This window comes from Mesoplodon densirostris, chromosome 8 (genome assembly GCF_025265405.1).
Source record: "Mesoplodon densirostris isolate mMesDen1 chromosome 8, mMesDen1 primary haplotype, whole genome shotgun sequence".
Lineage (NCBI taxonomy): Eukaryota > Metazoa > Chordata > Mammalia > Artiodactyla > Ziphiidae > Mesoplodon > Mesoplodon densirostris.
Window position 1 is genome coordinate 20,077,357 of NC_082668.1, and position 141,108 is coordinate 20,218,464.

The 141,108-nt window shown below is 47.1% G+C and overlaps 7 protein-coding genes and 1 non-coding gene across 11 annotated transcripts; 4 read left to right on the forward strand and 4 right to left on the reverse strand.

The window, feature by feature from the left end:
* Positions 1-15,964: 15,964 nt before the first annotated feature.
* TMBIM1 (transmembrane BAX inhibitor motif containing 1) lies at positions 15,965-32,284 on the forward strand. Of its 2 annotated transcripts, none has more exons than XM_060106498.1 (12): positions 15,965-16,072; positions 24,683-24,915; positions 26,124-26,224; positions 26,978-27,042; positions 27,257-27,310; positions 27,765-27,815; positions 28,344-28,383; positions 28,632-28,669; positions 28,848-28,935; positions 29,246-29,341; positions 30,392-30,445; positions 30,834-32,284. In XM_060106498.1, the coding sequence occupies exons 2-12, from the start codon at positions 24,723-24,725 to the stop codon at positions 30,978-30,980; spliced, it is 927 nt and encodes a 308-aa protein (XP_059962481.1). In that variant the 5' UTR covers positions 15,965-16,072; positions 24,683-24,722; the 3' UTR covers positions 30,981-32,284. The 2 variants fall into 2 exon arrangements, with proteins under 2 accessions (XP_059962481.1, XP_059962482.1); XM_060106499.1 differs by lacking the exon at positions 15,965-16,072 and adding an exon at positions 18,762-19,017.
* Positions 32,285-33,003: 719 nt separating this feature from the next.
* LOC132494859 (probable hydrolase PNKD) lies at positions 33,004-35,447 on the reverse strand. The gene is made up of 3 exons (XM_060106226.1): positions 35,370-35,447; positions 34,450-34,618; positions 33,004-33,378 (listed from the first exon to the last, which is right to left on the reverse strand). The coding sequence occupies exons 1-3, from the start codon at positions 35,434-35,436 to the stop codon at positions 33,186-33,188; spliced, it is 429 nt and encodes a 142-aa protein (XP_059962209.1). The 5' UTR covers positions 35,437-35,447; the 3' UTR covers positions 33,004-33,185.
* A 349-nt stretch (positions 35,448-35,796) lies between these two features.
* On the forward strand, positions 35,797-40,890 carry AAMP (angio associated migratory cell protein). 2 transcript variants are annotated; one of them, XM_060106223.1, is made up of 11 exons: positions 35,797-36,007; positions 36,470-36,625; positions 37,355-37,474; positions 37,995-38,134; positions 38,388-38,532; positions 38,813-38,896; positions 38,996-39,111; positions 39,273-39,376; positions 39,519-39,609; positions 39,804-39,958; positions 40,393-40,890. In XM_060106223.1, exons 1-11 carry the CDS (start codon positions 35,887-35,889, stop codon positions 40,466-40,468), a joined length of 1,308 nt encoding a protein of 435 aa, XP_059962206.1. In that variant the 5' UTR covers positions 35,797-35,886; the 3' UTR covers positions 40,469-40,890. The 2 variants fall into 2 exon arrangements, with proteins under 2 accessions (XP_059962206.1, XP_059962205.1); XM_060106222.1 differs by having other exon boundaries at positions 35,799-36,007; positions 36,473-36,625.
* Positions 40,891-41,173: 283 nt separating this feature from the next.
* GPBAR1 (G protein-coupled bile acid receptor 1) lies at positions 41,174-49,316 on the reverse strand. The gene is made up of 3 exons (XM_060107417.1): positions 49,244-49,316; positions 43,976-44,171; positions 41,174-42,314 (listed from the first exon to the last, which is right to left on the reverse strand). Exons 1-3 carry the CDS (start codon positions 49,252-49,254, stop codon positions 41,280-41,282), a joined length of 1,242 nt encoding a protein of 413 aa, XP_059963400.1. The 5' UTR covers positions 49,255-49,316; the 3' UTR covers positions 41,174-41,279.
* A 98-nt stretch (positions 49,317-49,414) lies between these two features.
* ARPC2 (actin related protein 2/3 complex subunit 2) lies at positions 49,415-79,277 on the reverse strand. 2 transcript variants are annotated; one of them, XM_060107418.1, is made up of 11 exons: positions 79,169-79,277; positions 78,868-78,949; positions 70,681-70,715; positions 68,932-69,044; positions 65,263-65,308; positions 61,662-61,848; positions 60,919-61,012; positions 54,861-54,987; positions 53,231-53,331; positions 52,799-52,899; positions 49,415-49,875 (listed from the first exon to the last, which is right to left on the reverse strand). In XM_060107418.1, exons 2-11 carry the CDS (start codon positions 78,939-78,941, stop codon positions 49,851-49,853), a joined length of 903 nt encoding a protein of 300 aa, XP_059963401.1. In that variant the 5' UTR covers positions 78,942-78,949; positions 79,169-79,277; the 3' UTR covers positions 49,415-49,850. The 2 variants fall into 2 exon arrangements, with proteins under 2 accessions (XP_059963401.1, XP_059963402.1); XM_060107419.1 differs by having other exon boundaries at positions 79,152-79,259.
* LOC132495528 (small nucleolar RNA SNORA42/SNORA80 family) lies at positions 75,936-76,072 on the reverse strand. Its single transcript, XR_009533261.1, has one exon. It is a non-coding gene; the product is annotated as a small nucleolar RNA SNORA42/SNORA80 family (small nucleolar RNA).
* A 29,655-nt stretch (positions 79,278-108,932) lies between the features above and the next one.
* Positions 108,933-111,998, forward strand: LOC132495099 (C-X-C chemokine receptor type 2-like). The gene is made up of 2 exons (XM_060106701.1): positions 108,933-108,948; positions 110,908-111,998. Exons 1-2 carry the CDS (start codon positions 108,933-108,935, stop codon positions 111,996-111,998), a joined length of 1,107 nt encoding a protein of 368 aa, XP_059962684.1.
* Positions 111,999-120,942: 8,944 nt separating this feature from the next.
* LOC132495089 (C-X-C chemokine receptor type 2) lies at positions 120,943-124,008 on the forward strand. Its single transcript, XM_060106684.1, has 2 exons — positions 120,943-120,958; positions 122,918-124,008. Exons 1-2 carry the CDS (start codon positions 120,943-120,945, stop codon positions 124,006-124,008), a joined length of 1,107 nt encoding a protein of 368 aa, XP_059962667.1.
* Positions 124,009-141,108: the final 17,100 nt, after the last annotated feature.

A 141,108-nucleotide genomic window follows, 5' to 3' on the forward strand; every position in this document is an offset into this window, starting at 1 on the left:
CTGGAGGCCTCATTTCTCCCCCGGCCCCCAAAAAGCCAAGAGATGGGTTAAATTATCCCCAAACTGAATTGTAATCCCAACACCTAATCCTGGGTTTCATTCAGTAATGCCAGACATGAAGTTTCTCTTATGTGGATACATCTTGAAGGCCGGAGCTATAGCCTGCTCCCTCCCTGTCTCCTTACCCACAATTCAGCTCCTCAGTGTCTGGCACATAAAGGGCTCTCAATAAACAAAAATCAGATAGAATTGAATTAAACCCCTGTGTATGCCGCAAAAGAGGCGGGAGTGAGAAGACTGACAAGCTAGTTTGTAGGAGGTCCTTCCGAGCCAAGGGAGCTTGCATGTCTCTAAGTCCGTGTCTATACGTGCAAAGTGAAGAATTACAGAGCCTCATCAAAAGACACTGTGAACACACTTTTCTGCAGGTAAGACTGTGCCAGGCATTATATTGAGAAATTAAAACACAGTCCCTGTCATCTGAAACAGGAAATGCAGGCTCAAGCATGAGCCTGCAGAGATACAGAGATGACTGAATCCTAAATCTAACCTCATGCTACACACACATTTACAAGATTATAGCTAATCATCCAAGACACATTTCAGGAAATGCAGGGAGCTGGACAAGGCTGGGGATAAGGAGTGAGAGTGGGTGTTTTGGGGGACTCATGCAGAGCTAGGAAGCCACGCCACCCTCCCCTCCCCCGGCCTGTTCTGGAAGACTTCCAGAACAAATCTGCTCCAAATCTGCTTTGTTTTCACCTCCTCTCCCATGAGAATCTTCCGCCTGAGCCAGACTGATGCTTCATTATTCACCGCCCCCTACACTTTATACCTGATAATACCTCATTGCTTGCAGACATTTGGCTTGCGGGGCACTGTCAAGGTTAAGGTCTGCCTCTGTTTGGCAGATCTTTTACTTTGCTGAGATCTCCTCTCATTATCCACAGTTGTTATTGGAAACATCAGGCCCAGCTCCAATTCCTTTGCTTTCAGCCAATATGCTTTTTAGAGTAAATAATTTCTGTGCCCACCCACCCCTCTACCCCTTTTTCTCACTCTGTATAAGCAAACTCGAGTATCTCCTTGCCTAAAAAACTTCTCTTGGGGCTTCCCTTGTGGCGCAGTGATTAAGAATCCACCTGCCAATGCAGGGGACAAGGGTTCGAGCCCTGTTCCGGGAAAATCCCACATGCCGCGGAGTAGCTAGGCCCCTGTGCCACAACTACTGAGCCTGCGCTCTAGAGTCCGCGAGCCACAACTACTATGCCCACTTGCCACAGCTACTGAAGCCTGCGCACCTAGAGCCTGTGCCCCACAAGAGAAGCCACCGCAATGAGAAGCCCATGCATCACAACGAAGAGTAGCCCCCACTTGCCACAACTAGAAAAAGCCCACAGGCAACAACAAAGACCCAACGCAGCCAAAAATAAAATAAATAAATTAAAACAAAACAAACTCCTCTTGACCTTGGGTCCCTATCTAGATTCTGTTCTGCCTTTATCTTAACACAACCTAGTTTCCTGAAAGGCTGTCTCCATGGGTGTGGTAGATTGCATTTCGGTTCTCAATTCTTCATCTCTCCCTGAAAACACACCCTTCACCATGTGACTATGCACCAACTCCATGGAGGTGCAATATATTTCTCCCGCACCACTGATGTTGGGCTTGACCTTGTGACTTGCTTTGGCCAATGGAATGATACAAGCAGAGGTCTTAAATGTGCTATTATGGTTGAACTTGGTCTCTGTAGCCATGCCTTTCACCATGAGAACATCCCTCGGGTAGTTAGTTGCTGGTTTAAGGAGAGTGAAAGACACATGGAAGTGACCTGACCCCACTCACAGCTTGGAAGCCAGCCCAGCCCAGCAAAGTCCAGCCTAGACGAGCTGAAACTTAGCCTGCCCACAGAGGCACGAATGAGAAGTACATGCTTGTTGTTGTATGCCTCTCAGTTTTGGATTTGCTTGTTATGCGGCATTATTGCAACAATAGCTAACTCTGACAGTGGGAAGCAGAAAGATTAGTTATTAATGTGCTGAAAGCAAGGTGCTTAAATAACTGATTAGCTATTTGGAAAAGAGCAATTTAGACCCATGCTTCACAGAATACACCAAAATAAATTCCAGGTGAATTAAAGTGCTAAGGACATAAAATTAAAACATACCAAATTAGAAGAAAATTAAATACATGTACAATCTCTGGACAGTGGAAGACTTTCTAGGGCTAAAAGCAATAGAAGTGTTTTTCTAATTTTCTTTAATAGGCATATGTTGCTCTTAAACTCAGACAAAAGGCAACTGAAGACTTAACAAGGGAAAGAATTACTCTTCTGGCTCCTTAAAAAAAATTTAACCTTTATGTTATGAGATAATATGAACAAAAGAAAAAGCCAAAAAAAAATTTTTGTGGAAAATACTTGTCTCAAATTTGTCAAAAAGTTAATCTACTTAATATATAAAGACATTAAATAAATGAGAAAACACAGACCCCCAATTAATAAAGGGATAAATGGCTAATATACACATGAAAAATGTTAAACCTCAAAAGAATCAAGAAAATGCAAGATAAACAATGAGACAAGATTTTCATCTATCAAAATAGCAGAGATTAAAGACAGTAGTACAATTCTGAAGGCTTCTAAGAATATGGGAAGATGAGTATTTATACATTACTTCTGGAGGTATCAATTGGTACAGTTTTCTAGAAAGCAATTCCCAATATGCATCAAGGCTTTAAAAATATTCATAACCTTTGACTCAGTAATTCCTTTTTAGCCACCTGCCCAAAAGATCTGCCCCAAATATATCATTTGAAATGTACACAATGGTGAGACTGTAAACAGCCAACAGGTCCGGCAATAAGGGAAGAGTTAAGGTTCTGCGAACCTCTGTGCAGCTTTAAAATGGTGTTTATAGTTAAAACCCAATGTATTGCATGATCCTGGACCAGAAAAAGGACGCTGGGGGACAGCTGGCAAAATTTGAGTAAAGACTGTAAAGGGATTTTTAGAATTGTATCAATGTTAATTTCCTGGTTTTGATACTAACACTGTAGTTAAAAGTAAGAAGTGAACATTTCGGGAAGCTAGGTGTCAGGTGTATGGGACCTCCTTGTACTTTTTTGCAAGTATTTTGTAAGCCTGAAATAACTTCAGAATAAAAAGTTAAAAAAAAAACAGAATACACACAAATAGAACAGTGTTCATATGTCAATAAACATTGTTTTTAAAAAACAACACAGGGGACTTCCCTGGTGGTCCAGTGGTTAAGTCTCCGTGCTTCCACTGCAGGGCGCATGGGTTCAATCCCAGGTGTGTGTGGGGGGAGGAGATCCCACAAGCCAGCGAGGCCAATAAATAAATGAATAATAAATAAATAAATGCTTGACATAGTGCCTGGTACAACTAAGCATTCAATAAATTAAAAAAAAATACAGGTGTGGCAGATCCTGTTGGATGATTAATACCCATTCTCCAACTCTACCTTTTTTCCTTGCTAAGCCCTGTTTTGCCTATGAACAGCCATAGCTTCCAAGTGAGCCCCTCCCCAGCCCTAGTGGGGGGATCCTGATTGGTCCAAGCCAACTGGCGCTCTCATTGCCCTGCCAAGTGACTGGTTAGACGGAGGAATATGACTCAATTCTTGACATTAGATAATAAAAGCAAATATTTATATAGCACAAATCATGCACGAGGCATTCATTGTTCTAAGTGCTTTACACAGATTGTCAGTTCTCATGACAACCTTATGAATCAAACACGGTTATAATTCCCATTGGCAAAGAACACCAAGGCGCCAAGAGATCAAGTCAGTTGCTCCAGGTCACACGGTGATTTGCTCCAGGTTGAGATGGGGAGGGAAATAGGCTGGAGGCCTTCTAAATAGGCCTTTCCTAGTTGTCAAAATGGGATATAGGGACTCCTCTGGTGGCGCAGTGGTTAAGAATCCGCCTGCCAATGCAGGGGACACGGGTTCGAGCCCTGGTCTGGGAAGATCCCACATGCCGTGGAGCAACTAAGCCTGTGCACTACAACTGCTGAGCCCGTGCGCCACAACTACTGAAGCCCCTGTGCTCTAGGGCCTGCATGTTGCAACTACTGAGCCTGCGTGCTGCAACTACTGAAGCCCACGGACCTAGAGCCCGTGCTCTGCAACAAGAGAAGCCACCGCATTGAGAAGCCCACGCGCCGCAATGCAGAGCAGCCTCCACTCGCCGCAACTAGAGAAAGCCCGCACACAGCAACGAAGACCCCAACGCAGCCAAAAATAAATAAAACTTTAAAAAAAATTACATTTGTATAAAAAGATATTTTCTGACCATCTATGATGAGGTCATACTATTTTAATTTTTAAAGTATTATTTTATTAAAACAAAGAAAGTGTCCTCCTTGCTGCCTCCACTTTCACTTCCCATCTATCCTCAGGCCACCCCACTGAGCCTCTGCCCTCACCGTTCCATCCTAATTTGGCTCTGACCCCTTGAACCTCAAACGCGTTTGTCAATGTTCAGTCCTTGTCACTTAACCTCCAGGCAGAGGCTTCTTTCTTCTTCGCCTTCCCTGTGACAGTGTCTTCTGGGTCTCTTCTCGCATCCCTAGATGCTTCCCCCTCTGCTGCTGTCCCTCACATTCACTGCTTCCCCTGACTTCAGCAATCACTTGATATCACTCATTACTCCCAAAGAGAAATGTCCACCCCAGCTTCCCCCTGGAGTTCCAAACGTAAATGCCCATCCTCTTTCTGGTCATCTCCAGCTGTGGTGGGGCAGGTGTAGGGGGTGAGGGGCTTAGTCTCTTCTCTGCAAAAAGGACTGATAGTTTGCATCGAGCTATTTATTAAGGATTAACCACAATTACCCAAGTAAAGGACATAGTGCCAAGTTCATCACGGGTACTTCCTAAATGTTCATTGATGTTATTGCACCATGTATCATTCTTGCAACATCAAGGTCTGGTCCTCGTGAGTGCTCGGCCATCACCCAAATTTGGGCACTTGAGTCCCAACAGGTGGTCCATTGTGGGTACCTCCAGCCCCTGTCCACCTTACTTAGGTTATCAGACAAAGGCTTTGGAAGCCCAGCTCTGAATTGGGTCTGCCCCCTGCTCAAAGCCAGTATCTGCAGCATTAAATTCACATGGCTTGGTTTAGCATTATGGTCTCAACCCAGTTTTCTAGTGTTTTGTGCTCCCACCTCTCCCTTGCATGTCCCCAGCTTTCAGTCAGCCTGCAGTGGTCAGTGTCCTGTGCTTTTGCCCCCTTACACCTGCCCTACCACACCTGGAGAAATCTTTCAAGGCTCACTTCTCAAGATACCTTCCACCCCAGCACACCCGAGATAATCTAAGACACTCCAGGAGTAACTGTAACTAATTAAGGCCCAGGTTCTCAGTTTGGGGAATTTTGCAGGCTCTCCCAGGGGGAGGAAGGAAGGAGGGTAAAGTTCAGGACCAGGGAGACAGATATGCCCCTACTTTTGAGTAACAGCTCCTTTAAAGCTAAAAGTAAATGCAACGTCCTCTTTGAAGCCCCTCTGATCACCACAACTCTTTGCAATGCCTGGTCACTACTCTACCTCCAGACTCTGGAAAAATGCCTGCCACCTAGTAGTCAAAAAGAAATGAATGGCTTGAAATGTAACCCTCACTACTTTCCACTTTGAATTATGAGGAGTCAAGCTGGGGGAGCCACTGTGGCCTCCGTGCAGGCAGAAATGGTGCCCCGGGCTTCCTGGTGTGCCCGTCACCCCAGCACCTAGCGCCGACCCATAACAGAGGCACAAGTGTTTGCTCGGTGCGGGGCAAGGGAGAAGAACGGAACTAGCGTGTATGATTGTCTGTGACGCCCTAGGCATGCACCAAGCCCTCGCATGTGTTATCTCATCGTCCTAAGATAACAGTGTCCTTACATTAACATGAACACACTGGCTCAGAGAGGCTGCGACTACCCCACACAGAGCTAATCAATGACAGAGCCAGGTTCAGTCCTGGTTTTATCTGACCTGAGTCCAGGCTCTTTCCACTGATACTGTTTTGCCAGCTGGGGTAGGGAGTGCGGTAGGAAGTGGTTCGGTGAGAGGAGAACTTTATGGAAGGACTGCTCTACAGGTGATTGGCAGGGGATAGGAAACACAAGGGACAGTGCAGTTCTCCAGGGCTAGGGACAGTGGGACTGTGTCACCACCTCTAGGCCTGACAGGTGTGGGGAGGGAGCAGTTACGGAACTTGGAGGGACAGAGTTTCGAGGACAGGGCCACCTGACTGCAGTTGTGACCTCTGGTTGTGGGATGACCCTTTGGGAGGGAGAAGAACAAATACCCCAGCCCCACTGGCTCCTGGCCACCCCTCTCCTGTGGGGCTCTCCATTGGCCAAACCCAGCTGAAGCTGGAGGACAAAGGGCCCCCTGCTGTGTCCACCCAGGCCAGCCCTGAGCACAGTGGAGAAGGGTGGAGATGGGTTTGGGGACAAATGGAAGGTAGGCAGCCAAATGAGGCCAGAGAAGATATGTGGGTTTGGGGGCGTATTGACCCTTCAGAGGTGAAGGCCGGATCCCACTTCTCACCCACTCACTGAGACAGCTCCTCACCGGCCTCCCTGCTCCCATGCTCCACCCCCAACCCATTCTCCACTCAGAGCCAGAGGGTTTTCTTAAAATACAGCCCAAATCATGTCCCTCCCTTATTCAAAACCATTCAATGGCTTCCCTATAAGGTAAAACTCCAAATCCTTACCAAGACCCAGGAGGTCCTGCAGATCTGGCCCTGCCCACCTCCCCAGTCTCCTCTTAGGCCGTGCCCAGTGCTCACCACTCTCCAGGCACACGAGTCTCCTGGAAGTTTCTGGAACACCCCAAGCTCTTTCAGCTTCCGAGTAGCCTCCACCGCCTTCACATAGCTTGTTCACTCAGAGAATAATAACAGCATGCCTGCCACTGCACACTCACAAACACACACACACACTCACACACACCATGAACCTATACCCACACACTACATACACATATACCCCTACACACACACCATTCATACATATACCCACATATCACATACACACGTATACCATAAACACACCCATACGATACATGTACATACATACACATATACACACATACACAGACACATACATACCACCCATGTACACTCCCAAACACACACATACATACCATACACACACCTATATCATACACACATACACACACACTATGCACACTTACACACAGTATATGCACACATACCACACACACACCATATATACACCCATACCACACACACACACACACGCACACACACACACACAGCCTGTGTGACTCAGGCTGCTCTTCGATGCCAGCTTCTCAGAGCAGCTGCCTTGGCCTCTCCAGTCTAAACGAGGTCCCCGTGTGCTGTTCCCTTGGGTGCTGAGTCCATTGTCCTTCAGTGCAGGTATTATTGTTTGTAACAATACATTTACTTGTGAGGTTGGTGACTAATGTCTATCTTCCCGACTGGTCTGCAAGCTCCAGGAGGGCAGGGGCTGCGCTTATTTCATCCACTCCTGTCTCCCCATTGTTTAGCACGGCGCCTGACACATAGTCTGCCCCACAGAAATACCTGCTAAATTAGTATTAAAGGGTTGGGTTGAGTTCTGGCTCTGCCACTCCTAACTGTGAGCCCATCAGATGACATTTCACTGTTCTGAGCTCGGTTTCTTCTTAAATTAACTTTTTATTATGGAGAATGTAAAACATGTGAAGAAAGAGGAGAAAAGAGAAGGAGCTCTCATGTCCCCATTTTCTAGCTTCAACACTGCTCAACTTGTGGGTTTGGTTTCATTATCTGTAGACAAGGGAGATTAAAGTGATTTAAAGTGACCGGGACTCACAGTTAAGAAAGACATTTTTTTTTTTACATGGAGACCCATACACAATACATTTATAAATAAAACTGAAACAAAGTTACACAGAACAATAGCAATGCTTATGTTCTCATATTTTTCTAGCCTTTTTTTGAACGTAGGTATCACCCACTTAATTGATGTTACTAATGGGTCATGACCAGCAGCATGAAAAACGCTGCGCTGAATGATCTTCCGCCAGAAAACTGTTAAGGGTCCCCCTTTCCTTGCCAAGGGATGATAGCCAGATCCTGCCCCCTAGTGGTCATGTTTGGAAACCGGTCGTGTCTTCCTAGAGGTCAATTTTTGACTGGGGAATAAATTCTTTCCAGGAAAAAGTACTGAGTGCAGGCCCTAGGCCATGCATCTGAGGTGGTGGGCTCTGAGATGAATTACAGCATAGACCCTGACCCCAAGAGTCTTCTCCCAATTGATGACCACAGCGTAATTGCTCTAGGTCTGTGCTGTCCAATATGGTAGCCACTAGCCACTGAATACTTAAAATACGGCTAGTGCAACTGAGAAATCTAATATTAATTTTAATTCATTTACATTAAAATATAAAAATTGATACTTGTTTCAGTTACTGGAAAACACTCAAATATGTGTGGAACAAACTTTGTATGTCAATTCACTTTTTCAACTGTACATTTTATAAAATCTAGATAAAGATTCAATATTTCTGATGAAAATTGAACATCCAAATTGAGATGTGCTGTAAGTGTACACTACATACTGGATTTCAAAGACTTGGCATGAAAAAAATCTCATTAATAATTTTTTATACTGATTAAATGTTGAAATAACATTTTTAGATATGTTGGGTTAAATAAATATATTACTAAAATTAAATTCACCTGTTTCTTTTTACTTTTTAAGTGTGGCTACTGGAAATTTTTAAATTACTCATGTGGCTCACACTATATTTCTGTTGGACAGCACTCACAAAACTGGAGCTCCTTTTGATGTCCCTCCCTCCATCCCCTCCTGTGCATCTTGCATCCTTGATGGAGAAGGAGGAAGCTGTGAGAATCCTCATTCAGACTGGGCTATGGATGGGGGTAGGGATTAGGAGTTAAATGTTGGACCTATTAAGTCTGAGATGCCCATGACTTCATCACTCAGAGTGTGGTCCCCACACCAGCAGCCCAGCATCACCTGGAACACATTAGAAATGCAGACTCTCAGGCCCCACCCACACTACTGCAGCAGAATCTGCATTTAACAAGATCTCCAAGTGATTTGTTTGCACGTAAATTTTGAGAAGCAGTCAGCTATTAGATAGCCAAGTGGAGATACATGTGGCAGTTCTTTTCTTTGCTCAGTGACATAGGAAGCAAGGTCAAGGCTGAGACTGAGGCTGTGGAGCAGGTACTGGAGTTTGAAGAGACTGCAGAAAGAGTGGCTGGGAATGTTAATATGAATGGATGAGAAAAACCTAAGTCTTCTGAACTCAGAGTGAGATCAGTTGGTACCTTGCATGTTTTTCTCCTCCTTTTCAGCATGTGGGTGCAGCGCTGCAGTTTTGCCTGCTGAGTACCACAGGGCAGAGAGGGGTAAAGGAATGGACTGATTCTAATGATGGGTCTGAGCTGGTTAAGGAGGGAATTGAGGCTGGGAGACACAGGGAAGACAATTCATAGATGGTCAATCCCAATGCGGTCACGGAGTTGTTGGCGGCAGGGTCCTTGAGCTGGAAAGAGAGATGGTGGTCAGAGCGTGGGGTGCTTGAAATTGAGATCATGGCGGATGCAGTTAATGGTAATGAGAGGTTCCAGGGCAGCTATTATCTTGGGCTGGAAATAAGAGGAAACGGCTGTTGGGTTTTTTTTTGAGAGGGGAGTTGTTTAGACAAATGCAAGTGAAATATGAGGAAGGGTTTCCCAATCTGACCAGGAGGGGGGCTGCAAAAGCTGGGAATCCCCCCACAGGTGGGGATGACCCAGAAGGCTGAGGTCCACGGTGGGCGGCCATGGGCAGGGTGTGAGAGCACACAGCTGGAAGGAACCTGGGCCTCTTGAGCTACTGCAAATTCCTCCATCTAGGTCCTGTTTAGTCTTCCAAATGAAATCATATAGCTGGCCAAACTGAGGTTGTGTTAATCACCGAGTCACTGGGTTTCTATCTCACAAACAGCAATAGCACTTGAGTTTCTGCTAGGTCCCAAGCACTTTAAAACTGCTATTTTAAATCCTCACTGTCCTATATTATCACCTCCTTTTATATGGATAAGGATACCAAGGCTCAGAGAAGTAATATGCCCAATGTCACAAACCACTATTAAGTAATTTAAACAGAACCCAGGTCTGTCTAGCACCAAAGCTGGCTGATAATTATTCTCCTTCAGGGATTCATTTCCACATTCCCTGAAGATTCTGATTCAGAGGTCTAGAAAGAGGTATCCCCAAGAAAATCTATATATTTTCACAAGCCCCTTGGGTGATTCTCATGGTCAGGGAAGATTGGAAAGCATTGTACCCTGCACGCTGCCTGGCCATCGCGGTGTGGTGAAGTCAGGCTGGTTCTGTAGCCCAGCCTTCCTCCTCGGAAGGAGAAGCTCTTATTTAACCTGATTCCAGCTCTGTCTAGTCTGGTAGAGTCACTAACAACATCACCGTGTGCCATTTTCAATGCCTTTCACATAGATGATTTCATTTGAGGCATTGAAAGTCATAGGAGGGCTTCCCCGGTGGTGCAGTGGTTGAGGGTCCGCCTGCCAATGCAGGGGACGTGGGTTCGTGCCCTGGTGCGGGAGGATCCCACATGCTGCAGAGCGGCTGGGCCAGTGAGCCGTGGCTGCTGAGCCTGCGCTCCGCAACGGGAGAGGCCACAACAGTGAGAGGCCCGCATACCACACACACAAAAAAGAAAGTCATAGGAGATAGGAAAGAGCAGTACAATTAGACCCATTAAACCCATTATAGATAAAGAGATGGGCCCAGGCCTCACAGCCACTCCTGGGACACTGGGACAAGCCCTTCCTCCTGGGACATTGAATCCACCTTTCTTTCCACTCCCTATTTCTTTATGAAAGTGCTAACTAATGTTTATGGATATTAAGGCTAATTTTTAGCGGAAAGAACTCTAATGTCCTTCCTACTCTAATATCTGTCATTCCTGCCTGAGACCCTTGCCCTGACGTCAATTTAGAGCATTAGAATCCCTTAAATTCAATGGATGATGGGGATGGGCTGTGCTGAGGCCTAGAGATAAATGAGACTTTGTCCTTGCCTTCCAAAAGGAGAAAGAGGCATATTTACCCCAGGCCAGGTTAAATGCCTCAATTCAGTAATACAAAGTCTTCTGAAAAAAGGCAACTTCTTTGAGAAAGTTAGTGATAAATGAAAAGACCTCCCTTGGGTGGAGTGACACATAAGCTCTAAGTAACAAGGCATATGGCAGGAGGAATGTGTGGGACCAGTTAGTGGAGCCCTGGGGTTGGGCAGCAGAGAAGGTTCTCTGGATCCTCTGAAAACCAAGTCCCCCTAAAACTGAGTTCCCTTACTGAGTTTATGATTAATCTCTCTATCAAAAACTTCTTTCCCTTTCTTGTCCCCTCTGACTTCAATTCTATGCTAACTGAACACTAATGACTAAAATTGCTGTTGTTGGTAACATTGTTAATATACTAAAATTGTTATTATGGATATCACCATTAACATACAAACTCAGATTGTTTCTTCTGGGCACGATGAGCTAATGGACCCTGGAGTCATGGATCACCTGGCCGGAGAATTGTAGACAAGAGACATCGTGACTCCCGAAACTACGATTAAGAAATGTCACAGAGGGGCTTCCCTGGTGGCGCAGCGGTTGAGAGTCTGCCTGCCGATGCAGGGGATGCGGGTTCAGGCCCCGGTCCGGGAAGATCCCACATGCCGCGGAGCGGCTGGGCCCGTGAGCCATGGCCACTGAGCCTGCGTGTCCGGAGCCTGTGCTCCGCAATGGGAGAGGCCACAACAGTGAGAGGCCAGCGTACCGCAAAAAAAAAAAAAAAAAAAAAAAAGAAATGTCACAGAGTCAGAAAGAGAAAGACAAATACCGTATGCTAACACATATATATGGAATTTAAGAAGAAAAAAAATGTCAGGAAGAACCTAGGGGTAAGACAGGAATAAAGACACAGACCTACTAGAGAATGGACTTGAGGATATGCGGAGGGGGAAGGGTTAGCTGTGACAAAGCAAAAAAGAGGCATGGACATATATACACTACCAAACGTAAGGTAGATAGCTAGTGGGAAGCAGCCGCATAGCACAGGGAGATCAGCTCGGTGCTTTGTGACCGCCTGGAAGGGTGGGATAGGGAGGGTGGGAGGGAGACACAAGAGGGAGGGGATATGGGAACATAGGTATATGTATAACTGATTCATTTTGTTATAAAGCAGAAACTAACACACCACTGTTACGCAATTATACTCCAATAAAGATGTAAAAAAAAAAAAAAAAGAAATGTCACAGAAATGTCATAAAATGATGATTAATCCCAGTTTCTTTGTGCTTCCCCTTTAAAAAGCCCCCTAACTCAAAGACCAACTTGGAGTGGATTTGAGGCTTGCCTCCCACTCCACTCCCTTGCTTGGTGCCCTGTAATAAACCCTTACTTTGCTGCAAACTCCCACTGTCAGTGTTTGGCTTTCTGTGCCGTGGGCAGGCAAGCCCTTTGCTCGCTTTTATCCCCACTCCAGTCAAGTTTTCCCACCCACTCCCTGGGGTCCCTCTGGGCTCCAGGGAACCACTCCACCCCCTGTCATCAATCACTAAACTTAGGCTACTCCATCCCTAAAATAAACATTAGCCTGATGCCTTTCATCCTCCACCCTTCCTGCAGCCACTGACTTGACTTTCCTCCCAGAGCAGGGTCACCAGAAAAATACATGACACCCACTTAAATCTGAACTTCAGATAAGAAACAAATAAATAGTGTAAGTATTTCCCAACATTGTATGGGGCAATGGGACATACTTATGCTAAAAGTGATTTGTTGTTTGTCTGAAGTTCAATTTAACTGATCGTCCTGCATCTTTCTTTGCTGAAGCTGGCAACTTTACCCCCAGGGTTACCACCAAGCTTCCCCCATCCTCCCAACCTCCCTCTAGATGGCTGTTGACAGTCTCTTGGCTCCCCGTTGCCCTAGGGTAAAATTTCAATTCCTGGACCCCTGTCTCCTTGCCCAGCCCTATTTCTTACCACTCTCGCCCCACTCCACCCGCCCCATCCATGATTGCTGGGACAAGGGGCAAGCTCCTTGCTTCAGATGCTGTTCTGTCTACCTGGAGAACCTGCTTCCCTGCCCCTGCACCAGCTGGGCTGATTCTTAAACATCCACCAACATGGAATCAGGTGTTACTGCCTCTCAAGAGTCTTTCTTTCTTTCTTTTTCTTTTTCTTTTTTTTTCCCAGCCATGTGGTGCGGCTTGTGGGATCCTAGCTGCCCGATCAGGGATCGATCTGGGCCCCCTGCAGTGGAAGCCTGGCGTCCTAACCACTGGACTGCCAGGGAATTCCCCCTCAAAAGTCTTTCTTGAAACATCCCTCACTCCCACACCATGCTCCTTTTTCTGGGATCCCATGGAACCAAGTGAACACTCCTCTATGCCAGCACTGGTAAAATTGACAAAATTGTAATTATCTGGTCTTTTACTATCTCCCTTAGACTGTGAGTTTCTTGAGGTCAAGGGCTGTGTCCTTCAGTTTTGTCATCTCTAGAACCGGAAATTCCTGTCTGCTTGGCAGACAGTAGGGGCTTAATTAATAATCTGCTAAGGGTCCTGCAGATAAGGCCCTATCCCTTTTATCCAGGCATACAATGGGGTCCAGAGAAGGAGACATCACTATTGACTACCTATTGTGAATGGTCACCCTGGGCCTGGGAGCTTCCGATGTTCTTTTAGGATTATAATTGTCAAGAAAAAAACATTGCCTGCCATTCTAGTTCTACAGGATCAAGCCATTGGCCACTGCAGTCACCCACCAACATTGCACCCTGAGGGGAATTCCGGGTGGAGGAAAAAAAGAACAAAAACAGGAGGCATTCTGTGCTTTGGATATAAGGGTCCTTATATAGTTAAGATGCATATCTAAGAACAAATTTTAATGACCCCAGATTCTTGCATCTTCCCATACATAGAACACTAAAATCATCAACTTGAGATAGCTGTTCTTTGTGATCAGCAGTAACCTTTTTATGCTTGAATACGTGTTTTTCCCAGCAAAAAAGATCCTGTATATTCCGGCTTCTCCCTAATCTCTTTGGAGCAGTTTCTCAGAGCTATCTAAGAGGCTATGGTCCTTAGTAAGGTCCCCGAATAAAACTTAACTCACAAGTTTTACGTTGTGCGTTTTTCTTTCGGTCAACACAATCTTGATTCCATGATCAGAAAACGGGCTCAGGAGAAAGAACATGGAGCAAGGCTTGTGTGGGGCTTGTCTGTGTGCATCCCCACGGCCCACTTTCCCCGGGGGTGGATGTGACTGCTGGCTGGAAAATGAATCCCCTTGAAATCATTGTAGCAGTTCTAAAAGGGGAGCGTACTTTCTGGAGAAGGGGCCCAAGTGCAGACAGCATGAAGGGATGTCAGGAGACGTGGCCAGATGCGGCAGGGCTTTGCAGTTCATGAGGGCTCTGTTCTGTGATCCAGGGTAAACTTATATTGAGCAGAACTGTACTTGCCCCGGTGCGTTCTTGCTCCCTTTGGGAGGGGACTTCCTAAAGTGAGGTCTTTGACCCCAAACCGAACTTACACTGAAGGGTTGGGGTGGTCGGGGGAGTTAGCCCACCAAAATGTTCGCCAGTGCCCCTGAGTAACTCCTACTTAAGTTATATACAAATAAACATACACAGTGTGTGTGGAGGGGGCAATTTAAACAACACCTTTATTTTAATTGGTCTCACTACAATCCAAGTGGTAACCTTGCTTACTATGCATTCTAGTAGTAAACACACTGCTTTCACCTATGTTTAGTATGCAAATGAGCTTCCAGATAAGTCCACAGGTTCCTCCTTCCTAAGCCTTGCTCTGTGAAAGAGCGGGACTGGCCGCTGGAGATAATAATGTAAAGAAAAGTGCTTAGTGATGGGTTTGGAATCCCGAGGTTGTCCTGGTTGTCCAACCGCATTCATTTCTAGCTGTGTTTTGTCAAGTCACACCCCTCCCCATTCAAAAAGGAAAAGTGTCAACAGGCTGTGAACAACATTCAGCGCAGTGCCGATCTGCAGCTACTAGCACGAGATAAGCACCTTAAACAAAGCCGTTCATCTACCGGCAGCCTTGGCGTAATGGAAAAAAACCATGGGCTTTGGAACTAGGTAAACTCCGCAACGTTTCAAAACTTCCCAGAACCTATTTCCTTGCCTGTAAAATGGAATGACTAGTACATTCTACCGTTAGGGGCTGTGAGGGTTGAGACTACAGGTGCAAAGCCCCCAACACAATGTTGTGCACTGATTGTAGTGATCTACATCCCAGGATTTCTGACTCTAAAACGCCTGCTTTCCTGGTTGAAGTAACTTCAGGCAGGCAATGTCTTAGTTCCCAGGGGCAGAGGTTCTAAGTTCCATCTATCTCTGCATTTGGACGTTTGAAGTTTAAAACTTGAAAAGTACATTTGGCTTAAGAGCATAGTATTGTCAAGGATGTTCATCACTGCTTTATGTCTCATAATGAGAAAAATGGGAAAGAATTTAAATGTCCTTAAAAGTAGGAAACCGATTTAATAAATCAGCAATAGCTGCGTGATAGAATACTTTGTGGCTTTAAAATTATGCTTTTGAAGAATATTTAGTGACAAGAAAAATGTTCATGCAAAACTGTGAAGTAAAAAAAAAGCGACAAGCAAAACATCGTACAAAACAAGTAAAATACGTAGATATATATAGGCAAAGAAGCATCAAAAGCAAGCACTTGCCGCTGGGAGTCGGGAGGAGTGGGAAGAGGTGACCTTTTCCTGTAGTTTTGAGTTTCCAACTATGATTACGTACTGCCTTAAAATCCGAAGATACTAGTAAGTCCTCAGGGACTTGGGAGGGGCGCGAACAGGGCGGGACCGGGGCGGACGCGGGCGGGACAGGGGCGGACCCCAGCGCCAGGCTGTGGCCGGCGCGACGGGGCGGGGCGTTGAACGCCAGTCCAGTCCAGGCCGGCGAGGGGCTTCCCAACTTGCGACACCGGGAGGCCGCGGACGCACCGTCGGGAGCGGCAGGCAAGCCAGGGGCCCGGGGCCGGCGGGAGTGGGGGGCCGCGGGCCGGCGGGGACCCGGCCAGGGCCGGGGCGGCGCTGGGATGTGGTCCCGAACTTTCTTGGAGGGCGCAGCGGGCCAGAATGGGGCTCTGTCTCCCTCACCTTTGGAGTTTCTCTTTCCCTGTGCGCCCCGGGCGGGCGTGTAGCGCCTGTTTAGCCTTGGGAGACGAGCCGCGGGTTGTGGGCACGATCGGGCCCGGGTCTGAGGGTGTCCTGTCCCCCGCTGCCTGGCGCGTATCTGTCGCTGGGCGTGTCCACAGTGCCAGCCCCAGGGTGGCCAGCTGTGCGTAGGATAAAGGCTGTCACGGCCTTAAGCTGGTGGGAGGGGGAGGGGAGGCGGCCCAGGGCCTGGCCTGGCCTCGGCTTGGCTCTGCACGCCCTGGTGGCAGCTTTGGTGTAGACAGGTGACCGAGTATTTGAGTGAGTTGGGGACCGGGTGGAAGCCATGAGCAGCCCCCATTCTTGGCGTGGGGAACCTGCCACCTCTGTCAGCACGACTTCGCCTCAGTGCACCCCCTTCTAGCCACTGCCCTCAGACTGGGTTCAGAAAGCTTCCCCGGAAGTACCAATACTATCCTCCTCGTGGCCTCTTTGGGCCGGAGTAAAAACCAAACAGGAAAATGGGAAAGGGGAAGACCGTGGAGACGGGACAGCGGGAGGGGCAGTAGAGGAAGGCTGCTGGGAGGCTGGGCCCTGATCTTGCGGGGTCTGCACCAGCTCTTGTCCACTGGGGGTCACCATCCCTTCTGACCCCACGGTGGCCTCTGTGTGGTATCCAGGGGTTGGGGTTCCCCCCGAGGAACCTGGACATGGGATGAGGGTGGTAGGCCTGGGAACCAGGGACAGAGGCAGATGTCATGGAAGGTCCCTCGGGTGTCCAGTTCTCTGGGGCTCTGAAATATTCATCCCCCTGGTGAGCTTTGGTTTCAAAGCTGGCGCCTTTGGCTTGGCCGGTGGTGGCAGGAGGAGCCAAGCGCTCCCTTGGGGCTGCTTTGTCAGGGGCAAGGGGGCAGCCATACTTCCACCTCACCTGCCTGCTCTTCCCACCTCTCCAGCCATGAGGACCCAGAGAGCCAGTTTAAAACTTAAAAGTAGTGGTGGGACCACACAGGGTCAAGTGCCCTGACTTCCTGTCATCTTGTGCCGTGACCTCAGGGCCTCACCTGTAAAAACAGGCACCTCAGAGAGGTAATGACAGGGTACACGTCAGGTGTGGGGAGAAGCTCACTTCATGAGCTTGGGTAATAGCCACCTCAGCTCAGCCTCCTCCCATGGGAATGGCTCAGCTGGAAGAGCACCTCCATCCCCCAAACTTGTCACCCTGGACCCTTCAGAAAGAGCAGAAGCCCCAGGCAAGGGACACACGCTGGAAGGGCCAGAGTGGAAGCTCACACAGCAACTTGGGGAGAAGGTCTCTGCTAACAGTATGGTTAACCCTGATGTGGGCTTTCTGGAGTATTCTGTTGGGAATGCCGTGGAGGGGATGGCCTTGACAGAATCTTCCAACCTTGATTCTGGGGATCTAGGCCAAAACCTGGGCCTTGTTTTAAAGTAGAAATGATGCCCGGAAGTCCACAGTGCCACAGTGCCAGGTACCTAGAGGGTCAGGGAGGAGGATGAGAATGAGTCCTTATTCTCGTATGTAATGATTGGTATTTTTTCCTATTACATGAAGGCGATGTTAGGGAATCGCAGCCTCCTGGCTCTGTGCTGGTTGGAGATGTCCCCCAGCCCTTGGCAGTGAGTCCCGTTTTGGAGATTATAGCAGCTGTGGGGACAGGGCAGAGGAGGGCCCCTCGCAGAGGATCCGGCTCTGAGAGTGAGGGGGTCTGCCTGGTACTGAATGCGACTATTCTGAGGGCCTGGGGGTGAGGACAGGGGTTTCAAGGTATGAGGAGTTAGGACATGAATCATTCTGAGGTCAATCTGTAAAACAAAGGTGGCCTGGCCAGCACACCACAGGATGGTAACTAGGTGTGCCCTGATAAAAATGTTCCAGCCTTAAGGAAGTTTGAAGGAACAAAGCCCAACACGTTTGCTCAGTGCAGAAGTTCTCAGAGGCTTCCTATGCCATTGTGCCTTGTGAGTTTCCAAAAGGGGATATGGGTTGTTTTTCAGACTTATCTGTTTCTGAGCTCATCCATTAACATCTCTTGGGGCGGTGCTCTTTAGAGCAGTCTGGGAAATGCCTGGCTGGATGAGTCTAGCTTTCCACTCTCTGGTTCGGGTAACTCATCCCTCTTCCTTTCCCCGATGTGGGCTGATTTGGGGGAAAAGGAGGCCAAAGGAGGTCATTTGCCTGGATCCCCACAACTAGTTAGTGACAGAGTTAGAACTTGAACCCAGATCTCTTGACTTCCTGCCTCGTACTCTTTCTCTTCTGCAGCGTGTCACTGTTTCTCTGCAGGCTCTGTGGTGAGTGAGACCCAGGAGATGCTGGCCGTGGGGTCCAGAGGGCAGTCTGGGAGGAGAGGGAGTTATGGCCACCCCCAGGCCCAGGTCATGCCCTGTGCCTCTGCCTCTGTAGCCATCCTCCAGACCAGTTTCACATCCGGCGGAGATTCTTTAGGAAGCAAGTCATTCCGCCCTGAAGCCTTCTGCTCTGGTCTGTTAGGCTTGTTCATTCAAAAGCAGAGACTCTTAGAGTCCGAATGGACTTTGATCTTTTGGTTCACTGCACTTGCTTTATGCATGAGAAAACTTGAGTCCAGAGATGTGCGGTGGCTAGCCCTGACTCACACAGTGGAGTCAGGACCAGAGCCAGGACGAGAACTCAGCTCCCTGCCTCCTAACCCAGGGCTCTGGCAAAGATCAACTTTCCACGAGGGAAAAGGAATTGGTGTCAACGAGAAAGGTCTTCACTACCTCAGCTGGCCCCGCGTGTTGGTGTTGGCCTATTCACACAGGTGACTGGTGGGGGCTTCAGGGGCTTTTGCTCCAGGCAGGTGTAAAAGCAAAGGGTGCTCTAAGTCAGACGTCAGATCTGGGTTCAGACCTATCTCTACTGTTTGACTGCTCTGGGACCTTGGATCGGGTTTTCTCCGAATTTCAGTTTTCTCATCTGTAGGGTAGGGATAAGGAGATGCCCCTCATAGGGCCCTTGTGAGGAGCAGACATCCTTGGTACCCGGTAGTAAATACACAGTACTTGCTACTCTAAGTGGTTCTCTTCCTTCCCTGCCCACCGCAGGGAGGGGTTTGTCTCCCTTCTCCACTGTGGGTTGTTAATTATCTGTCTGACTTTCCCCCTCCTCATCTTGAAGTTCAACTGAAAAAGGTAGGAGAAGATGAAACACAAAGGAGATGGATGGGGCTGTGTTTCTGAAGCTGCATCCAGCCCTGGTTATTGCTGTCTGCTTTCCTTATCTGCACTCCACAGCTGTTGTGACCACTGGCTTGGCTGGGGTCTCCGAGATCACCTGCACTGGTGACACTGCTTTGCTCCCCTGGAGAAGGGTGATGGGGGGACCCTAGTGCTTGGGTCTTCCCATGCCCTCCAGGGTGGCTTCCCCTTCCTGGGAGGCTGGAGCCGCCTTCTCAGTTTCCGATTGGAGAGAGGCTACCCTGGTTAGAGACCAGGGTGGGAGGGAGGTCATGGGTTGGCAGCCTTATCTGTTTCTGAGCAGGAGGGCATGGAGAGCGGGGGGATGGGGACTTGTTCTGGCTCTGACTCAGCAATGCGTGTGCTGGCGTCTGTCACTCTGAGTTCTCAGACAGCGGGCAGGGCTGGGAATGAAAGTTCCAAACCCATGACCAAGAGGCCTGTCACGGGCTGGGCAGGAACTTTCTTGGCTCTGGGGTTTCCTGGACTGTCAAATGACCAGATGATTTCTAAAGTTCATTCCAGCTGTGACGTTTCAGTTTTTAGATCCTCTCGGCATCACCCTGTTGACCACAGAGGCCAGGCGGACAGAAGGATACGTTGATTCTGGGCCCCTTGGTCTGTGTGCGTCAGGCCTGGTGGCGTGCCCAGCCACTCCTGGGTGGATCTTTTTACTCCTCTGCCCTCCTGGCTACGTGCTGGGTTAGGAGGGTGAAGTGTTTTCTTGGAGGGGAGTGAAGAGCTGGGGGAGTTGGGGTAGGTAAAGGAAAAGGGAGGGAAGGAGGCTGTCACAAGAAGCCTGGTCACAGCAGGCCAGGGGCTGCGCTGCTGTGCCGGCTGGGTGGGGTCTCCTGAGATGCGCACTCTGAGCTATTCTTTCCATTCTGGCTCGGGCACCCGTTCCTGGCAGGGAGGAGGGCAGGCTGCCTGGACCAGTCAGCTGCTCCTTTCCGCTCCTCCCTCTGACACACACACATACACATGCACCCTCTTGCTGTAACCCCAGTAGCTTCAGCTTCCTCTCAGCAGATTCCAGAGCCTTAACCCTTCAGATGCCCCCCAGGGAGCCTGAACCTGGGCCCCAGCTGGCTGGGAGCATGCTGGCCACGCTGAGATGGCGCCAGGGGAAGGAGATGGCTTCCCCGCGGTTGCCTCTGATAACCCTGACAGCCAACATCCTGTGTTTGAGCCCACCCACTTCCGATGGCTGGGCCTGCGGGTCATGTAGGAGAAAGGACAGGTTCTGGCTCCTTCCTGATGGGACATGAGAATGGGGTCATGAGGATGGGGAGCAAGCTTAGATCTAACTTGGCAAGGATGGGGTGGAGTCTGAATGTCCTGATAAACTGCATTGTGAGGAAGAATGCTGTAATGATTCAAGCTGCCAGCAGTGGAACAGCCTTGCTTCCTGTTGTTGGAGTGTGTATGCCAACAACAAGCCGAATGCCTACTGTATTTTAGGAAAATTCAGGCTTCCGATGGGGAAACTTAAAGGTCCTTTTTGGCCCCTGGAGACTGTGAGCCCCTCCAGTAGCTACCAGCGGAACTCAGATGACCAGATTCCTGGTTTCTAGTCTCTGCGTATCAATCATACTCACTTTGTATCTGCTCCCGCCTCTTTCCCCTCCTTCCCTTTGGATTCCACGTTCTCCTGCGGTTCCCAACTTTAGTCATAGTCATGAAAGTAAATACCGACCACTTCCTCCTTTCCCTACTACCTAGTCACATGCCAGGCCCAAACCTCATCCCTAGCTGAGGCCTTAATGACGTGGAAGTGGCCAGTGCTCCATGTAGGTCGGGCCGTGGCCAGGGAGAAGGCTCAGAAGCTGCCCATGCTGGCAGCCCTGGGCCTTAGGTTCCTGCCCCTCTGCTCGGAGGGGAGCTTAGTTACTCCCCTGACTGGCCTGAACACTCTCTCCATCTCCGGCGCACAGGTCTCTACACCAGAGAGCTGGGATGTGGTCCTGGCCCCGGGCCCCACTTTGTGGCCAGGGACAGGTCACTCTACCTCCTGCACTGTCGCTGGCTGGCTGGTAAAGGGAGGGGTCAGCTTGCCTTAGATGAGTGAGTTTCCTTTCAGTGCTGACCTTTAAGAATCTCCATCTCTGACCACTCTCTCTCCTCCTGGTGGTTGCACAGGGTTTGGGGACCATGGGGATGATGGAAGGGGCTGAATGGTTCAGTGTCCACTTGGTGTGTGAGCGTTCTTTTGTCAGTAGAGGGTCTGAGATGGGAAGCTTTGAGAAGTGATGTGAAGTTCGGATAGGCAGGGTGTCCAAATGAGGATGAGAGCAGAGACATTAAGAGCCCTGGAGTCGGTCTGGAGCTGACCGACTTCATCACACCCTAGCTAAGTAACCTTGGGCAAGTGACTTAATTCTTCCAAGCCTCTATTTCTTTATTGTAAAAAGGGATAACAACATATCCACCCTGTTGGGCTATCATAAGGATTTAATGAAATAACAACTAAAGATAGGCACTATTTTAAGTACTCTACATGTATTTTCTCATTTAATTTTTATAACAACTCTGGTAGAGTGTTAAACCCACTTTCCAGATGGAGAAACTGACACATAGTGAGGTAAAGTGGTCAGTGCCGGTCTCTGGTGAGCATGGGCTGGTGGCTAAGCCCTCAGGGAACTGGACTGTGAGCTTCTGTGTTCCCTGCGGAGAGGTCTACCGGTGAGTTCCTCTGAAACGAGAAGCGTCACGGGGAGGGGCGAGGGAGGGCAGAGGGCAACTTCATGAGTCAGAGGCCCACTGTGCTGGACCGGAACCCCAGAGTCCTGGTGGCCTACCCAGGGCCGGCCTCAAGCTTCCTGATTCACCCTCTGGTTTGGGGAGGGACCTGTTTGCCCAGCTTGGCTTGGCAGGTGGTGCATCTGGCTGGCCGGGCAAAGGGCAGGCCCCGCGCGCGTAACTGCGTTCGTCAGATAAGTCCCAGTCCGTTAGAGCTGGAAATGAGCTCAGAGATCATCTGGGTCACTCACGTCATTTCACAGAGGTGCACCCTGAGGAGCCCACAGGACCAGGTCACGGTGACATCACTGTCAAGTGGCCCGGCTGGGGCCTCCGACCACAGGGTCTTTCCTGCCAGTATCTCGCGGGCCGTGTTTAGCCTGTTGTCAGCTGGGCCCACCGCAGTAACGACAGATAACCCTACTCCACAGGTGGCACCCCCCCCCCCCACCGGGCTGCTTCCCGCAGACAGGATGCTGTCCTCTGGGTGGAGTTAAGGGGGGTGTTTGGAGGGGGAGGGGGGGAGGGCGCTGTCAGAAGAAGGAGCCTCTTGCCCCGGGGCAGGAGAGTCCAGTTTCTCTCCCTTCCTTTTTTAAAAAAGTCTATTAAGGGGATGCAGGTATTATAACTGCTTATGAATGTTGCCCTACCCTGACAAACCCAAAATATTTTCAAAAACACTTACTACCCCTGTTTCTTAAACTCACACCACTCAGGGTTGGGTCTCCCCGTTCTCCGCTCCCTGTTTCCTCAGGGTGCTGTACCCCACCATGCGGGGCCTTCCGCCATGGCCTGCTTTCGAAGGTTTGCTATGTCACACCCTCACTGTCAGGAAGGTCTTCTTATTTCTGACCTGACACATTCTTGCTGTTCTGGTCCATTCACTCTGGGAAGATGGAGAACAGCTTTCCTCAGAATAACTCATTGACTCGGCCTGTTATTCGAGCCCTCCTCCCCGCCCCTCCCTGCTACCTTCCCCTCTCTGTGTTATCCCAGTCGAGAGAGAAGAGTTCAGACAATCCTTTATCTGCTCCCTGCACTCTGCAGCGTGCCCTCAAAAGAGGAGCCAGTTCTCCCGCCCTTCTGGCAGAGCCTCTGCGATGTCTGCTGACCTCGATCTGGGCGTGCTTCCTCCCTGTGGGGTCCTGAAGTTCTTCCCTTGGGAGATGCGCTAGGGGCCGGTGGTGGCCCTGTGAAGGGGCCCAGATTCTGTCAGGGCTTAGGGCCCTTCCAGGAACCTCCTCCTTAGCTTTTCCCAAGTCTTCATCTCTGCCGCCTCAGAGGGGAACACCAGGCCCCAGGGCCATTTATTTGGCCTAAGAGGGCCTAAAGAACACAGCATAATATAGAGGACACCTACCTACCCAGGACCTTCAGCCTGCCTCGGTTCTGGTTGTGCCATTCACTTGCTAGTTCTGTGATCTTGGGAGTCACTTCACTGTTCTGGGCCTGGATTCCCTTAGTGGAGCTGAGCACCTGGGGCTGTACAACTTTGGGGTCCCTTTGGGCTCTGTTTCTGGGGTTCCCTTCTCCTCATTCCTCAGCCCTCCCCTGGCTGTGGGGCTCTCCTGCCTCAGAGAAGGCACTGGCTGGATGTGGCGTGACTCCTCAGCGCTCTCTCCTATCCTGGCCGCCAACCCGGGGGGCAAACAGGCAGGAATCACAGGAACACCAGGGACTTGGCTTTCGAAACGTGTGTCTCCCCCTCCCAGGGGGCTTCGGGGCCCTGCACTCCCTGGCACTCCACTCCCTGGCAAGGCCACGAAGAGAGTGGTGGCAGCCACAGGCTGTCGCATGCCTGACGCTCCTTGGCTGTTATTTGAAGGAACAAGAAAGTCCTGTCTCTGGCCTGCTCTTCTGTGCAGCCTGCCAACCCCCAGGGGCCATCCCCGTGCACCCACTTGCTCAGGCCTCTCGGGTGACCCCTGACTCAGCCTGCCACCGTTGGCCCTCCTCCTCCAGGCCTGGCAGTTCCAGCCCTGGGGCTAGCTTGTTGTCTTCCACTTTGGGCCTTGGCTCTTCCCCAGCGCTGCCTTTCAGGCCGGGAGCTCCTGCCAGCTGCTGTGGGTTCTGGGCTGACCCCTTCAGTGGGTCCCAGCTGGCCCTGTGACTCACCCGTGGCTTTGCTGGGGCCATCGGGCTGCTTCTCTGGTCACTGGAAGGCCTTCTTAAGTGAGCATAGGGGTTGGGGCGGCGTGGTTCCCAGGCCCGCTGCTCTCATACCACTGATGCCTAGTGACTGCTTCGGGCTCCCGCACTAAATCCCCGTCTCCTGCTTTCCTACGGCAGGAGGCTACACAGAAAGGGCTGGCGTGAAGGCAGAGGGGCAGGGGCTGAGCTGGTGGGGTGGGTGGTACTGGGGGGATGGGGACGGTGGCCTGTGGGCAGGGAATGACGCGCCGTGGTGGGGAGAGAAAGTCTGGGGCTTTCCTCTCCACAGAGGCAGGCTGGATTGGGGCTGAGTGAGCAGGGCCTGGGCACTCATGACTGCTTCTCTCGTCTTTCCTTCAGGTCCCAGCAGCTGGGGTCTCCCCTCAGCCCGTGAACCACCATGTCCCACCCCAGTGCCCCCCCTCCGTATGAGGACCGCAACCCCCTGTACCATGACCCTCCGCCCCCGGGGGCCTACGGGCAGCCATCTGTCCTGCCTGGCGGGTACCCTCCCTACCCACAGCCTGGCTACGGTCACCCTGCTGGCTACCCACAGCCTATGCCCCCCATCCACCCGACGCCCATGAACTATGGTGAGTCCCTGAAGGGCAGTGGGGGTGGGTGGGAGGAGGCCATACTCATAGCACGTGAGGCTACTTCCTTTCCTTCCTTCTCAACTTCCTTTATCCCTTTTTTCGTCTTCTCTTTAGCTCTCTCCTTCTGTTTCCCCATCTTTGTTACCTCCCTGCTGTTTCCTTCAGCTCCTAGCCCCCTGGACCACCTACCAGCCCCTTTATTCAGAAAGGAGACTGGGTCCATAAGACACACACCAGAACTTACACATCAGATGAGAAAGTGGCTGGTGGAGTAATTAATTCCTTCAGAGCCGTGACCCGAGGAGGCCGTTTCCGTTGCCCAGCGTGGCAGCTGCCACCCCACCTACACTCCCCACTTCCTTAGGAACCGCCTTTGGAACCCGAAGGACTTTTTTTTTTTTTTTTAATATTCTCGGTGCTGACAAATCCTCATCTCTTAAGGTAACATCTGATTTTCGCAAACATCCAGAAGTCGTTTGGATGTTTGATAAACATCATGGCTGGTAAATTTGGTCAGAAATGAGATGAGATTAAAATGCGGTGAGATTTTCCTGTGTGGCTCACATGCCGATTTTGAAAGCAGCTCCCAAGGAGGCATTCAGAGAATGTGTTGAGCCCCTGCAGCATCTCTGGAATCCTGGAGCGCAGCCAACTGTCATCTGGCCGTACGTGTTCTGGTGTGAATATTGGTACATCAGTCACGTTTATGGTCATGCCTCGTCCTGTGCACGCATACCCGAGATCTCTGTTTTCCCCGAGTCCTAATGTTTGCCTGATGTAGATCAGTCTGCACACTCGGTTCTCCATCCTCCACACACGTGCGCTGTTTCTATCTTCCTTTTCCTCCTTCCACCCCTGAGTCCCTGCTCTGACTCCGCCAGCCCCTCTGCCCCGCGCTTGCCTGGATTCCTCACGAGATCGTGTCCCCTTGATGGCCGTGACCACAGGTGTTCACACCCCTCAGTAAATGCATGCTGACGGAGTGGTCACACCTGAGCCCCCTTTGGCCAGGGGTACGCTGCTCCCTGTGGTACCAGCTCTGGTCTCGTGGAAGGTATCTAGAGGACCTGGCTGAGGAGTTCCTGAGTTGTAACACATGTCTCTTGGCTGGAGATACGTGAGACTGTGAGATAGTGCCGTGGAGGCTTGGGGATTGAGGCCACACGTCCCAGGTCCCCAGTTGGTCATATGTGATCTGTCCCCAGGCCCAGGCCAGGGCTATGGTGGGGAGGAGAGAGCTGTGAGTGACAACTTCGGATCTGGAGAGTGGGGTGACAGGAAAGTCCGACACGCCTTCATCCGAAAGGTGAGATACGGGTTGGGAGGCCCCTGGGGCTGGGGGAACGGAGCCGGGGGACACTCGTTTCCACGCACATGCGCTGCTGCCTTCCGGGTCCTCTCTAGCCCTGCACTGTCCTCACAGGGGACCCCAGTTCCTCTAACCTGTGTTCGCCCGCCTCTTGTTCCTCTGTTCCTTGACCTTGTTTTGGGGGCAGATTCAATCTGGGAAAATCTGGGCAGCCTCTGCTGAAGCGTTCTGCCCCCTGCAAGCTTCCTTCTCCTGTTAGATGGGAGCAACTTGAAGCCAGGACTGACTGCACTCGCTCGCAGCCCCTGCCCCCCGTCTCACGTCTGCCCGGCACCTGCTCAGGGTGGACAGATACCTGACCAATGTCAGGCTGAACCGCTGCAGGCGCGGATGCTGTACCTGGGAGTGCGGTGAGGCAGGGGGCAGAGGCAGGGTGGTGAGTGCCAGTGGAGGCCAGATGCTGGGCAGGGAGGGGGTCAGCCCTGGGGGGGGGGCGTGTACAGTATCTGAGCCCTTACTGGGGGCGGCCTCTCTGCCAAGCTGCAGCTGGGGCAAGCTCCCAAGTGGAAGGGGAGTAAGAGTAGGTCCTTTAGAATGAGGCAGGAGCCTCCTCCCTAGCTCTGAAAGAGGGGCCAGGGCTAGGCTGGTAAGGTCTTTTGGGCTCCTTGGTCTCAGGGGCCGGCTGCTTGCTGGGGAGAGGCCGGGAGTGCAGGGTGGTGACCGTGCTCCCCACCACTGCCTGTGTTCCAGGTTTACACCATCATCTCCATCCAGCTGCTCATCACGGTGGCCATCATCGCTATCTTCACCTTTGTGTGAGTCTCTAGGCCTCTCGGCACCGTTGGGAAGTAGCTCTGGGGTCCTGGGCTCTGGGTCACCTGCTGGGAGCGTGGCTTGGGGTGGGCCCTCAACTCAGAGGGACTGGAAGAGGAGCTGGGCTGTGGGCGATCAGAGAAGAGGGGGCAGGGCCTCGGCAGGGAGGCAGACAAGCCGTGGTGTGACTCCTCTCTTGTCCCCCCTGCTCCACAGGAAGCCAGTCAGCGAGTTCGTGAGGGCAAACCTGGCCGTCTACTACGCATCCTAGTGAGTCTATGCTCCTTTCTGCACGGGGGCAAGGAGAGGAGGGGTGACAGCTGACCAGCTTTTCGGGGCAGGGATCAGATCCTTTGGGAGAGGGGCCCTCGCAGCTGTGCTGGGAAGTGTGGGTGTGTGTCACCGAGTGCAAGTGTCACGGAAGTCCTGAGAGCCAGGGGTGGGGGACTGGTGGCAGCGTGCATCCTGCAGAACAGTCCCCGTGTTCTGGCAGCCTCTCTGCGGTGGCTCCTGCAGCCTCCTCCCTGGCCACACCCCCTGTTACAGATGTGCTCAGTGCCCCTGGCTGGGGTGATCTTGTCCTGCTGGGTAGCTTCCCCTCACACTTCTAGATAGCTCTCTGGACCTCCAGCCTGCTGGTGTGGTGAGTGCCGCCAGGCTGGGCCGGGAGGGGGCCAAGGGGCAGAGTGGGTCTGGAGACGACTTCCCTGTCTCTTCTCCCCAGTGCTGTGTTCCTGGTCACGTACCTGATCCTTGCCTGCTGCCAGGGACCCAGGTGAGTCCCAGAGACTTAGACAGTGGGAAGGGATGGGGGTGTGGGGCTGTTTTGCACAGAAAGGGGATTTCTCAGAGCAGCTAAGTGGAGACGCACCGGCAGTGATGATGATGGTGATGGTGGCTGTCGTTCGGCTGTGTGCAGAGTGCCTGGCGTGTGCGGGATCTATTTAGCTATCTAGCTGTTATTCTTACAGCTACCCTGCAAGGTGTGTAGCACTTAAACTATTTAACAAATAGGAAGAACCCAAGGCTCAGAGAGGCCGAGGAGCTTTCTCACAGTCACACAGGTAGTCAGAGAGCTGCAAACGAATCCAGGTCTTTGTGGCTCCACAGCCCAGGTCTGTCCTATTGTCCCTCTTGTCCCTGCATAGACACCTGAGCAGGTATCAAGGGCCATGCCAGCCTCGCCTCCCCCAAGTCCAGGCCTAATTCTCCAGGCACATAAGCCAAGAGTTTCCTTCTGCTAACGGAGCCTCTGAGACCTGGCCGGCCCCACACCACTTAACTATGGTTTCTTTCCCTTCAGACGCCGTTTCCCATGGAACATTATCCTGCTGACCCTCTTTGTGAGTCTAGAAAGGTCCAGGGTGTGGAGATGGTGAGGGAGGGCTGGTCCCAGGGAAGGGATGGCACACCGTGGTGGAAGATGTCCCTAGCTCTCTCCCTGACCTTACCCTGACCCCTGCCCTTGGTCTCCCCGGGCTTTCCTGCTCAGTCACACGTATCGCCAGCTCTGGCAAACCCTCCTGGCCGTGCCTCCAGGGCTCCGGCTCTCTTCTTAAGTGTCTCACTCTGGTCTCTGTCCTTCCCTCAGACTCTTGCCATGGGCTACATGACCGGCACCATTTCCAGGTATGTTCAAGGACAGTTACTACACGGTGGTGTGTTTTATTAGGGGAGCGTGGGGCATCTCTGGGCTGGCAGCCACCTGTATGGGTGGATTCTGGGCACGATGCTTCCAGCAGTAGTAGTTCTGGAGTCATTCGTGTGTGGCATATGCCTCTGGCCTCTCTCAACTCCTTCCCTGCAGCGTGTATGAAACCAAAGCCGTCATCATTGCAATGATCATCACTGCTGTGGTGTCCATTTCAGTCACCATCTTCTGCTTCCAGACCAAGGTGAGGGCACCGGAGGGCCCTTCCCTGGCCACCCCATCCCCCTGTTTTATACAGACCTGGCCTTCCGGGCTTGGCATGTGAGCAGGCTTGGAAGGGCTCACACCCCTATGCCAGGCATTTCCCTTAGAGATCTTAACCCCCTTCACAACTACGTCCACAAAACTGCTTCCTACATCTGTCCTTAGAATGTCACGGTCACTCCCATGGCCCCCAGGAGGCAGTACTGGGACTCCCTGGAGGAAGAGGGAGGGCCCGGCAGGCTGGGCCAGGTGGCCTGTCTGACACGTGCCTCCCCCTCTCTTCCTGGCAGGTGGACTTCACCTCGTGCACAGGCCTCTTCTGTGTCCTGGGGATTGTGATGATGGTGACTGGCATTGTCACTGCCATCGTGCTGTCCTTCAAATATGTGAGTGTCCCGGGAGGGCCGGAGTCACTGAGCCCAGTGCCCAGGGCAGACTTTCTGCATATCGTGGTGTAGCAGGCCCCACAGGCCTCTGGCTTCTAGAACCTCTCGACTGGCTAGCAAAGGCACCCACGCTGAAGCGCCATCCTCTGGATTGGGGTATCTTTGGAAATGGCAGGTCCTGGGAGCCATAGCACCTGAGGCCCTGGATAGCATCATGGGATTCCTATGGGAAGCAGTGGTTAGATCTGTCTGACAGCTGAGACCAGGTTCTCGGAGGCAGGTTGCCAGAGGAACCCAGAGGACCGAGAAGATGGGCTTGGGTGGAAGGGACCTTAGGGGTCACTGTACCTAACGCTTCTTTTATTCCAGTCAGCGGGAGGGGCAGCGTGTGAGGCCCCTAGGCTGAGGGGAGCCTCATTGGCGGGGAGGGGAGAACAGTGCTGGAAGGGGAAGCACGTGAATGGGAGGGCCGCCTGTCCACTTGACCATGGCTGGCCCTGCCCTTCTGTGGACAGGCCCCTGGAGGGCTGTTGAGCAGGGCTGCCCTGGGGGTGCTCCCTGACTCTGCTGGTTATCAGGGTGGCTGGGGGGCTTCCCTCCCAGCCCTCTCCTTTAGTCTGTCCCTCCCAGGCTGGGCTGCAGGAACACGGTCTATTGAAGGCTGACCATGACTAGGGTAAAGGCGATGGGGCTCTTCAAGCAGTGCCTGCCTGGGTCTGCCCCTCCCAGAGCTAGAACTCAACCACTTTCTTTCTTCCAGAAGCGTAGTGGACACCTCTGTACCTTGACTAACTTCGGAGACCGGTTAGGCTAAAGGATGCTGTGATTGGTTTTATATGGCCATTGGACGATGGCCTCTGTTTTCTCTACCATATACGTTACTATTCTTAATTTCTCCCAGGATCTGGAAGGTAGAAGTAGTCCTTTCACGTGGCTAGCTTCCTGGATCTTCGCACTTGGCCAGACGTCCGGGGGAAAGATGGTCCTGAGGGCTGCCTCGGTCCAAGCTATGCTAAGATTTCTAATGCCATTCCTGTCCCTTCTCCCCAGGTTTACTGGCTGCACATGGTCTATGCTGCTTTGGGGGCCATTTGCTTCACTTTGGTGAGTGAGGCCCCGCCCCCTCTAGGAAGGGGAGCTGGGGGGACAGAGGGGAGGAACTGGGAGGATGGTGGATGTAGGCTGCTTGGGAGGCAGGGAGGGGGGCCTACTTCCTTCCCTTTCCCTACTGTCCAGAGGTTCCACTGATTTTCTGCGCATTCCCGTCATCTCTTGTTCACACCGCCTGCTATGAGAACAGTCAGTGGGCCGTATTATGGAGACGGTGTGTCTGTCTCCCTTTCTGGACTGTGAACTGCTTAACGGCAGAGACCACGTGTTCTGCTGTTCATTAATGTGTTCCCTAAGCACATCTAATGGCCCAGAGGCTCCCAGGACACATCTGCTGACCACTGAGCCCCTGGGTCCTCATGTGTGGCTTCCTGTCCTGCAGTTCCTGGCTTACGACACACAGCTGGTCCTGGGGAACCGGAGGTACACCATCAGCCCGGAGGACTACATCACCGGTGCCCTGCAGATCTACACAGACATTGTCTACATCTTCACCTTTGTGCTGCAGCTCCTGGGGAATCGCGATTAAGGAGCACCTCCCGTTCCGCCCTACCTTGGACTTTCCTTTCCCTAGAGGGCTGGGCCCTGTGACCTGGGTCTGCGCCTAGACCGCTTTCCTTCCCCTCAAGTAATATGCCCATTTTCCTTTCTGTCCGGGGATGGGTAGCCTCTCTGGCTGTGGATGTGTAGGTACTTGGTGGGGTTGGAGGAACTAGGGACTCACTCCCTCTTGCCCTTAGTGGACTTGGCAGGAACTGGGCCAAAGATGTGCATTCTCCCTCCGCCCACTATGGGGCACCAAATCCTTAACAGTTGGGGTTGCAGTGGGGAGGGATGAAAAGAGCCTATCTGATAGCTAAAATGGAATAAGAGAGGTACGAGGGACTTTCTGGTGGTGGGGTTTCCTCTCCCACTTCTGCCACGGGCTTCTGGACTTGATAGCTGGAGCTGTTTCCTCTCTCAGCCCCCAACAAAGCCAGAGAGCTTTGCCCCCCGCCTCCTGGACTCATAGGCATTATCCTGTACTTCTTCGGCAACCCTTGGCGCCTTCCGACTCAGGAAGGTAGAGGGGGCTTGTGCCCGTGGGTCTCCCCTGCTTCAGCCTCTTCTTTCGACAGCACATATATACTGATCTTCTGGGTTTCGGGTGGGGAGGGAGAGGAGAGCGAGCAAAGCCAAGCGCAGAGGCCAATACAGAGCAGCATCTATCCGGGGCTTCCTCATGGCTTGTGGTGGTAGTGCAGGCCCCTCTGCGGCCACCTGGTCCCCATTCTCCAAAGCTGCCTGGGGCCTCCCTGGTGCTTCTGAGATCTCTAGTCAGAGGGACCTCTTGCTTCCTGTGCTCAGGCTGCTCAGAGCAGAATGTGAGGGACAAAGGTCAGGAGATGGGGTGGTGTGTAGGATCACCACTTCCTGGCTGTGTGGCCAGGAAGTAACCAGGGTGAAGAGAGACTGGGGTGTGGGCGGGGGAAGTGCCTTGGCGTCCCCCACCCTGAGAGATACGGAAGCTTATTGTACCCATGGCTCTTCCCTTCTGCTAACTCGGCGAGGGCCCCAAGAGGGAGGAGACACCCTTCTTAGTTTGTTAACTCACGCTTGGGGGATTTAAGACTTGGGCCCCGTCTCTCCAGCCAACTACTGCTTTCTTCATGACACCAAGTGCCTCAAGCTGGAATGGGGAAGGAGGACAAGGGTCACTCTATGGGCTGGGGTGGAGACCCAGTCAGCCCAAGGGTATAATTAGGGCTTCTCTATTAAGTATTTGGTCCTAAATATATCCCACAAAAGGACATAACCAGAAATGTAATAAAGTTTAATGTTTAGAAGGTAAAACCCTGTTTGGCTCTGGTTTTCTTCACTTTAAGGTGTCGTCAGCTCTGGGAGAATTTGTCTGGCTCTGCCCAATGCATCCACATCCTAGCTTTGCATTCTGGCTTGGTATCGTCTACCCTTTCTACGATAACCAAGTATACTTGGTCCCAGCGCTTCCTGGTGATGGATGGCTCAACCCTCAACCCCAGGTCTGGCAGGGGCCGCTCAGAGCCATTGCACATGACCTTTTCTGCATCACGGACCCTTTACAAAAGTGCATGAGAGCTATGAATTCTCTTCCCCTCAAAACTGGATGTGTACACACGATTTCACATATGGGGCGTGGGGGTGGGGATGGACCACAATGTTCAGGTTTAGAACTCCTGCCTTAGAAATCACTAGTTCAATCCCTCTTAAGGAACAAGGAAACTGAGGCCCAGAGAGGCTGAGTCATTTGGACTCAGCCAAGAGGATTAAGTGCTTTTTTAAACTCCACACCCTGAACGCCTTCTTTGATTCTCTTTATTATTTGTTTAGGCTGAGTGGAACCCCACCCTCCTGGCCAGCAGCTCTGAGGGCTTGGTCCCCAGGGCCTGAGCCTAGGCTTGTACTTAAGTCTCTGTGGTTTCCCCAACCATTCAGCCTGGAACACTGAGGCTTCTGTGAGAGGGAGCACACATGAGTAACCAACCCCACACTCTGCCCCTCCCATCCCAAGGGACTCACAAACCCAGTCCTGGTTCCTTTCCACTCAAACACTCAGTAACTTTATTTGCCTTTGGCTCGTTTCTCGGGAGGGATGGGGCTGGCAGCAGCCTGGGCTTCATGCGCCCTCTGGTGGGCCTCAGAGGCAAAGACCAGAAAGGACTTGACAGTCTGGAGGCCACAATCAATACAGTCTAGGGGAGGGTTGCAGTGTTCCTCACCACTGCACCCCGGACCCAGCTTCAGGAGTCGGGGCATGATGGGAGGAGGCCCTGAACCTCTGGCTCTCATACTCGCCCGTGTTGGATGCCCGCATGTTCTGCCGAGCCTTCATCTGCTTCAAACGGTCCTTGTCCACTTCCCGCTTGGTGAGGATGAAGAGGAGGATACCACAGGGGAAGCCGATGGCCCTAGGGGTGGGGAGATGTGCACGGGGTTTGGGGAGGGGCCAAGCCTGAGCCAGAGGAGCTGGGGAGAATCTCATTCCAGCCTCACCAATTGCACGAACACTGCAATACCACTCGCATCTATTCAGCCTCTGTGCTGGCTGCTGGAGGGTCCCACTCGAATCAGATCCTGTCGCTGCCCTGCTCAAAACCCCGTAATAGCTCTCTATCACTTCCTGGCCAAGTTCAAACTCCTAGGCACGGCACAAAAGGGCCAGTGTGGTTGGGTCTCTGCCCGCCTTGTCATTCCTTTCCCCTTTAGCCTGACACTCCTCAGCATGAGCCCTGCCATCTCCTGCTGTAGCAACTGTGCAAGATTTTCCAGACAGCCCATCCTCTTTCCCTCTCCAAGTCTTGGCAAAGATTCCCTCTGCCTAAACCACCCCATACCCCCTCCCAGACTCCCCTTCTTAATCTGAGTCACTGCTACGTGGGAGGCACTTCAGTGTGGGGAAAGGTCATGGAATCACAAGACCTGGTGAGAATCCAGCTCTGAGCCTCAGTTCCCTCCTCTGTAAAATGGGGATGTCCTATTTATCTCAGAAAGACTAAAACATCACACGGTAAAGTACTGGCACACCTTAGGTGCTGGAAAAAATGTTAATTTTCCCCCTCTTTTTCTTTTAATATTGATCAATAATGCGTATTAAGACCAGAGTTAGATTCAAATAACAATGCACTGAACACCTTGTAGGTGCTACTACTATACAACTAATATAATCTCACGTGATCTCAATTAAAATCTCAATTGGGTCTTGCCCCAAGCTCCCAAAAGAGAGGATGAGGCCAGGGACCCAAATATGAATCAGATTAGCTCAGCTCACTCCACAGAAAGCCCACTCTCTCTCCAATTTCACATACTTTCCCAACTCCCTCCTCTGCCCCAGTCCTCTGAGATTCCAGTCCTCACACCCAGCAATCCGGTCTCCGCAACCTTGGATTCAGCTCACCACCTGAAACTTGGAGAAGTTTCTGGGTCCCACCCTCCCCTGGTGCCACTCCCCACTGGTGGGCAAAGGGTTAGTTAAAACTCACCAGGCTAGTCCCACAGCTTTCATTGGGTTCTTGCCCCTCTTTCTGGGAATGTATTCCAGTTCAGGGGATAGGGGCTCAGGCTCCTCCTTGCACTCTGGGGAGCTGTGGCTTTGCAGTGCCCGGGTCCTGTTCTGGGAAGCCTTGTTAGCTGTGGCTCCTGAGAGAATCCCTGTGGATGGAGGCAAGGAAGGTAGGTAAGAGAAGGTGAGAAGAAAGCCCGGGGAAGGAATGGCTGAGATCTGAGGAAGCGGAGTGACTGCAGTTTGGAGTAACAAGTATCAGGGAAAGTCCAGAGGGAAATGGGAAAGTCGCCATCGAGGTGGCACCTTTGAAAGCCACTTCCACGTCACTGCGGGCTCATCACCCTGGTGCGAGGAGAGCGAGCTTCGCTGTTCTTCATCTCATCAGAACGACAGGATGTGAAGGACTGCAGTGGGGCTCACATTGAGACGTATGAAGGAAATCCGAGAAATGGTTTTCAAACTGCAGAATGTTAGCACTGGAAGGGAGCTTAAAGGTAGTCTACTCCATCCCCTCATTTTATAGAAGAGGAAACTGAAGCCCCAAGAGACGAACTGCTTCGCCCAAGGTCAAACTGCTAATTATCCGGGGCTAGAACCCAAGCCTCCAGAAGCCCAGGGCTCTTTCCTCTGCACTGCGGTGAGTGTGAAACACCTGGAGCACGGGAGTCTAAAAGGCTTCCTTGGGGCTCCATTTCGCTGCAAGACCCCAGAGGTGTCGTGTAACGGGAAGGCTGAGGGATGGACTGGGTGACCTCTAGAGAGCATCTTTTAGCTCCCAGATCCTGCAAAGGAGTGTGGGCAGCAATCGACAGCCCTGACCTCCTGCCATCGCCGAGCGGGATGTGAGTAAAAGGGTGCCCCCTGCAGTCCGGCCCTCCCCGGGGTCCCTCTCCTTACCCCGGAGGACGCGGGCATTTCTCGCCCCCCGGCCCTTCAGCGCCGTAGCAGCTACCACCGCCGCCATGTTCAGGTCCCACCCCCGCTTCACCGCGCTCCCCGCCGGGAATTGTAGTTTGCGTAAGGGGCCTCCCCCGTTCTTCCCGTCCAGCCTACAGAACAGAAACTACATCTCCCAGAAGCCCGCGGAACAGACCCGGGAGAACTACTATTCCCAGGAGATACCCCGGAGGCGCGCACGCTCGCTTGTTGCCCTCCTGTTGGGGGCGGAGTCAGGTCGGGCGGAGTTGGGTTCTCCTCTCCACGCCCCGGCCCCGTCTCCCAACTCTGCCCTGTGATTGGTGGTTCAGCCAGCCCACCCCCTTCTCTATTGGTCGAGAGGCCGTCGCTCTCCCTGCCGGGGAGTCGCCTACGCCTACTTCCTCCCGGGAGGAGGGGCTCGAGTTCCGCGTCGTCGCGCAGAGCTGACTCTGGGAGGCGTTTGGGCCCAGAGAAGTGGGTTCGCCGCTTGCGCCGCATGGAGTCCGAATCGGAAAGCGGGGCCACCGCTGACACCCCTCCACTGGAGACCCTAAGCTTCCATGGTGATGAAGAGATTATCGAGGTGGTAGAACTGGATCCCGGTCCGCCGGACCCGGGTGAGAGCTGCCGATCCTCGGGCCACGGGACAGGAGGCGCTCACCCCTGGCCTTTGACCCCTGCTTCTCCCTCTCCCCACCCCACCCCACCCCCACCCCACCACCCGCCACCCCACCGGTCATTCCAGCCGACCTCCTTCGCCCTTCCCCTCTCCCCCAACCCCACACTTAGTTCTCAGGCCTGGCCCGGGTGGGGGTTCCTCTGACGCCTCCCCTGGCCCTTCCCCTCACACACACTCCTTCCCATCATTCCCTCGCTCCTCCCTTCCCACACGGTCCCTGGCCAACCCCAGGTCCTCAGACCTCTCCTGTCCTCCGTCCCATACGCCCCCTCCCCCTGCCGCTTCACCCCTTCTGTCTGACCTCACCTTGCCCTCTTGCCACACGACCACCCCAGCCTCCCCGCACTTCCCATCCCTCTTACCGCCTGCCGAACCCCATCTTTTAACCCTCTCCCCAAAGCAGACGATCTGGCCCAGGAGATGGAAGATGTGGACTTTGAGGAAGAGGAAGAAGAAGAGGGCAATGAGGAGGGCTGGGTTCTGGAAGCCCAGGAAGGGGTGGTCGGCAGCATGGAGGGCCCAGACGATAGCGAAGTCACCTTTGCATTGCACTCGGGTAGGTCTCTGAGGAGGTCCATTGTAAACTCAATCCAGGTGGGCATTTGAGCAGCAGCCATCCGCTGTGTCGGGAGCGTTATGAGGGACACAGCGGTGGGAAAATGCTGGCCTTGTCCTGGAGGAGCTCACAGGTAGGGGGGCAGTATGATGGAATGGGGGAGAGCTTGGCTCCTGGAGTCAGTTGAGACACTTGGGTTCAAATCCTATCCCAGCTCCTCGTCTGTTTATGATCTTTATTAATGTCTCTGGGTTTTAGTTTCCTTTTAAAAAGTTGTCGTTGGTAAAAGTTCCTTTATTGTGAATTACAGGTAATAGTACCTTTTGGAGCATGTTTTAGATAATCCTCTTAAATATTAGCTCTTAATAAGGAGCCAGTAACATGACGCTTTCCTCACTCAGACCCCAGACTGGTGGCATCCCATGCTGAGAATTGTAAGCGCTGCACACGTACCTTTCTCTTGTCCGTGGCATCAGTGTGGGGTGGTGAAGGGAACAGCACCGAAGGGGGATCTGTCCTGGAGAAGGACTTAGAGTTCGGCAAGCTTGGGAAGGGATTTCTCCAACAACCTGATGCTTGAAACTTAGAAGAACTTGGATGCACCCTTCTTCTCCAGGAGGAAAGACGTGTTACTTTGGGTGGAAGGGGGTGGGCTTCCCGAGGGTCCCGAAGGACAGAATCCTAGGTGGGAGCCCTGTCTCCTTACTCATGGAGTATCTCTTGGGACAGCATCTGTGTTTTGTGTGAGCCTGGACCCCAAGACCAACACCTTGGCAGTGACAGGGGGCGAAGATGACAAAGCCTTTGTGTGGAGGCTCAGCGATGGGGAACTGCTCTTTGAGTGTGCAGGTGAGCGGGCCTGGGTGAGGTCCTGCCCCTTTGGAGGTCTTGGGGGGCTGGCCTGCAGCGGTTGTGCATCCAATAGCCATTTATGGACTCCCGTTTTGCCAGCTCTGTACTTGGCCTGAGGGCCCCAAAGAATATCATGGTCTGTTGTGGGCATAGGGGAGGGAGGCACTGATTGGCTGAGGGAGTCAGGGAAAGGCCTGGGACGAGGTGACACGAGTGAAGGAGAATCGGGGCGGGAAGGAGGCTGTGAGTAGTTCAGGCAGAGGTGTGGCGCGTACCGAATGGGGAAGACGGAGGCCTGGGCTGTACGTGGTTGAGTGGGGGGCCAGCACGGTCTCCCCTGGGGAGACATGGGGCTGTTGGCTCCTGGAGCAGCTCTGAGTTTGGTTACCTGTTCTGCTGGGACCCATCCTTTTTTTTCCCCAGCTGGTCCTTTCTGGGGGCCAGATACCTGGGTCCTGGGTCCCCAGCACCAGGTACCCTGATGTTCTCTTCTCTTTCTGCCCGCTCTTCTTTGCAGGCCATAAAGACTCTGTGACTTGTGCTGGTTTCAGCCACGACTCTACCCTAGTGGCCACAGGGGACATGAGTGGCCTCTTAAAAGTGTGGCAGGTGGATACCAAGGAGGAGGTCTGGTCTTTTGAAGCAGGAGATCTGGAGGTGAGATCATCGGAGTGGGATTCAACCCTGAGGGCCGGGGGAGGGGTGAGACCCTGGGGGTCCGTGCCACCTTGAGCAGACCAAGCCAGCTCTGAGCCAGTACACTCCCAGAGTACAGCAAGAATGTCTAGGCCCATTCCCTGGGGTGTCCCTGCTGACTCAGACGCGGGGAAAACTTGGCAGAGCTCACGGGGCAGACTCCTAGGTGAGATGGGGTGAGGGGCCTCCCTCTTGAGCCTTTGTCTCTGCCCAGTGGATGGAGTGGCACTCTCGGGCACCTGTCCTACTGGCGGGCACGGCTGACGGCAACACCTGGATGTGGAAGGTCCCGAATGGTGACTGCAAGACCTTCCAGGGCCCCAACTGCCCAGCCACCTGTGGCCGAGTCCTCCCTGATGGTGAGAGCAGCTTTCCTGAGTGCAGAGAGGTGGGGACCAGGGTTACGCGTCTCCCTGGCTCCCTCCTGGGCCACCGCCAGCAAACTCTGAGGCCTGCTCTCGGGAGCACTGACCTCCCAGGCCCCAGAGCAGACAGCTCCCCCTTTCCACCCGGAACTGGGTCTTCCCTGAGGCACTGTGCGTTCCCTCGCTTCCTTGCCCCCATCCCCTCCCTCCCTTGCTGATATGTCTGAGTGTGCTCTCTGTTCTTCTCTCTTCACCTCCATCTCTGGCCCTTTAGGGAAGCGAGCTGTGGTCGGCTATGAAGATGGCACCATCCGCGTTTGGGACCTGAAGCAGGGAAACTCTATCCATGTACTAAAAGGTATCTGGGGTGGGGAAAGTGTTAACCTAGGCCTTTGTGGGGCAGGGGCTGAGACCTGGGACAGGATGAAATCCGACTTATTCCTCCACTTCATCCTAGGGACCGAGGGTCACCAAGGCCCTCTGACCTGTGTTGCCACCAACCAGGATGGCAGCCTGATCCTAACTGGCTCTGTGGACTGCCAGGCCAAGCTGGTCAGTGCCACCACCGGCAAGGTGAGTGGGACCTGGAGTCTGGCTCTGGGGCCCTCCGCTTTCCGCGTCTCCTCCCCTTCCTCTCTTATTCTTCACCCAGCCTCCTTGCCCCACTGCCTTTCTTCTCTTAATAGAGAGCCATGTTTCCAGGCTCTTCTCTGATCCTCTCCCCTGGCTCATAGGTGGTGGGCGTTTTCAGACCCGAGACTGTGGCCTCCCAGCCCAGTCTGGGAGAAGGGGAGGAGAGCGAGTCCAACTCCGTGGAGTCCTTGGGCTTTTGCAGCGTGTGAGTGTGAGCAGGGCCTCAGCCTGACACAAGAGCAGGGGGCTTGGGGGAGGGGGCGTGGGCTGGGGAACCAGGGAGGACCAGAGGGCCCCGAGTCCAGGTCCCTCCTCCACGAGCTGTCGTGAAACTCTCCTCTGCCCAGGATGCCTCTGGCAGCTGTTGGCTACCTGGATGGGACCTTGGCCATCTATGACCTGTCTACGCAGACCCTCAGGCACCAGTGTCAGCATCAGGTACAGGCAGCCTGGAGCCATGGCCATGGCCATGGGAATCCCAGGTCTCCGGGAGCGTCTGCCCCAGACCCGGCTCCTGTCTGGTCCTTCCCTATGGCCCACAGTCCCTCCCTCCTTCCTTGAGAGTTGGGAGCAGATGCCTGTCAGCTCTCCCGCCTCTGACCGCACGCCGCTTCTGCCGTACCCTGCTGCAGTCGGGCATCGTGCAGCTGCTGTGGGAGGCAGGCACCGCCGTGGTTTACACTTGCAGCCTGGACGGCATCGTGCGCCTCTGGGATGCTCGGACCGGCCGCCTGCTTACTGACTACCGGGGCCACACGGCCGAGATCCTGGACTTTGCTCTCAGCAAGTAAGTGAATTGGGCAAGGGCTGGGGTCTCTGTGTGTTTGGAAGGTGGGAATAGCACATGGGGGGGTCACAGGGTCCTTAGGGTGTAGGGGGCGATGCCTAAGGGCAGCTGGGCCCCAAGGCCTGGGCCTGCCTGTGAGGCAGGAGAGCTGGCAGGCCTGCGGGAGTCGTCTTCCGTTGACGGTGCGGCCTCACATCTCATCCCCCGGGCGCAGGAGCTGGGACCCCTTCCCCCATGCAGGCGGCTCTCCTCTGATCCCCTTGCTGGTTGCTGGCTTCAGGCGTGTTCACTGGGTGTGGGTCAGCCCAGCGCCAGGCACTAGGGGTCTGGAGTTGAGGATGAGCTGCAGGAGGGCCCCAGAGGGCCCCTGGGTGGTGGGCCTAGGGTGGGCCTGAGGTCTTCCAGTCCCTCCCAGCTGTGTCTTCTGTCCACAGAGATGCCTCCCTGGTGGTGACCACGTCAGGAGACCACAAAGCAAAAGTATTTTGTGTCCAGAGGCCTGACCGCTAACGGCTGCAGCCTCTGCTTTGTGTCTGGTGTGGAGGGGGCACAGAGAGACCCCCATCAGCAGAGGCGGTAGGGTAGGAGGGAAGAGGAGGGGACGGGCCTCGGACTCACTTTCCAACCACTTCAAACTGACTTGCCCCCTCTCTGTCCCTTTCTTCTCTTAAGAGACCCACCCCTCGGGCCCCTCCTTCCCGCCCTCTCCCTCGTAGTCCTCGCCCAGACCTGGCAGGCCCTTCAGAGGGAGGATCAGACCTCTTTCTCTTTCACTTCCTTTGCTGGTGTGAGCCATGGGGGTGTGTATTTGTATGTGGGGAGTAGGTCTTCGAAGTTCCCGTTCTTTCCCTTCCCAAGTCTCTGGGGGCGGAAAGGAGGAAGAGATATTAGTTAACAGATTTTAAAAATGTAAATAAAATATACTTCCCAGAGACGTGTCTGTGTGGATTTTGTGGTGGCCGGACATGAGGAGGAGCCAGTGAGGGGCGTGTCAGGGTGAGGCTCCCTGCCACATCTGGATCTCAAGGTGCCTCAGCTCACCCCCTCAGGCAGCAGCATCCTCACCTATAGCTGCCTGCCTGTCTGGAACGGGAATCTCCCTGGATCCTCTAGGTTCTTTCCGCAGCTGCTCACCTGTCCCTCCCTTGCTAAGATACGGAATGAGATAACCATAAGCTGGGAGCCAGGGGAGCTTTATTCAGTCAGGGTGGGGTCATACAGGGGCAGGGTCTCTGATCCAGAGGTGTGGGGATAAGTGGAGATGGGCCTGGTGGCCAAGATGGATGGATGCTTCTAGCAGGAACGAGCAGAGGCCCTTCCCCTAGTTCAAGTCGAGGTCCATGCTGCTTTGGTTGCTGGTGTGGGAGGCAGGGCTGGGTCCAGGACTGCCCTGGGGTCTTCCCCGCAGCACCTGGAGCCACCTCTGGGCGGCCGCCCTCCAGGGGGCCGTGTAGCGCTGATCACCCAGCCCCATGGCCACGGGCACTGCCGCCGCACTGGCGCCGCCCAGGGAGATGAGGGACAGCAGAGTTCCGGGCCCCAGCGGCGGGCGCTGCTCATAGGCCAGGACGGAGAGGAGCAGGGTGGCCACGTAGGGCCCCCAGCACAGCCCAAAGAGCAACGTGGCTCCAGCCTGTGCCCTGGCCTGCCGCCAGGTGAGGGCGCGGGCCAGGGCCGAGGGCGCGCCGCGGCACACGGCCCGCTCCAGCCGTCGGATGTCCTGCAGCTGACGGCGGGCGGTGGCCAGCACGCGGACCGAGAGAAGGGCGACAGCGCCCACGGCGGGCAGCAGGAGCCCATAGACTTCGAGGTAGAGGTAGGGGGCTGGGAAGACAGCCTGGGAGCTGCAGTTGGTCCCAGGGGCCCAGTGGTTCCAGCCCAGGGCAGGCAGGCTGGCAAAGAGCAGGGGGCAAGCCCAGGTGAGGAGCAGGGCCATCTGGGTGCTCCCACGGGGCCGCAGAGGCCGCAGCACTGCCATGTAGCGCTCCCCGTGCACCAGCAGGAGGTTGGCAAGCAGGGAGAGGAAGGAGAAATTGGGAGCCAAGTAGAGGAACAGACAGGACCAGTAGCCCCGGCGGCTCTGGTTCCATAGGCCTGGCAGCACGGGCAGTGCCAGCCCGGTGAGCAGCCCGGCCAGCAGCAGGCTCAGGAAGAAGCAGCCAGCGGGTGGGCTGCGCAGGCGGTGGTCCCTGGCGATGCCCAGGGCCAGGAACAGGTTGGCAGCGACGATGAGGCTCGCCAGGGCCAGGGAGAGCCCCAGGGCCCCTGCGGGAATGGGGCTGGGCATCTCCCTGGTGCTGTTGGGTGTCATCTTGGGCCTGGGGACGGGGGAGGCCTGGAGCAGCAGCGGGCATGCCTAGATGGAAGGTGGGGCGACCGGAGTTAGGGTGGGGCTGCTGGTCACTGTCCTCTCGGCAAGGCTGCACATTAATCCAGAGGTTGCACACCAGCAGACTGTGGGCCATATCCTGCTTGCTGATACACATTTTTCCCCCAATGAACTGCCAATTAAAATTTACATAAAAATTTATATTTGGGGCTTAAAAAAAATCAGGTCCTGCCTGTATGGTAGCAACCAGCTGGAGTTGAGTGGTGGCTGCCTTCAGATAGCTCCCACAGTCCCCACCCAGCCCCTTCGCCCATTTCTGTTGTCTGTCTGGTCCTCTCTGGGCAGCTGTGTTTATGCCTCTGTTTAGGCTGAAAAGTGGATCCACCCGTCCCCAAAGCATTTTGACCATCCCTGACTCCACCGGGTGAGGCCTCTAACGAATTAGCTGACAGGATAGGATAGGGTCTGGCTGGTGTGTAGTGGCCCTCTGGCCAGCCAACAGTTGATGGCCTCCTTCGGGCTGGGGCCAGAGCCGGGACAAGGGACTCGGGGTGGGTGCTAAATGAAGGAGGGCGGTCCTTGTCTTCAGATGCTCGCAGGCTAGTCGGCACCCGTGCATTAAGAGGTGGTAGGTTGCTAAGGATTCCGGGTGCAGGTAGGGGCAGAAGTCACCCTGAGGCAAGGCTCACTGAGTTAGTGATGAGGCCAGGGCAATGGGTGGCAGCAAGGGGCTGCCCTGTCCCTTGCACCTCCCCTCCATCCGCCTTGTCACCAGTTACACCTCAGTGAGCGGCCTCCGGGTAGGACTTCCAGCCCATAAACTTGACGCGTCCCTACCACTCTAGCAACAGGGCCTTTCCTGGGAACTGGAGGAGGGGAGGAGTTGCTGGGAGGGGGGAGGGTTGGCAGTGAATGTGCAGGTGCCAGCGGCAGAGGGCTGAAGCGAGCCCAGAGGAGGAGGAGGAGCCGCTGGGCAGGGCCTGGCCTCTCTGTGGCTCTGACCTGTCCCAGTCGTCCCGTGCCCTGTCCCCACTGCCACATCATAGGGATGGGGGACAGGGGAGGGGTCCTGGGCCCTGTGGGAACTCCTGCTTCTGCCAACGGGAGCAGCCGCTGTTGCTAGGATTAAAGTCAAGAGGGAAAGGATTCCTACCTGCCCCCTCCCCCGGGTTAGAGGATCAGAGGGCCCCACGGCCACCCTGAGCGCAGGAGACGTTGCCCCTTCTATCCCCAGCTCCCCTCAGGCCCCCCAAGCTGCTGCACCCCTTTACCCTCAGCTTCTGTTTCTTCTTCCTCAACCTCCCCCAGGGCCGTCCGCTGGGTACATCTTTGCCTCTCCAGCGGCCCTCCAGTTTCTGTTCCCCTTCATCCCTGCACTGTGAACTTTATTAAACCCCAGGAGACCTCAGAGTCCGTTACTTCAAACCTGGACTCTGGAGTCATGGGCTGGAGCTCCCAGCTCTTCGCTGGAGTGAGTCTCCCACCCTACGTCCAACAGAGCAGCGAGAAAGGCAGGGTCAGCCGCCGGGGCGACTTCCCAGCAGTCTTATGGGTACGCAGGCCGTGTGACCCGCACAACCCGGAGGCTCGGGCTGCGTGCAATGGCCTCTGCAGGATCCGGGGGCCGAGGTCTCCAGGTGTGGCCCCGGGGGCCGGGTGGGGAAGGGGGAGAGGGGGCAGCTACTCACATGGCTGTGGGGGACAGGTGTCGCTCCCCCAGCCGGGGCTTTCCTCTGAGTGTCAGGGAGTTGCCGCAGCCAGCGCTGCAGGGCTTCTGGCGATGTCTGGTGTCCTGACCGGTGAGGGCATGGTACCTCCACTGTGCGGGGCCAGCAGGGCCCCGGCTCTCCACTGCACCCCCAGGCTCTGCCCTCGCTTGGGCTCCTGGAGGGATGGAGCTGAGGCTGGCGGGGATCAGCCTGGCCCCGCCTCTGGGGGGTGGGACCTGGCACACCCTGAGCTGCAGTACTGGGAGGCCTGCCTCCCTTCTCCAGTGCCCCCTCCTTACCCTCCTGTACCAGTGGCCCCCTCTCCAGCCACTGGCCATAGCTTGCCACCAAGAAGGCACGTCACCCAGCTTGGAGCCCTCTGGCCTGCTACTGCTCAGCTAACCCGAGAAATGCATTCCAGCTAGTGAACAATAATGATTTAGTCTACCTTCCCTACTTCCCAGCTCATGTATTTCCATTTTATGAGCCTTAAACCCCTGGAGTGGCCAGCCAGCTGACAGCGCATTCACCTCCTGTAATTCTGCCAGTCCGCATAGTGGTGTGTGTCTGATGGTGGTGGTTGGGGGGATGTCTGGAATATGAGAATCTTCACTGCCCGCCCTTCCTATCACCTGGTAGGGAATTTCAGCTTATAAAGCCAGGCTTGCCTTCCAGAATCGGGGGTCATTCCACTTTTCTCAACTACTTTGCGAGTCAAGTTCTGGGCTATGAGGCACAAAGAGCTCTGGGGGTGTGACTTGGGGCAAAGCTACCTCTGGGCATTTTCTCACCTGTAAAATGGGAACAAGGAAAACCACCTGTCAGTGTCGTTGAGGGGAATACCACGGGATAACATGTAACTGCATACAGCCCAGTACCTGACACCTAATGGGGGAGGGTTCTCAACAAGTGATTCCCTTCCTCCCTCCATGACGACTAAGAGGCATGAGCCAGTGCTGGAATCCGAAAGCCTGGGTTTAAATCGCAGAATCCTTTTTGGATCCTATCTTTTTGGCTGTGTAAACTTGAGTAAATTATTAAAGTTCTCTTACTTTAATTTTCTCATCTGCAAAATGGGGCTCATATTGTATTCACCTATTGTGAGACTATATGAGAAAATGTGTGGGGGACTTTGGCAGTCTAGTGGTTAAGACTCTGCGCTTCCACTGCAGGGGGCACAGGTTGGATCCCTCGCCGTTGGGATCCTGCATGCTGCCTGGTGCAGCCAAAAAAAAAAAAAAAAAAAAAAAGAGAAAACATGTGATGAGGACTTGGGTCAGTGCTCGGCACAGAAGCACACAATGAAAGGGATTTCTGGCCTTCTCTGCACATCCCTTCCCTCCAGCCACCTGTCGCCTCTGAGAATTCCATTGAGAAAGGCTGATAGAGAGCCTGTGAAAAGCAAGAGGGGAATGACACTTCCACTCCACAGGGAAACACAAGAAACTAGGTAGAGTGAGAGGAGGGGCAAGTCCAAGGCTAGGAAGCCCCAATTTCCAGCTTGTGTCAAGTGAGGCTTTAGGGTGAGGGAGAGAAGCAGTTACACTCTCTTGAGGCCTGAAGTGGGAGGGAACAGGCTAAAACTGAAGCAAGAAAGCTGGAGTTTAGACATTAGGAAAAAGCTCCTTGTAGATGGAGCAAGGGGTCTTCTGTGCTCTCTCGGGGAGACCTGGGCCTGAAGGGCTGGAGGCCTGAGAGGTCTACCTCTGCCAACCCTGCACAGCAGTCAGGAGTTCTGGAGAGAAGGACCTCTGTTGGGACAAAAACTGGGAAGAGGAAAGCACCCAGCCTCAAACCCATCCTCAAGGGAGCTGGTGGGTGGGAGGATGCTGCATTCCAGTGGACGGCTCTCAGCCCCACGCTATCTGGTGGTGCAGAAGTCAGAGGCTCTGGGAGAGTTCACCCTGGGGCCTTGACAGAAGTGGGAGTGGGGCCCCTCATACTGGATTGCCAGGAATAAACAGACCTCCTTCTGTTCCCAGCCCCGGCCTCCTCCCTGCAGGATGCAGGATGTCTGTGTTTCTTCTTCGCTACTCTGTCTAAACACTGTGTGTGGGCTGACATGTAAAGGAGAACAAGTTCGGGACCCAGAGCCGGGGAGCCTGGATTCTGTCCTCGGCTCAGCCCTGTTTCCTCCTTATTGGATCATCTAGTTCCTGGGACTGACTTATCCCCAGCCTTCTCTCCTTCGCCCACAGGAGGGCTCTGGTGCAGGCAGTTTTCAGATGCTCCATCTAGTGGATCTGTGGGCCCTAGAGTACCACACCTGTCCCCGTTCACCTCTCAGGTAGAGCCTGTATCATGGTGCCCAATCTGGACTGTGGCAGGAGATCCACCTGGGTCTCCTTCATGCACCCCATCCTCCTGGAAATTTGTCTGTCGACCCTGGGTGTCTGGCACTGGGTGGCTCCTCATAGGCTCCAGGAGATGAGCCCTTGGGAGCCTCTGAAGGGCTCTGGGGACAGTCCTGTGACCAAGTCTGGCTTCAGGAAGACTTTAAAGTCAGCTATAAGGGCAGAGCAAACTCTGGGTCCTTCCTGTCAGGGCTAAACGACAGATTTTTCAAGTCTCCCTCGGTCACACAAACTGCAGTGCTTTTAGCAATCCCCAGAAGGGGGCAGCATTGCTTGAACTCAAAATAGCCCCCAGAGCCCACCCAGGCTTTGGTCTTAGGTCTCTGTAGCTGCTGGGACAAGGGTCCATCAGGCCTACTTCGAATGAGACTGAAGGGAACTGAAATGGTAACTGTCAAGTATCAGCTCTGGGTAGAAGGGCTGACGCAGCAGCTGGCATTACTTCCTCTTCCTGGCTTCAACTTCATGTCCTCTGGTTCCACACCTCCACTTCCTGTTACAGTCTCATTTGCTTTTCCATCAAGCTCCTGGTTCTTAGCTTGCCCAGGTCTCACTTTATCCAGACTTGGAGATTCCCACCAACACCCTTCTCACCCCACGCTGCAGTCTTGAGGGCCACCAAACAGTGAAAAATATCACCGTTTTTGGTGAGGACCTGAAAAACCCCAAGGCAGAGTGACCTTGGTTTATGCTGGACTTGGCTTCTCAGCAGTCCTGCCACTCCGATCCTCTTTAAGAGTACGAGAATGTAACTAAGATTTATTAGATGGTGTTATCAATGATAATTATAGGCATTATAAATGCCTACCACGTGATAGGCACTTATCTGTTCTCTATTCCTTTTAAGAGCCCTGTGAAATAGGTGGTGTCATGTCCAAAGATGAGGCCATCAGGGCTCAGATTAAGAAATTTACCCAGTCACATAGCTAGGAAGCGGTGGAACATTGATTCAAACCCAGGTCTTAAACACTGTTTCCACCTCTCCAGCTTATATCCCAGCTCATCTATACCTCCCAGGTATGGACCTTTAAGGTAAGGCAGCAAATTAGCAGCAATTGAGACTAGATCCCGTTTTTCGTCACCCACATCCTCTCAGCATGCTGACCCTCAGCTTGAGACCTCCATCCTCCTACAATTCTATGGGCTTTGGCTGAAGTTACAGTGTGCGTTTGTCCACAAAGGGGATGGAGGGTTCTTGAGAAAGAGTTAAGTGTGCTCTGGAAACAGATGAAGACAAAGGAGCATGTCTGGAGAGGGGTTTTCACCAGCATGTTTTTTTTTTTTTTTTTGTGGTATGTGGGCCTCTCACTGTTGTGGCCTCTCCCGTTGCGGAGCACAGGCTCCGGACGCGCAGGCTCAGTGGCCATGGCTCACGCTCTGAGGCATGTGGGATCTTCCCGGACCAGGGCACGAACACATGTCCCCTGCATCGGCAGGCGGACTCTCAACCACTGCGCCACCAGGGAAGCCCCAGCATGGGTTTTTATGCTGACAAAGTCTTGGAATTAAGACAACTCCTTAGGGTTTATTAAAAAATATTTAATGCCTCTTTGTTTTTCTCCTAACTCCATATTTTCTAAGCAACTCTGGTTTTGCCATTTACAGCACTTTTCAGAAATCTGATCCCCATTACTGGCAAAATACAGTGAGTTCCAACTTACTAAGGAGTTATGTTCTAAAGTCAGCAGGAGAGCAAAAACAACTTCTGGCCAAAATTACCCTTGCAAACCCCTTCAATAGCTCCTGGGGTACAGAACACATCGATGTCACTGTCTCTCAACAGATCTAATTTAGCCCAGTTTTCCATCCACCAGAAGTAGGTGATGAGGCGCCACATCCCAGGAAAACACTGGGAAGACTCGATGCAGTAAACTCTCTCCACTCAAAAGTCATGGTCAGCCCCACCAAGGGGACAGCACTCTCCGGGGCACATATTTGTTGAGGGGATGGGAACGTAACTGATCCTGAGTAAAATGAAGCCAGGATGACTAAATGACCTGTTGCTTTTAAATCTGATCATGACCCACAGTAAAAAGACATTTTTACAATCTAGTCAACATGTCTATAACTAAATCAGTACTTACCCTTAACAGGAGTGATGCATTCTGATTAGTATATATATACTATTCTATTTTTAAAAAACGTTGAAGTCACACGTGAAAAAAAACGCACGGAAGACACAACACATACACACACACACACAAATGAGTGTATGCAAAACTGGTGAAATCTGAGCAAGGCTAGGATTGTGTCAATGTTAACTTCCTGGCTGTGATATTGTACTACAGAATTTCTGTACTATTTCTTACAACTGCAGTGAATGTACAATTATCTCACAATAGTTTAGGAAATAAAAATGTCAGGACATTTCACAATTCATTAACAGTCTCAAACCAGTTTGAAACACACTGAACTTGATGGAGACAAATTAAAAGGGGAAGCAAGAAGGTAGAAACCATTAGGGTCACCCTTAGACCATTTCAGGTGCCCCGAAAAGTTCTTTTCTTTACCAAACAAACTTTCTGAACCAATTGTATTTTAGGGATCAGTGGGGACAGCAGGATACCTTGCTAGGCTCTGTCCTGTTTATTAGGTAAGCATCTCCCACAGTGAGTTTTGTGGAGTGCCAGGCTATTGGGCTCTTGTGTGAGAAAGAAACTGCACCCAGTTGTTTGCATTAGACCCACAATGACCTGCAGAACCACACACACCATGAAACACATTTGGGGAAACGTTAATACATTATTCAAGATAAAAGGCTTCACCAGAAAACACATTATAAAGTGCCTGTCACTGTCCTGCGAGCTTCTTGGCCACAGCCGGACAGACTTAGGAACCAAGCTTTACAGTGAGCATGTTTACGTTTACTCAGAAATGCCAACTAAGAGCTTACCAGTGAGCCATTCTCTCCTCTACAGGGAGGCTGGGTGGGGGGGTGGGGGGCCTCTGGAACCTAAGCTTTTCCAGTGCAGGTTTGCAGGTTCAAGGGCAGTACTGGTGCACCCTTCATCCCTCCTCCTCTCTTGTTTGGACTCACAGTCCAGAAACCCAGTGAATTCTCATGTAAGATAGAAAGATTTTCTTTATTAATGACCCCAACCGTGTTTCTTTAGATACAGGAGTTCTGAACTCAAATACTTAGGAGAAAACAAGTTAAGACTGCATTATCCTGCAACTCATTACCAGTAACATACTGCAAAGCAAAACAGCTTGGAAAAGAGGGGGAGGGGAAGGGGAGGGAGGGAGGGAAGATAAAGAAAAGGAATTAAGTTGATCAAGTGGAATTCTTTTTTTTCCTTTTTTTTTAATTCTTGGGAACCATGAAGTCCTTGCAAGCACAGCTCATTTTTGCAGATTATTTTCCAAACGTGTACAAAATGGAACCAAAACGGAGAATCCCTTAAGAACCTGAAGAGGTGCAACATTAAAAGCTACGATTATCCAGTAGCAAGTGTTCCAGCCTTCAGCTGCCAGCCGCTTCCTCTTCCTGTTCCCAAGAGTTAGCGGGATGAAAACGTCTTCCCCCTTCAAAAGCAGAGAGTAAGTGTGAAGGCTGGTTTCTGTTCACCTTTCCGTCCACCCCATGCTCTGGGCTAGGAATGGGGTCCCGGAGGAGACAGCAAACACGAGGTGGTAAGGCTCCTCAGGCAGAGGTATGTAGGAATTCCAGGCACGGGCTAAGGTCCAGCTTTCACAGAAATGTCTCATCAGCTCTTCCTCCCTATTGAATACTTCGGGGTACCAAGTAATACCTGTGCTAATAAGCCCACGAGGGCAGTAAATGTACCAAGTTAGACAGGAGAATCACCTGCCCACAATTTCTGGATGGCCTAGACATATTTGCATTTCAGACTGGGCTCAATCCTCTTCCGAGTAAAGAACTTAGGGTCCTCCTATGCAGTTTATACCTTTTCGGGCTAGCACACAGCAGTTCCTTAAATCTTTCACCATGGGGGCAGGACCTTCAAAGAAGCAACCCTCCAAGCTTCCAAGGTTAAAGGCGCTTCGTGCTGTCATGTGGTGACTACACTCAGCCACAGAACACTTGCCAGACTTAAGGTTTCTAAGCTGGGGTGTCCTGTTCCACCCAGTTTTTTCCCCAGAATAGCCAACTTTGGGAACAGGCTGGTTCCCAAAGATAGGGGGTGCGCATCTGGTAAAGCATCCTGGAAGCTAGAGCTGAGAACTATGGGAAACTGAGGCAAAAATACAGGGGCTAAAACTTTCCTGCCCTGAATGTCTCATCCAACCCAAAATGAAACTAAAATATTTTGTTATCCATTCCCCAATAAAAAGCTCACGTATATTCAATTCAGGCAGAGCTCTGTGGGGTGCTGATGGTTGGCTTCTGATCATAGCAGACCCGCCACGCGCCTTCATGCTGCTCTGTGTTCTGAAACCTCACACAGCAGGGCAGGGGTCCTGGCTTCTCCTGCCCACCCTTGGGAACACGATCTGGTTTTCAGGGTGGATGCAGTTGTTTACCTCACCCTTCTCCTTTCTGGGGCCCACCTCTGCCAAAGACATCACAGGACAGAAAAAGGCAAAGCTGCTCCTCGTAAGTTCCAGGAAGGAGGTTTATGGACAATTTGCTCATTTCAAGGATTCATCTTTTCCCAGTCCGCCATCAGGACAGGGAATTGTCCCTGCCCTCTGTCCATTGCACTCGCTTTGCGATGACCCCCCCAAGACCGCCTGCTGGCTGTGTTAACAGGGCAGGGGAGAAGCCCTGCAGGGAGACACTGGGTGGTGGCCGCCTGGTGGGCCCTCCTCCTCAATGGACAAGGCAGTTACAGGGCTGACGGTGACATGAGCAGCTCATGATGCCCAGCCTTCCTGTTCGGTGGGCGACAGGCTGGCCAGGTCAGGTTGCCTTCTGCTGGCTCACCTCCTGGCCTCTACTGAACTGCCTGTCTCTTCACTGGGCCTTGAAAGTGGCACAAAATTGGCTGCCTCACACTCAAGGTCCCCAAAGTGGTGTGGGTGAGAGAAGCAAGCAGGGAAAGGGGGACCTGTGAACTCCAGGACGGAGGCAAGGTCGTGCAGGGCAGCGGGAGCGTGCGTCCCCCAGGGCACACACCCTCCTGTCTCCCCACCTTGTGGGTTCTGCCTATTTTAGGGTATGCCACGAAGCTGGCATCTGCGGCTATGCCACAGTAGAAGGAATGATACTGCCACGGCACGTGGACACCTCTCTCCAAGCAGAGGATTGAGCTGTGGACTGAACACTCCGCCGGCTCTGGGCAGTGGGCGGAGCTATGATAGAGAAAGGCCTTTGGTACCCATTTCCTAACAAAGAGACAGGCAGCCTCTAAAGCCTAAAGAAGGCAGGCGTGACTTAACTTGTTCTGTATAAATGTCTGAGATTAAAAACCCTCTGCTCGGGCCTCCCTGGTGGCGCAGTGGTTGAGAGTCCGCCTGCCGATGCAGGGGATACAGGTTCGTGCCCCGATCTGGGAGGATCCCATATGCCGCGGAGCGGCTGGGCCCGTGAGCCATGGCCGCTGGGCCTGCGCGTCCGGAGCCTGTGCTCCGCAACGGGAGAGGCCACGACAGTGAGAGGCCCGCATACCGCAAAAAGAAAAAAAAAAAAAAAAAAACAAAAAACCCTCTGCTCAGGCAACCAAGAGTCAGACACCTCTCTCATCCTGTTGAATGGCAGCAGAAACTAGCTTGATAGAGGAGGCCAGGGGAAGGAGTCTGAAGCCCTAGGCACACCATACCTACGAAGGTTACCCCCAAGATTACGGGGTGTTGGCAAATGCACTGGCTGTGAGGGTTGTGGGTAGGCTTAGTTCACCTCAAGATTTTTAATTCAGTGGGCACAAAAGACAGCAGATCAGCACTTATTACCCTATCTGGAGAACAGGACTGCTTAAACTTCACCAGAGGGGCACCCAAGATCTGGCACCTGGCACAGACCCAAATCCCCAGGCCTCAGACCATGCTGGCCTCCTGCATGCAGAGCCTCACACCATTTAGGGCTCTCATCATCTCCATCCCTGATAAAGGTAACCTCCTCTCCATGCAAAATTCCTGCCGCCAAGTGGACCAGGAAAAAGAACACTTAGGGGTGGTTCCAGGCCTATTTACTCAACTCAATGTCCTTAAGCAAATTACTTCATTTCTCCAAGAAGACCTGAAAAGGACAAGACTGGCCCGTCAACTCAGGCCCAAAGAGAACACAGCTGATGTCAGTAAAAAGGTCCCCCTCTGTATTTTATCCTAGCTGCCACTCTCCTCGCTTATAAAGATGTAGAAACAAGGAAACCCACCGAGAAGCAAAAACCTGTGCGTCCCATCTTTAGTCTGCTGGGCAGCTACAGGCCCAACCCTGCCTGCCTCCCATGCAGCTACTGCCCAGACACCTGGGCCACCGACACCACTACCTCCTTCCTGGTGAGCTTAGGAGAGGAAGGTGGTCCTTCTGCAGGACGGTGCGACTCACGTGATTGTTTTCATTTCTTTCTTCTCAGCATCTGGGCGTGCACGATTCAGCACCTTGAGGAAGTCAGATGTTTTTGCCCGCATACGTGTGTGAATATAGGCCTGGAGGCAAGCACAGTGGGTACTGAAGCAGAGTCATCTTCTAGAAAGACAGCTTTGCTCTAATTAGCAGAAATTATCAGGAAGGTCTGGGCACATCCACCCTAGGGTTGACACAGGGCCATGCAAGGAAGCATATATTCACCTCTCTGCTATGGGGAGGGGTGAGTGAGAGATGGAGAAAGGCCATGATTTCTTGAAGCCTCTAGAACCACCTACAAGAGGTCATAGCAAGAGCCTGGACTACAGAGATGACTTTCTATGGCATCAGCTCTGGTGGTGAGAATGACCCCAGAGCACAGGACACTGAGGCGCTGCAGCTGCTCTCACTCACCTTTGAGCACTTGATGTGGTAGTGCAGGTAGTCCCGGAACGTGTGGATCAGGTTGATCGTGTTGTCTCGAGCACTGGCGTTGGTGTGGCGAGGGAAGAGCACTGGGCGGCGGTGGGGGAGGGGGGGGATAGGCAAGGCGTCAGGGTCTAGTAACACCAATGCCAAAGGGCGGGAAGACCAGCAGCCTACAGTCAGCTCCATCTCTCCCTCCTTAAGGACCGTCCACTCATTTCATTAGGCCTGGGCTTTGTCAGGGTTTCCTGCCAGTGAGTGCAAATGGAGGCGATCATGGTCGAAAACCAGAGCTCCTCAGGGAAAGGGTTTGGCCCTGGCATTCATTCCAGGGCCTGGTTTCTCTGGCTGTGCACTGTGAAATCTACTCCATCTGCCACACACCTATGAGCTCCTGCCTCTGCAGCTCAGCAGTCTCTCTGGAGGAAGACACTATTGGCTACCTGGGTGGACTGTGGAGCAATCAGGATTAGAGAACAAAGCCTGCCTGTCCTAGGTCCTTGGTGCTGAAGCCGAGTAAGTCTTCAGAGAAACTAGATCCACAGAGGGTCATGTAGTCTGTGGTGAAAACCAAACAGGAAGGGAGAAGGATCTGAGCGCTCTTGATGAGGATGGGCAGGAGAAGCTGCTTTGGCTGGGGCTGAGAAAAGCCCCCCTGCCGCCAACCCCCTGAAGGCCTGTGCAGTCACTCAGCCCTGCGCCTGGGCCGACCCGCACACCTCTCCTTCTGGCTCCCTGGAGCCCTCTCTATCTTCTGCACCCACTCTACTCAGTGGTCTCACCATAAGCAAAATCCTCAAGTATAAAGATTTGTTGAAATGAAAAGGAATGCCTCATAAGAAAGGGTGGGACCCCTGTGTCAGCTTGCCCTGAGAGAAGAGAGCACCAGGCCAGGACATAACTACATTGCAGAGGTCCTGAGATGCTAGTGACTGCAAGTTTACCATCAGTTTAGTTACCATAAAGAGAGATGCTGCCAAATTAAACTGTGGCAGGCTGCGAATTGTGAGCTGTGTGCCAAACTCAGAGACTAACATGACAAAACAATGTATCTTAGATTTAATGAAACCTGGTAAATCACCTCACTCATCTTCGATAAACTGGTGCACCTTCAGCACCGAGGTGAATTAAAGAAAACTCCAGAAAGGGGGACATTTTAGTGGCATCTGGGGCAGTGGGTGAATAATGATGAGCAGCTTCACTAGGCTGAAGCAACTGTAAGAGGGGAGCACGTGAATTTTTTCAGGGGGAAAGTGGAGTAAGTGAATCATGGCTGGAGCTCTGGTCTAATAAGCAAAAAACCAAGAAACGCCAAAGGACACAGTATTCCCACCCAGCTGCTTAGCAATGCTTATATGGCCCTAACTTCTCACACTTGATATCACAGGCTACACTTTTTTTTCCTCAGGATTTAGGAAAAACAGGGAAAAAAGGAAAATGATTACTGTATAAAAATAGCACTCGATCTGTACTAGCGTCCCGTGGCAGGCCCCCTACAGCCATGGCAGTGGCAACAGGAACGGGCGATATGCCTGCTTTCGCCCCCACTCCCCTTAACCACTTCAACTGCAGTATGAACCCATCACGGCGCGCAAACGCAGCAACCCGCCCCGCTCACCGAAGGTAATGTAGCCGATGTTGTCGCCCACGGCGGCATCGGTGTCTTTCAGCTCCAGAGGAGGTTCCCTGTGGCTAAAGAGGACCTGTGGGGCTGTGTGGCTGGCTCTGCGTCCTTCTTTGAACTCCTGCCAGGATGAAGCAAAAAGCAACCAGAAGAGAATCTGGTGTGAGATGAACAGCAACTTACGCTCCAGGGTGTGCCCTATGGGTGTGACCTCTGAGCCCTCTGACCAGCAGAGGCTAAAAATAAACTACACCTAATGTGAAATATTACAAGTGCTGGCTGCTATCAATGCACTTCAGATTCAGAGGAGAGATCACAAAGTACTTAACAAGTCCGATCTTCAATGAGTGTGGAAAAGCACTGTTAATCCTTTTGCCTTTCTCTTGTTTTGGAAGAACATAGATGATAAAATTACTTCTGAGACTAAACAGACAACAAATTGTAAAGCACTGGGAGAACCAGATTACATTCAGGATAATGACTACTGCTTATTAGTCTCTTTTGATTTAACGTGAAAAGAGGTTACATTTTCCAGGAAATTTTTAAAATTTCGGGTGAACGGAACCCAAGCTTTAGCTTGATTAAGACCTCAAGTTGGGGACTTCCCTGGTGGTGCAGTGGTTGAGAATCCGTCTGCCAATGCCGGGGACATGGGCTCAATCCCTGATCCAGGAAGATCCCACATGCTGCGGAGCAACTAAGCCCGCGGCGCAACTAAGCCTGTGAGCCGCAACTACTGAAGCCTGTGTGCTCTAGGGCCCGTGTGACGCAACTACTGAGCCCGAGTGCTGCAACTACTGAAGCCTGGTGCCTAGAGCCCGTGTTCTGCAACAAGAGAACCCACCACAACAAGAAGCCTGCGTACCGCAACGAAGAGTAGTCCCCACGCAGCCAAAAAAAAAAAGACTTCGAGTTGAAGTCTTAACTCATTTAACCTTTGCACACAAAGCCCCTTATGAGCTGACCAATTTTTCACCCCTCCTCTCACCCCACCTCCACTTCTTCCAGTTTCATGAATACTACGCTTTCTCTGGGCTGAGCCTTTGCACAAGTCTTGTTTCACTGAGGTAACTTAGACCCTGTTACTGTTTAGAATTCATCAGTGAGAACTTTAGACCAAATTTAAGCCCTTCTTGGGAGAAGACAACAATGTTAAAGAAGCTGAGCTGTCTTAGTGTTCACTGAGAAAAGGAGACTGTGTGACATGAGAACTGGAAGTCCGACTTTTGATTCTCCCTCTAGAATGGCCGTGGATGAAATCACCACCACACTGCGTAAGAGCTCACCCTTGACAAAATGTATCCACCCTCACCAAACGACAGAAAAATGCCTAAGGAAGTAAAAACCAGGCCATTCCTTCCAAGTCCTAATCTCCGCATCTCAAGCTTTCCCAATCCATACATTCCTGTGTAAATAGACAAGTGATACAAGGCATCCCTGTCTCAACCCAGATCTGCAAGAACAGGACTAGATTTTCCAGCAATGCCAGTAAAACCGACGATCCAAATTCTCTGAGTGACGGCAGAAGGATGGAACCGAAGGCTTTCCAAGGTCTCTGAGTTTTATGAGTATACCGAAGGCATGTTATACAGCCATTTGGTCTGCAACGCTCTTCTACTGCTGCTCAGATATGACCTCTTCTATAACGCTATCTCCAATAGCCTGGGGGTAGCTGGCTGCTCTCCCCTCGGGGTTCCCATGTCTTTTCTACAAAGCTCTACTGTGATACTTTACTATTCATTAATGCATCTGGCTTCCCCACCAGGTTGTAAAAGTTTCTCAAGCCAAGGATCCTGCTTTTATTCATCTCTGTATCTAGTCCTCTGCCCTTCAAAGAGACTGTCGAGCACATGGCTTGCTGAATGAAAGAAAGCACCTCTACCCTAGCTGACTTCACTGTCAGTGTCAGGACACTGTAAAGGAGCAGGGACTATGTTTCCATTTGCAGGTAGGAGAATACACACTGATCAGCAAGCCTTCAGTAAATGAGGAAGGATAACACCTAAGGAGGTCTAATGCCCAGTCTGGGATCTCGCCTGTTTCACCACCCTGCCTCCTGAGCTCACTGCGTGGCTTCTGAAGGTTGGCGGGAAATAAATTAACATCACTGGGTTAGATTAGCTCCCCTGTGCATTTTGTTCCCCAAAGGAATAATACTTGGAGAGGGAGGGAAGGATCCAAGATCATTCAAAATGGAAATTCTTAAAGCAAAGCTTCTGAGATTGCCCTTCTCTAGAAAATACCTTTCATTCTGCAACTGGGTTGGGAGGTTCTCTAACTTCTATCAGTTTTCCTCTTTAGCCTCGGGGGAGAAAACAGAACAGATAATAACTGCCCGCCACTATCTTCTTGTGTTTAGTAAGCTTCCTGAAGGCTCCAGTTCACTGGTACATGTGGCATTCACAACCAGCTGGAGTATTTGTAAGCCTGTGGTGACTTGGCAGCATTTCAACAGTTCTGTATATGGAAAGTGATACATTTCAAACATTTCAGACTTGGTTAACAATATACTTCTGACTTGGGGCTATCCTTTAGGCAATCTCATGTTTCTCCTTGGTTTTCTCTCTTACATAACACTTAAAAGCCAATCAACCCACCAACCAGCAGCTCTCTTTTCCTTAGTGTCTTTGTTACATATGTATCAGCAATACTCCCTCTTTTTTCTCCCTCCAGCTGGGATGTCTTTTGAACATCACAATACTATTTCTTCCCTCCATCAAAGCACAACTGACTACAGGAAGTTTAGAATAAACCCAAATATACACAGAAATTTAGTATATGATAAAGGCAGCATCTTAAAATCAGTAGTATAAACATGGGCTTTTAAATAATTGCTGCTGGGACCAGTGGGTAGCCACTTAGAAAAAAAGATGTATCCACCTTTCATATCATGTACCAAGAGAAACGCCACACAGGTAATAAGATTTATGTGTAAAATATGAAACTATAAAAACACCAGGAAAATAATACAGGTAAACTTCTTTATAACCTTGCAGTAGGGAAGGAGTTTCTAACTATGACTCAAAATCTGGAAGCCATAAGAGGTTGACCAATTTAACTACATGAAAATAAAGTTCTGCATGGGGAAAAAGCAAAACAAAACAACAACAAAAACAACTCACAAAGTCTAACGACTAACTGGAAAAAATATTTGCAATTCTTATCACAGAGAAAGGGCTAATCTCCCTAGTATATGAAGAAATTCAGAAGATCAATAACCCAACAGAAAAATGCGTAGGGGACATAAAGAGACATCTCACAGGAAACAAAAAAAATAGCCTTCAGCATAAAAAAAGATGTTTTGACCTTGCTCATAAGAAAAGTAGATAGCATCTTTAACCTGTCAGATTGGCAGAAATCCAAAAGTTCAACAACACTTTGGGGAAATGGACACTCTCATGCATTGGTGGTGGGAGGGAAAATGGCACAACTTCTATGGAGAAGAGTTTGGCAATACCCTCCAAAATTACTCACTTTGAATCAGTGTTCCCAGTTCAGGAAAATATCCTATAGATATAACCCCACATGTATACAGGTAGCAAGGGGCCTCAAAAGGGGCATCTTCACAATTGCCTAAGAGGCAAACTGCTTCTGTCTTGTCTCTGAACATGGAGAAACCAGTGGTTTCCACTTAACTTCTCTTACTTACTGAGCTAACTTAAAGATCTAATAATATAAAAAAATCCTAGCTCACCATACTCCAATGTCCAAAAGGGTAACTACTGTTTCTATTGCTTTTCACGTAATAAGCGTTGAAATGAGGATATCTACCAGATTCTCCCTGGTGCTCAGCTCATATGCCTACAAAGATAATGCCCCAAAGCCGAGCACTAGGACATCCTTATGAGTGGGGAATGGAAACTCCCTGTTTTTTTCCTTATGGCAGCAATAAGCATCCCTCCAAGTCTGCCTGCCAAATGACAAAAGCAGGGATTGTGTTCTGACCAGGCTGGAGGTGCATGCCAGCATGAGAAAACAAAGACCCACAGCAAGCAGACTAGTGACCACAAGGAACTTCAAACAGCCTCTCCAGGTCACAACACTCTGTGCTGGGCATCCACTGTTGTCCCTTCTCCTAGAAATTTAAAACAACTAGGCCTAGGACAACGATCAGATGATTTATTCTGGAGGGGAAAACCAGCAAAATAAGTCCCGGTTTCTACGGTCATTTCCAATAAATTACCCCAGCCTTGGAGTTTGGAGAGGGCGGCAGGGCAGATGGCTTCCTGAGCACTGTCTTCTCACGTGGTGCCAGGCCCATCACTCACTGGAGAAACCGTCAGTGCAAAAATGCAGACTTTCTGTTTCCTTTTAGAAGTGCCCTACCACATGTACTTTGAGGGAGAGCTTAAGTTCACATGCAAAAAAGAACACACAAAATTCTCCTAAGGAACAAATCTCCAGTACACTCTCCAAGATAAGATCTGTTTAAAGTATAAAAATAAGTTAAGATGTGGTCTGGAATAAAATGGAACAAGACTGGTAAAAAAACAGCCAAATCTAAATATATAGTTCATAGCTTTTAAAATTAGCTTGTCAGTCTGGATTTAGCCCAATTTCGGAGCTACTGCGTTTAATTCCCCTGTCAATTCTGCATAGAAACACATGAAATGCCTGCCGGAGGCTTTCATTTAGGACCCAAGATATACATATCTATATATCTATGTACATACACACACACTTTTGTAAGTCTGAGTACTCTCAAATGCTGTGTCAATATTCCAATTTTTCTGCACAGGGACTACAAAATTAGTTTCTGATTAATTAGCTTAAACACAGAAAGCCACTACAGGGGCTACCCTGGTGGCACAGTGGCTAAGAATCCATCCACCTGCCAATGCAGGGGATGTGGGTTCAATCCCTGGTCCGGGAAGATCCCACATGCCGCAGAGCAACTAAACCCATGTGCCACAACTACTGAGCCTGTGCTCCAGAGCCTGCGAGCCACAACTACTGAAGCCCGCACGCCTGAGCCCGTGCTCTGCAACAAGAGAAGCCACCACAATGAGAAGCCCGTGCACGGCAACAAAGAGGAGCCCCCGCTCGCCGCAACTAGAGAAAGACCGCGTGCAGCAACAAAGACCCAACACAGCCAAAAATAAATAAAATAAATAAATTTATAAAAACAAAAAACCCCAAAAAGCCACTACAGATGGATCAAACTGAGAATACCCCTTTTGAAGACTTCCCTAGCCACTTCGAACGGCTACACATAAAGTATTCTCACTATATTAAGCACAACTGTCTTTCAACTCAACCTGGCAAAAGAGATTCTGTCCCAGAATTCTTAAACCTCTTCACCCTGCTAAGGAACAGAATGAACGTACAAGTGTTCTGAAATTTAACCACTGTACTAGATTTTGAATGCTGAGCCATCTCAGAAGAAAGCAGCCAGGATACCACTTCACCAATGAGCTCTCACATCCTAAAGCCAGCAACTGGTTAGCAGACAGCATGACAAAGCCACAATGGGTGTGTTGTGTCAGACCTGAGTCCAACCGCACCAGAAATCCAATTACAAAATGTCCTGTTAAACCCCATTACTCTTCTAGTAGATGAGCTTCTTCTGAGGGAGGCACTCCCTCCATGGGGACCTCGGTCAAACTGAGGCCCCTTCTCTTCACTGTCAGTTCGACAACTCTAACCTATTAATGCATTATCTACTACTTAAGAATTTTCTCTAGATTCCATTCTGAAAAGACTTTATTTGGGACTAAGCCAAGCCAGTAGACCTTGCTAGAAACTTGAGGAAACTTAAGAGGGCAGGAAATGTGACCAGGCTTTAAATTAAAGACCCCACGGCAGGAAGGATGCTTAATATTCAGTCATTTTGTTAGTATGTTTAATACTCAATTCACCCTCTAGTCCAGTCCTGCAAAAGGGCTAAACCCACTAAGAAAAAAAAGTCAGTGAGTTTGATGGGGGCTGTTTAATTAAATCTTCAACAAGTTCCAGCATCAAATGAGCTGCCAGTTCTATGCTCATGGTGTGCTTTGATGACAAGGTGGAAGTCACCAGGCCATGGTTCCCCCCCAAGATGTCTGCTCCATACCTGCATGAACACCTTTCCAATGACCACATCGTCGTCATCCTTAAACACTGTGCTGAAGACTACTGTGACTCTGTCCTTTTTAGACTCAACATACCTGAGGGGAACAAAACCCATGAGAGTGAGTACAGAACCAGAACAGGGTTTTGTCAAGAACTTGCTCTACAAGTGAAGTAGGAGGGTAAAGTCACGAACCTGTTCATTCATAAAACAAGGTGTGCCAGTGAGACTAAGTATTTATGGCCAACGAAGTCAGTATAATAAATGCATGCCCTATGTGAGGCAAGAAATGAAAATCACCCAAAGTGGATGTTATTAACTTGCCTATATGCTACGACATGGAATCTAGAGTTAGTGATTCTCAGAATTCCACTTTAAAGAATGTATTTCTTTATACACTATGAGACTCATAGCATGTAGATGATCCAAGAGTTGCAACAACACGGAACCTACAGTCACCCTCTGCCTCCCGATTACCCAGCTATACTACTGAAGGGGACTCAAAATGATGGTGCCTTCAAGGAAAGCACTGGATTCTCTTTCCATCTTTTGCCAACTTTCAGTATCTGGAGACAAGGAGAAGTGGGCTTTCCCCCCCCAACACTTACATCCTGGGTTAAAAAATTTTATGAGAAAGACACTCGGGGGATTCACACAATAGAGTTTAAGGTGTGACTTAGCCGAATGACTTTCAGTAAGCATGCGTGACAGCCACACCAGGCTTCAGGACCAAATTCTATACTCACATGGTCTCATCATCCCTATAATGGATAACTGCCCTGTTCTCTCCTTCCTTGCCCTCTTCTTGGAATTGGAAATATTTCTCAAAGACAGAGGCAAAACAGTTTCGTTTCAACATGCCAGCCTGATGCACGATGGAATCCTTGGATGCAGGCAGATTTTCAAGGTCATATAGCAAAGAGACATTGTATCCTGGAGGGGAAAAAAAAACACCCAACAATTATATTAAAAAAAACTTTACAGGTTCTAATGACATTTAATTTTGTCTCAATGTCTATACTTTTAACCCAGGTAGAAAGCTGTCCATTCCCATCTACTTCAAAGGGCAAATGAGATGAAATAAAAAATCTTAATTCTTGAAGAATTACTGTAAATATATATATAGCTAATTAACAGATACTATGCAAAAATTTGAATCGATATCAAAGATGACTGATTACAAATAAGGAATGGGAGGAAGTCATAATCCTGGAAATTTCATTAGAAATTTCATGTTCCAGACATAGCTGTGAAGGGGGCTGAAGATGCTATCAAGCTATAATACGAGTTACATATTTTTCTCTGAGGTTTAACGTGCCAAGTGCCAACACGGCCAGCAGTTGGGTTGCTTTTTGATAATAAAATATACCCGCTTACATGCCATCACAAACCCTGAGGATGGAGGTAGGGAAAAAAACCTAAAAAGGAAAAAAAAAAAAGGGTACATATACCTCCCCAGGAGATTTGTGTACCCTGTAAAATTTTCAAGGTGTTTTAAAATATTTGACTTCATTTGATCTCCATAAGAATTCTTTGGGGACTTCCCTGGTGGCGCAGTGGTTAAGAATCCGCCTGCCAATGCAGGGGACACGGGTTCGAGTCCTGGTCCGGGAAGATCTCACATGCCGCAGAGCAACTAAGCCTGTGCGCCACAACTACTGAGCCTGCGCTCTACAGCCCGCAAGCCACAACTACTGAGCCTGCGTGTCGCAACTACTGAAGCCCGTGCACCTAGAGCCCGTGCTCCACAAGAGAAGCCACCGCAATGAGAAGCCCGCGTGCAGCAACGAAGACCCAACGCAGCCAAAAATAAAATAAATAAATAAATAAAATTAAAAAAAAAAAAAAAAAAAGAATTCTTCGAAATAGGTAGGCCAGAATATGGTTATTCTCATTTTAGAGGGAAAAAGAGGTTCAAAGAAGCAAAGTGCCAGGCCAAATGCAGCATGATATAAAGGTGGAGGCAACTCTTTTTTGAGCTGAACAAAAACTGGGTCCAAATCCTGGCCTTAACACTTCTGGCCTTGGACAAATTGCCTAACTTCTACAATTCCTGCATCTGTTAAAAAAAAGGGTGGTGAGTTGCGGGAGGCTGCTGGGAGAATTAAAAGAACACACAGTATTTAAAGTGCCTGGAACACAGCAGGTCATCAATAAACGGGGCAGAACAGGGACTGAAATCCGTGTACTGACCACTACACTATTCTGCCTCCTTTACAGCGTGTCCAGTACAAATTCCAACAAGGCTGGGATGCTTTATTTTATAATCCAGCAATATAATACCTGCCCCAAAGCCTACAGATGATTCTGCAAGAGTATCTGTACATCACCGAGGATCATTTCATATTCTAGACAACTGATAGGAATAATTTTGCCAGAACTGTATAGATTTCACATTTCCAAGTATCTTAGACCTTTATACTTTGTTACTATTTAATTTTTTCCCGAAAGCATTCCTGGGGTCTGTGTTTTTTGTTGGCTCTATCCTCACTGAGAGCACTGGCTGGCTATCCAAATCTCTGTTCTAGATAGTGCTTAGCACAATTTTGGCACTCCAATATTAAATAACACCAATCACCATTCCATTTTGGATACCTGAAAACCAGATAAATAGACCACAAGATTAGATTAAAAAAGAAAATATTTAAATTTGAGGTTTGCTAGTTTTAAGCAGCCAAATAAAACAAACTAAATAAAACTATAACTGAAGCCAGACTTAAGTACAGCTTCTGACATGATGGACAGAACATACTGAAAATGAAGAAAGTAAAAATCTAGTATGCCCTGCTGAGTTTTCCAAACTTGCCTAGATAAATCCATAGAAAAAGAGGAAGAAACATGCTACCTTCACATGTTTTTATACTTTGCACTTGTCTGAACACAAGGTCTGCAATTTGGTAGCGTGTGCTTTAGCACAGGAAGTGGAAGAAAAGGCCCAGAGACAGAAACATAAGCTCTCCGAGTTATACTCTGCTTATTCTGATAGATTTTAGGATCTGAGCGGTGACAAGCATGTCCGAGAGTTCCTTTATGCTTTTTCTGCTATAGTTCTTTTTTTTTCGTTCTTTCTGAAATTCCTTGATTCCTCTTAAAGCCTACAGTGTTATTTATCTTTTGGCTTTTATTTCTGAGATACGTTTGTACCATCAATTTGGGGATTAACACATTTCAGTATTCTTTAGGAGTGCAAAGCTCACATCCATAAATACTCCTAGTAGCAAGTTACATTCCAAAGGCGCTTTTTCTTTATTAGATATTTTGTTTCCAAAGCAGCATATAAGGGTCACAGGAAGGTATTCTAATGGGAATAGTGAGGTGGTGTCATGTTGTTGTTGTTTTTTTGTGTGTGTGCGGTACGTGGGCCTCTCTCTCACTGTTGTGGCCTCTCCCGTTGCAGAGCACAGGCTCCGGACACGCAGGCTCAGCGGCCATGGCTCACGGGCCTAGCCACTCCGTGGCATGTGGGATCTTCCCGGACCGGGGCACGAACCCATGTCCCCTGCATCGGCAGGCGGACTCTCAACCACTGCGCCACCAGGGACGCCCTGTTGTTGTTTTTAAAGTAACTTGTTAAAAGAGACAGACACACCTTCCTTTTTAGAAGGATTTGTTAGTCAAGGTACCACAGTCACAGGATTTGAGTAACAAATATTATGTTCAAACAGTCTTACAACTTGGTCCTGACTATGGGGCCCCGGCTAGACACCTCAGGATTTGAAACTACCACTTAATTATAGGGATAAAAATACTGTTTATTTTTTTCTACTTTAAACTTCCTTTAAAGCTGTGTAACACAGCTGTTCTAATCAAGGATGGCCATGGTGCTTTCCAATACCTCTGGCCACGAAGGAGGCAGAGATCACTCATCAGAAGAACAGATGAAAGGGGCTGAAATTTTTGTTACTTGAAAATGGAGAATAGTTGTGAATATTGCTTTTCCTTCTCCAAATGTACAGTGTACAGACAAAGGTATTACTAGGGGCTGGGAGGGAGACTCAATGTTTGCTTAGTTTTCTCAAAAGGCATTTTAATCATCATGGGCAAACAAAGGTGGCCCTCTGGCTGAAACGTTAAGGGAGAGTCATTAGGCCTTATCCAGTAAATGTTAAAAATGGCATACATCAATTCTTTGTGTGACTATAACAATAACGTGTACCATTATTGGACAACGCAAAGCCCCTTAAAACTATTTTTACGACAAGAGTTGAAGTGGGAACTGAACTCATGCAAAAATATTTGTAAGATGAATTAACATTTAAACGAAATCCTTTGGCTAAAAAAAGCATAGCACAAAAAAGGACAGGTCTCTTTCTATGTCATCCCACAGCTGCTCACATTACTACATACCTGATTCTGGATTTACCAAAAAACTCCCGTACACTCTCTTTAGTAACTAGAAAACACAAAAACAAATAGGTTAATTCAAAGTCCATGATAATTTCATTATTTTCAAAGCACTGTGCTGGCTAAGCTTTTCCTAAGCCAGCGTTCTTCCTAACTTTCAAATGACGAATTAGAAACTGGATGCAGAGGGGGAAGCAGATTTATCTGAGTTACCAAGCAAATCACTCACAGAACTGCAATTAACTCCAAAAGGTTGGTCTAGGATCTGTGTTTCAATCAAGGTTCACCCTTTACTCTTTTAGGACTCAGTCACACCCGTTACATGACGAAATACAACCAGAACTGTCGGGAAGTGATTCCAGTTAGCTTGCTTATCTTGTATGCTTTAAAATTATTTAGCTCACCATCCTCTTTTTTTAAAAGACAAAAAGCAATGGATAACTGAATCTTAGCCAGTTATTTCTGCTGGTGGGTCCACAGAAGCTTGTACTCTCTAAATGTCTTTTTCTCAAAACCAGTCCTTACAGCTGGCTACTTTCCAGCTTTTTGGAGTAAATGATAAAACAAGAGCCCCTTTTACACCTTCTTATTTTTTTCTCTGCCAGTATGACTGCTCTCCCTGGTAGAAACCGCTCCTAGGCTGACATGGTTTAAGAAACAAACTTTTTATTCGGGAAGGAACAGTTCTGACTTAAATGTTATATGGGACACATTAAGCAGTAGAAAGGCAGTTATTTGGAGAGAAAAAAAAATATTAAAGTCACTAGAATTTAATAACCTCTCAGTATTTAGTAGTCTTTATATGTTTAAGAGGCAAAACACAGACAGGGCTTATTACTAAGTCTCATTAGAACCTTACACTTAGGGAGGAAAGATGTCATCACTATTGTATAGGAAGGTAGAACTGAGGCCAATATATTAACCCTCAGTGGTATAACAGGCTGTGAGGTTTTGTCTCTAGGCATCCAATTTCTAACTCTATGCCACCACAAACACACTAATGATCCTCTTGCATTTTCTGGGATATCAAAAAAAGAGGTACTGAATCTAAGACAAGTTACCAAGTTAAAAATGAACAAGAATACAAACTTGTTTTAATTGTAAGAGTGGCATGTGTGTTTTAAAGGATCCCACTAGCCAGCGAAAAGCACTGCAAACACAGGCAGCACTAGAGTGGAGGTCCATGTGAGCAGGGCCTCTGTCTCGTGCACTCCTGTGGTCTCATTGCCCATCTCCCACATCCGGGGACTCATAATAGATCTGAGCAAATGTCGATGCTTTTCTTCTCATCTTATTTTCAATGTACTCTCTAGGTTATTTAAAACAAACACAACAAACAAACCAGGAGCAAACCATTCATTTCATGTCCCATTTAAAAAAATTATCACAAGGTAGGTTCTTTCCCCCTATTCTTAAATATTCTTTAGTATTCCACATATCAAGCATTATCCTATAGCTGGGAGAAATTCTCAACGTGCAAAACTTGGATAATAGGGTGGACCTCACCACATGAATCAGTGACCACACTTTTTGTATAAAGGTAAAAGATAAGTAATGCCCCATGTAGTTCCTATTTGGTGACCATACAGCCACTGTAAGGTATTCTCTTTTACAGAAGAGGAACTCAAGGGAGAGGTTCAAGGTCATAGAGTCTGTTGACCTTCAGGTGTCCCATATACCACTTCTCCTTAACTGTCTGCGGGAAAAAAAAGTAACACACATACCCCATTAACAATTTTAACTAGCTACGATTCTGTACTGTGTGTACTTGGAGGAAGGGAAAATCAGATGTGGGAGAAACCACAGCACCTCAGATTTAGTTTAATTCCAAGTTACCAAGTTAATACTCTGAGATCTAAGAGGTTTTTAGAGCCAAAATTACACCACATTCAACTCCTCTTGGCAAAACCAGCCAGCGCGTCCCTGCTGACTTCACTTGCACTTTTAACCATGATTCACTTTTCAATTTGTGCCCCCTCTTCCAACCGGCACCCAGAAGATCAGACCTTCCCACCCCAGCAGCTGAGGCTTTCTGCTCTGAAAAAGGGCCTGTGACAAAGTAACAAGCTTCCTGTGGTTATCCCAGGCTGGTCACTGTTTAACCAACCCAGGGAGCCATTTACTGTGCACTCTGCCCCAACACTGCGAATGTTATGTACCCCACCCACTTGAGTGGGTGGGGCTGTTTCTCTGACCCCTGTGGTACCTACGAGAATAGCAATGTGTTCTGGAGTTCTATAAGGAAAGCACAGACGGGAAAGGAGATTTAAGAAATCTAGCTTAACACTTTCTCTCCCTCCCAAGGATTGTTCGTATTGCACCTAGATCTTTAAAGAGAGGGGACTATCTAGGGAGAATCATCACACAATTTTTTAGTTGTTTGTTCAAATGTTCAACAGTTCTTTCCAGGTAGTTGTCTTCTACATCATCTAATGCACGGCCAGCTTAATGCCGTTTGTTTCCCCTTGCTCTTCATCTGGTAAAGAGTCAGCCAGTATCACTTACATAATTAATAATCTTTCAAATGCTTTAAAAGACTAGGTCTTTCTCCTGAAGCTCTTCCTTTTCAGGTAAAATAACCCTGAATACAAATTCTCTAACCCATCCTTCTTCCCTTGAATTTATGAGGCCAATCAGAAAAGGTTTTAGCTCTACCCTTGAACTTACAGGGCAAACCAATCACATATGAAGAAGTAAGGGAAGTGACTGTGTATGGCTCTTGGTATTCTTCATGGTTAACATCAATTTTAGTTTTTATTATTAAGATTTTGATTATACTCTTTTGCAAACAGCCTTTTTCATTACATAAGTTTTAAATAAGTCAAAAGCTACTACTCTTAATCAGAAAGAAAATATATCTGATTTCATTCACCAGACTGTATCTTCATTCACCAGATTAAGGAGAACCTACTTTGTTAAAACTAAAAGATATTTGAAAACTGATTCAGGAACTGAGTCATACTTCCTGCTTTGAGACCCAACCACAACGTGCACACACTGGTGTAATAGCATTTTCTTTCTTCCATAAATGGCTCTCCCCAGAGCAAACATAGTTCAACAGGAACCAAACCCACTGAAAGAAGCCAGGGAGTAAAGCATGGCCACCAAGAGTTTCATAACGCATGGACACCCTTTCTTATTTCCCCTAAGGTAGTCATAAAGAAGAGCAGATACTTAAAGAGGCCAGCTCTAAAGAGCATTAAATTAAAAAATTGAAAGGGGAGATTTGTGCCTAAATTTCCAAAATAAGAAATTAAGATTGTAAACTTGAAACAGGCCAGAGGTTATATACCTGCTTCACAATGTAACAGAAATAGAACAGAACCCATCTCAGTCTTGTGACAGTTATTTTTGTATTGGTCAAGGAAAAGTATTCTTTGCTCCATTTTTTGAGAACTAAAGCTGTTTTTGTTTTCATTGGTTAGAGAATATCTTTATTTCTTCAGAGTAAAAAGCAGGCAAGCAAAGAATCAAAACTCTTTCTGGGAAACACCCTTCTTTATGACTATGGGAAACAGAGTCAAGAGCCCCTGGTTAGGTGAGCAAGCCATCCAGAGTGGCCCGTGCCAGTAGGGATGACTCAGTGCCGTGGATCTTCTAGGAGTGGCAAGCTACCAAGATAAGGTGAGGAGGAAACAAGAGTCCCACAAGGAAAAGTGATGTGGAACTTACCTCATCAGCACCATGTGCCTGAAGTTCCTTGTAGAATTTCAAAGAGATACTGACCATTACTTTTGTTTTGTCTCCATTAGGATTTGAAATATGATAGAGGACTCCATCAAAATCTGCAAGGAAAAGCAAATAAGGTTGCTTAACTTGGGAATAGGGAATAATATCTCAAAGTACCTGCCTACATGTTGCAGGCCACAAGGAAGTCTCCCTTACAAGTAGGCATATAAGTAAAACTGCATTTATTTTAAATCCATGTGGAAAGTCAGCAGAAACACTGAGATAGAATTATAGAATACCTATCTCTTTGCTCTTTTCTAAAATTACAAAGCTATTTTTACTTTAATCACAGCTTGGTGCTGAAAGAATTTGAAAAAAAAATCTTTATTGTGATGTATTTTAAACGTATAAAATATAACGTATAACAAACCCCTATTCTCCTCATGGCTTCAACAATTATCAACATATGGCCAATCTTGTTTCACTTAGACACACCCCTTCCCAATGATTTATTCTGAAGCAAATCGCACACGTCACTTCATCCATAAATATTTCAGAATACACCTCTAAAAGGTAAAGAAGACAGTTGAAAAAAAAAAAAACCCCAATTCCACTGTCATGCCTAAATTAAAAAAAAAAATTTATTAATATCAAATATCCAGTCAAGCACTGAAATATTGTCTCAAGAATTAAAAAAAATATATTGTTGTCTTACTTATGTAAAATGTTCAAAGAATAGAATGAATAATATTAAGCCATTCTTGATTAGGCCTGATAGCTTAGCTGACTTTTTTTTTTTTTGTCTTTTAACCTATTACCTTTTTAAAAATTTGGACCAAGCTGTTAGTCTCCAAAAACTGAGTGACAGTGGTGATGTTAATGAGGTTGTTTCAATATAGAATCCCTGTGCACAGATAATCATCATAGCACCAAGCTGAAGGAATCAAAAGGAGCCACATTTAAATAAGTCTAATTTGAATGTCAGAATGTGCTGTGTTGGGATGCTGTGGCCAACTCTGCCACGCATGTTCTGTTGATTCTGTCAATAAAGACGACTTCAGCTTCAAAAAAAAATTTTTTTTGGTCTTATTTGAATTAGGATCCAAACAAGCCCACACACTGCATTTGGTTATCCCTTAAGTTTCTGTACTCCACAGGCCTCCCCTCTCTTGTAGTTCTTGAAACCAGGTGCTGAATGTAACTACTTTAGGGAGACCTGGCATTGCTAGTTAGTATGAGGGGAAGGGGTTGGTGCCTGGCCTCCAAGTCACAGCACTTCAGAGCTGCAAAAAGTGTTCCAAGATCGTCTAGCCAAGTACCCTCATTTCTACAGAGCATGACTATCCGACTCCTCAAAGTTCACGCAGCAAGCGAGTAGTATCAATACCTAATTCTTTCTAGGAAAAGAAAGCAGTAACATCTCTCTCTGACTTGTGGAACAGGTCTCTTAGCACTTTTGTGATTCCCCACTCCTCTAGTGCTAGGCGAACTAAGATGATGGTTAAAGATAATAACATAATATTTCCAAATTTAAAAAACCTTAGTTTGTACCACAAAATTAAACCCAAACTTCTAAGATATCAGTAGGCAACTTTATATGGCTCACTAAATCCATGGAATAATCACCTAAAATAAAGACCACACACACACAAAGACAAGATAGTAGCCCTAAAAAGCTTATTTTAGGAAGAATTTTATTTTCTATTTTTTATATTGTGCCTTCTTCTTAGTAGGTGAGATAAAGGCACTTACCTGCAAATGTTACTTCTACAGCTTCTGGTTTGTTTCTGCAAAACAAAACAAGTCCTTTAGTTAAGATAACTATATTGCTGGGGCTTCCCTGGTGGTCCAGTGGTTAAGACGCCGCTCTTCCAATGCAGGGGGCACGAGTTCGATCCCTGGTCAGGGAACTAAGATTCTGCGTGCCGCATGGTGCAGCCAAAAAACAATATACCTATATTGCTGCTTGCCTCAAGGGGACTTGCAAAAGGCTCCTGAGCTTTATTTAAGATCGGACCATCCTGTAAAAATCTTATACTTATCATTGATCCAGGTACACAATTCATTTTCTCATGCATCTAAACCTCTGGAGTTATTTAGGGTGGAGGACTGAAAAAAGGAAGCAGGACAGATAAAGCTTTTGTTTTGCAGCTGGAATCTCTGCTGTGGTTGTGCTCACCTTCAATTCTCAACTCCTTAAGACCACGATAGACACGTTTGTATACGTGACCCACAAAATGCCCTCTTTTGGTCAATCCCTCCCCCACGGGACATACTCAGTGGAGGTAGCGCACACACTCAGCAGGAAAACTGCTAAACAGAGCATAGAATGGTTTAAATTTACTTAAAGTGAAAGGATGATTTCAGGCCATAAACGATACAGTTCTATTCCATCTCAAAGACAATCTGTTAGTCTTCCTACACATCTTTCCCTCTCCCTTACATGACCGAAGTACTCACCACTCTCCTTAGTGAAGCCCTCTTTGATTCCACCCTAGATTTTTTGGTTTTGTTTTTAAATTCCAGTGTGTACTTCCATAAAGTGTAGCACAAAGTAACACTGCGAAGTCACTGAGAACAGTTAAGACACCTGTTTTCCAACTTTAGCCTTTTCTTCAGGACCATGTTTTCAGACAAATTAACACTACACGCCTTCATTTTCTTGCCTACTCATCTATGAAATGGGAGAACACAAATGATCCTACCTACCTCTCACAACTGCTAAAGATAAAACAAGAGAACAGACACAGAAGAACTTATCCTGGAAGGCAAAGACGATTCCCAGATGAGCCTGGAATATGGACTTCTATTTGATAAATGCTGTTGAGTTATTACCTAGAAAGCATGACATATATCCTAGCTATAAACAATAACAGTCAATTAACCTCCAGTGAAAAGCTACTTTACATGCTTTCCTCACTTCTCCTCATTCGTAGGAAACGAATAAAGACTCTACAGTTTTATCAGCTAACACCCTAAAACTCAAATGATGCCACTTTGTTTAATGGGCCAGCAGACAAGATATGCACATTTTCATATTTATTCTTGCCTAGCTTGCTCAAGACCTCACGATCAAGTGCGTATCTCTTTTACTATCTCCGCTCCCTCACCTGTAAAAGGAACAAAGACTGAGTTACCCTCCAGAGTTGCTGGGAAATAATGGAATAGATAACGTGGTTTATGACTGTTAAAAAGCTGCAGCAGAGCTAAACAATGCCTTTCAAGGAAACTGGCCTCTCCTAAGCATATGCTAGCCCTGTTGTAAAATCAGCCTATACAAATCACATAAAAAGTTCCACTCTGCTTCTTCAGAGCCATCCATATGTGACTTAGAAAAAGTATTTTGGGTGTCTGAGAATCGAAGCATCAAGTGGGTTTACGGACAAGCAGAGAGTTCGGAATATGATGAAAAGAACTGTATAAAAATTTAAGTTGTTTCTGATCTTTCATTTGAAACTGTAGCCTGGAGACTAAGGCAATGAATGGCCAACCACCATTTTTCACTTCTAGAAAACAGGAGCCAAGGAAGAAGTAGACACGTTAATCTACGGCTGGCTTGAGTGAAATATTAAGAGGCTGCACAACGGGAGGAAGCACTGAAGCACATTTTCCAGAAGAAGGCTGGCTGTGCCAAAGAGGCAGGGTGGAGGCTTATAAAAGGCCACATTGTATCACTTAGTAGGCGGCTGGTTTTTTTGTTTTTTGTTTTTTTTTTTAACCTTTAGGCTTTAATTCAGCCAAGGAAGGACTGAGTTCCTCACTTTCTCACTTCATCAACAGACCGAGAAAAATCAAGTATAGATAAAAAACCTTAGGGTTCCAACATTTTGACTCTGAAATTCTGCATTTCTCTAGGCTGTAAAGTTCCCTGAGCACAGCTCCCCACTGGGAGAAGTCTCTAACATCTATACTATGTGGTTTGCTGCCTGACTTGGGAATATTTGTCAAATCATTGCCATTAATATTTTAGCTTACTATTTATGGCTGCATAAAAGTTGTAGAGGAGAGAGGCAGGCTGCTGAGGAGAGCACTGGGCCAAAGGAGTCCTCCTGAGGCGTCAGCTGGGAGTCAGAGGTCTGAGAACTCTGTGCCCCAACATGGAGACTGCACAGAGCGGGAAATACACCACGACAGGGCCATGACTCAATTCCAAGACCAGGTGTTTCTTATTTACTTTTGTGGTTTAAAATCATGGAGCTAGAGGGGAATAAGATTGGTCTGGGAGAAAGTGTACCATTTAATAGGCCAAAAGGGTAAATCGTTAAGATACCTTCTGTTCCACTGTCTGCTAAAGTTTCAGATGCTGGGGGTGAGTTTAATCACAGAAAAAGCATGTCTTTCAGAGTTGACTCTTCACCTCAAGTTCTGTCCCTTACTGGCTATGAAACCACAGGCAATGTTACTCAAATGTCTGCGAGCCTAAAATTCCTTTTCTAGAAAACGGAGATTAAAAGCATCTACCACACAAGGTTGTTGTGAAGACTAACCGAGATGCTATGTGGACAGCAAAGTTTCCCAATCAGGGTCTTGTGACTAAGTTAGAGATATGCTGAGATAACGATCCCCACAGCCCTTAGGGCAGCTCAGAGGCAGGATCTCTGGGCTAGACCATTTACCCAGATGTACCACAGGTATGGTCATGTTCTGTGTGTGACATACCAGGAATCACCAGGGAAGGGTGCCTGTACAATGCTTAATACATATGTCTACTCCCTCTCCAACTCCCAAGAGCCCCAGTTTTGTCAACTGTATTACTGGAACTGCTGTCTGTCACCCAGGCACACTCTGAAATGGAACAAAACCACGTTAAAGCTTATAGTAAAGTGCCTGGTTCATAGAAGGTGATCAATGAATTAGTTTTTCTTCTAGGTAGAATCAGAGGAGATCAGACGTTGGAGTCATGGTCGAGAGAGGTTTTGGGATTGTGTTAACTCCCAGTATCAGGAATTGGTCAGCTCAACAAGGAGAAACGGAACCATATTACTGTCAGACTGTCGTAATGTCTGGAATCCTAGAATAAAGTGCCCTGGATAAGCCCTCAGGGTTACTGACTGGACAGTACAAGTCACTAAAACATATTCACTTCATTTAGATGGGTTTCAAGAGCCATTCTTAAAATCCTTTAGAAAAAAATTTCCTTTTCTCCTTTTTCTAAGGAAGCTTCTAGAATGTCACTAATCAGTCAATAAAGAACTCCTGGCAACTGTTATTGTCCAATCCTCTTTCCTCACTAAGGGTTTTGGAGTTTTTACTCCCGAATGCATCCAGTTCCCCGTCGTGCATTTATGTCCCTCTTCTCGTTATCCCTTCCATAAGCTGAATTAGAGGAATTATTGAATTCTGCTCATCATCTCACCATAAAGTTCTTGATTACTCTCCTTTAAGTCCTCTCTAAGGCTCCCATCCTCCTTTTTGAGCAAAGCCTAGAAAAATGGATCATGCTAGGTAAGAGGTGGGTGGTCCTACTCTCTGTTAAGCCACATCTCAAAATAAGGAGAACAAAGAGGGTCTAAAAGCTCATTCACACAATGTCAGAAAAGTGATAAACTGCTAAAGAAACTAACAACCATTCTATCTGGCTTCATCCATTGCTTCAAGAAAACACTTATTAAGCTGACTATACACACAGTGAGAATGCTGGGAAAACAAAGATGATGAAACCATAGGCCCTGCCCCTAAGGAGTCACAGGTTTGGTACACATGTAAGGAGTGCAGCTCTGGGGCTTTACGCCCAAAGTGGTCCCAAGGCAGCCAGAGGGTGGGCAGCAGTGTGTAACTAGTGACCTGTAAAAAGACCAACTAGATCGTCTCAGCAAGTCAGCCACTACATCCAATTTCTTCTAAATGCTTAAACAATGTCCTAATTCCAAATCACTTCAAACCAGTTATGTCTCTCTGAGGACATATGCAGCATATTTGGGAATGAGAACAAGGTATCAGCAAGATTTAATTTATTCCTTTCTCAAATTTCTCCTCCCACAGTCCTCGCCCACCCCAACTGGCACAGCCTGCTTACTAAGCTTCACTCCCCCTCACAGAACCACAGCTCCCCACAATATGCACAGCTGTGGCAAGAAGCCAGCATGCACTTAAAATCAACAGCAATTTGCATCTGACAGCATTTCCTCAATTTTGGACTCTAGCTAAGCTGACAACCCTAGCTTCTGAGGCTGTAAAGGTTCTTGGTGTGTATATACTAACAAAAGAATTAAATTAATTTGCCAGATTACTTCTGCTTTAATTGGGGGCCTGGGTAAGACTTCCTAAATGATTAAAAAAAACAAAAACAAAAACAAAATGCTGTTGACAAGACCTGCACATGAGGTTATCTGCAGTGTTCAAAATAGCTCCTTAATCAGTCACAGTCTCTTAGTTTGGAGGCTGTTGGGAAGACAATTTACCAATAACTATCATTCTGTGAGGATACAGAAATCATTCCAATAAGCCACCTTCCCAGTAGGGCGGTAGGAAAAAAAAAAACGGTAAATCGTTTGGAATGAATCTTAGGCTTTGTTGGAACTGCCTCCAAATTAAAAGGGTGTCGTGACCAAATGTATTCTTTTTTTTTTTTTTTTTTAGTTTATTTATTTTTGGCTGTGTTGGGTCTTCGCTGCTGCACGTGGGCTTTCTCTAATTGCAGCGAGTGGGGGCTACTCTTTGTTGTGGTGCGCGGGCTTCTCACTGTGGTGGCTTCTCTTGCTGCGGAGCACAGGCTCTAGGCACGCGGGCTTCAGTAGTTGTGGCACACAGGCTCAGTAGTTGTGGCACACGGGCTTAGTTGCTCCGCGGCACGTGGGATCTTCCCGGACCAGGGCTCGAACCCGCGTTCCCTGCATTGGCAGGCGGATTCTTAACCACTGTGCCACCAGGGAAGTCCCTAAGTGTATTCTTAAACAATTTAGATGACAGAATTGTTTTATTCGAAGGAAATTTAGACTTTTAGTAGGATGTCACAGGCAAGAAGACCCAGCAGGATGATATGAGAGGCATCATTCTTTTCTGTTTCGTACTGTACAACACCCTTCAGTGCTCACAGCCCACAGGTAAGGAGGCTGGGCAATGGTTCGAGGCTGCAATTTACTCTGGCATGGGTACACTATGAGAGGCCCATAGAGAAGGACCCGCCATAAATCCATTACCATGCTCTGAGAGGCATTTAAAATAAGATCAACTTCAAAAGGAAAATTAATCTAACTGTATTCTGAAGTATATACGACAGAACTATTTTTAAGACTATCTCATGCTTATGTTCTTAGTAGCTGGAACAGTGCTGCATTTCCAAATGATACCTTTCTGCAATAATGGAAATGTTCTACATCTCTGCTACCCAAATACTGCTGCTCCTAGCCACATGCGGCAACTCAGCCCTAGAACCGTGGGCTAGTGTGACTGAGAAGCTTAATTTTAATTCACTTTAATTAATTTTTATTTAAACTTAACTAGCCACATGTAGTTACTGGCTATCATTATTGGACATTGTGGAGATGGAAGATTCACTCTGGGGAAGGCTGCTCAGAACCTAATTTCCCCAACTGGTTTGTTGAGAAGTGTAAAGCAGGGTGGAGCTGACCTCTCCCAGCATGTTCCCACAAGGGCCAAGCCTTTCAAATCTCCAGGGTTTCTCCATAGCACTACTGCCTTTCTTTAATCTTTCTCTGATCTCCATCCCAACACGTGTCACCCCTTTGGTCCTCTGTCACTTTGCCAGTACTCTCAGAAAGGTCCCCCCTTCCTGTTCCTTCCTGGTGCTGAGCACTGGGAGAACTCTACAGACGTCTATGATGATCACACTGGTTGCGCTTCTCTGGAAGTCCTGGCTAGACATGCACCTTGATAAATTCTTAACTACTTAACTGCTGCTTCACCGTACTGGTATGCCTGGAAATTCACACTCCGTCTAGAAACAGGCTTCTGCTAGGTGTTACATTTGCAATCCCAGGAAAGCCCTACCTCCTCGGCTGAATATCATAGTCTTTTTTCAAAGATTTTCAAAGTGCTTTGCAGCAGAATACATTTTGAGCCCACTTACTTAAAGACACACCTCAAAGGGAAGATGGGCCAGAATAAAAGCCAAAACTTGCTGCCCTGCCCCAATATTCAACATTGCTACAACATATACTTTGTAAAAAAAAGTCCCAGAAGTTCTAACTTAGGCCTTCCAGGCTTGAGTGCCTCCTTTACTCCCACTGAAATGGTTAGTAGCTCTTTTTAAGAGTCATGTTCTAAAAGCAGAAGAGCTGAAGCTCTGCGTAATGGGCTACATTTCAGAATCACAAGTTATTAACAAACAAGTAGGTGTGAAGGGACTCCTACACTACAAGGCATGCTTCTACTTGAAATGCACAGGCATTTATCTTGTAGATCAGCTTATAACCACCCAGGTCTCATTTTTTGCTAGTCTAAACTTGAGAATTCACTTGAGATCAACTGTGAAAATGCAGAAGTCAATTTAACTTCCTCCTATGTGCTACACTGCTCAAAAAGGACAGAGCAATCACCCCAAATAAGCCACGAAGCCGATTCGTTTGAACATTTAAAATGCAAAGCAACTGGTAAGTGAGGTTGAAGACACGAAGCAAGTTAGCCTAAAATATAAGCAACTGCAGTCCCTGGCAGGAAACAGTAGCTACTGCTCACTGTGTTACTTCAAGAAACGTTGTGCTTTGTTTTACAGATAAAATCTGTGGCCTTATAAAAGAGATAGGAGACAATAGGTTCAATTTAAGCAGTGGGTTATAAGTATTTTTTTAAATGCCTCCAAGTCACAAGTTCATTATGTCCACTTAGAATTTCCCCTCCACCAATCCTCTTCCATCTGTGACTCTCCAAGCACTTGCTCTCTTATTATTAGTTCCCAGTTCACCAGAAACGGTTTGCACTTATTTCCTCAACTGTGTAAGCAAGATGTGAAGCCCCATCCTCACGGATGGGGAAATGAGGCAAAGGGACTGGCCACAGGCCACCAAAAATTAGAAGCTAAGATCAACTCCTTGGTTTAAATATATTAGAAAAGCAAAGCAGCTTTGGGGGAAGAGTTTGTCTTCTACTGCTTCTCGTGTTTGACAGAGAAGGGTGCCTTTGAAACATGTCCTAAAGCCCACTTTTAAAAAAGCCAAAACAGGTTTCATCTAAGAACTTAATAGACTCTGGAGGCTTTTAACTGTGTATCTAGGCCAGAATTACTGCAGAAGAAATCACAGACCAGGGGTATGGTATAAGAATTTAAAAGATAAACAACCAGATAGAGAACAGCGGGTGGGGAAAGGATTATTAGAACCTCAGAAGAGCGATAAGGAAGGGCTGTGGATGTGGGGGACGGCTAACTTTGCTTGAGAAATGTAACAAAACGGCCAGTGTCTCTCACAGCTGGGTTCAGGGAAGGTAAACTAGAGAGATCATCGGGTTTTCCGGCTGCAAGGCTGGGCCTGCCTTCAGTCTTCCCTCCCGGTCCCTTAGACGAGGGTGGGGGTGGGGAGAGACTGGTGGTGATCTGGGCCTGCATCTTTTTTCCTCTTCCAGTCCTGGGAATTCCTGAAAACTCCTTCCAACACAATCCCAAATGGGCTCTCTCCGGGTTCTGAACAATGACGGGGAATACAGAGGGAAGTGGTCCCCTGCTCGCTCCAGCGGGCAATGGGATTCTCCAGCGAGAGTTCTGGCCCAAGCTACCCTCACGTCCCACAGGTCTCCTGCACTTTGGCACGCGCTCTCCTGTCCACTCACTGCTTCCGCATCCCTCCTCTGAGCCTCTCCCCACGCATCTCTGCCCCTCACCCCACCGCGCCCAATCACCGCCCACGTCTACACCGCCTGGGCAGTCCCCACACCCTGCCAGGTCTCCCACCTCCCTCCTCCATGTCTGGGGGGCTGAACGATTAGCAGTGGTCAACTCTGCCTCCCCCGCCACCCACCAGCCCCCGGCCCCCAGTGCGCGCTCACCCGGCGGCCGCGTTCTCGAACTTGAGCGCGAGCGTCTCCTCGATGATGCGGTTGTTCACCTCCAGCAGGATCATGGCGGCGGCTGCCCCGGGCAGGGGAAGGAGAAACAAGGGCGGGTGAGGGTGGGTAAGGGAGGAAAGGACGGAGGGGGCGGCCCTGCTGCCCCCTGAGGAGGGGAGCTGGGTGGGGTAGGAGGTTAGGGGAGAAGGGGAAAGGGATCGGGGTAGGGGTAAGGGAACACGCGCGCGCTGGCCCGCGCACGCACTGACTGTGGAGACACCTACCCACCCACCCGACCGACCTGGCCCCCGAAGCCTGAACCCGCCTGCCAAGCCGCCGCCGCCGCCGCCGCTGCCGCCTCACCGACGAGCCCGGTCCCCGCCCAGCCCCCGGCTCTAGCCGGCCACTTCCGCTCTCACACCCACTTCCGCTCGCCGCCCGGACGCGCGGCCCCGCGGCGCCATTTCCGCTCCGACCCCTCGTGCACGCGCACGCAGGCGCGCCGGGCGGGGGCGGAGGTCGCGGAGGCCGCGCATGCGCATGTGCGGTGCCGCTAGTTCCAGCTCCACTTTCCCATAGACGCTCGAATTGGCTGTAGGTAGTGTGTTTCCTAGCCTGCTGTCTTTCCCCGACCTCACCGTCCGGCGTCTCCCTCCCGCACTCCCCAAAGGTTTACTTCCACTCTTCCCGTCTTGTAATTTCAGAGACCCTACAAGAAGCTCGCCCTTGTCATCTCCCAGCCGGCTTCTTTGCTCTCAGCTTGTTTGCTGTCGGTGTGACCCTTCCTCATGCCACACTAATGGCTGTCCGGCGGCACCATCTTGCATTCATTTCTTCCACAGATGTTTAATGGGCTCCTGCTCTGCGCTGGGGATACAGTGGCGCGTGAAACAGATGAGGTTTCCCCCCCCCACCTCGTGGAGCTCATAGTCTGGTAAAGGAAACGGACTACAGACTCAATTTATGTAACTACAGAGTGTTAAAAGGGCAAGTGAAGGAAAGGAATGAGAAGTCACCGAAGTGAATAAGCCTACCTGGTTTCCTGTCATGCCTCCATTTCTCTGCCTGGAGCTGCCTCCAAGGTGCCCCGAACATGATTTTCTCTGCCTCTGAAACCCTTACCTTCCAGTACCTCTGCCAGAGACATACTTTCTTTACTCAACTGCACGCGGGAAATGAACTCATTTTTGTGCTGCGTCTGTACCTTCTGCCTGTGTGTCTTGTTTTGTATTTTTTCTTCTCCAGGGAGAATCTGACAAATTTGAGTTCTTTTTACATGTATTAATTTATTTTATGCTAAGTGCTCCCAGGAAAGCGGGGGAGGGGGAATGCAGAAAATGAGCAAAAAACTAGCTCTTGTCATCGAGGCCCAGAGAGCCCCTCAAAACGGATTTCTTTATTTACCGGCCATGGATAAACTTCGAGACACTGCGGATACCCCCAAATTATATGCTAACATTTTAACGTTGTTTATTGAACTAAAATAATACGCATACATAGTTTAAAATATATATACATATACTAGAAGGCTTGTAATGAAAAAAGCAGTTCTCTGGCCTACTTTTTAGAGGCAATAGCCTCAACTCCTTTAGGTATTCATACAGATTAGATCCATGTATCTAAATAAATGTGTATACTACTAATTCTTGATTTGTTAATTTTAAGGGTTATTTGTTGACTTCCTGCCGTGATAGATAAGAACATGAATGAGTCTATCACTTCTGTTCTCCACCTCCACATTTATATAACTATTTTAGTTAAACCAATAATCAGCATTTAAATTATGTTTGCGAATACTGTTTACTAATGAGCCAATAAAGGTAGTACAGCCATGCCTTCTAGTTTATACAGCCCTCCATTTTTCTTAGTTAATTATTGCCTTTATTTCCTCACTTGTCTATTTTCTATATTATCTACAGTTGGCTGCCCCCACCCCTGCAAGTGCTCCAAGACTCTGTCCAAAAGTCTAGCAATATTTTCCATATACTCAAATGCATAAGTTCCATTTTTTTCTCTAGAGTCTTTGTCCCAGAGCCTCCTTCCTCTTGTTTCAATCTGGGCTGACTGATCTCTAGACTTGCTATACAGTTGTCATTCTGGGATTTTCCTTCGTTGCTGTCATGGGCTGGTTTTGCCCATTTCATGGATCCCATGCCTTCTTTCTTAGTTTACTTCTTTGTTTTGCTAAAGCACCTCCTTTAGTAACCTTGTAAGGAAGAGAGATAGGGGATATGTTGTTGGGATCTTTGCATATTTTAAAATGTCTTAATTTTATTCTAATACTTGATTTGTAGTTGAATTTATAGTTGGGCTGGTTATTGAATTCAAGTTTGAAAATAATTTTCCATCATAATTTTGAGGGTATTATTCATTTTCTTTTACCTTCCAGGGTTGCTGTTGTAAAAAGTCTGATTCCTGTTCATATTCCTGATCCTTTGTATGTTACATCTTCTCCATCTCTGGAAGCATTGGGATTTTCTCTTTAGGCTGTTGGTTGGAAATTTTATAATGATGTGCTTTGCTGTGACTCTTAATTTTTTTGTACTGAGCACTCATACAGAGTGGAAACTCATGTACTTCAGTTTTGGAGGAAATTTTCTTTGATTATTTACTTGATAATTTCTTCTCCTCCACTTTTTTTTGTTCTCTTTCTGGAATGCCTATTATTTAGAAGTTAGATTTCTGGATTGATCCTTTCATTTTTTTCTTCTATTTTTTGTTTCTTTGGGTTTGTTTGTTTTATTTTTATTTTTAATTGTGGTAAATGTACATAACATAGAATTTCTCATCTTAATCATTTTTAAGTGTACAGTTCAGTAGTGTTAAGTTTATCGACATTGTAATGCAACCAATCTCAAAAACTTTTCATCTTGCAAAACTGAAACTCTGTACCCATTGTTTGTTTGTTTTTGTTGTTCTATTTTTCTGCGATATTCCCTTGTCATTATCTTCAACCATTTTAAGTTTCAGTTTTCTTATTTTTAATTCCCAAGACCTTTTTTCCCCAACTCCCCTTCCCATATTATTCTATCCTTGTTTTATTGACAGGAATATCTTCTATCTTTCTGAGGATATTATATGTTTTATGGAGAGGAATATCTTCTTTCTGAGGATACTATAGTGTGTTTGTTTTTAATTTTTCTCTAAAAACTAAACTAAACTGCTCTCTGTTTCTTTCTTTTCTTTCTTTTTTTTTTTTTCATCTCTCTCATTTATGTTAATGGCCATCCTCAAAAGTCTGGTTACTTTAGCAGCCTGTTCGTATTTAGGGATGAGACTCCAAAAAGCTGAGTGGAGGCTGAAGTGTGTGGACAAGATGAGTTGACAAGCACCTTACTACTTAAAAGGGACTAGCAGCATTGGCTTCCTCTGGAAGCTTTTTGGAAATACAGAATCTCAGGTCCCACCATAAACTACAGATTTAGAATCTGTACCTTAGCAAGATCCCTAGGTGATTCAAATGCATATTATGTGGTGAGAAGCACTGGATTAATGGACTTCACTCTAAGGTGCACTGATGATGTGCCAGATTTCATAGAGGGCCCACAAATGTCAATATTGGGAGGTCTTTTCTCCAGAAAAGGATCCTCTAGTTGCTTGGGGCTTACAAACTTGGCTATGAGTGTTCCCAGAGTCTTAAGAATGCTTTTAAAGTTCCAGCCCACTTCCACTTAATCCCATTATAATCCCTGTGCCTCCCCACTGCCTTTCACTGGGCTTGAGTGTATAGAAAATAAATCTCTGTTGGTGGAGATGGAGGAAGGGGTGGAAATGGGATGGGTCAGGTGGGAAATGGGATAATCACCTGACTGCTTGGGGACCTAGAATGCTCTTTATACAGATTTTCAACCAATCTTCCCATTTTCTTCATCTTGCTTTTGGTTTTTTTAAACTTCTGACTGATTGGACAAATATCTTTGTCCCACCACCCAGCTTCCTTGAATCTTAACATTTTATAATTAAACTTGCTTCAGAGCTTTTTAAAAAAGAAATACAGTTGAAACTTCCTGTGAACCCCACCCAATTCTATTCCTTTTTCTCCTTCCCCACCTCCTCCTCAAAGATAACCATCACCTTGCATTTGGTGTTTATCCTTCCCACACATGTTTTTACACTTTTACTACATATGCATGTATCCATAAACAATGTGTAGCAAATTTGCATGATTTTAAGCTTTTTGTCAATAAGTATCATACTGTACATCTCCTTTTGAAACTTGTTTCTTTTAGCCAGCAATATGTTTTTGAGATTTACCCATCATTACGTGAACCTATTTTAACTGTGATATAGCATTCCAATGTACGATTATATGTTATGATTACCAAGGTATTTATCCATTCTCCTGTTGAAGGACACTAAAGTTCTTTCCAGTATTTTTTCTATTACAAGCAATGCTGTTTGGAACATTCTTGTACACATTTCCTGTGTACAGGTGTGAAAGTTTCTTTAGAGTATACCCCTAGGATTGTAACTGTTGAGATGTGGATTATGGACACCTTTAACTTTTCCAGATGTTGCCAAATTGCTCTCCAAAATAGCTGTACCAATTTATACTTCCACTTGCAATGTATGAAGGTTCTCATTGCTCCTTGTCCTTACTAGCACTTGGCATTATCAGACTTTAAGTGGATGGATATTAAAAAACATCTGATTGTTTTTAAAATAAGAATTAGCCAGGTAGATAAAGAGAGGTAGAGCTGGAGAGGGGAAGTGCCAAGAGATGGACAGCTGGAAACACAGTAATAGCTAACATTCAGGTGGAAGATTCATTCTGTGCTAGGTGCTGTTTTAAGAACTTTACATGTATCTCTTTGAATTCCTGTGACAACTCTAAGAAGTAGGAACTACTATTAATTCATTTTATAGATGATGAAACTGAGATGCTGATAGGCTAAAGAATGTATCCAAAGTAACACATGTGGCTGGTCATTGAACTGGGATTTAGTCTCCAGATGTCATGTTTTGACATGCAATATTGGTATCCAACAGGATAGTTGACATGACATGCAATACTGGTATCCAGTACTGAACTGGATAGTTCTGCATTTTAGTTTCAAGTATGATAAAATCAAAGTATAAAAAACTGGACCTGACACTTCATTTAAATAAAGACAACAGCTTCTTGATTGAACCTTCATCCTGCTGAACCCTGATGGCCAAAGTAGGGAAAGCAACTGTTCTAAAACAGCCTGAAATTTGCTGCTCTCAGTCGTAAAGACAGAGGCTGGAGGTCTTTACCTCCAGGGGTTGGGGGGCTGGAATAAATTCAAACTTGATTTTTATCCATTTAGGATGTCAATTGTAATCCCCAGGGTAACCACTAAGATAATAGCTAAAAAAATGTATAGAAAAGGAAATGAAGAAGGGATCAAAACTGTACACTAGAAAAATCAATCGAAAGTAGAGTGTATTCAAGGAAATAAAGACAAAAGTTTAAGATATAAAGAAAACAAATAGCACAATGGTAGAAGTAAGTCTTTTATTATCAGTAATCATTTTAAATGTAAACGGATAAGGTCAATTTATTAAAAGATGGGGATTGGCAGAATGTATAAAAATCTGTGATCCAGCTATATGCTGCTTACAAGAAACTGTAGAAGCAAAGACACAAATAGGTTGAAATGATTGGAAAAATATGTTCTATGCAAATAGTAACTACAAGAGAGCTGGGGTGGCTATACTAGCATCAGACAAAATAGATTTTAAGTTAAAAGTTGTTAGAAGAGACAGAAGAATGCTGTATATTGATAAAAGGATCAATTTATTGAGAAGATACAATAATTATAAACATATACACCCAAAATATAAGAATCAAATACTAACAGAATTAAAGAGAGAAATAGATAATTCTACAATAACAGTTGGAGTTGGCCTTCAATATCTCACTTTAAACAATGGCTTGAATATCTAGACAGAAGATCAATAAGGAAATAGAGGACTTGAAGAACATTATAAATCAAGTAAACCGAACATACATGTACAGAACATCCCATCCAACAACAGCAGAAATACATTCTCCTCAAGTGTATGTGGAACATTCTCCAGGACAGACCATATGTTAGTCCATAAAAAAACCTCAATGAATTTTAGAAGATCAAAATCGTACAAAATATTTTCTTCAACGACTGGAGAATGAAACTAGAAATCAGTAACAGAAGAAAACTGAAAAATTCACAAATGCATGGAAATTGAGCAACACACTCTTTAACAACCAGTACATTAAAGAAGAAATCACTAGGGAAATTAGAAAATACTCTGACATGGATGAAAATGAAAACATAATTTACCAGAACTTATGGGATGCAGTGAAAGCAGTGCTCAGACGGATATTTACAGATCAACACCCTAACTTTATACCTTAAGAAACTAGGAAAAGAAGAGCAAACTAAACCCAAAGCTAGCAAAGGAAGGAAATGATAAAGTTTAGAGCATACATAAATTAAATGGAGAATAGAAAAACAATAGAGAGAACCAATAAAACCAAAAGAAAAGTTTTTTTTTTAAAAATGATCCAACAAAATTGACAAACTTTTAGCTCAACTAAGAGAAAAAAAGAGAAGATGCAAGTAACTAAAATCAGAAATAAAAATGAAGATCTAAAAGAAAAGGATTATAAAAGAATATTATAAACAATTGTATGCCAACAAATTAGATAATCTGGATGAAATGAACAATTTTTTAGAAATGCACAAATTACCAAAACTCACTCAAGAAGAAATAGCAAATACCAACAGACTTCTAACAAGTAAAGATATGGAATCAATAATCAAAAGCCTCACAAGAAAGAAATGTCCAGGACCAGGTGGCTTCACTAGTGAATTCTGATAAACATGTAAAGAATAATTAATACTGACTCTATCCAAACTCTTCCAAGAAACAGAAGAGGAAGGAAAACTTCCTAACACATTCTATGAGGCCAGCATTACCTTGATACCAAAGCTAGACAAAGATACCACAAGAAAAGCAAATTACAGAAGAGTATCTTTTATGAGTATAGATATAAAAATCTTCAACAAAATGCTAGCAAGCCAAACCCAAGAGCACGTTAAAAGGATTGTATAACACAACTAAGTGGAATTTATTCCAAGAATGCAGGGTGGTTCAACATAAGAAAATCAATCAATGCGATACAGAACATTAAGAGAATGAAGGAAAAGAATAAAGAACATCTCAATAGATGCAGGAAAGGCATTTGACAAAATACAGCACCTTTTAATGATAAAAATACTCAGAAAGCTAGGAACAAAAGGGAATTTCCTTAACACAATAATGGACATTTATGAAAAAACCCACAACTAACATCATACACAGTTATGAAAGACTAAAAGCTTTCCCCCTCAGATCAGGAACAAGACAAAGATATCTGCTTTCACCATTGCTATTTAGCATTGTACCAGAAGTCCTAGCAGAGCAATTAGGCAATAAAAATAAAGAAAAGACATACACACTGGAACACAAGAATTAAACTATCTCTATTTGTGCTTTGGTTTTGTTTTGTTTTTGGCTGCACTGTGCGGCATGCGGGATCTTAGTTCCCAGACCAGGGATTAAACCTGTGCTCCCTGCAGTGGAAGTGCAAAGTCCCAGCCACTGGACCACCAGGGAATTCCCTAAACTATCTCTATTTGTGGATGACATGATTCTATATAAAGAAGATCCCATAGAATACACACACACACACACACACACACACACACACACACACACACCAGCTAGAGCTAATAAATGAATTCAGCAAAATTTTAGGGAACAATATCAACACACAGAAATCAGTTGCATTTCTATACACCAGCAATAAACAATCTGAAAGGGAAATTAAGAAAGCTTTATTTCCAATAGCATCTAAAAGAATAAATTACCCAGGAATAAAAATAGCCAAGGAGGTGAAAGACTAGTACACTAAAAACTACAAAATGTTGCTAAAAGAAATTAAGACCTGAATCAGTGGAGAGACATCCCATGTTCATGAATTGAAACACCTAATGTTGTTAAGCTGGCAATATTCTCCAAAGCAACCTACAGATTCAATGCAATCCCTAACAAAATTCCAGTAGCCTTTTTGCATAAATGGAGAAGCTGATCTTCAAATTTATAGGGAACTGCAAGGGCCTCTAAATAGCCAAAACAATGTTTTTAAAAAAGCAAAACAAAATCAGAGACTCACACTTCCTGGTTTCAAAACTTACTACAAAGTGGGACTTCCCTGGTGGTACACTGGTTAAGACTCCATGCTTCCACTGCAGGGGGCATGGGTTTGATCCCTGGTCGTGGAACCAAGATTCCACATGCCATGCAGCATGGTCAAAAAAAAAGAAAGAAAAAAAGAAAAGAAAGAAAAAACTTACTACAAAGCTACAGCATTCAAAACAGTGTGACACTGCCATAAAGGCAGACATATATAGACCAATGGAATAGAATTGAGAGTTCAGCAATAAACCCAACACCTATGGCCAACTGACTTTTGACAAGGGTGCCAAGGCCATTAAATGGGGGAAGGAAGAGTCTCTCTTTAACAAATTGTACTGGGACAACTGGATAACCTCATGCAAAAGAAGGAAGTTGTACCCTTACCTCACTCCTTATACAAAAATAAATTTAAACTGGATCAACAACCTAAATATAAATGCCAAAACTATAAAACTATTAGAAGAAAACAGGGGTAGAATCTTTATGACCTCAGATTTGTCAATGGATTCTTAGACTTGCCACTAAAAGCAGAAGCAACAAAAGGAAAAAATAAATTGTTCTTCATCAAAATTAAAAACGTGATAGACACATACAAGCTGTAACTCTAAACCTGAGGTGAGTCAGCCAAGAGCTCTCATTAGGTATAGTCAGCTGAAAGTCTAAATATGAATAATGCTATTGGTTGTGCTATTTACAGAAAATTAGAGATTTATTTAAATTTTAAGTGGTTTCATGTGCCTCCCAAGAAGTTATCTGCTTTAGAAAAATCACATGTATTGAGCCTCTCATTTTGGCATAAAAAGAGAGACACACCACTTTTATTAATAGACAATTTCTCTCATTTCTGCTGAATAAATGTTGAATTGAAGGAACGCCAAAGCATCCGCTTGCTTTCATGTCTTGGCCCTGTTCTAATAGGAGGGGCAAATGCGACAGGGGAGATCAGGAGGCTATTCTATTTGTCTGGGTAGGAGATGATGACAGTTTGCTCTGGGTGGAGTAGTGGAGATGGAGAGAATTGGATGTTTTTGAGAGTTATTTCAGTGAAGGAATCAAAAAGTTCTGGTGATAGATTGAATAGGTGCTGCCTTAATTATCTATACTGAGTAACAAGTTATCAGAAACTTAGTGACCTAAAATAACATCCATTTATTAGCTCACAGTTTCTATAGGTCAGAAGTCCAGGCATAGCTTGACTGGGTCCTCTGCTCAGGATCTCACCAGACTTCAATCCAAGTGCTGACTGGGGCTGTGAATCAGAGATTCAACTGGGAAAAGATACACTTCCAAGCTCCCCCAGGTTGTTGGAAGAATTCATCTCTTTGCAGCTGTAGCACTGAGCTCCCCATTTTCTTTCTGGCTGTCAGAGGACCCCCCACACTTCCTTGACAAATATGACAGCTTAATTCTTTAAAGCCAACAAGGATGTCTCTCTCACTTCAGCCTGCAGGATGGAGTCTCATAATAATGGGAGTCCTATAACTATGGGATTGACATCCTGTCACCCTTGCAATATAAGACAACCTGAACAAGAGGCTGATGTTCATCACCTTGGCCATATTCTACTGATTAGAAACATGTCACAGGTTCTGCCTTAAGGAGAAGGGATTATACAAAGACATAACTCAGTGGAGGGGGTTTATCACTTTAGAGTGTGTCCCCCACAGGTAGGATAAGGGAAAGCAAAGTGTCAGCTCTAATCAGATTTCTGCCTTGAGCAGGTGGGTGGAAATTTTGCCATTTATTGAGATGAGAGCTTGGGGGAGCATGTTGGTTGAGGGCAGATCTTGGGCTCAGTTGTTGACCTGTCAAGTTAAAATGCTCAAGGGCATGAAGGATGCCTATTCTGTTCTTCACTCTTTATCCAGTACCTAGTGTAGTTCCTGCCATATAGTAGGTGCTCAATAGAATGAATGAATGGATGAATGAATGAGTCTGTGAGACATCCAAGTGGAGACAGTGATAAGCCAATATCTCTTGGAGGTCACTGGTGTTTGTACAATGATTAACACACTGCCTTGGATGAGACTGCCTAGGAAAGAAGGTAGAGGGAGGAGGGCAAGGGTCTCAGGATTGAGTGCTGGGGCCCCCAGTACTGAGAGGTCAGGCTGGAGAGGAAACACTGCCAAAGGATACCAAGAAAGGATGGGCACAAGAGTGTGGTGTCAAAGGCTCCTGAGAAGCCAAGACAGTACTGAGAGGTGTCCATGGGGAGAACTGGTTTTGGCGGAGTGGTGGAGCTAAGGAGTGGACAGGAGGTAAGGAAAAGGAGGGCAAGCCAACAATTCTTTCCAGAAGTCTGGCTGTAGGAGAGATTGAATAACTGGAGAGAGATGTCATCCACTATAGAGATCAGCCAGGTTCTGATGTTGAGAGAGGGCAGCTCAAGGCAGGTGCTGGGGCTAGACCAGCTCTCTTGGTCAGAGTGGTAACACCTTCTCTGCTGATCTCATGGTCTTGCTTTTATACTGCTTTCTCTATAACGTTTTTTTTTTTTTTTTTTTTTTCGGTACGCGGACCTCTCACTGTTGTGGCCTCTCCCGTTGTGGAGCACAGGCTCCGGACACCCAGGCTCAGCGGCCATGGCTCACGGGCCCAGCCACTCCGCGGCGTGTGGGATCCTCCCGGACCGGGGCACGAAACCCGTGTCCCCTGCATCGGCAAGCGGACTCTCAACCACCGCGCCACCAGGTAAGCCCCTATCACGTTTTTTATTGTAGTCAAGCTAACACATTTCTTTAAGAATGTTAAGGATGGAAAATACACTCAAGAGGTCTCTTTCCTTCCCCCTTTTTTCCTCCTCTTCCCTCCTTTCGTCCTGCTCCCAAATCATTCTGTCCAGAATGTATTTCCTTCCCTTCCTCCCTCCCTCCTTCCCTTCCCCCCTCCCTTCCCCCCTTCCTTCCCTCCATTAGTATGGAAGAGGCTTGAGCAGTTTTCACTGAGGACTAGTAGGCTGCAAAAGAGAAGTTGGAGGTAAAGCAAAGATGGTAATTAATAGTGTGAGGCTTCTGAGAGAATGGTGGGTAGACAGACAGTAGGGCACAAACTGGCTTTGTGGTGGCTGAGGGACGCAACTCCTCTGTGGCACAAGCAAGGAGGAAGGCGTGCGGTGGGCCCAGTGAGAGTATTGGTTTGGTGTCAGGAAGTAGAGGGAGGTTTCCAGGGCTTAGGTCCAAGTGCCTTTTGTGTCCACCCCCATCCGCGAGACACAACTTATCATATAATAAACTTAATATTTGTTGAATAAAAGAATACGTGCAGAAATCCTTTAAAGGACAGCATAAATAGCATTTGTCTTCCTTGAGTTTTCAAAATGAAATACTTATTGACTTTAGTTATCCTACAGATAATACATGCTCCTTATAAAAAATGTAAATAATATAGAAAATTTCCCTGGAAATTCTCCCCCACAGAGATAACAACTGTAAATGGTGAGCGTCTACCTTGCCAGTGGGTTATATATTAAACAAAAGAGGATCACCTTATATGTGGAATTGGGTGAGCTGTTTTCCTCACTTTAACATTGTATCCTTTGTGTCAATACATAAAGACTGTCCTTATCTTTCATAACACCTGCTTGGTATCCACCTCTGAGTCTCATACATTTATTTAACAAAAACCCTTTGATAATCATGTAGGTTGTTGCTAATTTTTCAGTACAGCTTTGCACACCTGCACCATTATTTTATTAAAATAAATTTAGAGGAGGGCAGCACATGTGCACATTTCAAATTTTGATACCCATCTCCAAATTGCCCTCCAAAGGACTGTGCCAATTTAAGCTTCCATCAACAGGATGTCAGGTTGCCTGTTTCCACACACTCTTGCCAACAACCGGCTATTAGAAATCTTTTCAATCCTGTCCATCTAAGTGAAAAATGAATCTCATTTTAATTTGCTTGGATGTAATTATTAGTGAGGTTTGACATCTTGAATATGAATTTTGGACATTAACAAGTCTTCTTTTACGGAGTGCTTCTTTGTGTCTTTTACTTCTTTTCTATTTGGCTTGTAATTTTCTTATTTATTTCTAAATAATCCATAGTTTAATTATACTACTCTTTCTCCAACACGTTGCAAATATTTTTTTCCATTTTGTTATTTGTCTTTTAGCTATGCTGTTGATTTGCCTTGCTATAAAGAGATTTTTCATTTTCATGTCAATTTTCTCAATTTTTTAAAAAAATGGTTTTTGTCACTGGCATAGTACTAAGAAAGCTGGTTGTCACATCAAAATTATTGAAAAATTCTTCTGTTTTCTCTATTAGTTTGTAGTTTATCATTTTTTAGTTAAAATTTTATCTGTTTCTGCTTATTTTTAATTACAAGAGCAATATATGATTACATCCTAGTCACTTCCTTAGAAGTGATCACTGCTATTTGATTAAGGTCTGTGCTTTCAAACTCTTATATGTTCATATGAAGATACACACACATATTCAATATAAACGGCATCATTCTATATGTGTTATTTATAACTTGTTTTTTCATTGAACAGTGTTTAAATATTTCCTTGTCAGTACCTATGGATTGATTTCTTTCTTTTCTAACTGCTGAATGATAGTTTATTGTATGAATGTACCATAAATTGTGGTCTTTAAAAAATATTTGTCTGCAATTCATCTGAATTTGTGTGTGTGTGTGTGTTGTGTAGAGTGAGAGATATAACTTAATTTTTCCCAATAATTTTCCAACTATCTTAATACCATGTGTTGAATAACCCATCTTTCCTCTACTGACTTGAAATGTTACTTTATAGTTGAGTGAACACTAGATTGACAATGTTGGGAGATGGACATAGCAAAGTGCTCAGGAGAATATGAAGGCCTTCCTCTTCTGCTGTACCAGCTATACTAGCTGGCCTGGCATTCCTGTTTCTCCCCTGGCCATGTAGCTTGCTCTGAACAGACATAAAGGACTGACCAATATTCCCTAGTTGTTTTATACCGATGTACAGAGAAATCTTAGCTTTGAAATGGGGCCATTTCTCCTTCTTCTCCTTCACCATCATCATCATCATCATCCTGTATAAGGTTGTGGTAGACCTGCCAACTATTTCCATCTCCCCTGAGCTACTTGAAGTGTGTACGGCCTTATGCACCATGTGACTCAGGGGAAGACCCTCATCTATAGCATTCCCTCCTGGAAATCTGGAACAGGAACATCTAGTCATCTGGCTTTGCTTTTGCAAAGTGCTCCACTGGTAAAAACGAGATGATTTGGGGTGGTACATGGTGAATCTGTTTTAATTTAATTTAATTAAAACTTAAAAATTATTATTCTTTTTTACTTACATTGTAAAGGATACAAATGAACAGCCAGATGAACAGGCAAGGTCTAGAAGTGTCCTGAGAGCAGGATCTTCCCTGTGGAGATGGGGTGTACCACCCTCGTGGCAGGTAAATGTACTCAGCCATCCAGAAACTGTTTTAATTTTAATCGTTACATTTATTTATTTATTTTATTCTAATGGGTATTAAAAAAATGACACACATGAGAGCACAAGGCTTAAAATAGGTATTTAATTTAACACAAGTGAATAAATGTAAAGAACACTGTATTTGAGTGAACATGGCAAAATGGTACAGAAGGTTTGAGGATGATTGAAGTTTGGAAAATCCCAAATTAGTTGGCAGTATTATCAGTCAAGAGTGCCCTCAGGGGAATTCCCTGGTGGTCCAGTGGTTAGGACTCTGGGCTTTCACTGCCGAGGGTAAGGTTCGATCCTTGGGTGGGGAACTAAGATCCCACAAGCTGTGCAGTGGCCAAAAAAAAAAAAAAGAAGAAGAAGAAGGAGTGCCCTCAGATGCAAGTAACAAAAACCTAACTCATAATGGCTTAAAAGCATGGGGGTGAGGTTTTAAAAAAAAGTTGGTTTTTGTCTTTGGGTTTTGTTATTTTACACATAATTTCCACTTGTTGGACAATGTTGGTTCAGGGGCTCAATGATGTCTGAGGGTGAAAGACCTCTCTGTGATTCTTTTGGCCTTTTCCTCATGGTCCCATGATGGCTGCTGCTGCTCTGGCTATCACAGCCAAAAGGAAGAAAAAGGAAGAGGTGGCAACAAGCAGTGCCTTGCCTTTTGTCAGGAAAAGCAAGAGCTTTCCCAGAGTTCCCAGCAGTCTTCTCCTTAAGCCTCATTTGCCAGAACCTTATAAATGGCCACTGCTAGGTGTAAAGGAGGCTGGGAAAGTGGACCGTAGATTGTTGTAACTGGCTTAGATCATCCTCATCAAACCAAGGTCCTCTTAGTGAGGAAGGAACGGGAACGGGTGGTGGGTAGACAACTGCAGTGTCTGCCATGTGGGGATGTGTGGACCTGCAGAGAGAAGCAGAGGTGGGACACCATCTGCCCCAAAGAGATGCTACTGTGGAACTAATGTCAGGCTCTCAGCTCCAATCCCTAAATGGCCAACTGTACTTCATTTCCTGTTCTTGCGAGTTGGCAAGATTGCCTGTTGTATCATTTCCATAAACCATCTTTGACTTGAGCTAGTGAGAGTGGGTTTTTATTCATTATAGCCCCAAGCAGTTTTTTTTTTTTTTACTGAAGTATAGTTAATTTACAATGTTGTGTTAGTTTCAAGTGTACAGCAAACTGACTCAGTTTTATATAGATATATATATATTTTCTTTTCTATTATAGGTTATTACAAGATATTGAATATAGTTCCCCGTGCTCCAAGCAGAGTTTTTGACATGCATTAAAGTGTGTTTTCTCATTTGTTCTTTACAGCAGTTACTAGAATCCTTATTTTACACAAGAGGAAAAAGAAGTTCTGAGGTTAACTTGCTCAACTTCATGTGACTTTAACTTAGGTTTTCTGACAACTAATATATTCTTTATGCCATCTCCATATTTTTTAAAGGACCATCTTTAAAGGGGAAGTGTTTATTCCTTAAATAGCATCAAGAGGACAAAGGAATAAATACACGAGAGAGGGAGTTTCCTTGGGGGCTGGTCAGTGTCACCCATCAGCTCTGTCCCTGGCTTAAATCAAAAGGCAGAAGGCAGCCTGACTCTGTCACGCATCTGGGTTTCAGAGACCTAGGGAATGTTTAGTTTTCTGCTTGTCTATTTCCAAACTTCATGCATGTAATTTATTGTCCTGATTACAATTTAACGTGGTTAGAGGATGTGAGACATCCAAGTTACAGATCTGTGTGAGAAGCACAAGAGACATCAAATGCATTTGGGAGCTGTGGTTTTCCTCCCTTCTCACACCAGAGTCGCTCCGTGGGTGACCTCAGCCAGCCATGATTTTAACCACCACCAAGACAGTGCTGACTCTCAAGATCTTGATTCATCCTGGTCCAGCGGAAATCATTACCTCCTCTCCCTGAACTTGCTGTTTTTCTTGCATTCCCTATCTTGGCAAATGGTGGAGCCATCTACAGAGTCATGCCAGGACGTCATCTCCCCCACATGCAAACCCTTGCCACGTTATGTAGATTCTTTCCTCTAAATCACGCTGCAGTACGCCCCTTCTTTCCTTCCCCGAATGCTTCAGTTCAGCCCTTCATTCCCTTTCAGAGGATGGTGGCTGCCATCTCCTGGATTTGGTGTTTTCCAAGTTCATTGGAAAACCTGGGGTGCTTGCTAATCATCTAGATTCCCAGGCCCTTCTCCTAGACTCTGAGTCAATAGGCCTGGGGTAGGGCCCTGGAATCTGTATGCTTAACAAGCGTCCCAGGCAATTTTTCCAAGCAATGGGCAGCACTGATACCTCACTGGTCTCCCTGTCTCAGGTCTCTCCCTTGTCAATCTAGCCCTGCTCTGCTGAAGAAGTATCTTCCTAAACTGTACCAGAGGCTTTTTTTTGTGCTGCACAAAACTCAGACTCTGTAACTTTATAAACAGGGTGTGATTTAGTCACTACCTCCCTCTCCAGTCTCATTTCCTGCCTTCCCTGGACTTTAATAATACAAACTGTTCATCAGATTTGAGGATCCCATTGCTTTTTCACTGCTCAGTGCCTTTGCCTATGTTGTACTTCCTGCCTGGACAGTTCACCTTCCCCAGGTCTACCTGGAAAACTCTTATCCATCCTGCAAGATCCAACTCAAGTGTTCCCTCTTCCCTGAAGCTTTCCTTGCCCCCTTTGGAGCTTGAGCATATGTTTATTATTGCAGCTGCCTCACTGAAGTCTCTGTGGCAGAGTCTCTGCTTAGCCCACAGGTACAGGTAGTATTTGTAGTTGTTGCCGGTGCTCGTTAAACAACTACTGAATAGATAGCTTTTTCTCTGTGAGAAGAAATTTAGTGAAAACAAATAGGGCAATTTCCAGAAAAATAGTATTGCCACTCTTTCCCCTGTGAGTCGAAACTCTATAGAGTTTCTTACTGTGAAAAGCAGTCCTTATTCTATCTGTTTACATTTGCAAATTCAATACGTTAAACTGTGTGGTAACAGTCAACATTTACCTGGTGCCCATTGTGTGCTAGAAACTTTGCATTCACCACTTCACTTATCCTACAGATGAAAAAACTGAGGCTCAGAGATTAATTAATTTGCCCAGGATCACAAAACTGGTAAGTGCTGGGATTGGTACAATGCTATTCTGCCTCTTCCAGAGATTTATGTAATAACCACTAGGATATGCCATATGTGTTTAGGATAAAACAACCCTGTATTGAAGGGTGCAAGTAATGTAGGTGAGTGAAGCAGTGTGGGCATGAGGCAATAAGGAGGGGTGTGGAGTGTGGCAAACCGGAGGGTGTACACTCTGCTTCAAGGAGTTAGCCAAGACTTAGTGCCAGCTGATCTGCCTCCCCAGCATTTTTGTGAAAAATTTCTAACATGTAGCAAAGCTGAAAGAATTTTACACTGTATGCCTATCTACCTAGTACCTAGATTCTACTAGGAACATTTTACTTGCTTTATCTCATATCTATCCATTTATTCATTAATCAATTTTATTTCTTTCTACTGTAAATATTTCAAAGTAAATTGCACGCACATCTCCCTAAATACACCAGTATGTACATTAACTAGAGATCAATATTTGTTTTTAGTTTTTAGATATAAAATTTATGTACAGTGAAATGCACAGACCTTCAGTGTATATTCACTAAGTTTTGACAAATAATGTGCTCCTGTCATCTAGATTTCCATTGAGAAATATCCCCCAATCTAGAAAACATCACCATAATTCGCAAAATAGCCTCACGTTCCTCCTAAGTTTGTCTTTGCTTCCATCCCCCTAAGGCAACAACGGTTTTGATTATTTTTCTTTCATAGATTAGTTTTGCCTGTTTTAGAACTTTATAAAAGCAGAATCATACAGTATATACTCTTTTGTGTAAGACTTCTTTCACTCAGCATAAAGTTTTAAAGATACATCCATGTTGTTGAGTGTATCAGCAGCTCTCCTTTCTGTTGCTGAAAAGTATTCCATTGTATTTGACTTATGAACATACCACAGTTTGTTTATCCATCTTCCTATGCATGGACACCTAGTTTTTGGCTATTATGAATAAAGCTATTAATATTTTGGCACAAATATGTTCGTGGACATGTATTTTCACATCTCTGGGTATATTCTTAGGAGTGGAATTTCTGGGTCATAGAAGAGGAGTATGTTTAGTTTTATAAAAAAACTGCCAGACCTTTTACCAAAATGGTTGCACCATTTTACATTCCCATCAACAATGTATGAGAATTCCAGTTGCTCCACATCCTCACCAGCACTTGATATTATCATTTAAACATTTTTTTGAGTCATTCTGGTGATTGCATAGTGGTATTTCCATTGTGGTTATAATCTGCATTTCCCTGATGACCAATGATGTTGAACACTTTTCATGTATATAGTAGTCATTTGTATATTGTCTTTTGTGAAGTGTCTGTTCCAGTCTTTTGCCCATTTTGGGGGGAGTTGTTTGTGTTTTATTATTTTTGGAATTCTTTGTATATCCTTGATGCCAGTCACATACATGTTTTACAATTATTTTCTCCCAGCTTGTGGCTTGTTTAATACTTTTTACAATGGTGTCTTTTTTGATGAACATAAACTTAAAATTTTGACAAAGTCTAATTCACCAAAAAATTTTTAAAGGTTATTGCTTTCTTTGATTGGTAAAAAATAGTTTGCTTACGCTCAAGTCATGATATTCATCTGCATTTTTCTCTAAAAGCTTTGCAGTTTTAGCTTTTACATCTAGACCTAGGATTTATTTCAACATAATATTTGTGTATAATGTAGGCATCAAAGTTTATATTTTTCCATATCTAGTTATTCCACCACCATTTTATGGATGAAATTTTCCTTTCCCCATTTGATTGCTTTGACACTTTTGTTGAAAATCAAGTGATGGTGTGAATGTGGTTCTACTTCTAGGATCTCCTTTATGTACCAACTTTAGGTGATTTTTTTTTTTTTTTTTTTTTTGCGGTAGGCGGGCCTCTCACTGTTGTGGCCTCTCCCGTTGCGGAGCACAGGCTCCGGACGTGCAGGCTCAGCGGCCATGGCTCACGGGCCCAGCCGCTCCGCGGCATGTGGGATCTTCCCAGACCAGGGCACGAACCCGTGTCCCCTGCATTGGCAGGTGGACTCTCAACCACTGCGCCACCAGGGAAGCCCTTTAGCTGATTTTTGCCATGAGCTCAGTATTGTCCCATCTTCCAAATTTTAGAAGAGAGGATAGAAATCCAGATTTCTTTTAATGTGAAAAAGTTTAAATTTTAATAGGTTGAAAATCAATTCTAATTTCAATGAACAAACAAAGAAACCAAACCTGTGTAGCCAAGGAAACTCATCTGCAGGCAGATCGGGTCTGTGGCATGGGGACTAGGAGAGGTAATTTCAGCAGGAAGCTGGTTATACTATCTATGTTCAAGTATAAATCAAGGGCCTTATTTTGTTTTTTCATTGAGGTTGAAGAATATATTTTGAATAAATCAAGGAAATATAAGTTTGTGTGACTATTATTTCACTAAGATAATTAGTTATCTATTATTATAATACTTAGAGTTTAAATATAGAAATATGTTATTATGGAATTTGTATATCAACACACATTTAATTTTCTGAAAAATTTCCTTCAAATATATTAAAAAATTTTTTTTAATTGAAGTATAGTTGATTTAAGAGCCTTATTTTAAGGGAAAGAAAGTGGGAATGTTGCCAGGGAAAGTAGGTGGGTTTCAATAGTTCAGGAGAGTCCATGAGAATTCACTGCCAGGGCGAGTTTAAAACCCAGAGCCTGAAACAACAAGGTCCTACTGTATAGCACAGAGAACCATATTCAGTATCCTATGATAAACCATAATGGAAAAGAATATTAAAGAAAAGAATGTATATATATGTATAACTGAGTCAGTTGTTGTACAGCAGAAATTAACAGAACATTGTAAATCAACTATACTTCAATAAAAAAAAAGTCAAAAAAAAAAAGCCCCAGGGCCTGAGGTTTCTTTGGTGCCTAGGAGAGTGGGGAAGGACAGCAGCGGAGCTATTTGGAATTGCATCTAGCAGCAATACAGAGAGAGGGCCTAGTGGGAGACAAGAGAGTCCAGGACACCCTTGATTGCAACGGAGGGGAGAGTGTAAGTAGCTAGACAGACCAGTGACAGGAGAGGGACAAGGACCAAGAGAGTCCAGCGTGAGCTGACTTGGAGTTAAGGGTCTGGAGTGATGGGAACTAAGAGAAGTGACAGGCCTCTAGGCCCAGGCCCAGGAAGATGCTTCCTGGAGTTGGCTGAGGCCTCTTTGGCTCGCTGGGTGGAAGGTGAGAGAGCAGCCAGAAGACATACAAGTGCGGATACCAGAGCTTCAAGGATAGCTCCCAGCAGCACGACATATTTCCCACTCCCATGGTTAAGTTACTGGCTTTTAACATGTTAAGATTATACTTCACACTTAAAACTTAGAACGGGAACTATGTCACGTGTTTCAAAAATAAAAAAAATTAAAAGCTATTGATGAAAAGTCTTCTTCCACCTGCCTCCCATCTGCCCAGTTCCCATCTCCAACCCCTCCACCCCCAGGTAAATATTTGTGCTGTTTATTTGTATTGCAACCAAGGATGCTACTTTGCCTGCCCCGTCTGTCAGACAAAATGTTGATTATGCTGATTGAGCCACACAGAGTAGAGCTTAGTGCAGCTGGCAGCATGTAAGAGAACATGAGCAAGTCTGCATTAAAGACAGAAGTTTGTTAGAACTTGCTAGAACCTTGTCTTATGAATATGTAAGAGAGTGCTATCAGGGAAGGAGATCATTCTCCTCAAACTGGGACATGGTGGTTGTTATGGAGTGAATGTTTGTGTCCCATCAAAATTCTTTTTTTTTGGAAGAAAATCCAAGGTCGCTGTAACGGAGATCAGTCACTTCCCGTGGTTACATTTTTTTTTTTGCGGTACGCGGGCTTCTCACCATCGTGGCCCCTCCCGCTGCGGAGCACAGGCTCTGGACGCGCAGGCCCAGCAGCCATGGCTCACGGGCCCAGCTGCTCTGCGGCATGCGGGATCCTCCCGGACCCGGGCACGAACCCGTGTCCCCTGCATCGGCAGGCGGACTCTCAACCACTGCACCACCAGGGAAACCCCCGTGGTTACATTTTAGTAGAATTAGAAAAAAGTAACAAAAGTTGGAGTAAACCAGGAGGTCTTTCCCCAGACACTGAATCTGCCAGGGCCATCAAAATTCATGTGTTGAAGTCCTAACCTCCAATGTGATGGTATTTTGTGGTGCTGGTGGGGTCTTTGGGAAGCAACTAGGTTTAGATGAAGTCATGAGGGTGAGGGCTCCCCGCCCCCCCCCCCCCAACAAGTGATGGGATTAGTCTCCTTATAAAGAGGAGGAAGAGGCCAGAGCTCTTTCTGTCTCTGCACAGAAGGCAGCGGTCTGCAGGCCAGGAAGAGAGCTCTCACCAAGAACCCTACCAGGACCTTCAGTCTCCAAAACTGTAAGAAATAAATATCTGTTGTTTAAGCCACTTAGTCCACAGTATTTTGTTATGGCAGCCCCAGCTGACTAAAACAATTTTGGAATTTTGGAGAACCAAAAAGTGAGCTATAAGAAATCTGTGAAAAGATTTTCAGTTGTCTGAAATAATACCTTTTAATTGCTTTGCCAAGTGTGTCCAAACGTGCTGTGTTTAAAAGTGTGGGTTCACACAAAGAGACTGAGAACCGCTGGTCTGGAGGAAAGGTCTGCGGAGGAAGGGGGATGGCCACAGGGACAGCTATTCATGAAGCCTGTGACAAGTTTGTGAGATACGACCAAACGGGTGGTAAACTTCAACTGCTCATCTCAAGCCGCGCTCACGCTCTGGCAATTGCTAAACTCTCATCTGGGAGGTCGTTAAGGGGAGAATGAATGTAGAATGAATGTATGCGAAAAGGTTTGCAGACCTTTAAAGGTGGTGTTAGGTTCTAGACATTGGCTGCCTAATCCAACTTCTAGCGGGTAGAGGGTATTTCCACGTGGATTATTTCATTGCCTGCCCTGCCCCGCCCCGCCCCGCCCCGCCCCTCGTCTGCCTGCCGGCCCCCTCCCCGTGTTTGGTTTGAATTGAAGGTAATGCTGCCCTCTTCTGGATTTATTTTGAAACTACATCCGCTGGCCACCAGGAGTAGATTGTTTTTTTTTTCCCCACTCTTGCTAGATCTCAGGTGCTGTCAGCATCGCTAGGGGTCTCATGCTGTCCAAAGCCATGATGGGGTCCACTTTCCCTCCAGGGTAATTTCCCAGAGGCCAGATAAACAGAAGGCAAGCCACTCGTGGGTCTCCCAGTGTCTAGAAATATAATCCGTCTTTCTTTCCTTTTCTTTCGTCAACAACTTTTTATGGCACCCTAATTGCCAAGCTGTCTCATAGGCACTTGGGATACAGTGATAAAAATAGATAAGGATCACTGCCCCTGTGAAGCTTATGTTCTAGAGAGGAGACAGGCAATAAACAATAGAGTCTATAGTAAACAAATAGATTATATAGTTTGTTAGAAAGTGGTAAGTGCTGTGGGGGAGAAACATGCAAAATAAAGCGGGGTTAGGGACACCCAGCAATGGTGATGCAACTGTAAATAGGTGGACAGGCTGGGCCCCATTGAGAAGGTAGCATCTGAGCAAACACTTGGAGGAGGCGAGGGATTTACCCACAGGAGCATCTACAGAAGAGCATTACCAGAAGTGTGAACTGTGGAGGCAATGCCCTAAGGCAGGAGCAAAGCCAGCAGGACAATGTGGCCGGAGCAGAGCTCTAAGGGACAAAAGAGGATACGAGGCTTCCCTGGTGGCGCAGTGGTTGAGAGTCCGCCTGTCGATGCAGGGGACACAGGTTCGTGCCCCGGTCCGGGAGGATCCCACATGCCGCGGAGCGGCTTGGCCCATGAACCATGGCCGCTGAGCCTGCGCATCCGGAGCCTGTGCTCTGCAACGGGAGAGGCCACAACAGTGAGAGGCCCACGTACCGCAAAAAAAAAAAAAAAAAAAAAGAGGATACAATTAGAGAGTATTATGGACTGAATTGTGTCCCTTCCCCCCAGATTCATATGTTGAAGCCCTAACCTCCACTACATCAAAATGGGACCTTATTAAGAATCCGCCTGCCAATGCAAGGGACACAGGTTCGAGCCCTGGTCCGGGAAGATCCCACATGCCGTGGAGCAACTAAGCCCGTGCGCCACAACTACTGAAGCCTGTGCACCTAGAGCCCATGCTCAGCAACAAGAGAAGCCACTGCAGTGAGAAGCCCACACACCACAACGAAGGGTAGCCCGGCTCACCGCAACTAGAGGGAGCTGTGCTAGAGAGTGCAGCAACGAAGACCCAACATAGCCAAAAATAAAATAAATAAATTTTAAATAAAAAAAAAAAAAGGTCCGGAGCCTGTGCTCCGCAGTGGGAGAGGCCACAACAGTGAGAGGCCCGCATACCGAAAAAAAAAAAAAAAGGGACCTTATTTGGAAATAGGGTCCTTGCAGACTAATTAATTAAGATGAGGTCATCAGAGGGGGCCCTAATCCAACATAATTGTTGTCCTATAAAAAGGGGAAATTTGGACACAAACACATGCACACAAGGAGAACACCATGTGAAGATGAAAACAGAGACTGTAGCGATGTTTCCACAATCAAGGAATTCCAGAGATTGTTAGCAAACCACCAGAAGCTAGGGGAGAGGCCTGGAACAGATTCTCCCTCGCAGCCCTTGGAAGGAACCAACCCTACTGACACCCTGATCTTGGGCTTCCAGCTTCCAGAACTGTGAGGAAATACTTTTCTGTTGTTTAAGCCACCCGGTTTGTGGCCCAGAGTGCAGGGGGTGGAGGAGTGACGGAGAAAGCCTTAAAGGCTATTTAAGGACTTTCACTTTTATCAAATTCACTTTTTTTCACGATTACGTGGGCTATATCACCCCCAATGCAAGCATTACTCAATGTTAGAAAACCATTAATATAATTCACATGCTAATATATCTAAGAAGAAAAAAAAACATATGACTATCTTGATAGGCCTTTGACAAAATTCAGTACCTATTCCTGATTTAAAAAATAAAGCTCTGGGACTTCCCTGGTGGTGCAGTGGTTAAGAATCTGCCTGCCAATGCAGGGACATGGGTTCAAGCCCTGGTCCGGGAAGATCCCACACGCCACGGAGCAACTAAGCCCGTGCACCACAACTACTGAGCCCACGTGCCACAACTACTGAAGCCTGCATGCCATAACTCCTGAAGCCCACACGCCTAGAGCCTGTGGTCCACAACAAGAGAAGCCACCACAATAAGCCCGCACACCGCAACAAAGAGTAGCCCCCGCTCGCCACAACTAGAGAAAAGCCCGTGGCAGCAATGAAGACCCAATGCAGCCAAAAAAAAAAAAAATTTAAAAAATAAATAAAAGTCAATAAAACAAAATAGGTAACAACGTTAATAGCAAGTATTAACTAAGCTCCAGATTTTATCTGGATTTTTCTAGATTTTCCATTATCTCCTCTTTCTGTATCAAGATCCAATCCAGGGTTCCCCATGGCATTCAGTTGGCATGGCTTCCCAATCTCCTTGGTCTGTGACAGTTTTGCTTAGTCTTTCCTTGCTTTTCATGACAGAGTTGAGGAGTGCTGGCCAGGTATTGTGTAGAATATGCCCCAATCTGGGCATATCTGATGTTTTCCTCATGATTAGACGGGGTGATGGGTTTTTGGAGAGACTATCACAGAGGTGAGGTGCCCTTCTCTTTACATCGTCTCAAGGGTACGTGAGACCCACACAGCCTCCCTGGTAGCATCAGCCTTCCTCACTTGGTGAAGGAAGGTAGTGTTTGTCTGGTTTCTCCACTGTGCAGTTACTTAAAATGCACTTAAAAAAATGAAAGCAGTAAAATTCATCCTTTGGAGGCATTGGAGGGTAGTAAGAAGGCATGACACGATCTGACTTAAAACATAAACAGATGACTCTGGCTGGTGTGATGAGAGCAGGCTGTAGGAGAGAAGGGGCAGACGCGGGGGAGACTGGGAGGTCACCTCAGCGATTTAGGTGAGAAGGGATGGTGGCAGGGGCCAGGGCAATGGCAGTAGAGGAGATGGGAAAATAGGAGTTGCAATTTCTTTGGATAGAGTTAGCAGAATTATCTGGTAGATTGAATGTTGGGTGTAAGAGATAAAGACGTGTCGATGAGTCCACGAATTCTGGCCTGAGCTGTTGGAAGGATGGAGTTGCCATCACCTGAACTCAGGTAAAAAGTCCTGTCTGCCATTTATCTCTTCTCCACTCCTTCAATATTTCACCCACCTAGGAAATATATATTTGGTGCCTGGGCTGGTTGTACAATTTGCTGGACCCAATGTAAAATGATAATGCAGGGTCCCTTGTTCAAAAAACAGGAAAAAGCTTGTTCCTTTCTTTCTTCCATGGTCTTTCTCTCAAGGGGACAGACTGGGGAATTCCCTGGTGGTCCAGTGGTTAGGACTCCACGCTTCCACTGCAGGGGGTCTGGGTTTGATCCCTGGTCGGGGAACTAAGATCCCACAAGCTGCATGGTATGCCCCCCCTCCAAAGAAAAGGAGGACAGAGTGTTTTTTATTTTCTATCTAATGTTGCACTCCCTGAGGCTCGGGGTACTTGGGGGTGGGGGGAGTGGGAGGCTGAGCCCCTTGTCCCAGGGAGGCAACAAGAGGTGGGACTGCACTAGAGCAGAGCTCTAGGCCCCTGTGCGTGTTCCATTGCCCCATCAGACCTCAATTACAAAACACAAGTTCTAAGATAAAATCATAATTTTATCTGGCCACAGAGCATTACACCCCAAGCGCAGGGCTCTTCCGAGAATGGGGCCCTGTACTACTGCACAATCACATGCCCACTCCCTGTTTGGCATCTACTAGTATGTGTCACACACTTTGCTGGGCACTACGGATGCAAAATAGAATCCTTTACAGAGGGGCAAGGAGGAAAGGAGAGATGCTTTATTAATCACTGCTCTGTGTCAGAGTCTTGCCTATTCCCAGCTGGGTGGGAGAGAGAGTCCTAGAAGTGAGTGTATTCCAGTCTGAAAAGTACAATAGTAGAGAACGGGGTGGGCGGTACTCGGCCCCGAGGTGAAGGAGACTGTAACAGACTGAGGGTTGAGGAGTTAGGAGGAGGCTGAGTCCTGGACATCTGGTCACCAACCTAGCTGGACAGGCAAATCTGAGGGAGGAGAAGGAAGATGACCCTCAGAGTGCTATTTATTTACTTTTGAATGAAAATGGCTGAATACAGTTTTTCTTTTCTGATTGCAAAATTAATGCTCATTTTAGAAATTGGGCCACATCAAAGGATATAAGCAAGAAAGCAGATATCCGTAATCCCAACACCCAAAGACAACCACTGTTGACATTTCGACTCTTATTTTCTGCCTGTGCATATACATCCATACATTCATTACAAAATGTTATCATCCTGTACATTCTGCTTCTATTATAGATACCTTTCCACAGCATTAATAGTAGCTATACATTATTGTGTTTAATAGACACATAGTGTTCCATTTTACAGATATACTATAATTAGTAAAAAAAAGTTTTTTGAAGGGCATTGAAATATTTCCAAATTTTATTATTATAAACAACTCCGAGATAAACTTTATCCTCTCTCTTCCTCCCTGTTCCTACTTCTTTCCTTCTTTGCTTCCCTCATGTAAGTGGGATTGCAGGGTCAGAGGGTTTGTGCTGTTTAGTGAGTCTGATACGTATTCACCCAACAGGACTGTATATAGATAGTTAAAAGTCATGGAACATTTATTATCTGCCAGATACTATACTAAGCACTTTAATTTACTCAACGATCCTCATACCAACCCTATGAGCTGGCTCCTGCTTTTAGTCTCATTTTACAGAGGAGAAAACTGAGGCACAGAGTGGGTATCTAGCTTCCCAATGCACACAGCTGGCCAGGGACAGAGCTGGGATTTGCATCGAGGTGATTTGGTTCTAGAGCGTGTGATCTTACCCCATTTCATCATCACATAGTTCCATGAGGCAAGTATCCCCATTAGAAAAAAAATTTTATTTATCTGGTTGGTTGCACCGGGTCTTAGTTGCGGCAGGGGGGCTCCATACTTGTGGCATGTGAACTCTTAGTTGCGGCATGTGGGATCTAGCTTCCTGACCAGGGATCGAACTCGGGCCCCCTCCATTGGGAGCGTGGAGTCTTATTCACTGTGCCACCAGGGAAGTCCCAAGTATCCCCATTTTTACGGATAAGGATATTTTGATACATGTTAAGAAATGTGTCCAAGGTCAAAAACTGTTAAAGGAAAGCTGACGTTTGAATCATGGTCTGTCTGCCTCCAAAGCAGGGGTTTCTGGGTCCCTCGTGAGGATTTCTGAGTTCATTCAGGAGAGTGTCCTCAGCTGGGGTCTCACCTGCTCACTCTCCAAGGTTCCTCTCTGGCTTCCACCAGAGGCTGGCAACCAGGGCTGGGAGGTCTGCACCCCCAGGACACACCCCTGTCAAGTCCTGCCATTACCTGACTGTCTGCCTGACCCAGTGTCACACTGACATTCCCTCCCCTCTCCTCTCATCCTAGATCACTGTTGGGTTCCAGAACTCTCTCAGCTGGTCACAGTTTTGGTTGCGTGTACCAGACAACTCCATTTGAACTGGGCTTAACAACAAAGACAATTTACTGGTTCATGTAACTGAAAAGTACACAGAGAAGAAGACCTCTGGGCACGGTATGTTCAGGGCCCTGGCTCTGTTCTTCTGTGATTCTCTCTGTTCTGTCCTCCTCCAAGTGTTAGTTTTTATGTCTGGATTGGTTTGCCATCTATGGTAGCAGAATGATTTGCAGCAGCAACAAGACTACATATTTGCTTTTCCACAGTCATTAAGCAACCACCCTGAACTTGGCTCTGAGTGGGATCATCTTAGGTCACATGCTTGCCCTTGAACCTGCCACTATGGCAATGGGGACCATCACCGGGGAGAGGGGTGAACCTTCTCCTCCACCTCCCTTGCCTCTACTTTGGTCCCCAGGTCCAAGTGGATTCTTCTGCAGGGATGAGAAGAGATGCTGATGCTGGCATCAAAGCTGACAAAGGGACGAGATAGATATCCTTACAGCTATATTGTGCTGTTCACATGGTCTTGCATAGAAGCTGCCATTTCTAAAAGAGAATGGCAAGAGCAGGCCTCTGCATTTTGCCGGAGGACTGGCATTTGGGCTGCACATGTCACAACAATCTTTGTGGCACTGGATGTTCTGCACAGAATGGAAAAATGCTCTCCCATTAGGAACATTATAGATCCATTTAAGAGGGAGCCGTTATAAGTGGAAAGTGACGTATGGAAGATACGTCGGGTGGGCGAAGTGGCTGGAACATTTTCAGGTGGGTAAAGTTTTATCCCGAGCACATCTGTATGTGCCTTTCCCCCTCCTTCAGTGAAATGCTCTTCCCACCCTGAAGGGAAAGATTCTTTCCAACTCTTGTCCTCCAGATCGTCTTCCCACCGGACACCTAAGTTACCGCCATTGCCACCCCCATGCTCATCCAGAGGGGCTGCTTCCCTTTTACTCCTCGGGTTTGAGGGAGCACCAGACCCTTCCCTAGGACCCCAGGGATTAGTTGAAATAGACTGGAACACTGAACCAACTTGACTGAGGGCCTGGGAAAGCAGAAGGGAATTATACACGAAGAGGAGCTTAAACCAGGTGTTAGATCAGGCTGCTCTCTCCCTGGTCTCTCTCAATGGGTCTCTTCCTTGCAAAGACTTCCCTGTCCAGTCACTGCTGCCCCCTCGTGGCAAATACTCTCTCAGCTTGCACTTGAGTGTGTATAGGCTTTTGCAGTACACAACTGGGACAGTCTGTTTTCTTTTGTGTTCCCTATCTTCTGCTCCAGGAGCTACCTTTTCCCTGGATGATTAATAGGAGTAATGTCTGCTCCCTCGAGGGACTACCCCATCTTCAAGTTCTTTCTAGTCTAGGCATCAGATCACGATTGGTCAACACCTGTAAAAGCAAAGCATGGGTAACCCCAGGGCAATTGTCTCCTTACACTTCCTGCTATTACTTATAAAGAAGAAGAGAACCCAGGAGGAGAGCATGACTTAGTTTAAGGAATATGCTTGCCCCTGGCAGAACTGTAGGTACCAGTGCCACGATAAATTCGGCATTTATGGTAGGGGCAGCATTTACGCTTGCATAGGTTAGCACCAACTCTAAACAGTAGAGGATGGTTTGGAAAGGACAGGCAGACCAGCTCGGCTGTATGGAAGTGCAACTTTCAGGCACACCTTATATAGACTGTGTGGCTTCAAGTGATAGACACCCTGAATCATGGTGGGGATCCACGATGCACGAATCAAAGGAGATACGACGAACGTCATTTATTCTACAACCATTGAGTGAGCACTTACTCTGTTTCCTGGCAGAAAATTGGAGAGGGTTTCTGGCAGCCCACGGTCTAGCGGGACAGGCTGACTTGTAAACACATCATGACAGAACGATAGGGTTCATGTTATAATGGAGAAGTGACTAAAGTACCAGAGGTAAAGCTAAGGGACGACATTAGCTGCTGCGAGCAGCTGAGGCAGGTTCCCAGAGATGCCATCCATCATTACTGAGAGTGGGGAGAATGACATGACCCCCACTCCTCCATTCACCGACTGCCCCAGCTCCAATGGTCTCCCTGTGGTCCAGCCAGATTCCAGGAGTGGCCCCCAGCCTCAGGGCCATTCTAATCAACAATCGTGAGCTGGCAGTGGTTGTACCACGGAGTGGCTGGTGGTGGAGGGGGTTTAGTTCTCCCTCCAAAGCTCCACCAACAAAGATTTTGCTTCAGCAAATGTTTCACAATTTTAAAAGATATTTGAAAACTGTTGCAAACAGTTTAGGGCATGATTTCATGGACCAACAAGCTTTCTCCACCCAAGCTTCCCAAAGAAGTCTAGAGTTTAAGTAATAATTGTGTGCTTGCTGTCCAAACACAGGTCAAGTGCAATCTTCTACCTCCTTCCCACTGGGCTGCCCCCTAGTCCCCCCTAGTGGAGGACTCCTACAAGGCCCTCCTACTTTGAATTCATTCGGAAGGCTCTACCATGCAAAGTCAAGTCTTTTGCCCTTTATTCATGTCAGGCAAGGTGGAAGCTTGCCTGGAAATAAATGGAAGTAAATGCAAGAAAAGGAAGACAGTAAAAATAATCATCCACAGAGTGGAGAATTCAGATAATGGACCCTGAACTCCATCTTCATGCCTGGTTCCCCTGCTTGGACGTGTGGACCCTGGGAGTCTCTGATGCTTGACTTAACCTGTTCTCCAAATGTAGACATGGGCAGGGCTCAGGGAGGAGCTGGGCTGTGACGTGCCTTCCCTATTTCATTTTATTAATCAACTCTCTCTCAGTGTTAAGTCACTCTGGTCTCTGAATTCCAGGCTCTTACAGTTGGACACCCATGGCCAGTGACTCAGGTAAGAAGCTACCTCTGTTTGCCAGGACTTTCTTTGGGGCAGGGTGACTTGGTTTGACTGTATTTTAGAAAATGCATCCATTTGTCTGGGACCTGTGACTTCTGCTCAGTTGACTCCCTGCCTCCTCCCTTGCGACCGTGTGTTCAACCCTGTCCTTATACGTGGTGACAAGGAGGCCACAGCCGTCTCGTCTCCTCCTTTCATACCTCTCCTTTTTACAGGGAAGAGGATGACTTTCCCCAATCTGATGTTTATTGCTTTGCCCTAAGACTTTGTGTTCTGTGCAAATGCAGTCCTGGCAGGGATATTAAAATGTGTGAATCTAAATGAAGTCATAGAACCTCAGGCTTGGAAGCATCTCAGAGGTTATTTTCTCTGCCTCCCTCAATTTGGATGAGAAAATGGAAATCTGTAGAGGTAAAAGGTCCCATTCAAGGTCATGTAACTTATTAATGACAGAATCAGGATAGAGTGAGGACCGGATACCAGTTATCCTTATTTCCAGTCTTGGTAACTTTTTATAGGTTTTCAGATTGTTCTCGGAAGAGCCCTGGGGGTTTTGTGGGAACCTCCATGGTGGCTGTCTGGATGGAGAGAGCGGCACACCCTCCCTCCCCAGTAGATGAGCTTTTATCTGTTTTACATATTGGGCTTCTGGTAAGATTTTGCTTCAGCAAATGTTTCACAATTTTAAAAGATATTTGAAAACTGTTGGACGATTCTGTGGATGTTTAGGGGGTGATTTCATGGACCAAGATGGGGACTTCTCTTAAATGCTTACACTTCCTTTAGACAGAGGACCCAAACATTTATTGTTCCCTTAGAGAAAAGGCTTAACATACACCCTTTTTTCTGGCTGCGCCGCACGGCGTGTGGGATCTTAGTTCCCCAACCAGGGATTGAAGCATGGAGTCTTAACCACTGGACCACCAGGCAAGTCCCTTAAAATACACTTGAATGCAATCCATTGCTATCCTTTTCTTCCCTCAGTAGATTTTAAGAAGGTTAAACAAGAATCAGGAGGGGAATTCCCTGGCAGTCCTGTGGTTAGGACTCAGCGCTTTCACTGTTGGGGCCTGGGTTCGATCCCTGGTCAGGGAACTGTGATCTCACAGGCCGCACGGCATGGAACGGAAATAACATAGAAAGGGATATCTGAGCAGATGAAGACATCTGAGGAAGGTTTGCCTCCTTCCATTTTGCCTGATTCTGGCCCTCCCATGAATGTATAGGACCAAGCTGGACCTCCCATCTGAATGCACAGACATGGCTGAGGATGGAGAAAGCCAAAGAGAGCACAGAGGCAGTATTAAGGGTAGAGTCGATGGCGTTGTAGGGCCGACCAATAGCAGGGGTTTTCCCCTGTAGTCCATCTTATCCCACATTCAAGCCTCAGAGTTATGGAAAGTTGACAACACGGTGAAGCTGATCTCTAAAGCAGACCGAGATAGAGATGAAAGAAGGGATCTTCGGCTACCAAACTAGCAGAGAAGCAGAAGATATCCCAGTAACCACTATCACATCCTTTTTAATTACTTACTTACATACTTACTTAATTTATTGGCTGCACTGGGTCTTCATTGCTGCACGGGCTTTCTCTAGTTGTGGCTAGTGGGGGCTACTCTTCGTTGTGGTGTGCAAGCTTCTCATTGCAGTGGCTTCTCTTCTTGAAGAGCTCAGGCTCTAGGTGTGTAGGCTTCAGTAGTTGTGGCATGTGGGATCAGTAATTGTGGCATACGGGCTCTAGAGCGCAGGCTCAGTAGTTGTGGTGCGTGGGCTTAGTTGCTCTGCAGCACGTGGGATCTACCTGGACCAGGGCTCGAGCCCGTGTCCCCTGCATTGGCTGGCGGATTCTTATCCACTGCGCCACCAGGGAAGTCCTGTTGTCACATCCTTGATGAGAGTGACTTGAATCTGAGTCACTAAATCACCTTTCCTTCCTTCTAATCTTTCAACCAGATCAAACCATGACTATCATCCTGAATGATTTATATAATGACACTGATCCGTGGCAGTTGTTTAAGGATGAATTTGCAAATTTCACTGGCACGCCACCCACAGAAGAACATCATTATGGTCCCTGTAAGATGGACACTGAGACACTCAACAAGTATGCCGTGGTCATCATATATGCCCTGGTCTTCCTGCTGAGCCTCCTGGGAAACTCCCTGGTGATGCTGGTCATCTTATACAGCCGGGTGGGCCGCTCTGTCACCGATGTCTACCTGCTGAACCTGGCCATGGCTGACCTGCTCTTCGCCCTGACCTTGCCTATCTGGGCCACCTCCAAGGCAAAGGGCTGGATCTTTGGCACATTCCTGTGCAAGGTGGTCTCACTCCTGAAGGAAGTCAACTTCTACAGTGGTATTCTACTGCTGGCCTGCATCAGCATGGACCGCTACCTGGCCATTGTCCATGCCACACGCACGCTGACCCAGAAGCGGCACTGGGTCAAGTTCATATGTTTAGGCATCTGGGTCCTGTCCTTGATCCTGGCCCTGCCCATCTTCGTCTTCCGAAGGGCCATCCACCCGCCCTATTCCAGCCCAGTCTGCTACGAGGACATGGGTGCCAATACAACGAAATGGCGGATGGTGATGCGGGTCCTGCCCCAGACCTTTGGCTTCCTCCTGCCCCTGCTGGTCATGCTGATCTGCTACGGACTCACCCTGCGCACGCTCTTTGCGGCCCACATGGGGCAGAAGCACCGGGCCATGCGGGTCATCTTTGCTGTCGTGCTCGTCTTCCTGCTCTGCTGGCTGCCCTACAACCTGGTCCTGGTTGCAGACACCCTCATGAGGGTCCGGGTGATCGCGGAGACCTGTGAGCGCCGCAATGACATTGGCCGGGCCCTGGATGCCACCGAGATCCTGGGCTTCCTCCACAGCTGCCTCAATCCTCTCATCTGCGTCTTCATTGGCCAGAAGTTTCGCCACGGACTCCTCAGGATCATGGCCACCCATGGCCTGATCAGCAAGGAGTTCTTGGTCAAGGACGGCAGGCCTTCCTTTGTTGGCTCTTCTTCAGGGAACACCTCTACTACCCTCTGAGACCGCACGCAGCGCTCCTCCCTTCCCTTCAGTATCCGCCCCAAGCCGCATGTCCTCTGGCTGCTCACAGCCCTGTGTCAAGGCAGGCAGCCCCCCATTGTGGTTACAGAAAGTTGCTGAGGCCACATCCTTACTAGGCCCCCAGCTATGGATTCGAAAGCCCTGGCCCCCACCTCTTACCGTAATTACCATGTCAACTGCTAGAGCTCAGTCCATCCTACCACTGAGACCGCAGCACTCTGTCTTCTGGCAGACATTCTTTGAAGATATTCTTTGAAGTGATTACAAAAATTTCCCACCATTGGGAGGCATTAGTGTCAAACACCATTGGTTGCTTCCCCAGCTCTCCCTTTCCTTGCCTGCTAACAAAGTCCACCTCCCTTGAGAGAGGCTGAAAATGACAGATACTCACTTTCTAAGACTCCCTTAAACTAAGAGTGGTCATATCATTTGGTTCTGATTAATAAGACTCAAAGGCAATAGTGTGCTGGTAAACCACTTTCCTGGGAGAAAGTCTTAATGTACTGTGGTGTAGGTAAATGCTCTTACCGTGGCCGATTTCAAGGGTGGTGGTGTTTAGCAACAAGCTCACAAAATCTAGATAACGTAATAATCTGCTTTCACAAACTGGCTTCAGTGCACTATTGCTTAAGAGGAAGTCTACTGGGACCAGGGGACTCCTGGAATATATTCCTGATTTAAAAGACATACACACACATACATATCCTTGGTTCTTGCCTTTGAATATGGTTATAGGTTATGATGTGTAGAGCTGAGCCAGTCACTTTGTGACAATGAGGCAAAAAGTGTGCCCAACACACTTAGGCTGGTGGAGCCAAAGGATAAAAAGGACCCGAGAATAAAGAGCCCAGAATAAACCATAAATGGTCAAATGACTTTATTTATTTATTTAAAAATGTGTTTGGCTGCGTTTGGTCTTTGTTGCTGCACGTGGGCTTTTCTCTAGTTGAGGCGAGCGGGGGCTACTCTTCATTGTGGTGCGCGGGCTTATCACTGCAGTGGCTTCACTCATTGTGGAGCATGGGCTCTAGGCGCTCGGGCTTCAGTAGTTGTGGCACATGGGCTCGGTAGTTGTGACTCATGGACTCTAGAGTGCAGGCTCAGTAGTTGTGGTGCTCGGGCTTAGTTGCTCTGCAGCATGTGGGATCTACCTGAACCAGGGCTCGAGCCCATGTCCCCTACATTGGCAGGCAGATTCTTAACCACTGTGCCACCAGAGAAGGCCCTGGTCATATAACTTTAAACAAGGGTGCCAAGACTATTCAATGGGTGCTTCCCTGGTGGTGCAGTGGTTAAGAATCCGCCTGCCAATGCAAGGGACACAGGTTTGGTCCCTCGTCCGGGAAGATCCCACCTGCCACAGAGCGGCTGGGCCCGTGAGCCATGGTCACTGAGCCTGTGTGTCCGGAGCCTGTGCTCCGCAACGGGAGAGGCCACAACAGTGAGAGGCCCATGTACCGCAAAAAAAAAAAAAAAAGAGGATACAATTAGAGAGTATTATGGACTGAATTGTGTCCCTTCCCCCCAGATTCATATGTTGAAGCCCTAACCTCCACTACATCAAAATGGGACCTTATTAAGAATCCGCCTGTCAATGCAAGGGACACAGGTTCGAGCCCTGGTCCGGGAAGATCCCACATGCCGTGGAGCAACTAAGCCCGTGCGCCACAACTACTGAAGCCTGTGCGCCTAGAGCCCATGCTCAGCAACAAGAGAAGCCACTGCAGTGAGAAGCCCACACACCACAACGAAGGGTAGCCCGGCTCACCGCAACTAGAGGGAGCTGCGCTAGAGAGTGCAGCAACGAAGACCCAGCATAGCCAAAAATAAAAAAATAAAATAAATAAATTTTAAATAAATAAAAAAAAGGTCCGGAGCCTGTGCTCCGCAGCGGGAGAGGCCACAACAGTGAGAGGCCCGCATACCGAAAAAAAAAAAAAAAAGGGGACCTTATTTGGAAATAGGGTCCTTGCAGATTAATTAATTAAGATGAGGTCATCAGAGGGGGCCCTAATCCAACATAATTGTTGTCCTATAAAAAGGGGAAATTTGGACACAAACACATGCACACAAGGAGAACACCATGTGAAGATGAAAGCAGAGACTGTAGCGATGTTTCCACAATCAAGGAATTCCAGAGATTGTTAGCAAACCACCAGAAGCTAGGGGAGAGGCCTGGAACAGATTCTCCCTCGCAGCCCTTGGAAGGAACCAACCCTACTGACACCCTGATCTTGGGCTTCCAGCTTCCAGAACTGTGAGGAAATACTTTTCTGTTGTTTAAGCCACCCGGTTTGTGGCCCAGAGTGCAGGGGGTGGAGGAGTGACGGAGAAAGCCTTAAAGGCTATTTAAGGACTTTCACTTTTATCAAATTCACTTTTTTTTCACGATTAAGTGGGCTATATCACCCCCAATGCAAGCATTACTCAATGTTAGAAAACCATTAATATAATTCACATGCTAATATATCTAAGAAGAAAAAAAAACATATGACTATCTTGATAGGCCTTTGACAAAATTCAGTACCTATTCCTGATTTAAAAAATAAAGCTCTGGGACTTCCCTGGTGGTGCAGTGGTTAAGAATCTGCCTGCCAATGCAGGGACATGGGTTCAAGCCCTGGTCCGGGAAGATCCCACACGCCACGGAGCAACTAAGCCCGTGCACCACAACTACTGAGCCCACGTGCCACAACTACTGAAGCCTGCATGCCATAACTCCTGAAGCCCACACGCCTAGAGCCTGTGGTCCACAACAAGAGAAGCCACCACAATAAGCCCGCACACTGCAACAAAGAGTAGCCCCCGCTCGCCACAACTAGAGAAAAGCCCGTGGCAGCAATGAAGACACAATGCAGCCAAAAAAAAAAAAATTTAAAAAAATAAATAAAAGTCAATAAAACAAAATAGGTAACAACGTTAATAGCAAGTATTAACTAAGCTCCAGATTTTATCTGGATTTTTCTAGATTTTCCATTATCTCCTCTTTCTGTATCAAGATCCAATCCAGGGTTCCCCATGGCATTCAGTTGGCATGGCTTCCCAATCTCCTTGGTCTGTGACAGTTTTGCTTAGTCTTTCCTTGCTTTTCATGACAGAGTTGAGGAGTGCTGGCCAGGTATTGTGTAGAATATGCCCCAATCTGGGCATGTCTGATGTTTTCCTCATGATTAGACGGGGTGATGGGTTTTTGGAGAGACTATCACAGAGGTGAGGTGCCCTTCTCTTTACATCGTCTCAAGGGTACGTGAGACCCACACAGCCTCCCTGGTAGCATCAGCCTTCCTCACTTGGTGAAGGAAGGTAGTGTTTGTCTGGTTTCTCCACTGTGCAGTTACTTAAAATGCACTTAAAAAAATGAAAGCAGTAAAATTCATCCTTTGGAGGCATTGGAGGGTAGTAAGAAGGCATGACACGATCTGACTTAAAACATAAACAGATGACTCTGGCTGGTGTGATGAGAGCAGGCTGTAGGAGAGAAGGGGCAGACGCGGGGGAGACTGGGAGGTCACCTCAGCGATTTAGGTGAGAAGGGATGGTGGCAGGGGCCAGGGCAATGGCAGTAGAGGAGATGGGAAAATAGGAGTTGCAATTTCTTTGGATAGAGTTAGCAGAATTATCTGGTAGATTGAATGTTGGGTGTAAGAGATAAAGACGTGTCGATGAGTCCACGAATTCTGGCCTGAGCTGTTGGAAGGATGGAGTTGCCATCACCTGAACTCAGGTAAAAAGTCCTGTCTGCCATTTATCTCTTCTCCACTCCTTCAATATTTCACCCACCTAGGAAATATATATTTGGTGCCTGGGCTGGTTGTACAATTTGCTGGACCCAATGTAAAATGATAATGCAGGGTCCCTTGTTCAAAAAACAGGAAAAAGCTTGTTCCTTTCTTTCTTCCATGGTCTTTCTCTCAAGGGGACAGACTGGGGAATTCCCTGGTGGTCCAGTGGTTAGGACTCCACGCTTCCACTGCAGGGGGTCTGGGTTTGATCCCTGGTCGGGGAACTAAGATCCCACAAGCTGCATGGTATGCCCCCCCTCCAAAGAAAAGGAGGACAGAGTGTTTTTTATTTTCTATCTAATGTTGCACTCCCTGAGGCTCGGGGTACTTGGGGGTGGGGGGAGTGGGAGGCTGAGCCCCTTGTCCCAGGGAGGCAACAAGAGGTGGGACTGCACTAGAGCAGAGCTCTAGGCCCCTGTGCGTGTTCCATTGCCCCATCAGACCTCAATTACAAAACACAAGTTCTAAGATAAAATCATAATTTTATCTGGCCACAGAGCATTACACCCCAAGCGCAGGGCTCTTCCGAGAATGGGGCCCTGTACTACTGCACAATCACATGCCCACTCCCTGTTTGGCATCTACTAGTATGTGTCACACACTTTGCTGGGCACTACGGATGCAAAATAGAATCCTTTACAGAGGGGCAAGGAGGAAAGGAGAGATGCTTTATTAATCACTGCTCTGTGTCAGAGTCTTGCCTATTCCCAGCTGGGTGGGAGAGAGAGTCCTAGAAGTGAGTGTATTCCAGTCTGAAAAGTACAATAGTAGAGAACGGGGTGGGCGGTACTCGGCCCCGAGGTGAAGGAGACTGTAACAGACTGAGGGTTGAGGAGTTAGGAGGAGGCTGAGTCCTGGACATCTGGTCACCAACCTAGCTGGACAGGCAAATCTGAGGGAGGAGAAGGAAGATGACCCTCAGAGTGCTATTTATTTACTTTTGAATGAAAATGGCTGAATACAGTTTTTCTTTTCTGATTGCAAAATTAATGCTCATTTTAGAAATTGGGCCACATCAAAGGATATAAGCAAGAAAGCAGATATCCGTAATCCCAACACCCAAAGACAACCACTGTTGACATTTCGACTCTTATTTTCTGCCTGTGCATATACATCCATACATTCATTACAAAATGTTATCATCCTGTACATTCTGCTTCTATTATAGATACCTTTCCACAGCATTAATAGTAGCTATACATTATTGTGTTTAATAGACACATAGTGTTCCATTTTACAGATATACTATAATTAGTAAAAAAAAGTTTTTTGAAGGGCATTGAAATATTTCCAAATTTTATTATTATAAACAACTCCGAGATAAACTTTATCCTCTCTCTTCCTCCCTGTTCCTACTTCTTTCCTTCTTTGCTTCCCTCATGTAAGTGGGATTGCAGGGTCAGAGGGTTTGTGCTGTTTAGTGAGTCTGATACGTATTCACCCAACAGGACTGTATATAGATAGTTAAAAGTCATGGAACATTTATTATCTGCCAGATACTATACTAAGCACTTTAATTTACTCAACGATCCTCATACCAACCCTATGAGCTGGCTCCTGCTTTTAGTCTCATTTTACAGAGGAGAAAACTGAGGCACAGAGTGGGTATCTAGCTTCCCAATGCACACAGCTGGCCAGGGACAGAGCTGGGATTTGCATCGAGGTGATTTGGTTCTAGAGCGTGTGATCTTACCCCATTTCATCATCACATAGTTCCATGAGGCAAGTATCCCCATTAGAAAAAAAATTTTATTTATCTGGTTGGTTGCACCGGGTCTTAGTTGCGGCAGGGGGGCTCCATACTTGTGGCATGTGAACTCTTAGTTGCGGCATGTGGGATCTAGCTTCCTGACCAGGGATCGAACTCGGGCCCCCTCCATTGGGAGCGTGGAGTCTTATTCACTGTGCCACCAGGGAAGTCCCAAGTATCCCCATTTTTACGGATAAGGATATTTTGATACATGTTAAGAAATGTGTCCAAGGTCAAAAACTGTTAAAGGAAAGCTGACGTTTGAATCATGGTCTGTCTGCCTCCAAAGCAGGGGTTTCTGGGTCCCTCGTGAGGATTTCTGAGTTCATTCAGGAGAGTGTCCTCAGCTGGGGTCTCACCTGCTCACTCTCCAAGGTTCCTCTCTGGCTTCCACCAGAGGCTGGCAACCAGGGCTGGGAGGTCTGCACCCCCAGGACACACCCCTGTCAAGTCCTGCCATTACCTGACTGTCTGCCTGACCCAGTGTCACACTGACATTCCCTCCCCTCTCCTCTCATCCTAGATCACTGTTGGGTTCCAGAACTCTCTCAGCTGGTCACAGTTTTGGTTGCGTGTACCAGACAACTCCATTTGAACTGGGCTTAACAACAAAGACAATTTACTGGTTCATGTAACTGAAAAGTACACAGAGAAGAAGACCTCTGGGCACGGTATGTTCAGGGCCCTGGCTCTGTTCTTCTGTGATTCTCTCTGTTCTGTCCTCCTCCAAGTGTTAGTTTTTATGTCTGGATTGGTTTGCCATTTATGGTAGCAGAATGATTTGCAGCAGCAACAAGACTACATATTTGCTTTTCCACAGTCATTAAGCAACCACCCTGAACTTGGCTCTGAGTGGGATCATCTTAGGTCACATGCTTGCCCTTGAACCTGTCACTATGGCAATGGGGACCATCACCGGGGAGAGGGGTGAACCTTCTCCTCCACCTCCCTTGCCTCTACTTTGGTCCCCAGGTCCAAGTGGATTCTTCTGCAGGGATGAGAAGAGATGCTGATGCTGGCATCAAAGCTGACAAAGGGACGAGATAGATATCCTTACAGCTATATTGTGCTGTTCACATGGTCTTGCATAGAAGCTGCCATTTCTAAAAGAGAATGGCAAGAGCAGGCCTCTGCATTTTGCCGGAGGACTGGCATTTGGGCTGCACATGTCACAACAATCTTTGTGGCACTGGATGTTCTGCACAGAATGGAAAAATGCTCTCCCATTAGGAACATTATAGATCCATTTAAGAGGGAGCCGTTATAAGTGGAAAGTGACGTATGGAAGATACGTCGGGTGGGCGAAGTGGCTGGAACATTTTCAGGTGGGTAAAGTTTTATCCCGAGCACATCTGTATGTGCCTTTCCCCCTCCTTCAGTGAAATGCTCTTCCCACCCTGAAGGGAAAGATTCTTTCCAACTCTTGTCCTCCAGATCGTCTTCCCACCGGACACCTAAGTTACCGCCATTGCCACCCCCATGCTCATCCAGAGGGGCTGCTTCCCTTTTACTCCTCGGGTTTCAGGGAGTACCAGACCCTTCCCTAGGACCCCAGGGATTAGTTGAAATAGACTGGAACACTGAACCAACTTGACTGAGGGCCTGGGAAAGCAGAAGGGAATTATACACGAAGAGGAGCTTAAACCAGGTGTTAGATCAGGCTGCTCTCTCCCTGGTCTCTCTCAATGGGTCTCTTCCTTGCAAAGACTTCCCTGTCCAGTCACTGCTGCCCCCTCGTGGCAAATACTCTCTCAGCTTGCACTTGAGTGTGTATAGGCTTTTGCAGTACACAACTGGGACAGTCTGTTTTCTTTTGTGTTCCCTATCTTCTGCTCCAGGAGCTACCTTTTCCCTGGATGATTAATAGGAGTAATGTCTGCTCCCTCGAGGGACTACCCCATCTTCAAGTTCTTTCTAGTCTAGGCATCAGATCACGATTGGTCAACACCTGTAAAAGCAAAGCATGGGTAACCCCAGGGCAATTGTCTCCTTACACTTCCTGCTATTACTTATAAAGAAGAAGAGAACCCAGGAGGAGAGCATGACTTAGTTTAAGGAATATGCTTGCCCCTGGCAGAACTGTAGGTACCAGTGCCACGATAAATTCGGCATTTATGGTAGGGGCAGCATTTACGCTTGCATAGGTTAGCACCAACTCTAAACAGTAGAGGATGGTTTGGAAAGGACAGGCAGACCAGCTCGGCTGTATGGAAGTGCAACTTTCAGGCACACCTTATATAGACTGTGTGGCTTCAAGTGATAGACACCCTGAATCATGGTGGGGATCCACGATGCACGAATCAAAGGAGATACGACGAACGTCATTTATTCTACAACCATTGAGTGAGCACTTACTCTGTTTCCTGGCAGAAAATTGGAGAGGGTTTCTGGCAGCCCACGGTCTAGCGGGACAGGCTGACTTGTAAACACATCATGACAGAACGATAGGGTTCATGTTATAATGGAGAAGTGACTAAAGTACCAGAGGTAAAGCTAAGGGACGACATTAGCTGCTGCGAGCAGCTGAGGCAGGTTCCCAGAGATGCCATCCATCATTACTGAGAGTGGGGAGAATGACATGACCCCCACTCCTCCATTCACCGACTGCCCCAGCTCCAATGGTCTCCCTGTGGTCCAGCCAGATTCCAGGAGTGGCCCCCAGCCTCAGGGCCATTCTAATCAACAATCGTGAGCTGGCAGTGGTTGTACCACGGAGTGGCTGGTGGTGGAGGGGGTTTAGTTCTCCCTCCAAAGCTCCACCAACAAAGATTTTGCTTCAGCAAATGTTTCACAATTTTAAAAGATATTTGAAAACTGTTGCAAACAGTTTAGGGCATGATTTCATGGACCAACAAGCTTTCTCCACCCAAGCTTCCCAAAGAAGTCTAGAGTTTAAGTAATAATTGTGTGCTTGCTGTCCAAACACAGGTCAAGTGCAATCTTCTACCTCCTTCCCACTGGGCTGCCCCCTAGTCCCCCCTAGTGGAGGACTCCTACAAGGCCCTCCTACTTTGAATTCATTCGGAAGGCTCTACCATGCAAAGTCAAGTCTTTTGCCCTTTATTCATGTCAGGCAAGGTGGAAGCTTGCCTGGAAATAAATGGAAGTAAATGCAAGAAAAGGAAGACAGTAAAAATAATCATCCACAGAGTGGAGAATTCAGATAATGGACCCTGCACTCCATCTTCATGCCTGGTTCCCCTGCTTGGACGTGTGGACCCTGGGAGTCTCTGATGCTTGACTTAACCTGTTCTCCAAATGTAGACATGGGCAGGGCTCAGGGAGGAGCTGGGCTGTGACGTGCCTTCCCTATTTCATTTTATTAATCAACTCTCTCTCAGTGTTAAGTCACTCTGGTCTCTGAATTCCAGGCTCTTACAGTTGGACACCCATGGCCAGTGACTCAGGTAAGAAGCTACCTCTGTTTGCCAGGACTTTCTTTGGGGCAGGGTGACTTGGTTTGACTGTATTTTAGAAAATGCATCCATTCGTCTGGGACCTGTGACTTCTGCTCAGTTGACTCCCTGCCTCCTCCCTTGCGACCGTGTGTTCAACCCTGTCCTTATACGTGGTGACAAGGAGGCCACAGCCGTCTCGTCTCCTCCTTTCATACCTCTCCTTTTTACAGGGAAGAGGATGACTTTCCCCAATCTGATGTTTATTGCTTTGCCCTAAGACTTTGTGTTCTGTGCAAATGCAGTCCTGGCAGGGATATTAAAATGTGTGAATCTAAATGAAGTCATAGAACCTCAGGCTTGGAAGCATCTCAGAGGTTATTTTCTCTGCCTCCCTCAATTTGGATGAGAAAATGGAAATCTGTAGAGGTAAAAGGTCCCATTCAAGGTCATGTAACTTATTAATGACAGAATCAGGATAGAGTGAGGACCGGATACCAGTTATCCTTATTTCCAGTCTTGGTAACTTTTTATAGGTTTTCAGATTGTTCTCGGAAGAGCCCTGGGGGTTTTGTGGGAACCTCCATGGTGGCTGTCTGGATGGAGAGAGCGGCACACCCTCCCTCCCCAGTAGATGAGCTTTTATCTGTTTTACATATTGGGCTTCTGGTAAGATTTTGCTTCAGCAAATGTTTCACAATTTTAAAAGATATTTGAAAACTGTTGGACGATTCTGTGGATGTTTAGGGGGTGATTTCATGGACCAAGATGGGGACTTCTCTTAAATGCTTACACTTCCTTTAGACAGAGGACCCAAACATTTATTGTTCCCTTAGAGAAAAGGCTTAACATACACCCTTTTTTCTGGCTGCGCCGCACGGCGTGTGGGATCTTAGTTCCCCAACCAGGGATTGAAGCATGGAGTCTTAACCACTGGACCACCAGGCAAGTCCCTTAAAATACACTTGAATGCAATCCATTGCTATCCTTTTCTTCCCTCAGTAGATTTTAAGAAGGTTAAACAAGAATCAGGAAGGGAATTCCCTGGCAGTCCTGTGGTTAGGACTCAGCGCTTTCACTGTTGGGGCCTGGGTTCGATCCCTGGTCAGGGAACTGTGATCTCACAGGCCGCACGGCATGGAACGGAAATAACATAGAAAGGGATATCTGAGCAGATGAAGACATCTGAGGAAGGTTTGCCTCCTTCCATTTTGCCTGATTCTGGCCCTCCCATGAATGTATAGGACCAAGCTGGACCTCCCATCTGAATGCACAGACATGGCTGAGGATGGAGAAAGCCAAAGAGAGCACAGAGGCAGTATTAAGGGTAGAGTCGATGGCGTTGTAGGGCCGACCAGTAGCAGGGGTTTTCCCCTGTAGTCCATCTTATCCCACATTCAAGCCTCAGAGTTATGGAAAGTTGACAACACGGTGAAGCTGATCTCTAAAGCAGACCAAGATAGAGATGAAAGAAGGGATCTTCGGCTACCAAACTAGCAGAGAAGCAGAAGATATCCCAGTAACCACTATCACATCCTTTTTAATTACTTACTTACATACTTACTTAATTTATTGGCTGCACTGGGTCTTCATTGCTGCACGGGCTTTCTCTAGTTGTGGCTAGTGGGGGCTACTCTTCGTTGTGGTGTGCAAGCTTCTCATTGCAGTGGCTTCTCTTCTTGAAGAGCTCAGGCTCTAGGTGTGTGGGCTTCAGTAGTTGTGGCATGTGGGATCAGTAATTGTGGCATACGGGCTCTAGAGCGCAGGCTCAGTAGTTGTGGTGCGTGGGCTTAGTTGCTCTGCAGCACGTGGGATCTACCTGGACCAGGGCTCGAGCCCGTGTCCCCTGCATTGGCTGGCGGATTCTTATCCACTGCGCCACCAGGGAAGTCCTGTTATCACATCCTTGATGAGAGTGACTTGAATCTGAGCCACTAAATCACCTTTCCTTCCTTCTAATCTTTCAACCAGATCAAACCATGACTATCATCCTGAATGATTTATATAATGACACTGATCTGTGGCAGTTGTTTAAGGATGAATTTGCAAATTTCACTGGCACGCCACCCACAGAAGAACATCATTATGGTCCCTGTAAGATGGACACTGAGACACTCAACAAGTATGCCGTGGTCATCATATATGCCCTGGTCTTCCTGCTGAGCCTCCTGGGAAACTCCCTGGTGATGCTGGTCATCTTATACAGCCGGGTGGGCCGCTCTGTCACCGATGTCTACCTGCTGAACCTGGCCATGGCTGACCTGCTCTTCGCCCTGACCTTGCCTATCTGGGCCACCTCCAAGGCAAAGGGCTGGATCTTTGGCACATTCCTGTGCAAGGTGGTCTCACTCCTGAAGGAAGTCAACTTCTACAGTGGTATTCTACTGCTGGCCTGCATCAGCATGGACCGCTACCTGGCCATTGTCCATGCCACACGCACGCTGACCCAGAAGCGGCACTGGGTCAAGTTCATATGTTTAGGCATCTGGGTCCTGTCCTTGATCCTGGCCCTGCCCATCTTTGTCTTCCGTGAGGCTTATCAACCACCCTATTCCAGCCCAGTCTGCTACGAGGACATGGGTGCCAATACAACGAAATGGCGGATGGTGATGCGGGTCCTGCCCCAGACCTTTGGCTTCCTCCTGCCCCTGCTGGTCATGCTGATCTGCTACGGACTCACCCTGCGCACGCTCTTTGCGGCCCACATGGGGCAGAAGCACCGGGCCATGCGGGTCATCTTTGCTGTCGTGCTCGTCTTCCTGCTCTGCTGGCTGCCCTACAACCTGGTCCTGGTTGCAGACACCCTCATGAGGGTCCGGGTGATCGCGGAGACCTGTGAGCGCCGCAATGACATTGGCCGGGCCCTGGATGCCACCGAGATCCTGGGCTTCCTCCACAGCTGCCTCAATCCTCTCATCTACGTCTTCATTGGCCAGAAGTTTCGCCACGGACTCCTCAGGATCATGGCCACCCATGGCCTGATCAGCAAGGAGTTCTTGGTCAAGGACGGCAGGCCTTCCTTTGTTGGCTCTTCTTCAGGGAACACCTCTACTACCCTCTGAGACCGCGCGCAGCGCTCCTCCCTTCCCTTCAGTATCCGCCCCAAGCCGCATGTCCTCTGGCTGCTCACAGCCCTGTGTCAAGGCAGGCAGCCCCCCATTGTGGTTACAGAAAGTTGCTGAGGCCACATCCTTACTAGGCCCCCAGCTATGGATTCGAAAGCCCTGGCCCCCACCTCTTACCGTAATTACCATGTCAACTGCTAGAGCTCAGTCCATCCTACCACTGAGACCGCAGCACTCTGTCTTCTGGCAGACATTCTTTGAAGATATTCTTTGAAGTGATTACAAAAATTTCCCACCATTGGGAGGCATTAGTGTCAAACACCATTGGTTGCTTCCCCAGCTCTCCCTTTCCTTGCCTGCTAACAAAGTCCACCTCCCTTGAGAGAGGCTGAAAATGACAGATACTCACTTTCTAAGACTCCCTTAAACTAAGAGTGGTCATATCATTTGGTTCTGATTAATAAGACTCAAAGGCAATAGTGTGCTGGTAAACCACTTTCCTGGGAGAAAGTCTTGATGTACTGTGGTGTAGGTAAATGCTCTTACCGTGGCCGATTTCAAGGGTGGTGGTGTTTAGCAACAAGCTCACAAAATCTAGATAACGTAATAATCTGCTTTCACAAACTGGCTTCAGTGCACTATTGCTTAAGAGGAAGTCTACTGGGACCAGGGGACTCCTGGAATATATTCCTGATTTAAAAGACATACACACACATACATATCCTTGGTTCTTGCCTTTGAATATGGTTATAGGTTATGATGTGTAGAGCTGAGCCAGTCACTTTGTGACAATGAGGCAAAAAGTGTGCCCAACACACTTAGGCTGGTGGAGCCAAAGGATAAAAAGGACCCGAGAATAAAGAGCCCAGAATAAACCATAAATGGTCAAATGACTTTATTTATTTATTTAAAAATGTGTTTGGCTGCGTTTGGTCTTTGTTGCTGCACGTGGGCTTTTCTCTAGTTGAGGCGAGCGGGGGCTACTCTTCATTGTGGTGCGCGGGCTTATCACTGCAGTGGCTTCACTCATTGTGGAGCATGGGCTCTAGGCGCTCGGGCTTCAGTAGTTGTGGCACATGGGCTCGGTAGTTGTGACTCATGGACTCTAGAGTGCAGGCTCAGTAGTTGTGGTGCTCGGGCTTAGTTGCTCTGCAGCATGTGGGATCTACCTGAACCAGGGCTCGAGCCCGTGTCCCCTACATTGGCAGGCAGATTCTTAACCACTGTGCCACCAGAGAAGTCCCTGGTCATATAACTTTAAACAAGGGTGCCAAGACTATTCAATGGGTGCTTCCCTGGTGGTGCAGTGGTTAAGAATCCGCCTGCCAATGCAAGGGACACAGGTTTGGTCCCTCGTCCGGGAAGATCCCACCTGCCACAGAGCGGCTGGGCCCGTGAGCCATGGTCACTGAGCCTGTGTGTCCGGAGCCTGTGCTCCGCAACGGGAGAGGCCACAACAGTGAGAGGCTCGCGTACCAAGAAAAAAAAAAAAAAAAAGTGAAGCACAGTGAAATGAGGAGGTATGCCTGTACAGCCTTTGCTATTTCTATGCAGAGGTTGGAGAGGCCAAAGATCTCTGGGTGTGACCCAGAAAGCCACAAGTGGCTAACAGCTGAGCCCTCACCACGACTGTTTTTATCTATCCTGGTATTCTGTTTTTTTTTTTTTTTTTTCTTTTTGCGGTATGTGGGCCTCTCACTGTTGTGGCCTCTCCCGCTGCGGAGCACAGGCTCCGGATGCGCAGGCCCAGCGGCCATGGCTCACGGGCCCAGCCGCTCCGCGGCATATGGGATCCTCCCAGACCGGGGCACGAACCCGTATCCCCTGCATCGGCAGGCGGACTCTCGACCACTGCGCCACCAGGGAGGCCCCTGGTATTCTGTTTTTAAACTCAGGGTTCTTCTTCCAAGCCTGAGGGTAGAAATGAATTAAAGAATTAAAAAAAATAAAAATAAGCAGAATATGTTAATGCAAACTTTCTAAAATTAGTTTTTCTTTTTTATCAAAGTATTTCACTTACATTGTTTAAAAAAGTGAAATAACTTTATAAAGCTTATAATGAAAACCAGAAGCAGCCCTCCTGCCCCACTTCCCCCAGGCAAAGGCAACAACTTTCTTTCTGTAAAATAAATTTATTTATTTATTTTTGGCTGCGTTGGGTCTTCGTTGCTGCTCGCAGGCTTTCTCTAGTTGCAGCGAGCGGGGGCTACTCTCTGTTGCGATGCGTGGGCTTCTCATTGCAGTGGCTTCTCTTGTTGAGGAGCATGGGCCTGTGGGCTTCAGTAGATGTGGCGCGCGGGCTCATTAGTTGTGTCTCGCGGGCTCTAGAGCGCAGGCTCAGTAGTTATGGTGCATGACGGGCTTTGTTGCTCTACAGCATGTGGGATCTTCCTGGACCAGGGATCGAACCTGTGTCCCCTGCATTGGCAGACAGATTCTTAACCACTGTGCCACCAGAGAAGTCCAAAGGCAACAAATTTCAACTCACATAGCTGTTTCATTCAATAGAGGTCTACCTATGTCTAAATATCATGCTTATTCTGCTAGTTCTTGAGATTTTTTTCTGAGTTTTAGATATCATCTATTGACTTTCAATCTTGGCTTATGAAGATTTAACACTCTCTCACACTCTCTCTTGCTTTTACTCCTGTCCAAGCAAACGCAAATACTGCCTCTTCCTTTCTTCCAGGACATGGATAACACACTTTTTTGGTCAAATCAGCATTCAATGTTTTAGTTAAAATGACTATATAAAAAAACACTTCACCGTTGGGTGCAATGTTTACATTTCCTTTTTTCTGTCCAAGTTTTGTTTTCCTTAGAATTAATGATAGGATTTCCCCATGTACTTTTCATTACATCACTCTCAAGTGTCTCCCTCAATACATTCACAGTCATCAGATAATCAAGGTAATAAACATCAGATAATCTATCATTTTTTTTTTTCTTTCTTGGAGACCCCTTGCCTAGAGCCCTTTATACCCCTGTTCCAATCTGGGCAGGTTACTAAGCCTGCTCTTTTTTTTCTAAAAAGCTTTAACTACATTTCCAGATAAATTTTAGAATCTGATTGCTAATTTCTATAAAATGTCCTGCTGGGATTTTGATCTGCATTATGTTGAATCTATGGATCAATATGGAAAAAGTTGACGTCTTAATAACATTGAGTCTTCCAATCCATGAACATGGCACCTTTCTCCAATTATTAGGTCTTTTCTATTTTGTCTTGGCAGTGTTTTGTAGTTTTCAGTACATAGATCTTGTACATATTTTGTTAGATTTATCTCTAAGTATTTTATGGTAGTTTAAATGCTATTATAAATGGTATTTAATTTTTAAAAAATTTCCAGTTTTTTCTTACTACAGAGAAATATAATTGAGTTATGTATATTGACCTTGTATTCTGGGACCTTGGTAAATTCACTTATTAGTTCTAGTAGTTTTATTTTTAAAGATTCTTTTGGATTTTGTGTGTACACATCTTGTCACCTGAGAATAAAGACAGTCATTTCTTCCTTTTATTTATGCCTTTTATTTACTTTTCTTGCCTTATTTCACTGGCTAGGTCCCCCAGTACAATGCAGAATAGAAGTTGCAAGAGTTTGCCCTGTTCCTAGTCTTAGGGTAAAGCATTCAGTCTTTCTCTATTAGACATCATGTTAGCTAAAGATTTTTCATGGAGACCCTTTATCAGGTTGAGGAAGTTCCTTTCACGAATGGGTGTTAAATCTTCCTCTTTCTTTAAGGGCATGGCCCCTGGAGCCAGACTACTGCTGCTTACATGCTTTGTGACTAAGGGCAGATCATTTAACCTCCATCTACTACCTTGTAAAATGTGGATAATGATGATGTTCAGCTAATTCCTATGAGGATTAAATTAAATGACCACACACACACACACACACACACACACACACACACACACACACACACACCCCATTTAGAAGAATGCCTATTATACCATAGGTGCTATATAAATGTGAACTATCATAATTTTGGTTTACTCCTTTATTTTGTTGTACTACTGGATTTTGCTGAGAAAAGATATATAGTGGATAACTTTTTAGAGATCCTGAAATTTCAGAAAAGCCTTTATTCTACTCTCACATGTGATTGGTATTCTGGTGGAGTATTGAATTCAAGGATAGAATTCATTTTCCTTCAGGCTTTTCTTAATTTCATTTTGCAGGCTTTTCTTAATCTCTTCTAGCTTGTAGGGTTGCTGTTGACACTTACGATGTTATTCTATTCTTAATCTATTTTATTTGACTGAATTTTCTCTTAGAAACTTTTAGGATATTCTCCTTATCTTTTCAGTATTAGAATGCATGATGATGTGCCTTGCTGGGGGTTCTTCTCTCATTCATTTTGTTGGGCACCTGGTGAATGCTTTTAATCTGGAAACACAGGTTCTGTGAAATTTTCTTGTATTATTTCTTTGATATTTTCCCTCTCATGTTTCCCATTCTCTTTTTTTCCAGGATTCCTTTTATTTGACTGTTGAACCCCAAAGGTTGATTTCCTAATATTTTTTCAATTTTTCCTGTTTTTTTAATCTTAATCTTTTCACTTTCCATGAAATTACCCTTAACTTTATTCCTCAGCTTTTTAATTGGAACTTAAAATTTCCACTATCATATTTTAAATTTCCAATAGGCTTTTTTTGTTCTCTAATGTTTCCTTTTATGGCACTTCTTTCTTGCCTCATGGATGTAATATTTCCTCTTATCTTTCTAAGGATATTATGGTTTTTGTGAAGATTTCTTTAGCTCCCTTACTGTCTCTGGGTTTTTCTTTTGGTCTGATAACTCAGTTACAACTAGACTTCTACCTTCTGACTTCCATTAAAAAAATCTCTTATCTTCTATTTTCCTTCACATTCTCTTTGTTCTTGTACTGTGTGAGAGTATGCCTTAAAAAAATCCCTTCAGTGTAATTTGTAGTGGATTTTTGAGAGGGAGCAGATATAAAAACATTTCTCCAGTCCTCCATTTTTGATATAATAAGTCCCCTGGATTTAAAAAACATACTTATTTTAAAGTCTCATCCAGATTGTCTTATTTTATCTTTAGTCCCTCAGGTGTGAATTCTCCTTTTTGTTATGTTGGCTGACTGTTGATTGTAGTTGTTATTAGTTCTTTGTAATATTCGATTATGAGTTCATCTATCGAAGAGCACTTTTTTTTCCCATGGGAGTCTTGCATGTGTCTGGGATTATGAAGAAATCTACACAGGGGCAGTGTCATGGCTCTCCTTGCTGGGGCCCTACTGGGTCATATGGTTCATAGTATTTTCGGTAATTTTTTTTTTTATTTCTTGGTCCTAGGTTTCCACATCATTCCAAAGGGCATATTTGGATCCTCACCATTTTCTACTCAGGACTTGTAAGTCTGGATTGTCCCTCAGGTGGCCCTCTTTCCCCCATGTCTAGGGCAGGCTGCTCACTTTGGGGTCATGTCTCATAGCTGGCAAATGTTTTTCTATCCCCAGGCAAGGGTGGGTCAACTCTTCTTTGGTTCCTGGCTTTTTGCAGGGAATCCAGTTCCAGTTCCTAGCTGTACCAGGGTCTGTAGACCCACTGGTGTTATCATTCTCATCCTTGAGATGCACAACCATTTCTAGCACCCTCTGGGTTCCTGTGGCTTCAACTCCTGCTTCTTGATTAAGTCTGTACATCTCTAAGTTCCCTTTTCATATCTGGCCTTTAGAGAACCCCCTTTGCTTTTTTTTTTTTTTTTTTTTTTAATGTGGATCATTTTTAAAGTCTTTATTGAATTTGTTCCAATATTGCTTCTGTTTTATGTTTTGGTTTTTTGGCCTCGAGACATGTGGGATCTTAGCTCCCCAACCAGGGATTGAACCCACACCCCCTGCATTGGAAGGCAAAATTTTAACTACTGGACCACCTTGGAAGTCCCTCCCCTCCTTGCTTTTTTTTTTTTTTTTTTTTTTTGCGGTATGCGGGCCTCTCACTGTTGTGGCCTCCCCCGTTGCGGAGCACAGGCTCCGGACGCACAGGCTCCGGACGCGCAGGCTCAGCGGCCATGGCTCACGGGCCCAGCCGCTCCACGGCATATGGGATCCTCCCAGACCGGGGCACGAACCCGTATCCCCTGCATCGGCAGGCGGACTCTCAACCACTTGCGCCACCAGGGAGGCCCCCCCCCTTGCTTTTGATCTCAGATATTTATTTAAAAAATTTAAAATATATGTTATCTAACATTTCAATGTGTGTGTGTGTGTGTGTGTGTGTACTGTTGCTTCCCATGCTCCTCAGAGCACTATCATAATAGGATATCAGTAAAAATTCAAATAGCACGTAAAATCAATCAGTTTCTTTCCATTCATTATTTCCCTTCCTTAAAGATAAGTGTAGTTAAAACTTTCTCCCAGTGAATTTTAATGTCAGTCTGGAGGACACATTGACCAAATGTCTAGTTAACTCACAGCTTCTAAGTATATGCTGCATATGCACATGTGCATGTGTATGTATGTGTTGGAGGTGAATGACCCTGCAGTATCTCAGGATTATCACGCCCTTCTTTTAGCCAGGTTCAAATCAGCAGTGTGAAAGAAGTAAGATATAGAAGGTAAGTGGGGAGGTGCTTCTGGGGAAATACAGTCACTTCCAACATGGGAAGAAATCAGATTGCCCAACAGAAACCTATGAGGCCACATCCGTACTTCTCTTGGTTCCCATGTTGTAAACAAGACTGTTTTCCCAAAACAGCTGGCTTTGCTCCAACTTTGAGAGTGTTGAAGGTGAAGGGAGACTAAACAAGTAAGGCCTAAGGGCCACACAGTGCAGGGCTCCCCACTTTGCCAGCATCCTTGTACACTTCCCTTAGCTGGGATCCTGATGATATTCTGCAGGCACTGTCCCCTGTGCCCATTCACCAATATGTGATAGAAAACATATGTTCATAAATAGGAATCAAATGGCCAGTTAGCTGATTATGTATCAAATGCCTATTATGCACCCAACTTTGTGCCAGACCCTTAAAATAAGGACAGGTACTATAGAAATGAAACTTAGGGGACAAGGAAACTTGTGAATGGAGGATATGTGAGGAGTTCATGAAATTTCCTATAGTGTCAAGGTGATCAGGACAAAGAGATCTGTCTGGGGGTTCTAGTGAACCACAAACTGAATCTGAAGATTTGGGAAAAAATGTTTCTAATTAAATAAAAGAAAGAAAAGAAAGACTTAGTAGTTGTGTGACCTAGAAAGAAAAGAAAGACTTAGTAGTTGTGTGACCTAGAATATTCATTTAAACTTTCTGCTGGCACATAGGAGCTCAATAAATATTTGCTCTTTTAGGAGTAAAAAGAAACAAAACAAAACAAAATGAACAAAAAACCTTTCTGAGCTCAGTTTCCTCTTCCATGAAATGAGGTTGAATTAGGTAAGCTCCTTTCTAGTTCTAAGACGAGATGCTCTATTGAAGAATCTATACCTCTACAGATGTGAACTTGATATGAAACTTCTCTTTGCTCAGAACATGAACCTTAGTAATTAGGTGCTTCATAGAAGATCACTTCTTAGTGTGTGCTTTCTGGGCAGCTGCTGACCAGGGTTGACATGAAAATTTCTAGAGAGGCCTCCCTCCTTCCCCCCACAACTCACCCTCCAACACCTTCCTCCTTCAACTGTCAGCAATTCATTCCTTTGTGCTTGGCAGGCCCCTTGGAAAAACAGCAAATACCCCTGGTGAGGGGAATACATTTATTTCAGTTATTAAGCCTAGAAAGATAATGGGTTTTTGAAATCATTCTCTTGCACAGAAGAGCCTCTCTTTCTGAGCCTTCAGGGTCATGAGCAAACTTGCACACTACAATCCAACACGTCAGCTTAGCCTCTTACTAACAGATGTGTCTGCTGGTAACTGCAGACCTAAGATGTGCCAGGCTCGGTGAAAAGCATTTTTTACATGAATTATTTCATTGAAAGCTTACCAAGACCTTACGGTAGGAATTATTATTATCCTGTCTTATAGATGAGGAAAATAAGGCCCAAGGAGATTAAGTACCTTGTCCAAGGTAACACAGCAGCAGATAAGTGGTAAACTGGAGTTTAAATCAAGGATTAACTGCTTTCTGAGTCTGGGGTCTCAACTGCTCATGATACATGGAGAAGCACTGGGGTGGAGTGAGAGCCCCAGGGGGCTTTGAGTCAGGTTGGGTCTTAGTCTATCCTGAGTTGTATGATCTTGAGCAAGCACTTAACTTCTCTGACCCCTGTTTCCTTGAAGGCTCAGTAGCATTAGAAGCTTGTCAATGTTCAAGGTAATGGATGCCAGGTTCTTGGAATAGACTAGGGCCTTGAAAAATGGCAGACATTATTATCAGAGCAGAGAATCTTAGAGAGTTGTGTCAGTTGAGGAACAGGCAAGTAATCCCAAATCTAACTTTAAGGGCAGGGCTTCTGCATGATATCACAGGGTCAGGGGCTAATAGGAGAGATAGGATATACTGCTTTCAAAGACATCGGGCTGTTCTGAGATGAAAACACAGCTGGAAAAGGGACCAATGGTCTTCCTTCATGTTCTTCCAACATCCATTTTTTTCTTCCTCTCCCGGGTCATTGCCATTAACATACAAGCTCTCGTCTTATAATAACTCTTGTTGACCCCACAGTGCTATCAGCTATGGTCCTATTTCTCTGCTCCACTTTGCAGCTAAGCTCTGAGTCTCACTGCTCAAAGGGTGCTTTAAGCCTGTGAAGGGAGCTGAGGAACACTTAGCAGAGTCTCAGCTGGATCCTGACCTGGGCTGACTCTGGGGTTGGGATAAGTCTGGGCACAAATGAAAGGAATGAATGGTCAAGGGCCCTTTAGGGAACGAGCTCATCCCTAGGGGACAAGAGTAAAACTCATGGGTCTGCAGAAGGCCATCACTCAGAACTGGGGGCAGTGGGAGTGGGCGCTGCAGTTAAGACCAGCCCTGGCCTGTGGACTCTCGCCTGAATGTTAGGGAGGTGGGGCTGGCAGTGAACATGAGAAAAGCCGGGAGACTTTGGCAGTGCAAGCAACATACATGGATAACCTGGCCCTGTTCCCTTCCAGGTGGCTGAGCTGGAATCAGCTGAGGGTTAAGGCCAGCTTGGCAACAAGGCCCGGGAGCCTCAAGGGGGCAGGTGGGAAGAGGGTCCTGGAGAGCTTTCCTGAGGTGCTGAATCACTGCATTCTCACTGGATGTACACAGACAGGTATAAACAAAGAAAGAGCTCAAAAAGAGGAAAGGAGTCAGATTTCTGTCCAATGAGGAGTGCAGAGAGCATCATTGTTATTTCCCCACTTGCCACACACTTCCTCCTTCTTAAAGTTCTGTTTTCTCTGGGCTCCTGCTTTCCTCCTGCATCTTTGCCTTCTTTTTGGTCTTTTTGGAAGACCCCTTTCCTCTTTCAGTGCTTTAAATGCTGACATTCTTCCAGATCCTCTTCCTCCCCCTTTTCTGCCCTTTCCCTATTGTCTGCTTTCCCTGAATGACATCATCTACTCCTGTGGCTTGAATGATCTGCTGTCTCTGTGAGAACTATCTCCCCAAATGTGGAGATTGTAGCCCATTTTCCCTGGGCTTCCAGAGCTGGATTCCAATGCACATTGACATGCCTCCTTGTACCCTCGCCATAAATTCAAAGTTCAAGCCAGCGTCTTCCCTCCAAAACCCGCTTCCTTCAAGCCGTTGGTCCAAGTTATAGGTTGAAGAATTCTTTTGACTCCCTCCTTCTCACTACTCCACCCCTATCCAATTCATAGCCGAGTCCTGTTTTTTTTTTTTTTTGTGGTACGCGGGCCTCTCACTGTTGCGGCCTCTCCCATTGCAGAGCACAGGCTCTGGACGCGCAGGCTCAGCGGCCATGGCTCACGGGCCCAGCCGCTCTGCGGCATGTGGGATCTTCCTGGACCGGGGCATGAACCCGTGTGCCCTGCATCGGCAGGCGGACTCTCAACCACTGTGCCACCAGGGAAGCCCAAGTCCTGTTGTTTTGCTCTTAAAGATCTCTTAAACTCAAGCCCTGATCTCCACCCCCTCTGTCATTACTTTGCCCAGACACTCACCATTTCTTCTATAACCTCCTAACTGGACTCCTGCCTTGATCCTCAACCCCTTTTGGTCTATTCATATACCACTCAGGGAGCAATATGATTGCAGTATTCATCTGCTTAAAGCTCCTGTTGTCTGTAGGATGAAGTTTCCACACTTTAGCACAGCACTCAAGGCCCTCTGCCGTTAGGCCTTGCCTGCTGGCCCAGGTCTCAATATGGCATACCCACATCTGGTATAACCTTTGCTTTGGCCATACTGGATTCCTTAAATTTCCTTGAATACCTCATACTGGCTGCCTTAGTCTAGATTTCTTTGGTTGTAAGTAACAGAAATCTGCCTTAAAGAGGCAGAAGCCTAAAGGGAATTTAGTGACAAGATCCCAAGGGTATCTGATGGACCCCAAGGGTCATGAGATTCTTAGAGGGACTAGTACTAGGAGCAGGAAGGTGGCTCCTTACTTGGGCTCTCTCTTTTTGAGGGCCACGCTTCTTCATCTCTACTTCATTTAGCAGGTCTATTTCACTCCTCTTTCTAGGTACACCAGCTTTCTCTGCTTCTTTCTGCCCACAGCTATCCATGAGTTTACATCACCCCAAATCAATTGAAAAGCTCAGGTAACACCCCAGTCTCCCATTTCCAGGAAAGCAACTCTGGTTAGTTCTGCTTTGGCCGGGGACATAGAACACACGTAGCTTGGAGAAGTGAGGCTTGGGTGAGAGACTTCTGTATGACCCATACAAAAGTCTCTAAACTGTAACATTGCTGAGCCTTTGCATATACTATTCCCCTTTACTGCATGTTCTTCCCTGCATCTCCAGTTGGCTAAATTCTATTCATCCATCAAAAGGTAGGTCAAGATTTAGACCTTCCAGAAAGCCTCCCCAGGCTGAGTTACGAGTCCCTCCATGTGTTCCCATAAGACCATTGCATAACTTGTCTCTAACGCTTATCACATTTGGGTTGTGTTAATTGATTTCTGGTCTATCTCTCCACTACACCATGAGGTCACTGAACCTTTCACCTCTTCCCCTCTAGATTTGGAGGAATAGCTAGGTCTAAAATGGGGATAGATTCAACTTTTAAATGAATGAGTGGAACAGCCCATTAGTCTCTATCCACCACATGCAGGTTTTCTGAGGGTCTGGATTCAGGCATAAGATGGGAAAAAAGAAAATACCACAGTTGGCTTATTCTGATGGCAGCATGTTCCTCATTGTTCATCAGAGTTCCATGAATATCAGCCCTCGGGAAACTGCGTAATTTAGGCTTAGTTTTCTGCAAGTTTACAGGGTTGTGACTTCCTAGATGAAAACTGCCTAATTTCACTTAGTAGCTGACGTAAATAAATGAATGGCTAAAAGCGGAACACATCAGATTTTAGAACAGATTTGAAAAACATCACCACCTTTATATGACAGGCAAATGGATGTTGGCTGTGTACATTTTGTATTAACACTATAGCTAGGAACTCATTTGAACTTTATATGAAAATTGCTATGCATAAAGTTTAGTCCAAATTACTACATCCATAAGTTGGAACAAAATTAAAGATTTAAATAAGTATTAATAGCTAACTTTTTTTTTTTTTTTTGGCCTTGCTGTGTGGCTTGAGGGATCCTAGTTCCCTGAGCAGGGATTGAACCCATGACCTCGGCAGTAAAAGCACCAAGTCCTAACCACTGGACCGCCAGGGAAATCCCTAATAGCTAACATATATTGAAAGCTTACCATGGTCTATTACTGGGCTAAGTACTTTATATGTAGAAATAACTAATTTACTCACTAGACCACCTATGGGGCTAGTTCTTGTTAATTACTTTTTAGCCCATTTTACAGAGGAGGAAACTGAGACACAAGAGTTTAACTAGAGTTGCGATATGCATGCAGGGATTTGACCCCAGGGCCTACCCCCTCAAGCACTCTGCTAAACCACCTCAAGGTACAGGTTGGTACCTTTCTTCCAATACTTATCTGTTAATGATGGTTACTTAATTATGCCTTGTTCCACCATGCTTTAGTTGATTTTTTCTTTTAAAACATCCTTTATGTTTATGCTTTTAGGTAAAAAAAAATCTCTCTGTGCCTTACAAAATCCATGTTTGGCATCTCAATTTCCCCCTTTTCTTCCTAACACTGGTATAATAAAAAAAATTTAACATTTTCTAATCTACTGGATTGAAAAAATGCATCTCAAAGATGAATTAGTTATAGAGATCTGCTGTACAATATAGTGTCCATAATTAGCCATATGATATTGTGCACTTAAAATTTTGTTAAGAGAGTAGATCTCAAATATTGTGTTCTTATCACAAAAAGCAAGCAAGCAAACAAACAAACAAAAAACAAAACAAAAAACAACAAAAAAGCAAAAGCACAAAGGGACACAAGCAAACTTTCAGAGGTGATGGATATATTTATTATCTTGATTATGGTGATGGTCATGGGTATATTCATATGTTCAAACTCATCAAATTGTTCACATTAAACACCTGCAGCTTTTTTGGTATGTCAATTACATCTCAAAGAAGCTGTTAAAAAATGTAAAAAACCCCCTCTCTGTGTGGCTGTTAAGACTTCATGGCATTAAAAACTCTTGCAAGAAGCTTTAATCATGTTAATGTTTACCACTAAATGAGCTCCAAACGTTTACCTGCTTCACATGATGGTTGGGAATAAATGAATAAGTGACGGAGCAACTTTGGAACTACCCTCTGGGTCTCTCTCAAAACCAGGTCTTCTTTCTCCCTGAATCTTTATCTACACGTATGGAAGGAAAAGGTCATGGGCACAATGGCGAATCCTGCTATTTGTCCTGTGGGAATTAGATTCCCCAGCGACTTGTGAGGAGGTGTCCCAGTATAGCAAAGAGGGGAATGAATGGGGAACCTGGAGACCTGGGTTCAGCACTGCTTCCATCACCTGTAGTTCAAGACCTTTGGCAAGTGTCCACCTGCTCTGGGTAACAAGTAGCTCACTTGTCAAAAGGGGAGGTCAGTCTATAAGTGAATCTTTTAAGCTCCCTTCCACCCAGACAGTCTAGATTTAGGTAAAGCAGTTCAAGGCCACCACTCACAGATGGGCAGGTTTGACACTGTACAGCCCTAGAAGGGTGCCATTTGCAGAGAGTACAATGTGACAAGCACACTTATTACATGTATATATCCGAAGTAGAATTAGTAGAATCTTCCCATAAACAGAGGGATTTTGTGCAACCTTGACCCTGGTCCCTGGGAGCTACTATGACACTGAGAAACTGGAAGCTTTCAGAAGCTCCCTGGGAGTCATGCTTGTTCATTTTTGGCAGTTGACTTGGACACTTGGGCAAGGGAGTTAGGCACGGGGCAGTAGAGGTGTCCAAGTGCCATAGGCAACTGTATAGTCTAGTGAAGTAAATCCCTTAGCATAATGCTGGACCTCCAAGCAAGTCCTCTAGAAATGCCAGCTGGTATTATTGCTGTAGTGGGAATAGAGAACAAACATGGGACAGGACACGTCGTGGGAATCAAGAGTTTGACCCAAACTCTGGGTCAGCTTGGCACAGAGCCAGCTTTGCTAGGAAACTGGTGATGCTGTTTATGGCCAGGGGGATGTGTCTGACATCAGACTTTGCAAGTCTCTGTTGGGAAATCAGTGATGCGTCTGTCTTCTCCCGGAAGGTGCCTTGTGCATGTTTCTGAAGCTGCTGGGGGAGGGGACTTAGGTTGGGGCAGTGATGTCTGCACCTCCCCACATCCCCTCCCCACCACTACATCTGCCCCAACTTGGGCAGATGGGATGGTCAGGAGGAGGCTCCATGCAAGGCCACCTTGCTTTTGGCTAGAGGTCAGCTAAGGGGAGTTGTGGGGGTCTTAGAGAGCGGGTGTATGTGGAGAGAGAGAGGAAGTAGAACACGTACCCACAAGGGAAAGAATCACCCTCACAGACAATTTTAATTCCAACAGGACATTTCTCATCTCCAGTTTGAAAAGCTTTGCCACCATTGCTTCTGAGTCAATGGGTTTTAAACTTGAGTTTTTTAAAAATAATATTGACTTTTTTTTTTTTTATGGTACGTGGGCCTCTCACCGTTGTGGCCCTTCCTGTTGCGGAACACAGGCTCCGGACGCAAAGGCTCAGCGGCCATGGCTCATGGGCCCAGCCGCTCTGCGGCATGTGGGATCCTCCCGGACCGGGGCAAGAACCTGCGTCCCCTGAATCGGCAGGAGGACTCTCAACCACTGCGCCACCAGGGAAGCCCTAACATTGACTTTTTGAAAATTTATTTTTTATTGAAGTATAGTTCATTTACAATGTTGTGTTAATTTCTGCTGTACAGCAAATGACTTAGTTTTACACATATATACATTTTTAAATATTCTTTTCCATTATGGTTTATCCCAGGATATTGAATATAGTTCCCTGTTCTCTACAGTAGGACCTTGTGGTTTATTCATTCTATATGTAATAGTTTCCATCTACTAACCCCAAACTCCCAGTCCATCCCTTTCCCCATACCCCCTCCACCTTGGCAACCACAGTCTGATCTCTAAGTCTGTAAGTCTGTTTCTGTTTCATAGATAGGTTCATTTGTGTCATATTTTAGATTCCACATATAAGTGATATCATATGGTATTTGTCTTTCTCTTTCTGACTTACTTCAGTTAGTATGATAATCTCTAGTTGCATCTATATTGCTGCAAATGGCATTATTTCATTCTTTTTAATGTCCAAGTAGTATTCCACTGTATATATGTACCACATCTTCTTTATCCATTCATCTGTCAATGGACATTTAGGCTGTTTCCATGTCTTGCCTATCGTGAATAGGGCTGCTGTGAACATAGGGTGCGTGTATCTTTTTGAATTATAGTTTTGTCTGGGTATATGCCCAGGAGTGGGATTGCTGGCTCATATGGTAATTTTATTTTTAGTTTTCTGAGGAACCTCCATACTGTTTTCCATAGTGGCTGCACCAACTTACATTCCCACCAAAATAAACTTGAGTCTTGATCAGACTCATCTTGGGCTCCAAATTTCCAAGGACCCACCCTCAACCATTCAGATTCCTTGGGCCTGGGACTGTCACCTTACCTTAACCTTAAGCTGGGGTGGTGAGTTGGATACCTTCTGTTTGCTCTTCCGGATCAATTCTCTGCGTTTGTCTACCATGCTCTATGCCCTGGGATGCTGACCAATATGGAATGCCTTAGTGGATTCCCCATCCTCTGGCTTCTGAGCTTAGCTGATAGGAGCACTGGTCGGGTATCTGTGGGCAGAAGCTTCAAGTCAGGGCATTTATTCTCCCAGCTTTGTCCCTGCTGGATGCTGCGATTGGCTTTTGTCAGATAGGCCTTATCATACAGCTTTCCCTCTGGGCTCCTGCAATGGCTTCCCTACCTCACCCCTTAGGTCTAGGGATAGTAAGAGCTCTCAGTCGTTACTGGCCTTGGGGTGCTGACCATTGCTCATTACTTTCCCCAAACCCTTCTCACACTTTTGTTAAAGGTCCCTTTATTCAATTCTCATGAGTTTGATGAAACTCTCTCTCCTTGCCCAGCTCCACTATTCCACCTGGTTCTTGCCAGGACCCGGATCCATTCAGGGCTTATCCATAAAGCTGCATTTTAAGCAAGGAGTCCATTTTAAACATGGATATAGAAATTATTATAGAAATACATTAGAAATACTGCTCCAATGGCCTTGAATGTTTCTTAGTTCTTTTTTTTTTTTTTTTTTTTTTTTAACGGTACGCAGGCATCTCACTGTTGTGGCCTCTCCCGTTGCGGAGCACAGGCTCAGGACGCGCAGGCTCAGCGACCATGGCTCACGGGCCCAGCTGCTCCGCGGCATGTGGGATCTTCACGGACCGGGGCACGAACCCGCATCCCCTGCATCGGCAGGCAGACTCTCAACCACTGCGCCACCAGGGAAGCCCCTTCTTAGTTCTTTTTTGGGCCCCTAGTGCTTAACTTACTTGAGACTAAGGTGATGTTTTTCAAAAGCAACTTTACCAAGAAATGAAGTTTAAAAAAAAAAAAAAAAAAAAAAGGACTGATACTATTCAATGAGAAAATATAAAGGCATAGAAATGGGCATATCCACAAAGCTCAGCCTCCTCGTCCGTAAGGAGGCCTGTACCCATGCTAGCCCGCAGGTCCCATCCACAGATGCCAGGCCTCAGTTCCCTCATTTTTGGAAAAACTCTGCCCCAACCAAATAAATTGGAACAATGCAAAACTGTATGAATTAATCATGAATATTACTCTACCTTCCAGTTCTCTTTAACAATAACTCCTTTTAACAGTTTGATGTATATCCTCCCAGATATTTTTTGAACACTTATAAAACCATATATATATATATATATTTTGTGTGTGTGTGTGTGTGTGGTATGTGGGCCTCTCACTGTTGTGGCCTCTCCTGTTGCGGAGCACAGGCTCCGGACGCACAGGCCCAGGGGCCATGGCTCACGGGCCCAGCCGCTCCGCGGCAAGTGGGATCTTCCCAGACCGGGGCACAAACGCGTTTCCCCTGCATCGGCAGGCGGACTCTCAACCACTGCGCCACCAGGGAAGCCCCCAAACCATATATATTTTAATGTTTTTACACAAATGGATAAGCCATTTACTACGCATGCTGTTCGACTTTCATTTTTCATTCAACATTATTTCTTGAAGATCTTCCCATGTCCGTTCATATACAACAAACCCTCAGTATCACAGGGTATTTGTTCTAGGACCCCCCGCAATGGGTACCAAACTCCATGGATGTTCAAGTCCCTTATATAAAATAGCATTGTACTTGCATATAATTTCTGCACATCCTCCTGTATACTTTATTTTTTTATTTATTTATTTTTATTTTTTATTTTACAAATTTAATCAGTTATACATATACATATGTTCCCATATCCCCTCCCTTTTGCGTCTCCCTCCCACCCTCCCTATCCCACCCCTCCAGGCGGTCACAAAGAACCAAGCTGATCTCCCTGTGCTATGCGGCTGCTTCCCACTAGCTATCTACCTTACGTTTGGTAGTGTATATATGTCCATGCCGCTCTTTCACTTT

Coding starts and splice junctions, on each gene's coding strand:
- AAMP (XM_060106223.1), top strand. CDS start 35,887: ATGGAGTCCGAATCGGAAAGCGGGGCCACCGCTGACACCCCTCCACTG. Junction 38,533..38,812: donor TGGCCGAGTCCTCCCTGATG/GTGAGAGCAGCT, acceptor CTGGCCCTTTAG/GGAAGCGAGCTGTGGTCGGC. Junction 39,959..40,392: donor CTGGACTTTGCTCTCAGCAA/GTAAGTGAATTG, acceptor TTCTGTCCACAG/AGATGCCTCCCTGGTGGTGA.
- TMBIM1 (XM_060106498.1), top strand. CDS start 24,723: ATGTCCCACCCCAGTGCCCCCCCTCCGTATGAGGACCGCAACCCCCTG. Junction 24,916..26,123: donor CCCGACGCCCATGAACTATG/GTGAGTCCCTGA, acceptor ATCTGTCCCCAG/GCCCAGGCCAGGGCTATGGT. Junction 28,670..28,847: donor ATGACCGGCACCATTTCCAG/GTATGTTCAAGG, acceptor CCTTCCCTGCAG/CGTGTATGAAACCAAAGCCG.
- LOC132494859 (XM_060106226.1), bottom strand. CDS start 35,436: ATGGCGGCGGTGGTAGCTGCTACGGCGCTGAAGGGCCGGGGGGCGAGA. Junction 34,619..35,369: donor AAATGCCCGCGTCCTCCGGG/GTAAGGAGAGGG, acceptor CTCCATCCACAG/GGATTCTCTCAGGAGCCACA. Junction 33,379..34,449: donor AAAGCTGTGGGACTAGCCTG/GTGAGTTTTAAC, acceptor CCCCACCCCTAG/GGCCATCGGCTTCCCCTGTG.
- GPBAR1 (XM_060107417.1), bottom strand. Junction 42,315..43,975: donor CACCTGTCCCCCACAGCCAT/GTGAGTAGCTGC, acceptor CCTTCCATCTAG/GCATGCCCGCTGCTGCTCCA.
- ARPC2 (XM_060107418.1), bottom strand. CDS start 78,941: ATGATCCTGCTGGAGGTGAACAACCGCATCATCGAGGAGACGCTCGCG. Junction 69,045..70,680: donor TGTAGAAGTAACATTTGCAG/GTAAGTGCCTTT, acceptor TTTTCCTTGCAG/ATTTTGATGGAGTCCTCTAT. Junction 61,849..65,262: donor TTTGGTAAATCCAGAATCAG/GTATGTAGTAAT, acceptor TTTCCCCTCCAG/GATACAATGTCTCTTTGCTA.